This window comes from Haliotis asinina, chromosome 16, assembly GCF_037392515.1.
Source record: "Haliotis asinina isolate JCU_RB_2024 chromosome 16, JCU_Hal_asi_v2, whole genome shotgun sequence".
Classification (NCBI taxonomy): Eukaryota; Metazoa; Mollusca; class Gastropoda; order Lepetellida; family Haliotidae; genus Haliotis; species Haliotis asinina.
In genome coordinates, this window is record NC_090295.1 from 36,883,753 (window position 1) to 37,027,931 (window position 144,179).

Below are 144,179 nucleotides of genomic sequence, written 5' to 3' on the forward strand. Positions count from 1 at the left end.
ATATTTCATGTGATGCATGGTTCCTTACCTTTATCATCAATATAAGTGTCAGAACGTCGGGTGTCGGATATTTCATCCTCAGGTTCTAAATCCTCTTGATCTGAATCATTCGCAGGTCCTTGATTTCCCTGGGCTTTGTTTTTGACACTTGTCTTATTCTTTGTTAAAAATACTGGGACAGGATCTTCTTTAGATTTAGACACATTGTCTCTTGTCACCCCTTGTCTTTGGTGGTTATCGTATTCTTTGACTTTCCCGGATTGATGGGAACGTCCTGTATTGCTAATACCATCTGTTTCACCTTCACTTCTTGATTCTGTCATTTTGAAAACATAAAATGGATCATAAGTAAAATGCATAAACAAGTGATTTTATGCCACACAGGCCAACCAAATGAAAACTGAAATAATCTGATTCATAATGCAGAAGTCAATTCCCAATCTCTTAAGTATACCACCATTATGTTGGCGCCTTTTTGGCAAAACTTTTGGTGAAATATATTGTTATAATATGGACTATATTCGCTGATTATACCTGACAAAATAGAGCATGAATAATCCTGGCCTTCAAATTAAAGTCAAACGTGTATGCGGCAACAGATTTGAAAATACTACTTAGCATATACATATCAACCGTTGTCCCCCAAATGGATGGTTTTAATATTTTGGGGCCTAACCTTGAAATATAATTATACCCAATTTGCCAATCTGTTTCCTATGTCACAATTGGGAAGGCTTTTATAGGAAATGACTTCATTGACAGACACCTTTGGTCATATCACTCTTGTCTGAACACCAGAAATGGACTTCATACATAGTACCCATGTACGGAATCGAACATGGGTCTTTGGCGTGGCAAGTGAATGCTTAACTACTGGACTACCACACTACCACACTGTCCCACTACTAACAAGAAAGGGTAAAGATATTATCTGGGCTACCGAAAAAATAGTGTTGATTGGGAATCTGTATCATCAATAATATCTGCACAAAATTACATCCTTATTCATGGACCACTTCTAAAATATCTTCAGAATGCTTTATAATTGTTTGTAATTTTAGCAAAAACATGTCATCACTCACTGTTGACATACAATTTTTTTCGTTTGTACTTTCTTACTTTTGCGCCAAGTTTCTCCAATATTATAAATAGTTGATCAGCATCTAATTGATCTTTATCAGTCTCTATAATCTGTACTGACAAAATTCTCCAAACTGCCCTCTTCATTCAAACTGAAGTTTTAAGTCACCAAAAGAAGAAGCACTAAATTTTCAAGTACATTGAGGTGATTTCTGAACAAAAATGGTAATCAGCAGAGTATGAAATATGTCTGTCCAACAGCCCGAGACAGGAAGGATTTCTGAGCTAACCAGCTAGATGGTCCAGTACAAATTTCATATGTTCCATATATCTGATTGAATTTTCGGTGTCTGGTCTGGATAAATCTTTCCATTACCAGCTGTGACAAGTGGCTGGGTTTTCAGCTTATTTCAGACTCTTTTATCAGTTCCATTTCTGAGGGGTAGAAGTTTTATTTTACACACAGGCCTCTTACTTTGCTGTGTTGCTGGCACTTCTAAGTTCTGATTGGTCTATATAACTCCCTGGACCCAAAGGCATTCCATTTCTATACACACAGGTTTGCAAGGAAAGGTCAACAATCTCAGGCCCTAATGTAGTTATTCCACTACACCACACTGTTTCATTTCTGTATGATAGGGAAGGTAGGGTAGCCTAGTGGGTTAAGAGTTTGCTTGTCATGCCTAAGACCTGGTTTTGATTCTCTGCATAGGTAGAATGTGACCATTTCTGCTCTCCCCACTGTAATATTGCTGGAATACTGCTAAAAGCAGCGTAAAACTACTTTGCTCAGTCACTAGAGTATGACGTTACACATACTTAGTGTAAGTACCCTTGGCATTGATTTTTGGTGTCATCACAATAAAACCCTGCTCCTAATAAACATGTACCAACTTTAACAGGAATTAGAGTTTTACAGGGCCCTTGACAACTACCACTGGCTTTACACACAACAGAAATAAGAACAATAATATTCCTTCATTGTAAAATAGTCTTGAAAAAAAAATAACTTTGTAATTAAAGTTCTTGCAGTACACTGGCAATACACCACACTATTTCAATACTTTATTGGACACTCATAATGCCACTGATTCATTTGAAATTGTAAACCAAAAGTCACTGTGTTCTGTAGTCTGATTGGTTGAAAAAATATCAAATGGGAATTGATTCCCAGAAATTGCAAGACTATTCGCTGGGTACTGACAGACAGAAATATCACAAACATTTGTTTTGTTGCATCATCCACAGTGGTGACATCATTCAAATCATATTGTGATGTAAAATCAGAATGACGTCACAAATGGGCAGCTCCAGATGGTACCATGGGAACCCGATGAAACGGCCAGCTGATGTCTCGATATTAAGGAGTGCAGACAGTAAAACTCTTTGGATTACTTTTTTGTTTACAATGTCGATAAACATCATGTGTTGACGCTGTCGGTTCCAAATGTATTCCCAGGCTTCAAATACTCAATAACACCTGGAAATTGGCCAACACATGATGTTTATCTCCAAATTAATCTCTTGGGATCTAACTAGGATTATATCAAACATGCTGAACTTGTCTAAGTAGACCATTCTCTGAGTTAATTAAATTGCCAAAACACATGACAGTCTCATAACTGGGGCATAAAAAAATTAACTCTCAGATATGATAAGGAGCATGGATAAAGGATAAGATATGAAATGTCAAAAATAGTTCTGCAATGTGTTTCTTTTTTCAGGAAGGATCATGAACAAAATAAAAGCAGTGGGGAGGATCAGTCAGAAAGATACAAATCATTGGTAGGGGTGATAATTATTTTCTGCATAAATAACATCTGATCTACCCATCCCCCACCTTTCTTCTGTACCACCTGTCCCAAATATTTACAAGCTTCCAACAAGCAACAGCTCTACTTCTATCCATGCCAAAAGGTCCCAGATTACTATCTAATATTATTCAACTAGAGATCACATACTGGACAGAAATAGATAGGGATATTTGTAAGTTTTGAAATAATAAATGACGATTTATTCATTGACATACTGATAAAAATGACCAGTCACAAAAATACCAATACGTGTATCCCTCACTTATTTGTCCAGTATATAATAATATATGGTCTTTGGTGAAATTAAGTGATTGTTCTTACGTGTTATGTTTCAAACTTATAATTATACGTTTAGTCTAATCTACGAGACAGACTTACGTTTTGATCCAGTGCTTTCATTTTCAGAAACTCCTGTGGTTACAAATGATGGAAAGGCAAACAAAAAGATAATGGAGATTATGAATAAAGTGTTATGTCGTGGAAGAGTGGAAATTTTCATCTTGTGGATCCTATCTACTCTGCGATAGGCAGCAGAAGGCCATTTCTGTAATAACGTTCAAATTCACTACATGAGCGCCATTTTGTCTGCGGTCGTTGCTATGACAATGTCGTGACGTCATATATATGATGACGTCACAAGAACCGCCTTTTCAATTCAAAGTTATTATTTCTGTATATTAAGAATTGAAAAGCAATTTTATATATTTGCCGTGTGATGTAAATCGTACCATATTTGCATACTCACTTACATGCTTCAAGAAATGAGCATTAAATCTCTACATGGAACTAATGCATTTCCCGCCATTTCGTTGATACCGCTTTCCGACTGTCGCTAAATGCATACGTGTGTGTCAGGTGTGTCTCAAATTTGTAGGTTAAAGATTTATGAGTGTGTCATAAAGTACAAAATTGTCGTATAAAGTGTTATTATCCATGAACATTCATTCTCGTAAATGTAAACTCAAATCACGACTTCAATGTTTTGAAAGACCTGTTTTTGACACGCGGACGTGCTCGAATGTGCTCGAAGCTGACAGACGATGTGATGTTTGTAATTTGTTTTTTTTTCACAGAATGCCGACAACATTCCGGTTCTGAATTTTATGACAATTCATATATCCTGCATTTTAATACGTGTCCTAAATTTGGTATGTGATCATGACGTGTGAAGACACAAGGTCAGAGGGCCCATGCGGACATGTCAAACTGAACAGCATGGAACTTCCTGTTGTGTGGGCGTGGTGTAAACATGCGTGGTTTTCTGCAGACTAATGTCATAACAGTTACACCTCCGACGTGTCGGGACGTTCAGGAACAGAAAAAATGGGCGGAAATGGCAAAAAAGAGAGAACCTTTTTCACCATTATTACATCGTACTTTCATTCGATATTCTCATACCTTGGTGAGTAAGCTCGGTGAACTGTACCAGAGACTATAATATGTGTATACTGACTATACTGTACGTCTCCCATGCACTCTCTGTGCAAAGATTTCGTAATGCATTGTTTTAATCAAGACACAACTTCCGCAATTTGTACAACTTTTAATTTATGTATTATTTATTCATATCAAACACATCTGAGCGTATTTTGTTGTATATGTATATGTTTCACCATTCATTCATTCATTCATTCATTCATTCATTCATTTATGGACCTGACATCCCTTTTGCACCATATAGTGACATAAGTATGTTGTTTATTTATATAGTGTTTCTGTGTTTCACTTATATAACTAATGTGCTTTGGACTGTGTGTTAAACACATAAATTAGTCCAGTTAATATAATCAAGTTAAGTCAGGTATTATATTCCGTATGTAGGCCATATTCCCATGTACAGCACCCATGCATTTGTTTACAAATAAACATGTAATTGAGATTTTCAGGGCATACATAATAATACACATGTTATTTGTACAAATAGATTCATATAATATTGAATATAAACACATGTAAAGACCTTTGTAAATATCCAGAATGGATAAGTCTTTGGTTTGAAGAGAAATTACTGGAGTTTCATTTCTCAGATTTTTTGAGTATGAAAGGTATGTTTACATAAATTTCTTGAAAGTGTTTAATTATTTGTGGATAATAGGTACTTAAATTTACAGTAGTTTGGATGTTTCTGATATACACATGACAAGTATTTTAGTCTTAGTGAGTTATATTCAGTACATATGAAAACAAAATGAAACTCGTCTTCTACACCTAGATTACACAATGGACACTGCGTTCAGTAACCTCGATATTTAAGCGCCTACCCTCATTTTATTTTAGCCTTTAATCCAAAATTTGATCAAAATATTTCGAGACTTTTTGTCCAAGATACATGATAAATATTTTTTTTGAGCTAACAGGCTTTTAAACTCTTGGTAAATATAGTATTGTGAACTGTTATTCAATACTATTCCATGATTGAAAGAACATATGAATTGTAACGGTCTTGAATCTATTCACAAACAAAGCTGCATCACCAACTGTCTGAAACATCCAGACGTAACCAAATCCATGTGAGAAAAGTGTTTCTCTTTTATACATGATATATAGAGCATATGTCTTGTATCCACAGTTATTGTAATACATTTGAGTTTTGTGCACTTTCAAAGGGGTTCTGCCTTGATGCATATGAATAACCTTTAACCAATATTTCTAAGTTTTACACAATGCGTTTACAAAGAGGGCATATCTTCCACACTCACCATATACAATAGCAGTAGGTGTTTGAGGGCTGACATTCAAGAAACATTTGCAACCTTTTCTATTTCATAATATTTTTGCATTTGTAGCAGGCTGTGGAATCATCTCACAGATGAGATCCTTATTTTCTTAGCTTGCTTCTTGCAGCTTGATCATTAATGGACTTTGAATCGGAAGTTCCGTCATTCGAATCCCAGCACGGGACTTGGAAATTTTGTGGCCACTACACATTCTTCAGATTTCTGCTCCATACAGTTCTATTTCATAATATTTATGTATTCCGCAGGTTTCTGCTCCATACAGTTAATATTCATATATGTCTTAATCATTTGCTTACTCTAGCACATATGTCATTTCTCTGACCAATATCTGGAATAATGTCGATGTCATTGATAGGCAACAGCTGTTTTAGTGTCAGCCATTTTAAGTATTACTTTAAATACAGAAATGACTTTTTCTCTGATTGCGTCTGCCCAGGATTGTTTTTACAATTAAATGATGCTTGTTCATGAACAGTGTCAGGACCGTAATTGTCACAACACTCGAAGTAACGCAAGACATTTTTCAGTCATTACATATTCATGAGTTTCAGTATCCTGTATATGGGTAACTGAATGGATTACATATGGATGCTAATGTTGAAAGAGGCAACTAAACGAATGTGATCGGGTGGTTGAGCTCGCTGACCTTGTTGACATGCATCATTGTATATCTATTGTGTAGAACAATGCTCTTGCCTTTTGATCACTGGATTGTCTGGTCAAGACTTGATCATTAATAGACATACGGCTTAAATATTGTTGTGTGTGGCCTTGAGCAAAATTCTCTCACTCACATATTCAGTATGTGCGTATACCAATATTAACAATTATTAATATAATATCCATACCAATATTTACAATTATTAATATGATATCCATACCGATATTTACAATTATTAATATAATATCCATACCAATATTTACAATTATTAATATAATATCCATACCGATATTTACAATTATTAATATAATATCCATACCGATATTTACAATTATTAATATAATATCCATACCGATATTTACAATTATTAATATAATATCCATACCGATATTTACAATTATTAATATAATATCCATACCGATATTTACAATTATTAATATAATATCCACACCGATATTTACAATTATTAATATAATATCCATACCGATATTTACAATTATTAATATAATATCCATACCGATATTTACAATTATTAATATAAAAGTTAGGAGAAAAGTGTTCCTTACTCTTTGAAGATTGTTTGATTGGAATTTAAAAGATTAAAGATCGAAATGAACAGTTTTGATGACAGGGTTTCATGTAAAACGATGTCAACAAGTGATTTATGCATTTGCACCCTCTAGAGTATATGTGATCTTTAAAGCTGACAAAGTCACCAGGACACAATTTTTGGAAAACAAATTTAATATCATAATGTGCAAGCAATGATTCAGTGTAGATCCTCCAATCTTGTGTAGCAAGCCAGTGTGAAATATCATGTTTGTTTCTCCTCCATTTCAATAGCATCATTCCTTATCCAGCCTGTAGTGGAATTTACAGTACAAGGGATTGACAAGAAGGACAACCCCCTCAAGGGCAAGCCTAGATGCCCAGTGTTGTCTGATCAGAAGAAGAGGGAAGTGGAACATGCAGTGTGCAGTTTTGTAACCTATGATGCTGAGAATGCTGGCAGCGTGGTCAACTTTAACCCAATCAAGCAGAATACTGAGTGCATATTTGCCAAGACTGCGAGAGTGTGGGGTTCTTCAAGCTGGAATGCTGAACTTAGTCTAGGTACATAAGAGTCTTAAGTTATAGTCATTAATCTTATATTTTGGACAGTTTTCCCAAAACGACAGCCATCACATGCTTGCCATTAAAGGCGACTATATCGTAAGAGGTGAGCAACGGGATCGGGTGGTCTGGCTCACTGACTTGGTTGACTTTTCAGTTCCCAGTTGCACAGATCGATGCTCATGTTGTTGATCACTGGATTGTCTGGTCCAGACTCGATTGTTTACAGACCACCACCATATGGCTGGAATATTGCTGAGTGCTAAGAAAAACTGAACACCCTCACTAACTCCAATTTGGTGCTAGGTTTTTCAAAATAACTCAATTTCACAAAATTAATGTTATAATGTGATTTTTTATTTTTCATTTACCCAAAATACAACTGTGGAACAGAGGAGAATGTTTACAGGTATGTTTCTTTTTAGTATTGTTTTAACTAACACAGTATCTGTTCTATAAGCAAGGGCTCAGACAGCCCTTGGGTAGCTGGGTCTGGGTGGTACCAAGGAGGATAGAAATGATGCCTTGGTTTTGATGGACTACCTCAGAGGCTGGTTCCTTGCTTTGCTAAAAGATCGAGTCAGTAGTAATTATTGCTAAAATATACTCCAGAAACATGACATGTAACTCTGTACTTTCACAGAAACAGTTCATCAGTTCAGTTTTAGTATGACCAAACTGGTTTCTCTATTGATTTTTTGGTGCTTTACAAGGGCACTGATTTATATTTGATGCTTTGTGTACTAGCTGTTTCCCTTGAAGAGCATCCTTATCCCACATGTGATGATGAGGGTCAGAATAGGTCTTCCGCAAACCTTGCATGTCATCAGGGGCAATTAACAGGTTTGGGTGGGCAGAATTGCTGTGGTTGACACTTGTAATTGTTTCACAACTGCATACAATGATGCTCATGCTGTTGATCACTGGATTGTCTGGACCAGGCTTGAGCATGTACAGACTGTAGCATTTAACAACACTCCAACCAACCAACACCCATATTCCTATTGATTAAATGTGTGTGTGTGTGTGTCTGTGTGTGTGTGTGTGTATGTCTGTGTGTGTGTGTGTGTGTGATGTCGCTGGGGACAGGTGTATGGATTAACAGATGCAGATGTATGGATGGATGTATATTGGGAACATGGACAATACTGAGCAATAATCATGGTTTTCATAACTGTTACTATATCAGATTTCATTTGAGATTGTATATTCACTAGTGTGGACTATTTACAAGCTTCTGGCAAAAACACAAATGACTTTATTTCAGATCACTTCCCACACTGCTGAAGTTCAGCATGGTTTGTGAAGACCTTGGTTTGGACATGTTCCTGATAGAACTTCCAGGAGAGAAGTATGGTAGAGATGTGAATGTAAGTCTTTTATTGCAATACTTTAGGTCTGCGGGTGAACAATTTATATAAACCTAAACTGTGCTTCTCACTATATATAGTCATCTCTTGTTTTCCCAGAATAACCGCATTTGAGGTTTTTGTTTTGAGGGACAGGTTTTACTTTTTGCTAGAAAGACCGCTTCCCAGATTTTATTTTTTCTAACTTTATACCAACATCACCATTCAATTGATACATGATTGTTTGAAATGTTAGAGAAAACACTGACCTACCCAGGAAATCCCTCGGGGCCCCACCCTTGGGATTTCCCTCCCCCTCCAGTTTTACATTGTCTACCAAAACCTCAGAGGCGTGTTTTCTCCTTTACATATACCAGTTGCACTTGTACATATATTTTTAATTCAGCTAAATGGATGATGCAATGAGATCTAACTGAGTTTTGGTTCGTGTTGTTTACAGTTTCTGTTACATAGTGACTGGGGCTTCATCAGCATTTAGAATGTGCACTGGTGCAGATTGTAAATTGCAAATGCAACTTTCGTTTGATACCAACTGGCGCCCAGTGCATGTTAATAATTTGCTGGCATGTGAAGGTCTGGGGTAGAATAGGTCTTCAGCAACCCATTCTTGCCAAAAAAGGTGACTGTGTTTGTTGTGAGAGGCGACTAGCAGGATCAGGTGGTCGGGCTCACTGATTTGGTTGGTACATGTCATCGGTTCCCAGTTGCATCAATGCTCATGCTGTTGATCACTGAACTATCTGGTCCAGATTTGATTATTTGCAAATTGCTGCCATACAGCTGGAATATTGCTGAGTGAAGCATAAACCTAAACTCACTCAGTAATACTTTACTATTCAAAGAACTCAGACTACAGCTGCGAAACAGAATGGACATGGCTTGGAGAAGATTACAACATAGTCTGTCTCACAATCCTGAACCCTTTCCCGTCTGCCTAGCCCTCCCTGCAATGTTGAAACCCAACTTCTATATTTCCATAGTTTCTGAATTTCCCATCTGACTTCGGCTCCTTTTTAATTGCAATGGGTTTATTTGTTACTATGAAAATTCTATATATGGAGACATTAAACCTTAGGCTAAATAAAACACATATTTGTGTTTTTTATTGCCATTTGAAAAGAGTAATTTTGACTTTGCTCGTCCTGGTCATCCATGCATTTGCCCAGTATAAGAATGAGTGTCTGTAAGAACGAGTGTGACTGAATATACAACTCATAAACATGTGCTAAACTTTCCAAGCTGTATTTCTGTGAGAAGAAAATAACATAGTGAAGATCTGTATTTACCAGTGAATTTGTATTCTTGCTTCTAGCTCCATGGTAGAGGTGGGGTTGTCAGACACCTGACTTGGTTGAGGTGTCATCATGTCACAATTTTGCAGATTCATGATTCATGTTCATGATATCAGTCACCGGATTGTCTGGTCCAAACTCGTTTATTTACAGACAGTCGTTTGCGGAGTGCGGCATAACCACGAAACACAGAAACAAAAATTAATAGTTCTCGAAACCATATTTCAATACTCATTTATTTTACCATTACACGTTACAACGAATGAAGCGGACGTATAATATTGCATATACACTCTGAGGCAAGTGAGACAGAAGCTTGACAAGATGTAGGCTAATTTTTATTCGGTTATAAACATCTTAAAATAGTGTCGACACTTTGCTTCGTTTGGCATCCCGGTTTTGTATTGCTCTCATGAACCAGGGATTCTACCCTTGGGCATGACAGAACGTTTGGTGTAGGTCGAATACCGTTAGCCCGCTTGTTTGTGTATCGCATTGTCAGCAGAATACCAAAATCGCAGGTTTCACAAATTTTGTGCACGTATAAGCACTGCACAACATGGGGCTTCACTGCCATGCAGTATTAAACCGTCACGCCGTGACAACGTAAATACAGTTCCAAATAGCTGATTAACCCATGAGAGAGAGAATTCCTCTGTCCTCGTCCAAGGTGGTGAAAGAGTGGAGACAGCTGGGGCACCTTATATGAATAGAAAATATAAATACTATGGTAACTGGGCTCAGGTATGAATAATGATGCGCATTATGTTAGTCACTGGATTGTCTGGCCTAGACTCGATTATTCAGACCGCCGCCACATAGCTGGCATATTTCTGAAAAACAAACGAAAAACAAAAAAATCACACGGGTGAGTGAGTGAGGGAGGGAGCGAGTGAGTTTTAAGCAGCTTTCAGCAATATTCCAGCTGTAAATGATCGAGTTTGGACCACACAACCCATTGATCAACAGAATGAGCATTGATCTGCGCAATTGTGAACCGATGACACGTCCACCAAGTCAGCGAGCATGACCACCTGATCCCGTTAGTCGCTTTTTATGGCAAGCATGGGTTGCCGAAGGCCAATTCTACTCCTGAACCTTCACGGGTCGATGCACAGGAAAGGCCTGATATAAACATGTAAACATTATTTAACAAATCTTACACCTATTCTTTGTCATATTCCACTCGAAATTGATATGATGGGGAAACATAGATCGCCGTGAGTGGTTCGCGAGACAAAGTTGCTCTGTTTAGTTTGACACACAGTCAATTACTGTAATCAACGCAGTTAATGGTAATCAGCGCCGAGGGGGTGCGTCTGGGTGACCAGCCAACCCAGTGTAATGCCAGTGGATAATTTCTCATTAATTGCAGTCCACGGTGTAGTTTTTCCTGTCAACATTACATAGATCTCATTTATGCTTAATATTGTTTATGACTCTTAATTTATGTTGTTATGCACCAAAGTGCAGAGCTCACGTCTATCTCATTTAGCTGTAAGCAAAACCATTTTTGAGTCGTTGTTAATGCGTTGAAATTATATTTTTTTTTCATTTCGTAGCAATTGGTCATGCGACATTATCGCTATTAGGCGGAGAGCACGAGTGCAACTGTATAGGTTCAACAAATCTTTGGTCTTTGGACCAAACAACGCTGTTAGCCCAAATTGTGTCTCAACCTTAAGTGTATAATTAACACAGTTTATTAATCCTATTATTATAACCGAATTAAAACAGAATCATCGTCATCTGACCTTATTTCTGAGATGCGTAAGTGTCAGTAGTGGGTAATTGCCGTGGTGAATGTCAGCGAATAGAGCTACGTGATCGCATGCCTTTTGTACTTTGGTAAATTTTAAAACAAGACATGAATTAATTGCGAATAAATGTCTCCATGAAGGAGGTGTTGGTGAGTTTAGATTTACGCAGATTTGAGCAATATTCCAGCAATATCACGGTGGGGGACACAAGAAATGGGCTTCAAACATTGTACCCATATGGGTAATTGAACCCGGGTGCATCGGCGTGACGAGCGAACACTTTAACCACTAGACTACCCTACAGACCTCAGTGAAAGGGGATGTGATTTTGTTCTCATTATGAGTAAATGTTGACATGTCTTCGACTGCTGTGATCGACTGATAAGTCCAGACCCTCTCATAAATGGAGCATACATGTATTCTGTTGTTAACATGTTAACAGCCTCACAGCAATGAGTGTACTGAGCAAACTGCTCCGACCTGGCAATGCTGTTGAACATGCTCAGATCTGCAGCTTGTGGAAACTGGCAAATTTGAAGAGCGTGGGTTGTCAAAAACCGTCAGAAAACGAACTCCAGAAGTCATCTGTGAGCATATGAATTAGACACAAGCGAAGTCTGGGCGTGTTTTTGGAAGGCGAGTGTATCACCATGGTAAATTCTTGTCCGAAATGCCAGCTGCTGAACGGAGCGTGTTTTGCTGTACTTTTTTACTTTTGCAGAGGCAATTACTCGATGAAAGTTAGCCCAGCAGAAGTGAGAATCCGAGAAACGATTTACACCTACTCCAGGACAATTCCCCGTTGCACAAGCGTGTTATTCCACCAAAATACGAGCATGTCTTAGAACTGTTTCAGGGCCCTTCATGAAGCCCAATGTCACAACGGGGTCTTCCCAATTACCCAATTCCTATTCTTTCAGTAGAAGGAATGGAACTTTAATTGCTTATTTTGATCCCTAGGAAGTAGTATCCTGGACCGGGATAAAATATGAACTACTGTAGACTCATTGAATAACATTAGAGTTCTTGCACTAGCAGTTAATTCTCTCGTGTTCTTCTCCAAGGCATGTTTCAGTTCAACGTGTTTATGATTTACATGTTTACGATGCCGCTCGTCGACATGATTTGTTGTCCTCGAATGCTCTGAAATTCGTCCACATTTGACCACCATGATCACCCTCCACCCAGTAGGTAGTCACATAGTCCTGTACATCCTTCTAAGATATCACAGGGCGATCTTTAGCACCGACAGTCTTCCTCACAACATTTCCAATGGATATATGCGTTTTGTCTGCTCATCAAGCTGAATTTATGTCCTTGTAGACCTGGTACCGGCCGCTACGTCCATTGGGAATGAAACGATCGTTTACTTGTACGTTTGCCTTAGTGCAGTGTAGACAACGAACTCTCCAAACTTAGTAATGTTTGGAATAGTTTACTCAATTCAAAATCATTTTGTAGATATTGATATGAATAAAGATCCCTCACTGGCAAGTGGTATGGTCATCAGTTTATCCTGTGAAATATGTTCCGGTGGTCGGGAGATTGCTCTGATTGGTGTTCTGGGTAAAGTTATGTCACAGCCAACGCAGAGTTAACCTGTACAATCAGTAACCCGTAACTCTTAATCTCTTTTAATCCCCCCAGTGGGAATGAGGCGTCACATCGACGCAAGTTCAGCAGCTGATGGCCCTCTGTTGCATAGTTGCATGAGGTTGTACTTTAAAAGAATGACACTCTAGACTATTTACTTGTGTCACACTCTGCGATTTCAGTTTACAATACTGCAACTCTGGAAAGGGTACTGACTTCATCAGGTCGGCAATCGGCATCTGTGCACTGGAACGAGTGCAAAACTTGCCTTGACTGTGTATCATCATTTTGTCTTTACCTGTGAAGATCTTCAGTAAGCCATGTTTGTCGTAGCCCAGGGGCACATATAAATAATTTCTTGTTCCTAATTAAAAATACCCTAATTCCTCAAAATACCATAATTTAAAAAAAAATGTTTTGTATATATTTTTAGCGTTGGTAAAGTTTCATGTATAAAGCCGACACACTTAGGAAATCCGTCCCGGCTTTCGGCATTCCACATTTTCGACTTACAGTGTATAAAAATCAGAAAAAATATTAAAATAACAAAAATAAAATCCACCTAAAATATCACCTACCCATTTATATATAAAGACATAAACTTGATGAGAAACAAGTATTATATTTTTTCTGGGGATAAAAACGTTCACACGCCACACCGAAGACCAGGGTTCGATACCCTGCATGAGTTCAACGCGTGAAGCCGCCGTGTCTCGGCCGTGATATGGCAGGAATATTGCTGAAAGCGGCGTTAAACGATACTCACTGTGTGATGCATATCAGTCGCCCAGCGAAGCGCAAACAATGCAACACATACAGTGTGCAGTTGAAAAAGCTAAATATTGATTTTATTAAAGTTCAAGAACTGAAACGAGGTCATTTTATTTCGAATGCTGTTTCAGTGTTTCGAAATCGAATATCAGATTAGTTAATTGTATCTATTTTGAGTTAATACAGAAGTTTTCTGAAACCCATTTAAAATTAATGAGCTGGGCAACAAAAATAATCCTCTTTTTCAAAATATCGTTCTGTTTCATGTTCTACCGTTTCAGTTGTGCTAATGTTATTAATAAATCTTTCGTTGATGTAATTTATGTTATAATAGATATTATATTTTATACGCCTTTTATTTTAATCTTTTTACTTTTTTTCTTCCGGCCTTTATGGGTTCATTTTTAATTTCATCATCGGCGCATTCCTCCTCCAGGGACTTTGGCAGAGCAGGTTTATCCATGTCAGAAGATGTTAAAGGTATATTACGCCTAGCAACAGATATAGTTGACAATTGACAACAGTTGCACGAAAGTAAAACAGCTGGCTGTATGGGATGGGTCAGATGTAACTGTGTAGCTGATCACTCATAGATGGATGGAGTAACCAGAGGGGCTTAAGGTCACAGGAGTGGATTGTTTGACGCACATACGCGTTGTGTCAAATAATGAGATCTTGTTACTCAGGAGGCGTGGAACCAGGTATTTAGCTCTCCTTACAGAGTACAAAATGCCCGTCGTTGATCACGCCGAAGTACCAGAAATGAGCTTCACACATATTACCTGCGTGGAGAATGGAACCCGGGTCTTCGGCGTGACGACCGGACGCTTTAGCCACTAGGCTACTACGCCGCCCACTCACTCACGCTCTCGTTGGGTATTCGCACTGCACGTCGTATCCAAAACACCACCGAGTCTGACTCCTCCTAAAGAAGAATTTTCCTGAGAAAGTGTAATCCCAAATATAACACACGTTACGTATCTAAAATACATCCGTTTGTCGAATCTTCTTTTCTTGGAGCAGACATACTACTTTGGACATTGCGCTTTTGTTACAATGCTGTAAAACCACAGACATCTATTTGAGTACCCGTGTTATCATTCTCGATAGTCTCCGGGATATACGCATTATACGTTCCAATAAATCTCAGCTACCTTTGTATAGACACCGACCCGTGAAGGTCCCGGGGTAGAATAGGCCTTCAGCAACCCATGCTTGCCATAAAAGGTGACTATGCTTGTCGTAAGAGGCGACTAACGGGATCGGGTGGTCAGACTAGCTGACTTGGTTGACACATGTCATCGGTTCCCCATTGCGCAGATCGATGCTCATGTTGTTGATCACTGGATTGTCTGGTCCAGACTCGATTATTTACAGACCGTCGCCATATAGCTGGAATATTGCTAAGTGCGACGTAAAACTAAACTCACTCACTCACTGTATAGAAACCAGGGATAACCTACTACTAATCTAGACTGTTAGAGTCTCTCTGATCGGAACCTATACCCTGGGTGTTGATTTCTGTAGCTATCTCAGCGTCAAGATAGTCGTAAGTGCCACGGCATATATTAGCATTGGCTTACGACTGTCTTAGCGCTCAGAGAGCTTCGAAAATCCAGGGCCTGGAGATTATCGCAGACACATTGTTTTGTGATTCTACATTTGCCTTTTTATTTCAGGTATTTGGAGACGCAGTAAGGCGTGTGCTCAAACAGATATCCGACCACGACCCAACTGGGTGGAGGTGTATGGACAAGTCCTACATCGGCCGAAAGGGATGGGTGTTTGAATTCAATAAAATAACGTTCTTCATCACCACATTCGCACCTTGCTATCCGGCGAGTAATTCCCGATACGGATTCGAGTGTGATAACTGTTATATCGCCCTCCAGCCAGAGATTTCATTTGCTCAACACGACTTGCCACCCGACACCCCTTCAACTGAATGGGAATGTCCCGTAACCGTGCGAGACAAGATACGGGTTGGATTCAGGAATTCTGGAAGAGAATACCATATAAGGGACACCATATATTATCCAATGGCTGAAGACGTGGTAAAACCCTTGGGGAGAGACGACCCGATTGTGGAGTGGTGGAAGAGAAAAGACAAGCTGGATGAGAAAAGAGTAAAATAGACACATGTGCCTTGTTTTAAGAATAACACATGGCGACAAAATATTGAACAACTTGACCGTAAAACATTCCATTGCCTCCGCATGGACCAAGAAACAAATATCACAATTTTTCTCAAACGGATAGCTGATGAAACCAAACGGATAGGCGGAAGTGTTTGTGTTGGATGGGACGTCGGACTCGAAATTATGTTGCCAATTTTGTCATCGCTGCGAGTTTTGGAACTCTTCTTTTGCTTTGTACGTCTCAGTCGAGATAAGATGTTCAGTAACCCTTGCTACCAAGAGGCGACTAACGAGGTCGGGTGGCCAGGCTCACTGACTTGACACATATCATCGTCTTCCAATTGCTGTTGATCGCTATATTGTCTGGTCCAGCCACGGTTGTTTACAGATCGCCGTCATATAGCTGGAATATTGCTGAGTGAACCTAAACTCGTTCACTCTATCGAGATCCTTCTCGATTGTGTGTAGGTGTTTTATGACTGGCTCCCCTCGACCAGAGGATCGTTTTGTCCAGTTCCTCTTGCGTGCGTGCGTGCGTGCGTGCGCGTGTTAGACTGCTGTTAATAGGTCGTTCGTTTTGTCTTCTTCAACCAGACTATAAAACTGAGGGGTCACCAGTATACGGGGTTATGACGTCCAGCAGAAAGCCACCGAGAGAACGTTTTGTCACCTACACTCTATCATGGAGGGAGCGTGTGGAGTAGGAGTTATGACGTCAGCAGGCCGCGCTTGTTTTTGTTTTTTTTTTGTTTTTTTTTGTTTTGTTTTTTGTTTTTGCAGTTTGCTTTAGAAGCTCCCATGTGTTGGTTTCTGATGTTTTCCCAGCTGCATTCGTGAGGAAGTTCGTTTTTGTCATGCCTGTAAGCTGTGATATATTTATATGCTGTTATAACACTGAGAGTTTTAATAAACAAATATTTTGTTAACTACGCAATGTTATATATTTGATGTTGAGTCGCGATAGGTGTTATGTGATTTTATTGCAAAACACAAGTAGTAGTGACTTATGTTTTCCTCAGTTACCGGAAAAGTGCGTTTCTCTCAGTCACCGGAAAGGGGCGTTTTTCTTAGTCACCGGAAAGGGCGGTGGGCTTGTGGTTAGCGTTTACACTGGTAATGTGGGAAATCCCAGTTCCAATCTTGTCTTGACACGCGACTAATGGGATCGGGATGTCAGCCTCGCTGGTTTGGTTGACATTTAGAGATGTGACGATACAGAAAATTCACGTTACGATACGTATCGCGATATCTTGAAAGGATACGATTCGATTCGATGGCCATCACGGTATACTATCTTTAGATATTTTCTTGACAATTGTGTATTTTTTATTTCAAGTAACAGTGTAAATTTTGACATAACCGTTTCTAGTGACAGCAATTTTGAGGTGAACGATGCGTATCACGATACGAAAAAAAGTATTGCAGATATGTTTTATCGTCCGATAAAGTATTACGATTATCGATACTACGAAATACTAGTATCCTCACAGCTCTAGTTGACACATGTCATCGTATCACAATGGCGTACGTAGATTGATGCTCATCGTGTTCGTCTCCAGATTGTCTATCGCTTGTATATTGCTGACTGCGGCGTTAAACAGCCAACCAACCTACAGTTTGCTTCTATATTGTCTATCCTTGTTCATGTTTCACCAACTGGATTTAGTGGCGTAGAGTTGATTACTGTAGCACATTCATTCTCTGTCATGTTACCTCAAACATAAATGTCGTTTTCTGTTTGGCTGAGACGATCAATGTACCCCGCTTACAAGCGAGTAACATTTTCTATGTTACCTGCTGGATATGCCGAAGTGTGGGAATTCGCTTGGTACTTCCTGTTTGTTGTGTTTGGGCTGTTGTTTAACTCCAGTGGCCCTTATTATGATGCAGTACCCGTGTTTCGAACGGTTCAAGATCATCATTGAGGTGTTCGGTAAGATATATACGTTGTTCACTGGTCCCTCGGGGCCCATGGGTTGATGTACCCTCTATGTTTGTTTATAATCAACAAAGAGGGACATAAACGAACATGGAACACAAACAAACCAGGATTGCATGCAGGGTTTTGTCATCAGGTTAAGTTGAATTTTAATGGCGAAGCCAAGTTGGATGGACGATTGGACGATTGACCCCTGTGAGGTCCTTGGGTCCCCGTCTGGGCCAAGACAGAAACACATGTGGTGTTTCCACTGTCAAATGAATTTCTTCGAAAGCCTCTGTTTACCCAGCATCTAATGGGTACCCGGTGGGATGAGATCTTAATTAAGCTAGGCGACTGTTAACCTTGCAGCGAGTCGACTATCGGGAACGGGTAGTCAGACTCGCTGACTTGGCTGACCAATGTCATCGTTTCCCAATTGCAGAGATGTTCATGCTGCTGATCACTGGATTGTATGGTCCAAACTCGATTATTTACAGACCCCCACCATATAGCTGGCATGGAATATTGCTGAGTGCAGCTTATAACTCCAACACTAAACCCATAAGGCACCATGAATTGTATACATTCTTTAACGAGTTAGGAACATTGAGTGCAGAATGATCCAAACCTGTTGCTTGAGTTAACAATGATGCGCTTTCACCATGCGTCGGTGCATATATTTGTGTATGATATAATTTATATATATGCCCATTTAAAAGTTTTATTGCAATACAAATGTTACTTCTATAACCTAAATGGGGCGATGCGTTAGCTTAGTGGTCAAATCTTTCGCTCGTCACGCAGAAAACCTTGGTTCGATTCCCCACATGGGTACAATCTGTGAAGCCTATTTCTGATGTCCCTCGCTGTGATAATGCTGGAATATTGCTAAGAGCGGCGTACAACTCGCACACTCACTTCTTCCTTGAACCTCTTGAAGCTCTCTTCTCCTTAATGCACACCATTGAGGGGATAACTTGATGATAATATTTTCCAACTGATATTTTTAAAAACTAAAACGATCACGATTTCTAAAAAGTTTAATTTTTTTCTAATTTGAAAAGAGAAGTATAAAGTAAAGTTCCGAGGGAATTTATGGCACTGAACTTTATCGACTTTATGATGAGATGTTGTGTTATTGCAGGAATATTGCTAAAAGTGGGATAAAACATCACGGACTTGCTGAAGACACTCCCTCAAGAAACGACATGTGAAGGTCCGGAGTAGAATAGGCCTTCAGTAACCCATGCTTGCCATAAAAGGCGACTATGCTTGTCGTAAAAGGTGGATAACGGGATCGGGTGGTCAGGCTCGCTGACTTGGTTGACACATGTCATAGGTTACCAGTTGCGCAGATCGATGCACATGTCGTTGATTACTGGATTGTCTGGTCCAGAGTCGATTATTTACAGACCGTCGCCATATGGTAAGAATATTGTCAAGCGTGGCGTAAAACTAAACATACCCACTCACTCAAGAAACATAACACAATGTCACAGTGTTTGTTTAACAGAACAGATTCACAACCACTAGATTTGAAAAGACCTTTTATTGCCGACGCAGTATGTGACCTAGTATACAGGAGTACCATAGCCAGCTACAAGTTCAATCTACTAGCTGCATGATAACTAATAACACATATGGGAAAATGCACATGATCAACCGCGATCTACAAAATTGAGAGATTAAATGGCTTTCATATTCAGAAACATCACCTGAAGATAGTCCAGCTTGTAAGTTGTTCAGACATTATGTACAGAAGACGACAGGATGATACCTTGCTCCTGGAAAACAATCTCGTTAATCCTGCACACATTATAATGACGGTTCGTGTGTCCAAGCTCTTGGATCTGTCGATAGAACGTTCTTATGGTTACAAGCCATCGTAACTGTAGAGTTTATCATAGGATTACGAATGACTTACTGATCTGTGGAACAGACTCCGGGACAGCCAAAGGCATAAAGCCTTTGTTCATGGCTGATTGCATTTTGTTCCGTGTCCCGTCATTGGTAACATGTGGTGGAAATGCTGACATTTTCTTTCTCGATCCATGTAATATTTCCTTTCCGGACACTGTATATTAAGCTAGACCTTACTCCTAAAATATATAGCCAGTTCGAAGATATAATTTTAAGATTGAAAAATGGTACTGTGATGTATAAGGTACCTAACCAAGGTTCAACGCAGGTATTGGACATTACTGGCATACGTATATATGCTATTTGTTTTGAATAACTATTTTAGAATAATGGACCCTTAAAGATCCGGGTTAGAATTGTCCTTCACCAGCCCGTGTTGTAAGAGGCGACAAACTGGATCGCTGGTCAGGCTGTCTCACTTGATTGGCACATGGTTCAATGGATTGTCTGGTCCTGACGCGATGATTTCCAAACAGTCGCTATATTAGCTTGAATATTGCTGACTACGGCTTTAAACAACAACCAAACCAAACTTAAAAGAGTGAGCAAATCCGACTCTATACAAACGTGTACTGATCAGCAGTCTTGGCTTACCAGTGTATGTAATAGGATGAGGAATCATGGGTTAGAAGTAATGTTCACTTATATATATGTACACGATCCCATCGGAAACAGACCAAACATGTTCCAGAGTAACACACACACGGTGATTAATGGTTAAACTTTGAACAATAAAGCTTGACAGTTGCATAGTCCATAACTGATAAAATCGATACAATCGCGATATAATCGATACATTTTTAGCAGTAAAGTTGTAAACAAGACCAGAGGATATATGAATAAACACGCTTCAAACTGAGTTCGTGTATGACGAAGATATTGACAAGACCACGGCAAGGTGTTCCAGTAATGTATCTGATTTAGAGAAGTACTGACCTTTGTAACTCTGTGAACATCAAATTAATTCGTTTAAATTTATCATTTTAATTAAACGAAACGTTAAAATATTTAATTTTGGTGTTATACTAAAATAACTATTAAATCGTATATTTGTATTTGATATCGATTTCTATCTTCAAACGTTCACTGGAGGTGAAATGTCAGGCAAAAGCAAGCAGTCATCAAAGCCCCGAGGGGGGTATCGTATGTTAAGGCACTGCGTACTGAAATGTGTGGTATAACGGCACAATTTGCCGATTTCCCCTGTGGATTTCCAGGGATGTAGGTACTCAGAGTATGGCAGTAACGGCACCAAAATGTTACAGTGGAACCAAGAAGATGACCTGCAAGCATATGCTTTTTCAGTTATTTAATAACATTGTTGTTTTTGTTGTTTTAAACATAGACTCCATATCGAAAGCGCATGTTGTTTAATGGTAACAAACCGTATTTTCATAAGATATAGACTCCATATCAAGAGATCCAGCTTTTTTGAGACCCGTCCTTTCACTATAAATGCCACTACATTTTACGAAATAGAATTTTGAAGATCACATGCTATGTTACAAAAGCAGACAAATACGCTGTATTTTTGTTATTGCATTGAATCTTGAATGAAACTTTAAATAGTATTATAAATAGGAATGACAAGTTTTTATGTAGGATCAACTTTTTGTGCAATAGCGACGTTTCGGTATAGATATTAAAACCGTTTCACTTCATGCGTGAAACGGTGTAAAAATCCATAGCGAATTGTCTCTATCGTTCAAAGGGGAGCTGATCATCCATAAAGACTTGTCATTCCTGTTACTTAGCATAGAAGACAGTTTTGCAAAAAATATGTAAATATATTAAACTATTCATATAAGTGCCAAAATGTTTTGTCCAGCCTTTTTTAGTGAATGAAAAGATGATGTATATTTCAATGGATGACCCTCTGCTATCTTGTATGCAATGTAAAATATTGACGAGGGGTATACATATCAAGTCTTTATTGAATAAAGAATCGAATCTATCGAATAAAGAATCGAATCTATTGAATAAAGAATCGAATCTATTGAATAAAGAATCGGATCTATTGAATAAAGAATCGAATCGACTTACAACTTTTGGATTCCACCTCAAACACTTCAGCGGAATATATAATGTAGTGGGTCCTTTCATATTGTTCAGTTTTGATCATTGCTATGCTTTCATTGCTATTAGTTTCAGGTTATTCGTAAATTTTCCTTCACTTATATTGGAATTCGACTCGGTAAGTGACAGGTAGGTAATCGAATGTTCGCATATCAATGCAGGCGCGGCGTGTTCCTTACCATACAGCCATTCTCTCCCGTGTACGCGTCATTTCATAACATCAAACAAATCATCTCTGTCAATCTTGTATTATGGCAGGCCATATAAAAGGCAATATAGAAATATTCTTGTTCCTCACCACCCCCGATCCAAATATTCTACCCGACCTGACCCGACCGAAAGATTTGTAAATTACTTTTTACACTAGAGAAAATGCAACTATAACCCTCAACATGTGCATGAATGTTTCATAGTTCTAAGTTGTGATTTTCTATCGGGGAAAAAGGTTAAATTTTCAAGGAAACCAAAGGGTTTGGGACATAATAAAAAGTGAAAATGAAATCCGCCCACTCGACCTGCTTTTTAGGTTTTGTTTTTTTTTGTTTTTCTTTTAAGATAAGAAACAAGAATATTTTTATGTGGATTTATAGATATTTTTAAAAACATACAAACTAAAATGACTAAATTTGGTGCCGTTCGAGCCCGAACCCTTTCTTGCTTTTTTTCTGGGATTAAACATTTAAGTATGAAACACATCAGGCATATCAGAATACTATCAGAACCAAAAATCATAATTGTTTCACACAATTTGAAAAATATATTTAGTTCAGCAAAAGTAGGGAATAGTCCATTTTGCGAGCACACCACTAACCAGTGCCACTGCATATCAGGAAAAGTAATATATATATTATCCATACAGATGCAACATTGAATGGAAATAAATTGTCCCAGTTTCACGTTGCCTCTTCAATATCTGTTTCCTCCTTGGTGTAATCATTTGCATAATTTGCATAAATCTTTTAAATCTCCTTCTTTTTTGGAATGGTAATAATAATTAATAATTAATATTTGACTTGAATTTTCGTCTGTCTAAGCAGTTCATTGTAGATTTCGTTATATGTCCAGCTACTCCAAACTTTATGGTTAGGTACTCTGAAACGTTTTTATGACAGCTTAAAATCACCTGGCATTGTGGCGTATCTTAAGGGGTTAGATATACATAAAATATGTATGACAATCATATTTTAAGACAACACAACACATATAGAATGTACAGTATTTGTGCATAAAGGTAAAGTTATTTTGATCATATAATCAACCAATAAACGTTATAACGTTTAAGAAAATGTGTTGAGAACATGTACTTGATATCCGTTTAAAGTCATATAGAAAAGCCTTTGGTGCAATGTTAACTGAATAACCCATTCATCATTTGTGTAGGTACACATTGGCTTACAATAAGAAATCCGTGAGAGAGCTACAAAAGTACCCGATATGTGAACACTTTGAACAGAAATAGTTACATACATTTTCATGTTACAATGCAAACGTAACGGGAATTCTGCCTTAACTTGTGTTGAAAATGTCCATAAAATGTGTACATGTTTCATAAATTGGTATCTCTCTTAGGTGTCCTTTGTTTGGCCAAGGACAGAGTAATTGGTTTGATGGTCTCTTGCGGACAAAAAACACCCTAAAGATGTAATGCAACTGAATGTCGACAAAACGTTCAAGAAGTCTTAACGACGAAAGGTTTCCCCTTAATCTTAGTAATTTACGTTTAAGACCTATGAACTACGTCAAAACTAAAATTTAGTCTACCCATGCGGAGAACCAAACTGTGCAAGTATTGTCTCAAAGAGCACTACTGTAATGAACTGTCAAATAAGACATTATCGGAAGAAAATTACATCCAGTCCCAAAACACTCTAGAATCAGATTTCTCGAAATAAATTCGTAACATCAGTCTACGGCTGTGTTATGTCCTGTAAAGTACAGCAACAGCATCTATTCATCGTGTCCAGTTCTGCGGGGTCTCTGTTGAGCTGCTGCTCGTCTAGCAGCTTCATCCGCAGCGTGTAGCGCTTCTAGATCCGCCACCCGATCAGCCACCCGTCTTCTGCTGTCGTCGAGTCGTCGCAGCACTTCCCGTAGTTGTTCTTCCCAGATTCGTATAACTTCAATTCTTTCTGCTTCCATCCGGGACAGAAGCTCCAGTTTGGCTTGATCCAGCATATGAACAAACCTGTCAACTTCCAGTTCCCGCTTTCGGCCTTCGTCCTTGATGAGGGTTGTGTGTTCCACCTGGAGCTTGACGATGTCGCTCTCGCCTTCCTGGACGTTGTTCACGTTGCTCTCAACGTTTGTGACGCGAGAATAGAGCTCCTCTATCTTCTTCTCGATCTTGGAAGTCACCCTTTCAATCAGTTTCCGCAACATATCCTCAGACGCATCTGAAAGAAACATGGCATTGCAGGTAAAGTCTCTTATCGAAGACTAATCACACTAACGTAAGTGCCATTAGTTAGTGTATTATACACACATATTTGATACACATGCATTATGGAAAGATTTTGTTAATAACAGAGAAATTCTGTCTTGAGCAAAGGTGTGTCTTATCTTATTAAGAAAATTATAATCTTATTGTCTTCTGAATTGGTACATTGATCAAATACTAATGCCAATTAATCCACTACACTATTTATCATTAAAATAATCATCATAATTCAGGTTTTAATTTCAATAATTTAGTCCGGTCTACCCAGTAAATGTTGTTTGAGTTGCTCCACTGTTCTTACACTTATGACGTCGACAGATACATGAAGGTAAAGTCATACTGATACAGGGCGGTACCAAGTTCAATATGATCACATGTCATCGGTTCGGTCATTGACAAAGCACAGTTTCAGCTGGTGACAATCACACAACTTCTACCAACGCATTCCTATGCTTCCTTATATCTGAGGGGATTAGGGTAGCATCGCCGTGAAGGCATTCGTACCGAAAGCTTCGTTTGCCCACATGGTTAAAGGTCTGAAACACATTTCCTGTGTTCCTGCCAGCACCGAAAAATACCCGGAATGCTGCTGAAATTGGCCGAAAATCATACTCACTCACTCGCTCAAAATGTCTCAAAAATGCAAGTTCATTGCCAATTTATTCTGTAATCAATACCAAGATTTACCTTCAGCCCTAAATATAACTATATAATAATAAATATAACTTAGTCTATAATAATAATAGTAACTATATTAGCTACAATCATGATACCATGCTTCAAGTTTAATTGAAATCAGTTACTTTAGCGCTATCAGCCGTATGACCCGAGCACACAGGACACGGTCCTATGCAGGTGCATATATATTCTTAAAAAAGTAGGGGAACTTAAACTTTGAAGTCTGGTAGAAAGGAAACCCACCGAGGATCGTTACTATGACATTCATCTTGTGTAGCAGCATCATTTCACGTTATCACCACACGCAAACACAATGCATGGGAAGCACGTGCACAATATGGGAGCCTCCTACACGTGCATGGGGTGTCATTATGAATCTTGACGTTTTTCAGGCCGGTAGATAAATCGCTGTCGACCATTTTTTCCGATAATTGTCTTGCATATGCGCATGGTCAGGGTTTTGTTAGGGTCAAATCACACACTACTGACTGAAAATTGTAAACCTGAAATTTTCATACTCCAGTCACCTAGCAAGGGGAATAACTGAACGAACAGCTTTGCTTTGAATGAAATCAATGTAGTGACGCATACTCAAAACATTCATTATTATTGCATCAACACTGATTCAATCCTTTATATCAACATTGATTCAATTTCATATATCTGCCAGTTTCGACAATCGTACCTTGAAAGCAAAGTTCCCCAACTTTATTTTAAGAGTATAATTGACCCAGACATTTGCTTGTGACTACCTGTGCTCTTAATACATTAAAAACTATGACATCTATTCAAATGGCTACAAGAAAAACATATCTGGGTTGAAGGCACGGCCATCCAGCATGGTAGTGATGGTATATTTGTATGCAAACAACCTTCCTTAATGAATGAAATGTGACCGTGACTGTGTATGACGTGGGTGTGCGCCTACAGTGAATTTAAGTGCATTGTTAAAACAGGCATGCATCCCGTCGGTTCTTCTCACAGGAAACCAGTGCATATATGTTTCAGATTTTTGCCCATGCCAATGATCTCAATCTCAAATGCGTTCCGTAACACAGTGTGTTGGTCTGGTGTTGACATGCTTCAGTTGTTCTCAGAATCATCCACACAACGCCCAATGCCATGTATATGAGGCGTGTTATTTTCTAAAGGTGCAGGTCTGTGAAACGTACTTTACAGATTTCCTTTACTGACTCATCATTTAACCTTTGGATGTCCTTGGTAGTCAGGGACATAACCGGTCCATGAATAAAACATGCTGTCCTGTATTGTGAGTGACAAAACGGCCAATATATATAACATAGGAACATTGTGAGACTCTTTTGGATGTCTTCGATAGTGAGGGAAAACAGGTGGTCCAAAAACATAACATCTAAAGGGAGGTAACTTTGTGTCACCATTACGAGAGACGAAAGCCCTAGGTGCAGGTGAATTTGTATGGCGATATGTGTGAACGGTGCTTAAAAGCCCCAAAATCTGGAATCGAACACGATCATGTGTTTCTGGCCTGCTCGGAGAATTCTAATTTGCATCCTTAATAAAACCTAAGGTGATTTGGAAACCGCGTGTAAGCTGTTTGCATTGTGTGTTCTGTAATGAATGGAGGTACATTTGTATTATGTTCATAATACACAAACACCTAAGTTGTTCAATCAACTGATTGTGTTGATGTGAATATAATTTGTTGAATAAGCTGTTACCTCGACAATGTTTGCTCGTTTTTATCTGATATCATGTGTACTATCAAGCATTGTATACGGCGGTGTCATTAACAGAATCTATATGTTCTTTGGAATCCTTGTAAATAGAAAACATACGGATTTATGATGTTAAATAAAACATGATTCACATATGACATATATGTATACACCGTATATACTTGACAACCAGTCACTCTCTAGAAATCTATGCTACTAACCCGATCATTATTGACAACATTAAATCAGGTGAGTGATCTCCCCTTCATCAACGGCTTTACCAAATTTAAACCATTTTGCATCCGTTATGACCGCCTAAACTGGCTGCGAAATTCAAACATTATGTATCAAAGGATACAAAAGAAAGCCCAAACGTTCCGAAACACGTCATTAAATGATTCACTGATCGAATGAAATCCAATGTAAAGGGAGGTTACTCTTCTGGCATATCGTGCATGGAAAGGCTTCAAGCGAAACTTGAACGATTGCGCGTTTGCTAGGCACTGTTTTGGCAAGCAATTAACCATTCGTCTCATTCCGAATATCTCGTGGAGTCTTCCGGGAGGGCACGAGTGGTTGTGAATGGGCAAGAAGCTGTGCATGTATATACCAAATACATACCAAATACCAAATGGATGTGCATATATTGTCCTCCGCATCTATGCACAGGCCTGGAATAAATGTGCATTAACATGCCCCTCAGGTAACGGTTCCACAAAGAGAGAAAGATGTGACCGCGTGGTATTGTCACCAATATTCATTAAGCGTTTCATGTAATCAGTGCTATTTTGTTCTTCCAGGTCACATTTGGACTTCAAAATATTTGAAAAAATCAAGACACACTTTCCATGAGTAATTTTGAGCACCCATGGCATTGATAAAAGTTAGCTGAACCTGTTTCAGTGTTTCTTGATCATTGTAGGGATGTCCATATATTTATACTATCACCTGTTTACAAAATACTCCACGTTGACACCAGTTACTAAGTAATTACGAGTAATTGTCTTGTGACAGTGTGATATCTAAATCAGATTCTTTATATTAATGCTTGTTGACTGTGTACAGTTAGTCATTGTTAGCTTAAACTACATTAACTGATAAATGGTTCCAGAAGAAGATACCTTAGGGGTGTCTTACACAAATTGATCCGGCCCTATAGACTGTTCTATGTCCTTGAAGCTACGATCATCTCAAGATCTGCCTGTACGCAAGTATACTTTTGGGTAGTCCAATCGGTATCATGGCCCCTTTTGATGCTTAAAAGAAATAACTCATACATGCGCACTAGTTTACTGAAATCGAATGGTCTTTTCGCTTTTTATTTGGTCAATGTCCTACATCTGTTGTCCTTCAATGCCATCAACAGTGCTAAAACACATCTTTCCCATCTTTGTGAAACCGTGTCTGGATGCTATTCCCCTAACTACTGTCTACCTCACTGGTTCTTCGACATACTAACCGTGTGGTGCTGGAAGTCAAATAATTGAAACGTCGATAATCAGGCAGAATAAAAAAATATATGTAAAATATGGCATCTTGTAAACGTAAACCAAGAAATCTTTACAGATGTAATCGAGAAAACCACAACCAGCATCAGACACAAGATAAGATTAATGAGCTAATGTACTGTTTTCTAAAATGTCTAAAATACCACAGTACTGCTTGACAAGTATCAGATGAGCCAGCACAGTGAACGCTTTTGTGACAAGCAGGCGGGGCAAGTAATCTGGACGAATACACAGATATACTGGCGATTAAGCATGTGCAAGACATGCTGACCGTGGCGTGAAATCAATACCGCTACAGTTTAACACATTTCTCGTAGAGCGATTTATTTCAACAAGACACCATCACGACACGATTCGAACGAGGAAAATGAACTTTTCAATACTTAGACGACAACCTATTTCCCTCTTGTTTCAAAGGAACGTTCTGGAGTGCGTTCCCATATATGCAAATTGGGGTCACTTGTCGGGTCGTGGCTCATCTAATACTTGTCAAGCAGTAGATTGTTCTGATGCAACAACCTATTTTCCAAACATGTTCAGATGCAAAATATGATGCCAACTTCTATGGTAAAATACGACATGTCAAACTGACCTTTGAAAGGTTTTGCCTGTCTTTACGGGCTTGTTATACAATTTCATTTCAAATGTGAATTTCATAATCAGAACACAACACAGGACATGTTTACAATTGATAATATTCAGAACATTCATATGACAAAACTAAACAATTCTAAAGAATAGCGTTGATACGGTTACGATGGAAAAATGAGAGAATGTAATATATCTATCTAAGAAAACTATGATAATCCCTTTAGTACATAAAAGATGAGTATGGATTCATTGGGACGTATTGGATTCTGATATGATGTTGTTGTGGATGTATTCGTTTCTGACTCACCGTCGTCCCCTTCACTTCTCTGTCTCTCAACCTCTCTGGTGTAGCGCCTGATTAGGATACAGTACAGGTCCTGTGGAATAAGGAACCTATGAAATAACGTGGACCAAATACTGACACACTTCTCTCAAAATGTCATGCTTAAATTCCATTTATCATTCAGCTAATAGAAAACTGAAAGGGGTATATTTCTTTATCAATGCATATACACGTGTAAGGATAATGTGAGCCAGGAAGAGTGACTAAACGAACACCATATCGTCTTTTTTTCATTGTTATCACATTGTGGTTTAACTTCCAATCAGCGTCTGATTGTTTACTTCTCTACAGCTAGTTAAACTTATATCCAGAACAGTTTACAACTTTTGAAGCTAACAACTTTCAAGTTTTTTTTCTATCAAGACAGGTGCAGGTGGAACCTATGGATTACTGGAGTTTAATGATCACGAAGTACTTTAGATAAACTGAGACGTCCCCACCATTATTCCAGTGGACATATGTGCAAATAGGGGTCATGTGTCAGGTCGTTGCTCATCTAATACTTGTCAGGCAGTAGATTGTTCTGATGCAACAACCCATTTACCAAACAATTTCAGATGCAAAATATGATGCCAACGTCTATGGTAAAATACGATATGCCAATCTGACCTTTGAAAGGTTTTAATATCCACATTATTCTGGATCGGTTTTCTTTAATACTGACACGTTTCTCAAAGTTACACATTTTATTGAATTGCAAACGTGCAAATCAAGGCCACGTGTGTGTAACAAGTAATCACGCCATCAAGCATTTTCCTTATGGTTAACAGGTAGTGTAAACGTGTTAACATCATGCAGAAAACAGAAATCAAGTATTTTCTTAAATTTGAAAATAAAATCAGAATTACATGGTGCACTTTTTCAAAGCTATCTCTGTGTTTTCCTCCTCAAATTATTATGAGAATATTTCAAAATATCATTTTCAATATCTGTTAAAGATAAAACCAGTTGGAAAAAGACGGGAATTTTCAGTTTCACACTTTCAAATGTAAACAAACTTCCAAAGATAAGATTCAATGGAAAATCCCAGTGGCGGTGTATAGTTTGGTGTTTTACGTCAATGAAACGAGTTAAGGGAGTGAGGTATTTTACCCTGCTTTTAGCATATTCCAGCCGTATCAGGGTCGGGGCACCAGAAATGGTCCTAACACACTGTGCCAATTTGGCATTCCAAACTGGGTCTTCTGCTTGACAAGCGAACGCTTTAATTATTATTATTAATTATTTTTCAACGAAATTCCCCTCCGACGTTAATATATTGCAATGAAATGCCAACGGCACTTTGATAGATTTTATATATTACCTCTTCATTTTTCAAATGCTGAGGGAACAGAAATATATGTTCAGTTGTGCACCTGTATCACAACATGTCAATGCATTTTCATAACAAACGACGATTGTCCATATGTTTCCAAACCATTCCTGACAAACGTGGTAAAAACTAGTGAAGCAAATAATTATGTCGTTAACCTAACACATGTTTTGCTTTTCATCATCGAAATAATATGATTAATCAGTCATGACATGTTTATAGAAAACACATTTACTAATATAATGTACTTTAATGTAACATTGATGTCCATTTTATTCCATCACTCATGTATTGGATTGTATTTCACAACTACGTACTGCGTGACGTCAAATGGCTCATATTGTGGCAACGCCTCTTTCCATTCTTACCTGTCTATTATGTTTCTCCATGGAGCTGACCGAACATTCGCTTTTTGTATCACTTTTGTCGATATTGGATAACTCAAGGTCACTTGTCTGAAAGGTTATAAGACATGCAACAGGGGCAAAAGTGAAGGAACCATTCACCATATGCAATAATAGTATATATCATTCACCATCTGCAATAATATTATATATCATTCGCTATCTGCAGTGGTATTATATACCATTCACCACCTGCTATAATTTTATATATCATTCACCATCTGCAATAACATCTTTCACCATATGCAAAATAAAAATAGCATCATTCAACCACATGCAATAATGGTACAATCAGTCACCTCGTGCAATAATACAGTTATAACTCACCATATGCAATGATAGAATATCAAACACCAAAAACAACAATATTACAGTCATTCACATAAGCAAAATAGACTGTCGGTCAAAACAAATATACATCGATGAAAGATGGTGAAACAGACAAGAGTATTCGATAGTGATGTATTTCATACGGGTAACACAGTTGTATTTTCGATCTTAGGCTTGTCCTGTTTTCGCGAAATACGTTTTGTTAACATTGATAATTTTTTCACTCGTGTTACTTTGAAGTGTATATTTTATTTGCCCGACAGCATTATCATACATTCTCGTGGTGCAATGAAAATAGTTTATCATTCATGGCATGCAAGACATAACTGTAGCTACAAACACAGAACATTGTGTCTCATATCTCTCACAGTAGGATTTATTTTATACCGAAACATCGTACAAAACATATCTTACGTATCCAATGAATGTTTTGCCCCTGCAATAAACACCTGTGATCTTTGACTTGAACCTAGGCTACAATAAACCGCCGTGATCATTGACTTGATGCTAGGCGACAATAAACATGCGTATTCTGTGACTTGAAGCTTGACTACAATAAACATGCGTATTCTGTGACTTGAAGCTAGACTACAATAAACATGCGTATTCTGTGACTTGAAGCTAGACTACAATAAACATGCGTATTCTGTGACTTGAAGCTTGACTACAATAAAGACCCATAATCTTTGACTAGAAGTTAGGCTGCGATAAACACACGAATTCTTCGACTTGAAGCTAGACTACAATAAAGACCCGTAATCTTTGACTAGAAGTTAGGCTGCGATAAACACACGAATTCTTCGACTTGAAGCTAGACTACAATAAACATGCGAAATCTTTGACTTGAAGCTATGCTACAAGAAACAATGGTAATATTTTCTTGAAGCGTCTCAAGAAAAACACGCGTATTCTTTGGCATGAATCAGTGCTTCAATAAACACAGTAATTTTTGACCTGAAGTTAAGCTGTAAAAAATCTCCAAAACTACCGCATCCTTGAAGTTATCCTACATCAACACATATAATCTTTAAAGCTACACTGGAAATTAGATAAAAGAATTGACGTACTCTTTGATTTGGAACTAGGATATAAAAAAAATCAAAACTACAAGCGTACACATTGAATTGGAGCAAAGCTACAGTCAAAACAAGCAGTCGCTGGCCTAAGTCTAGGGTAAAACACATCAGTACTCTATGACTTCAAGCTAGACTAGAGCAGTATATCTTCTATTCTAACTGATTCAGTCTGCCACATGTTAATGAATTAACGGTGCATAATATTCCTGTCACAACAAAGAGTCATTCACACATTGATTCAGAAATATGTCACAACCATAATCCCAGTCACGCAACATCAGGGAGTACAATCAGTGGGTTTACAAATGAATAAACAAAATACATAGAGGCACTGCATTCATCAACTCACTGTTGTCCCTATATAACAGCCGGCGGAAGACCAATCGGAATCTGAGCAGCACCATGGTGGAGAGCTTTTGACTAATTGATCTGTTTAACGTGCGGCGCCGTTGTGGCGGTATGGAATCCCAATGAAATACAGACAACGAACCAAGTTGACAGACTGTGGTAGTAATGTATGGGTAACACTGTTCACTGTTACATGCTAAAAGTGTTACAAATAGCGGCATGATATTGTTTTTTATCATATTACTTTCCCATGGGGCGTTTTCACTGTGATAATTGTCACAGCAAATGTCTTCAAATGACACGCGTCTTTCACACACGAGTTTCGCATCACGAGCAGACGGGTTTATGTGTATGGTTTATTTGAACACCATGTGCATCACTCTTCTTAAAATACTAGCTGTTTATTGCCATTGCCCACCCGAAATACCACAATATATCTATGGCGTCCACCCACAATACCAGACGTGCACCTTCATCGCCCACTTCTCGTACTGCGTCTATATCGTTTCGACCACCAGACGCACAACAAACCGATGTTTTCGTGTATGCCCGACAGACTGTAAAGCTCTATATTAGCTTATTGATGGCTTGCCCAACGTTTTCGGCTGGAATCATGTGTAAGCCCAGGCTATTTTTCATAATGGTAGCTACGCCCCTGACAGCATTACCGGCATTCTATCAATATCCACCCCCCACCTCCTCCCACAATACAAACACTGCATCTATATACATATAGTCCCCCCCACAATACCAGCACTGCATCTAGATAGTGCCTGCCACAATACCAGCATTGTATCTACATAGCCCCTTGGACAATACCAGTATTGCATCCATATAGTCCCTGACAGAATACCAGCACTGCATGCATATAGTGCCTCCAACAATACCAGTGCTGCATCTATATAGCCCTTCCCACAATACCAGCACTTATCTATAATATACCTGCCACAATACCATCACTGCATCTATAATGTCCCTCCCACAATACCAGCACTGCATCTATATGGTCCCTCCCACAATACCAACGATGTATCAACATCGCCCCTCCTACAATACCAGCGTTAAATCTATAGCCCCTTGGACAATACCAACACTGCGTCTACACAGTCCCTCCCACAATACCAGCACTGAATCTATACAGTCCCTCCCACAATACCAGCACTGCATCTATATGGTCCCTCCCACAATACCAACGATGTATCAACATCGCCCCTCCTACAATACCAGCATTAAATCTATATTCCCGTCTCGCAATATCAGCACAACTCCTGTCCCACAAAAGCGGGATAACATCTACAGCACCAATCTCTTAATTAGAGCACTCTGCCAGTATATCCCTGCCCACGCCTCTATGTAAACACACACGACAACACCTCGCCACACTACAACATCTCACGCAAACGTTATTGCAGGCGACAGGTGTCGCCAAGTACCACAGTCGCCTACTATCAATCAAAAGGAATCAATCAGTTTCGTCAAACTGACAAAGTCTTCTTCACAACTAAATCGATTTACTCTCATCTCACTTGAACAGCAAACACAAAACCACTTTTATCCCCATATATCTAAATTATTGATTCGGCCTATCAAAGCATAGCTATTGTTCAAAATTCGATCAGATTGCGATACTTTTAGCAGAACCCCGAGCCCGGATATGTATCACATACATTTCAATATCCAGTTGTTGACGCAACTCAAGTCCAGAAATTGAAAATAAATATGATGGACTGCTCAATAGTTTCGGAAGTTGTGCATAGTTTCACTAGACGAACGCTGCCATGTCATCTAATTAGTTTCACAACAACTTCTAGCATCAGGCACATCACATTATTGTTTGATCCAAATCAGTTACAGCCATAATGAATTCATTTCAATCATTTTGGAAGTATAATGTATCAAATTCCATAATTAGTTGTAAAGTCATAAGACTTTACATAAAAGAGGAAATTTCTTTATCATTTCGTCAAATTCTAGTCATTCTACATTAAAAGTTGTTGTTCCAAAGTTCCACCAAAATATACACACGAAGAAACGTCATCAGCGTGGATCCAGCAAATGTCTCAAACATCAAGCATGATCCGTAATACAATGAGTGGATGACAAGGTACATGAATCAAGAGTATCGCGACTATGCAATTTCTCCCAAACTCCCCCCCAAAAATCCTAACTCATCTTATAGTCCGTTTGGCACAAAAGCGGACCGATGAATTGCAGTCAAGCTCGAAAATTAATAAACATAACATACTCAATGAAACGCTGATCATAATCAGAACATCATACCAACTCTGTGAAGATTTTACAGAATATTTTCCTTAACATAAAAAATTGTTTAACAAACTATCATTAAAATACTGACACAGTTCACTATTTGTTACGAGGGAGGAGTGCAGAGAAAGGGACAGCCAGGTGTGCGAGAAAGCATGGAGACAGTACAGCACAGGTTAATGAATAAATAAATTTCTCGGCACTTGTGGACGTACTTCTCGAACACCTGGCTGTGCCTTTCCCTGCACTCCTCCCTCGTAAGAAACAGTGAACGTGAGCAATATTTGAATGATAGTTTATTAACCAGCTTTTTCATTATTAGGCCACAAATTCTGCAAAAACCTCATAGTGTCGACGGTACGATGTTTTCGTTATGATCAACGTTTCATTGAGTATGTTAATGCTCATTATTCGATTTCGAGTTCAGTTACAATTCATTTGACAAACGGACAAAAGTTTCATACGTTTATTCAACACAACAAATTGGTGAGATGAAATTCACGTTTTCATGCTATTATTATTATAGGATATTTATGGGTCCACAGCTGGGTGGACGGGACAGATTGAGTTACAAGACATTTTGGCCACATTGAACGGAAGCGTCATCTCAAGATGACGTGAACAAGCACCTGTAAGCTGCTGGTCTTTAAGTGCAAGTTCAGGGAGACAGCAATTGGAAAACAAGTTATCAGTTGTCACATATTGTGCTCCCTCCTTGCAAATATGTCTCTTTATGCAATCGGAATATCTGCTCAGAATACTGGATTGGCAAAAGAAAGCAAGGAGTTTCGCCAAGAAGTAAAGGAATGATCTAATATCATTAATCAATAGTGCAAACATTGTTCTTTCTCTGATCGACCACCGGGCTAGAAATATAACAAGGGAACAAGTTCGTATGTTGAACGTTTTGTTATGTGCCCAAACTTTCAGATTGATAGCATTTCCCCACCGCAGTGATGTGGTGAGGGATGACTTCAGTCTTCCGATAATCAACATAATGTCAACAATAACAAACGGAAAGCACAGTTGACTTTGAAAAGTTGGATTTATGCCTCTCTTCAACATCATTGTGGTAGTACCGTTTTCTAAATTGTCCCATACCATATGCATTGTATCCAAGTCCTAATGTATGTATGGACAAAAATGGGGAAACAGTGGGCACTAGTATTTACCAGAAAATTGACGTTTCTACCAAATTACCATTACATATCGTAGCACTCACTATCTAAGTGGTTCTGATACAAATTTCACAAAAATGTATATGCTATTGATAAAGATGAAATATTATTTAGCTTGATCCATCGGTTACCGTCAGATGATATTCACTTTCATTTAGACGCGTTGTTTGAGTTTGAAGAGAGCGGTTTCGTTGAAGGATAATGGATCGACGCCTGTTGCGGCAAAAGGGATATGGAAAGTTGAAAAACGTTTTGATCACATTTGAACTGACTTAAGCATGTTCATTGAATTTCGGTGTATTAAAACAAAGTCCTTCCAAGACTTTGTTAAGTAATCGCTTATTTAGTGGTGCAGCTGTTGGAACCATCATTATCTTACCTCACACATAAATGTTGTTTTCTGATTAGCTGAGCGCTCTACTGTTATTTTCAATATACCCTCCTCATAAGCGAGGTACATTACAATATATCCTGCTGCCAAAGCAACTGATTCGGTACTTCGTGGTCGTTACTTTTTCATCTCGAATAAGATTAAATGACGCATAATGCACGTAATTACCGACGTTTTGCGAATGGAAATCGAAGGAAGGGAGATAACTCTAAGTCTGGTTATCTTGTGTCGTCCGCAAAATCTAGCGATAGCTACAAAAACATTTAGCTCACTTTTTTCAATGAATACATTTTGACAAAACGTTCAAAGGTAGTCCCTAAGAATATTAAGAAGGGGAGTTATATCCAGGCGACTTTACTGAGACAATACCTACGGGGAAGGACTCAGTGAACATTAACAAACATCGAGGGTACCTCAATTTCAGCCTCCTTTTCATGAGTCCGGGCATTCTACAAATGGCTCTGTGTACCGCATCTTGAGGAGATATTGGGCGCGAACATTTGTCATTATGTTGAAACTTCTAACCATCACCACAGCGATTTGGGATTCGAACCCATCTCCAGTTGACCGCGACAGTGCTCAGCACCTCCGTGACGACTAACTCACTGAGAGATGGCGCTAACTCCCATCACAGTTGGCAGGAATTGAACATAATTAGTGGTCATATTGTGCATTGTTATACCATATAGCATAATTTCCACCAATTAATGTCTATTAGTGCATGTCATGATAAGCCTGTACGGCTGTGACATACCAGCTAATGGCCATATCCCTTTCGAGAAATATTGTATCAAATTCCTAAAGTATGTATGGACAAAACTGGGACCAAAGTGGGTATTTACCAGAAAATTGACATTTCTACGAAATTACCATTAATTATCTTTGCACTCATACTTTTACTGGTTCTATTAATGGACGTGTACACTACGCTGTTATTTCTTTATTTTAGCATCTCCATACGTTTTCAGTGGGTCATTATGTTTGTTTTTTTTCTATTTTTTCCCCTTGCCGAATTTTGGGTTTTTTTTCAAGTCATTTCGAAAGATCAACCTCAACGTTTCCACGAATTTCATAGTCCAAAAGTGTGTTCCACTGAAGATATTACTCCTAGGAAATACTGTTTTGACAGTAGAGTTTGTGCAATGCCTTGACAATGCGATGCCAATACGTACTATGACGCCAGGAACCTGATGACGTCACAATGTTATGACATCGTTGCACTGCAAGTGTAATGGCTGTAGAGTTTTCAGAGATGTACATTTTTCACTGTAAACTAATGAAGAGTGATATTTTATGACAAAAAGAATCTTTCCTCCTGTCTTTTCACATCAAATATATAACAGACATTGATAACAGTAAAAATATCATCGGCAAGCCTCGATATTTGTACCTTTACCAACTCGTGTCGATGTATTTAATATCAAAAGATCCGAAGGTAAGATTCTCTATATATCATTTACATATCCTTTTTGAAATCTACTACACGGTACAATATGTATTCAATACAGACAAAAGACGCAAAATGGCGGTTCTTTGTGACAATACAATAAAACCATGCATGTTCCTGGTAATACTAAAGAACAAACTGATGTAATTATTGGCGGGGAAAAATAATCATAAATCCAACAACCATAAATGGATTTACGGCCAACATGTGTAAATTGTCATGAATGGATGTATTAAAGCAACATGCTATGGAAAGACGCATGGGTTAATGGTATATTCGTAGCAAAGACTTATGGGTAAACCTACTCCCAAAAAATTGAGGAGTAGAAGAGTTTGGGATGGGTCAAGTGAGATAAATCCCCATAACCGAAAAAGTAATGTACTGTACCTCGTCAAAAGAATGGTAATCCTGGAATGATAAGCCATATATAATGCCCACTGTCAACTAACGCCAGTATCAGAAGCACTTAACACTCATCAAGACTAATTACAGTCTGCAGGTTACTGTGTCTCCTAATTACGTGTATTAACGCATGAACTGTGGGAAAAAATGAACCAGTTTATTTCACAGCTGAGTATGTACAGCACGAACGCATAACATGCATTGTCTTGCTTATATATATTTAGCCTCGACTCGGTACTGAGAAACCGTGAGATAAGGGGAAGGAGAAGTGAGAGAAATTTAGAATGGAAACATAGGGAACGAGAGATTGAAGGAGAATGTCAGAGGGAGGTTTCTCTCATTCGTTTCCACTGTGCTTTCTCCATCTTTCTATCAGTCATTTCTCCATGTTTCCTCTTTGATTCTTTTTGACCCCGTCTCTCTCTCTCTCTGCTTCTCTCTCCACCGTTCTCTCCTTCTCCCTGTCCTCATCAGTCAGTCACGCAATGCCTCACTTCGTCCACACATACGTTCTGTTACTCCTTCCTCTCTCTTACAGTTGGGATTCAGTATTGTTGTAAGATGCGATTGAGGGGATCAGGCTCGCTGACTTGGTTGGCACTTGTACTCGTATCCAAACTGCGTACATCGATGATCATGCTGATCAACTGATCAACAAGATTGTCTGGCTCATATATAACTGGAATATTGCTGAGTGCGGTATTACTAAACAGAAAAATGAATTCTCTAGCCCTGGTGCTCTCTTTCCACCTTTGCCCCCCCCCCCCTCTCTCTCTCTCTCTCTCTCTCTCTCTTTCACTTTCACTCTCTTCCACTCAGATTCTGTTTACTCCACCTCTCTCTAACGCCCCATCTCCCTCAGTTCCAGTGCCTTTCCTCGAAAGACAATTGTACACAGATGTTTACAACTCTAAACATTACGTCGTGACATATATCTGCGTAACCAACATTTGCATTTAGTCTTGATGAGCAAATAATAATGAGCAAGTGTGATTACTTGCTAAACATCTAGTGCACTACAACACACACACATAATCCAATAGCATCCAGCAAAATGCAGGTTGTGCAAGGGGAGTGAGCTTGTGGATGTGCACGTGCCACACGAAGCTCTGTGGATGCGTGCATGCGTGCATGAAGCTGGATCAGAAGTGACACATGAGGACATTCTCCTGCTTTCCTTTGTCTTTGTATCCTTACCAACACAGGCGTGAATTTGAGGACTGATCAGTGTTCATGATTGCTAGTGTCTATTTCTATAGCAAACAAAGACATGTTTCACAAAGAAATAAAGGCAAATGAAAAGGTGGTGAAATATGCAAACATGACTTATCATCTGACTTTGGATTTACTATACAAGTTGAAGTATATAAGAGAGTAGAATTTACCAACACGGCTAGAGCTTTCGATTTCGCGGCAAGGAACTTCATGTTCTTCTATAAGTTGCATGGGTGAATCCGATAAGGACAAACTCCATAAAGTTTGTCCCTATCTGATATCATTTCCAGTAAAAGTTGACGGAGAGAACGGGTTTGGTTTTACCAGTGAGGCATAATTTACCAATGTTGGTTTGTGCAAGTAGACGTTTATGACCGGGTAGGTTGTACAAAATCAGTCAAGAGTTCAGAATGTGTGAGTTTGATTTCATGTTCTATTGTCTGTAATAAACAAAGTACTGAAGGAAAAGACAATAAATTGACTAAACAGTCAGAAACAGGACATCAAAATAGACACCAGCTAGTCACGAACAACAGTTCAGTTCACCCTATCACTGTTCCGCAGAGGAGCTCAGTAGTCCTCTGGGAACACATTTGACATCAAGGAAGTGACACGTCATGACTACTTCCGGCCGGGGCCCACTCACTGGAACAGTGTACTCACCTGAACAGCAGCATATTTAAATGTCTTAGGTTCCGGTTCCGGTTTCTTTGCGCATGAACTGGAGGAGAAGCAGTACCGGAAGCAGTTGACAATGCTCTTAGGGCTAGGGATGACGTTAAATGGCGGAGGAACGGGACTTCCGGGTTCAATAAAGGTCAACCACAACTCAGTACGGGCAAACTTCCACTCTACATCACTCACGCCCTGCAAGAGTAGTGAAAACCATGACCATTTATTATGTCATACGTTTGATCTATACACAGCTATGTGGATTGTAATTCATTCACGAACAGCCCCCGCCATTACGATGTAGGTAATTCTCTTTCTGGCGTTAGATCGCGTTTGGTCTAATAAGGTTTGATTGGAGGGTGTCCGGTGCATGTGTTTTCACATACCGATCAATGTAATGATATGTAATTAGTTTAATGTGAAAGCACTTCAAGACACAAACAATGGAACCAGTTCATGGTTCATGAAAAGTGATGTGTTTGATAGTAAATCGTGAAACACACATGTGATAAAGTAGGAATCGTGCAATGGGATGCTTTTAGTGGTGTTAAAATGATTTACTTGTGCCTTTATCTGTAGTGGTGTTATACAAATGTATGCATCCGTTTACTCTGTAAATATGTAAGATGATTTGGAGTGAGGGTATTTAGTTTCACGCCGCTTTGAGCAATATTCCAACAATATCACGGCGGGAGACACCGCAAATGGGCTTCATATGTGCCCATGTGGGGAAGTCAACCCGGTCTTCGGCGTGATGAGCGAACGGTTAAATCGCTCGACCAAAATGATAAGGATGATGATGATGGTGGTGGTGATGACGGTGACGATGGGGGTAGTGCTGATGATGAACATTTTACATCATCAAATCCCCTAGACAAATGAAAATATTGGAAATCTAATAGCACCCGAGGGATACGGAAACGATAAAGATGATGACGGTCTAAGAATAATAGAAGACACGTGGAACATACACTAGTAACTTTGTTTTATTTTTTAAATCCCAGTACAAGAAACACTAGACGGCAATTACCTGAACTTCTTCAAACGTGTTGGACATGACAGCAATCAAGAGGTTGAGCAGTACTATCATGGCAGCAAACACATAGATGGCGTACAGGTAGTAGCCGATTGTCGTCACGCCGGCATCCCTGTGAGGGTTGTTGGTGAGGGATGCCAGCGGCCCCATTCCATCTGTAGCAGGGGCCGAGGAGTCTCCCATACCGAACATGCTCCATGTCAGGGTGGATATAGTGGCCTCAAACCTGGATGTAAACAGTTAAGGTTCAGAGTCAGACTACGTCAGACTACTACTTATTTGAGTAATTGAACAAATTTCACGGGAATTTCTTGTGAAAGAACCCGTTTCAGAAGTTTCGTCTCCTTTTTGCTTTTGACGTTTTTGTTCTTGTTTTGTTGGGTGTGTGTGTGTGTGTGGGGAGGGGGGGGGGGAGGGGGGCTGTCTAGTCGAGTCGAGTCGAGTTTGTATCAGAGAATCCAGTGATCGACGACATGAGCTGAGCATCGATCTGCGCAATTTTGTGAACCGATGACATGTGTCAAGCAATTGCAAGTCAGCGAGTCTGACCACCCGATCCAGTGAGTCGCCTCTTACGACAAGGATACTGGCACTCAAGCATAGACTCACGGGTCGACTAATTAGTCCTTTCATGTAATTGTCACGGCTCCTTTACATTTTGCACCAAATGGAATTTTTTTGTCGGATAATCGAGTGAGTTGTTGAGTTGGCGAGTTTTCAGCAATATTCCAGCAATATCACGGCGGGGACACGCGAAACTGGCTTTAAACATTGTACCCATATATTAAATCTAACCCGGGTCTCAAGCGTGACGAGCGATCCTTTTGTCCCTTAGGTTACCCCAGCATCCCAATGATTATCGAGCCTGATTACCTTCTTCCGTTGAGGTCATATATTCATGGGACTAAATAGCGAAACGTCTGGTGCATGTATAATGTTATAAAACATGACTGTTTCCTATTTCAAAATTTCTGCAAGATAAAATTACCCCAAGAATTGGTTCAAATTCGGCAACTAGAACTATTATCATTTAAATTTCTTGACTAAAATTGTCAAAACATTCTGTCTTCATGAAATGACACTTACGTGCCAAAATTTCTATTCCTACACTTGCTTGGGGCGTACAACGCTGATAAACCCGAGGCAAATGCTATTAAAACCAGGATGAACATTCCACACAGTTTCAGCAAGTCGTTGATTGTCCGATGGAAGGACACCAACATGGTTCCAAGGGCTTCATTGGCTGGCATGATGAAGGAGAACCGACCAATGCTGAGGATGGTACCAAATGTGAAAAGGATGTCTGACAGTAGCTCAGGGTCTGGTATCCATTCCGGTTCCCATATGACTGAAAAAACAAACAAACAGGGGAACGGTATATTTGTTCTTTCTTTCTTTCTTTCTTTCTTTCTTTCTTTCTTTATTTATTTATTTATTTATTTATTTATTTATTTATTTATTTATTTATTTATTTATTTATTTATTTATTTATTTATTTATTTATTTATTTATTTTGCATTAGGCTGTTTTGTTGCTTCTTTGGTTGTTTGAGCCTGACGTTCATGAAGAATGAATGCAAGGTTGTGTAAATGATGACTCTACTTCCAACTATTTATTTGTTCCTTCCAAACTTAGCAATACGAGCGAGTGAGTCACGGCGAGGGCCAAACGAAGTCCGCTTTGCGCACTCTACCCAATATTCCAACTAAAGGGTGTGTCTGGATCTGCCAGCCCAGTGACTGATATATTGATATCATTAAAACCAGCTGGCATAAAATGTCATGCGCAAACAAATCAGCCAGTCTCAACACCTGATCCCATCTGTCATCTCTATCTGGCAAACGACGACCTTATATTCAAGTGTTATTGCAACGCCTGTGGACAGTATGAAAACAGAGTACACAGGTCTTTGACATTTAACTGTGTCTGGTGCAGACAGACCCAAAATACAAACAGGGCGATTGTGGGATTCGAACGCACGACTATAGGTTTGTACACAAAGCTTCATAATGCATTATTGACTTGGTGGACACATCGTATACCAATTGCGTTCAATAGACCGATGTTCATGTTGTTGATCACTGGATGTCTGGTCCAGATTCGATTGTTTACAGACTGCCGAAAAGCTGGAATATCGCTGAGTACAGCGTTAACAACAACCAAAACCAAACCAGATCGTTATACATTATAGCCACTTCGACGACACGGTTCCTCGTCACTGAAACTGGTTGAATTTTTCAAAGAAATGATGCTTTATCAGCGCTTTAAGATGATCAGATTTAAGTTCGTTACTGTCGAATAATCGTCATATCCTGCCACAGACCATTGATACACCATGCAAAATCGTACGCTACACCAACAAATGTCTTTGTAACCAACTTTAAGCTTGTTGTAACGACAAGATATATTCAGCACTCGGTACTCTACCTGATACATTATCCTTCCTGCCAATTGTGCAGAATTCGACCAATGACATGTCGCCGTCGGCGATGAGGGTGCACAGAGGCGTGGCTGTGGAGCTGCCGTTCTCACTGGAACCATGGATGACCTGGTGCAGTCTGATCGGTGTGACGATCTCCAGAACAAAGGATGCTAACAGCATGCTCAACATCAGAGAATCGACTACGTTCCAGAGAGACCGGAAGTAGTCCTTTGCTCCAGCGGACCAGATCTGTTTGCATTCCTCCCATATCAAACCTGTTTGAGCAAAGCATGCCGCTATTTATATCGGCAAAACATTGATTTGAAAGGTTTACATTTTGTAATGTAAACATATTTGCTTGAGTATATGTCTGAAATGTTTAGTTTCGCGTTTGAACAGAAGTCGTGTCATCTGAATCGTCATTACATTGTCATAAAATCATTTCTATAATCTGCCGAGATTCAAGAAGGTAAACCTTGTCCCATTACCAACAGCAAATATTAACAGCCCAATAAAAATACGAGCGAAATGACAAGTGAGATCCCATATTTTCTCGAACAACTGCAAACATACTTGAGATTATTTTCAAAGAAAAATATTTCATTACAGAACAATGAAATCCAAAAACTTTATATGACATTCAAAACTTTAAACCAATTGCAAAATACGACAAATGAAGTGAGTGAGTGAGTGAGTGAGTTAAGTTTTACGCCGCTTTTAGCAATATTCCAAAAATATCACGGCGGGGACACCAGAAAATGGGCTTCACACATTGTACCCATGAGGGAAATCGAACCCGGGTCTGACGAGTGAACGCCTTAACCACTACGCTACCAGACCGCCCCGACAAATGGAAGGAAACCTAACCTATTAATTGTAATTGTATCTAGGACAGATGACATGCCTAGTGGTGGTATATTAAATTGAGTTGCACAGTGAGCGCGTTTTAGTAGTACGTCGCTTTTAACGATATTCCTGCAGGATCACAGTCAGGGACTTCACATACTGTACAAATGTGGGGAATCGAACCCGGATCTTCGATGTGAAGAGCGATCGCTTTGACCACTAGGCTATCCCACCACGCCTAGTGGTTAAAGCGTTCGCTCGTCACGCCGAAGACCCGGGTTCGATTCCCCACATGGGTACAATGTGTGAATCCCATTTTCTGGTGTCCCCCGTCGTGATATTGCTGGAATATTGCTAAAAAGCGGCGTAAAACTAAACCCACTCACTCACTCACTCTCCGGGCAGAAGCAAGTTTCCTATGATGATGCACAGCTTGAGTGCAGTCATAAAGTACAAGTACCCCAATACAAACAATTCACAAATGGTTGTTTAGCTGTAGAAAGTACGTCCCTTTGATCAATAAAGAGCATAAACGAAACGATTAATCTAACCAGCTTTATTCAGGGTGTCATTTAAAGCTGTCTGGAGACTTGCCGTGTGATGAAGAGTCATTGAATCACATCACTATAACTGATGACACTTAACAATTTAAAACCCAGGGGATCCATCTCTTGCAACTCAGTCATTTCCCTGACTGAAAATCAGTCCTAGTTAATATTTGACGCGCTTACATATAATGCAAACAACAGAACATGTTACAATTGGGGAATATGTTTGTGTAGTGCTTGTTTTACGAAGACAAGGGCAACGGAGGGAAATACGGACGCACTCAGTATATTGGTTTGCTTGTCGATACGCTCGGACTCATAAATTCAACACTGATTCTTTTGCATCAGTTAAAAAAGTAAGTGTTGCCGTAAGCGATTCGGACGCAGTGAGTGAGGGCGTGAGGTCCATTAAAAAAAACCAGATCGATGAACGAATGTATTGTAGATGTGTAAAGTGTGATATCTCGGATTACATTTTCTCAGGAAAGTACAGAATTGATTGAGTGAGTGCGTTAGTTCGTGAGTGAGTGAGTGCGTTAGCTCGTGAGTGAGTGAGTGACTGAGTGGGTTTGCGGGCGGGCCGGTGAACGAGCGAGTGTAGTTTTACGCCGCTTCCCGCAGTATTCCAGCAATATCACGGCGGGCGACACCAGAAATGGTATGCGCATACTTTATTCATGTGGGGAATCGAACCCGGGCTTTCGGGGTTGGTATTAGCTACCCCTTCGAACTACGATATATGAGAACATAGGTATACAATATTCATATTTTACAGTTTCATTAATTACTATGGTAAATGAAATGTGATATGAAAGGAAAACAGTTTGTTTATATTTAATCAAGATGACTATATGAATCTAGGGTATTGTCAATATTATGGTATAGATAAAAACACATCAGTTAGGTTAAGTAAAGTTGAAAGGTTTATTTAAGCAAATTAACAAATGGAACTGTTCTGTTATGATTGCCATATTTACACACAAATTTCTCTATTTAATGCTGAACAGTTCACCATTTATTTTCTGTTATTATTTGTTTAAGTTATTAGAAGTTTATCATTACTACAGGTTTATACTTGTGTATCAGTCATGTCATTTGAATCTACTGTGAACCCGAGTTTACATAAATTGTTTGGTAGTATATTCTCAATAATTCGATTTTAATCCCAACATTACACAATAAACTGTCCACGGGTCACGAGGGGAACATTGGTTTATGTACCCTCTATGTTTGTTTAAATTCTCACAGTTCGGCATTTTCAGCTGGTGACATAGAAAATGTTACTCGCTTGTGAGCGGGCTGCATTTACGGGCTCGGCCAATCAGAAAACATCATTTATGAGTGAGGTAAAGTAAGTTCACATGTGAACTCCGGCTCATTCCGCCTCAGGTATGTAGGGGACTTAACACAAAGCCCAACAGGCTCTGACTCAACATTGCAGTCATAAACAACTGGTGACCTTCCTCTGAGGTGTCAAGCCGCTTGCTCATGTAATATTTATACATATACTGGCGTTACGTATAATCAATAAGAAAATAATTGTTTTGTTACTATGAGTGATCGGTATCAATGTCACATCGATTGTCACTACACCCCTGACTGACTTTGCAACGTGTGTCACGATCGATCACAGAGCGTTACTTGCTAAAAGATTTTATGGAGAGGTGCAGTTAAATGTGTACACCCTTTAGCTGATCAGAACAGTAGAGATTGTTTAATAATATTGTGTATATTGTGTATATGTGTATATTCATTGCGTATATGTATTTTATATATAAGTAAGTAATAATCGACGTGTAGTTTCACCAAAGATGTTTGTAGCAGTCTGTCGGATGTTTGGTTTAAAATGTAAAGAGTTCGGAGCATCACAAACTTTGTAGTTTCATTTGTCTACACCAACAATCTTTTCCGACTAGTTTCTTTGTGCTTGAGCATAGTGGGGTAGCCCAATGGTGAAAGCGTTTGCTCAGGTTTGATTTCAAGCAGGTCTAATAGTTCTTTCCTTTGGAAATCGGTAGAAGAGTATAGCTATAGTACCTCTACACTGAATCACTGAATGAATATACAGTGAAGCATCACCCATAGAAATACGGCAATACATGTTGCCAATGTATACTGAGAAATGCCTCAAGTTCCAGTACAAAAAGAAAATCCAAAAAAGATGCTCCATGCATGATTCCTTCGATTATCACAGATGCGAGACGAAAGAATTATACTACTCAAAACACGTTCAGGAAAATTGTTGCTATCATGAAATCGGTGTCTTTACAACTTCTTTTGAGTAGTATAGTAAACTATGACAAAGACAAGCATAAGACATAGCGGGACGTTTAACAACAATACTGGCACCTGTATCAAAACGTCGCACTCACTAAACAGTGTGTTATACATAAGTGTGTCTATTGTGTTTTGCTTAAAGAGGTTATCCCCAGTAAATCATGGTTGTAACGAACCACAAATTTATAACTCGTCATAAGCGTAGTTCGTTATACCCGTTTCAGTTAGCATATGCAGCAAGCGGCCTGAGGAAACAACCACTAGTTCAATATATCCGTAACTTCGTCAGAAACGAATTCAACGTAATCGTAGTTCGTTAAAGCCGTGTTAACTAACACATGCAACCACCAGTTTGATATATCCGTCACTTCGTTATAAACGAGTTCGCTATAACCAGAGCTCGTTGCACCCATTTCAACTAGCACATGCACAGGTGGCCCGGGGAAACAGCAACTAGTTTCATATATCCGTCACTTCGTTATAAACGAGTTCACTATAACCATAGTCCGTTGTACTCATTTCAAATAACTGCAGTTGCCCTGGGGGAACAACCACTAGTTTCATATATCCGTCACCTCGTTATAAACGAATTCGTTGTAACCGTAATATACTGTATCATCCGAAGTAATTAAATTTGTTAATTAAATCTGTTAATTATATTTGCATCGAGATTAATATATTTACCAAAGATCCACATGAGAAGGATGGTGATGACAGCAAACACATAGGGATGCTGTTCGTCACAAGCAAAGCTGTCAAAGGCCTCTGTCAATTTCAGTTTGGTTACCATGACAAACACCAGAAAGGACAGGTATGAGCAGGTGTAACTGAGAAATCTCATCAAAGGAGTGTCCAAGATGACTGTCACCTGAATAATCAAGATAATATCTGGAAATGTAAAACTGACAAAAACATTTCAACAGTCACAAACAATGTCCTCTAACATGGGTCCTTTGTAGATTGTCACATGAGGTGAGTCACTATCAAATCGTGTCGAGAACACCTGCTCGCTTTAAGGAAAGCGTATGCTGTTCCATCGGTGGTTTATCACAAACACATGCAATACAAGTCAATTCGCCTGAAACACACTACACATATTGTACAAATGCATCAGACGTCATGTCAAACTACTTATGATATCACGTCTGGATGTATATAAAAAAGGTTTAATAACTATTGAAGTATATTATTCTGATAACGTTTTTTGCCCCGGAATACTCTCGTTTGCGGTTCAGATAGTCACGAGGTAAATCGAAATTATGAAAACAGCTATGATTTATACTGAATAAAAGACTGGCGCGTTCGAGTAATCAGACACACTGGTTAACACATGCCATCGTATCGCAGTAGATCGATGAATTCGAAGTGAAAAAGGTTAGGAATCAAAAATATTTTAAAGAATATTTTTATGAAATTATGACCTCTTTACTACAAAAAAAATATTTCCTAACCTTTCATGAATTCTGACCGTTCTATATTTTACATGACTACAATGCTAAACATGGAATCAAGCCGATTTACCTTGCTCCACGGTGCTATGAGGTAGATGATGGACAGGATTGGAACCAGCACAATGCCAACGGGGATGGCCAGCATCAGGTACGTGAACCTGTTCAGGTACCGTAGAAATGGTACACCGCTGTACCATAGCTCGGCTATTTGGGCCTGGCACTGAGGATGGGCGACAAACTGAAACAGTTGAATGAGTTGAATGAGTTTGGTTTTATGCCCCACTGAACAGAATTCCAGTTCACAGCAGCACAATAAATCAGACAAACAAAGCAGACGTGAAACAGGCCTTAGGCGTTTAGGATTTGTGTGAAAAATACGATAATATAATAATATAAATAAATTTATGCTGCAAAACACATACTGAACTAAATTATACCTGTGTCACAAAACTTAGATATGCAGAGATAGTAATGCTAATATGTATTATAGAATTAGCATACATTTACATAGTGGGAGAGAGTGTGAGTGAATGAGTTCAGTATTACGCCGCACCCAGCTATATTCCAGCTATATGGACCAGAAAATCCAGTGATCAACAGCATGAGCATCGATCTCCGCAATTGGGAACCGATGACATATGTCAATCAAGTCAGCGGGCCTGACCACCCGATCCCGTTAGTTGTCTCTTACAACAGGCATATTATTGCAAGCATGGGTTGCTGAAGGCCTGTACTAGCCCGGGACCTTCACGGGTCGGGGAGAGTGTGAGAGATGCATACATGTGTACACAAGTATGTGTATGCATCTCTCCCTTCCTCCCTCTCTCTCTCTCTCTCTCTCTCTCTCTCTCTCTCTCTGACTCCCTCTTTCTCTGTGTACACGTATATATGTATGTATGTATGTATGTATGTATGTATGTATGTATGTATGTATGTATGTATGTATGTATGTATGTATGTATTCAAAATATGAGGCTTGTTGCGTTATAATTTCAAACATCTTGAAAACCAATGTGCCAGATCGAAAGGTCAGAGTCTGTGAGTTGTTTTAAAGTATATTTACTGTGCAACCTGTCTACATTAAATCCATGTTACCTTGTGCAATTATTCAGAACTTTTTAAACATGCACATACTGATCAATACCGTGAAAGGTGTTGCCATATCCAGTCAATACAACCTGGTATTTGTCATCAAGTATACTTGAAAGTCGAAATACACGCGGATCACTTAATGTTTTAAGTAATCATAAAAAAGGCACGGCGCGTGCACGTCATTCAGGCGGATCATTGTAACCACGCATGCTCGATCTCCACGTCTGATCGTTATGGTCATAGCAACTGGTAGAGTTTTAAGTAATGAGTCAGCGAGTGAATTTAGTTTTACACCGCTTTTTGCAATATTCTATGGGCTTCACACAATGTACTCATGCGGGGAATCGAACCCTGGTCTTCGGCGTGGCGAGCAAACGCTTTAACCACTAGACTACCCTATAGAAGTAATCTGGTTAAACACCAGTTGAAACAGTATTAAAATTACATCACAGTTGATGAAGGGAAAATTCTGAAGTGACGCATGTTGAGATTTGCTCTGGCCAACGAGCAAAGTATCGCATTGTGAAGAGGCATAGGGTCAAGTCTAGGTTCTACACCTACGATTAAGGTGTTTGGCACGCGTATGGGATAAACAAATCACAATTTACTGCGGTGCCTGAGAATGCTGGCTCACTGAGTTATTTTAATTTATTAAATATCAGGGAATCAAGAGCATGGTTTATTCTTTATACTGACATGGGAATCGTAAGGTAGTAAGAGTTGACGCTTTAAACAATGTTTTCACTCTGTCTCATTCTACCGGGTACCCATTCACAGATTCAAAGTAAGCCGATGCCTAACAAGACAGCGCTTGTGCTAGATTTAGGGTCAGGAATCGGGTGGTCAGGCTCGCCGCATTTGTTCACACATGTCATTATCTCCCAAATGTGTAGATCGATGCTCATGATGCTTATCACAGGAATGTCTGTTCCTATCTCGATTATTTACAGAAAGCTGCCATATAGCTGAAAAATTGCGGCGTAAAACAATAAACCAACTAAATCATTGAGGGTCATTACTCAAGCATTAGAACGCTCCACAAATCAAAATGACGACCATGGTTGCTCACTAAGCCACATTTTGCTCCACACGATTCGTGTACTGGACTACGAGCTACCAATAACCGGATTCATTTTAATGGTATTACGGTAAGGAATTCACCTGTACTTGTTTGAAACATGCGATGGCATGTTTTCTCCGTGCACAAAATGTGGTTACTTTCGTTAAATAGAATTGTGACAATATAAAGTAACTACAATATTAATATTCTTACAAAACACATTTCAATACACCATTGATCCTCTTGTAGCATCCGCAGTGAAGACAACTCTCAAATGTGCATGTTCCTCAAAACATTCATAATTAATTCCGATCCTGCTCTCTGCTCACGGGACTCGGAGCCATGCCAAATCTAATACACGCAAAGGGGCGTCAAACAGCTATACAGTAATACACTATGCGTTATTTTATTCATCACGAAAAAAATGAATAATCAAAATTTTCTGTTTAGCAACACAGTATTCCTCTAATAAATATATGAACTGGAGTGTCAAATCCTGCGACATGGTCCGAAGATTCTGGCATCAGTGTTCAACTACTACAGAAAGTATACCACGGAAGATTTGTTTGAAATTGCGATCTCCGAGTATGTTGAGACGTAGTGTGGGCGTAAAGAATCATATGCCGCGCATAGATCGCCTTAACGTTTAGAGTTAACCGGGAGCAGTACTGCAGTAAATAGAGTTTTACGAAATTGTGGACTGTTTATCCCAGTTCTGGTGGTATCCCAGTTCTGGTCGCTACAGGCGTCATCAATTGTACCCATTGAGTAGCATCACCTCGTATTAGAATGCATCAACATTGAATATCCACGTCTTGTTTGTTTCATATGGAACAGTGTTGTACATATGTTTCGCACTGCTGATAGTCTGGTACCCTTGGATACTCCGACGCTGATAAATAAGAGACGGATACAGCTTTTGAGATTGGGTGGGGTGCGAAGAAGTCTTAAGAATGGACGGGAGCACACACTTCATTTTCACCCACTTTTATGACAGCTCTGAAGCCCCACGTTCCACTCCACTCATGGGCACTGGCAAACCTAGATGCATGACTAGGCGAGTCAGGATTCAAACCCATGACCACATTTGATGAGGTATGAAGTTTCGACTGGGATTCTACTGTACGAAATATACACAGTTCCGCAAAGGCTTATGGTGAAGTAAAGGCCGTCGAAGTTTATTTTGGTGAATGCATGTGTGAACTTTAAAACGTAAAAACAAAGGAAAGGGGTGAGATTTAATCTTGATTATGTTAATTGTTTATAAATAAGGGAGAGGTACACAGCCACCGAAACGACCAACACATCTGCCTTTTGAGCAAAGCCGTCGTGGCTGCAAAAGAGTTTTATGAAAATGCGTTCACTCTAATCCATTTTGATCATTTTAATGTATATGACATGAACACTGTTTTGCATCTGCTTGCATTCCATAAGGCTCCTATACATGATATTGAAACATGCGATTCTTCGTGTATTATCAAGCCCACCAATTACTGGGTGTAGAAACCTTGGAGTCATCTTTGTGTGCAGAGTCTTTCAGTGTTGCCATAGCCCCCAGTGTACAGGGTATAACACTGTGCACTTAAAAGAACCCATGAATCCGTTGGTATGACCACATGAATACTCGCAAACATTAAACTGCGGGCACAGCAACGTGCAATAAACATGGACAAAGGACTGTGGCTTTATGTCCCACTCCATCCAGCTGCGAATGGGTACCTCGTAAGGATATGAAAGCCACATTAACTCCGTGCGCCTAGATACTACAAGAGTTGTATGATTCTCAGGGAGTTGAGAAAACAAGTTGTGAAGCGCCTCAGGGTGATCTGGAAGAAGCCCAAATAGGGCGCTATAGAAATATCACATAAATATTATGATGTCAATCACTGGATTGTCTGATCAGATTATTGAAAGACCATATTAACATCGCTCTAATTTGTCTGAGATCGGCGGTACGACACAGAGAACAAAACATGCCATGAACATACCTATGGAACCCGTTCTATGGTTGTGCGGAGGTAAACGTGCAATAGGAAGGTATACCAATTAACAGTAAGTTAATGGTCGTATATTTCTTTAGACTTGTTATGGGCCAGCCGATAACGAAAGTCTCCCGCAATCCTCACACAAAAACAATATACACTGGGCGCTATGGATTTCCAAACCGGGCGAATAAAGGTTACATCTCTTGGGATTTGACACGCATAAGGTCAGATCAATAGTCTACACAAAATCAGTGGCAGGTGTTGCTACAACCGAGCACTCTTAAAATCAGGTTCCGCTTTAAAGTTGGCCGTGGATATTCGATATGTCGTTTTGCCTACCTGTCTTCTCTGTCCTCTTGTGGTATAAACAAGATTCTTGAGAACTGGTTCCACTTAAAAGCTGGCCTTGGGTCTTAAGTGAGTGAGTGAGTGAGTGAGTTTAGCTCTTCGCCGCTTTTACAAATATTCTTGCAATATTGCATACCCTCTCCGATCTCTTGCCAGGTAAAAATATCGTACGTGATAGCCTCTCAGTTCTCTTGTAAAATAAACATGCATTATTGGGTAGCCTCGTTTTCTCCCGTGTTATAGGGACACGGCGTATCAGTCACTCTCCCTGTTATTTTGTCACTGAAATCAACCTAAATCAGTAATTTTGCTTACCTTTCTTCACAAAAACAAAGCTAATTGAATAGCTATCAATACTCACATCGTAGAGCCATATATCTTTTTCAGTCCTTTCCCTACTTTGGTGTCGCAGAAACAAACTGTATTGGGTAACGTTCTTGTTTTCTCTTTTTCATATTTTAGTAGATATTTTGTAGCTTGAAAGTTTCTCATCATGGAAACCTAATTTTTAGGTCTAACTTTCATAGTCTCTCGTCACAGAAACATACCTCTCTGGATAACGTCCATCCTCTCTCATCAGAGGAACAAACCTCACTGGACAACTTTCATACTCTTTCATCACAGACACATACCACACGGGATACCGTCCATGCCCTCTCATCACAGAAACATACATCACTGGATAACTTCCATACTCTCTCACCAGAGGAACATACCTCACTGGACAACTTCCATACTCTCTCGTCAAAGAAACATACCTCATTGGATAAATTCCATACTCTCTCGTCAAAGAAACAAACCTCATTGGATAAGTTCCATACTCTCTCATCAAAGAAACATATCTCACTGGATAACTTCCTTAGACTCTCATCAAAGAAACATACCTAACTGGACAGTCTCTCATCATAGAAACATACCACATTGGATAACTTCTATACTCTCTCATCAGCGGAAGATACATCAGTGGATAACTTCCAAACACTCTCGTCAGAGGAACAAACACCACTGGATACCTTCCATACTCTCACATCACAGAAGCATACCTCACTGGATAACTTCCATACTCTCTCACCAGAGGAACATTCCTTTGAACATACCTCCATACACTGGTGTCGCAGAGACTCATGATTTTAGGAAACTCTCTTGTCATGGAAACATTCCTGATGGGTTGTTTCATTAATCTCTTATCACCTACCCACCTGTACGCGTGATTTTGCTGGAATCTTGCTAAAAGTAGACATTATTCGACCTTAATTTCCGTCGTGTCTCTTCTTTTGTTACAGAAAGAAACCTAGCTGGTTGTCTTTACTGTTCGGTTTCCAACCTAAACTTTAATGATATTAATATTGTTCACAGACCTTCACCCTCTTCTTCTCATGCAATAGAAACATATTCACAGGGTGCAAGCCCTGTCTACAATCAACCGGAAGTTGGACGTCATGAGCTACCATTTACGGTTAGACAGCCGGATGCCGGTAGTCATTTGTCACTACTCGTTTCATTCCGACAAGCTAGATGGTCACGGAAAGAAACGAGTAGTTACGATTGGCCAGTTGTGAGAGAGCCGAAATTTGTAAGATTTTGATATCTTCAAGTATTAAATGCCTATGAAACCGAGTTGTCTTGAAAGTTGAATAATTGTCATTTATTATAACCCCTATATCATTTGGTCATGACTTGTTATAACTAATTTACATCTGAAGCATTTCTTGACACGTCTTTGGGCGTGAATAAAAAAAAGCTTAGAAATTGATCAAACTCGACGTCTTTACTACATAATAAATATTGTGATCATATTCACAAAAGCAGTAACTGTAACATTGACAGTAGCTGTTTTACCACTGTACGGATTGTTGGTTTGTTCGCACACACAATTGCTTTGGTACTTGTAGCTATTGAATTCGGATTCGCTCCCTTTTCATCTGACTGACCGGCTGTGTTAAAGGTACTTACCCGTTTCTGCTCCATTCGTATTGCAGTACTGAGCATAGGCAGGATGTCGTTGTCCTCATCATCATCAGCATCCTCTTCTGGTAGATCTGGTTTGCCACTCAGAACGGCCTTGACCTCATCTGAACTATGGCATTGATCTAACAATGCCAAGGTGAATGTTTCGACTTGAGCTGCGAGTTCGTTGTAGATCACCTGAAATGTTTGTTTCTTTGTTAGAGACATTGTAGAAAATTATATCATATGGAGTACATTCCTCAAGTCAGGAGAATGAGTGCTTGGGTCAGTTTATGCCGCTTTAAGCAATATTCAAGCAGCATCACAGCGGGGAATACCAGAAATGGACTTCTCGCACTGAACCAAACCGGGGATTCGTACCCGGATCTTCGGCGTGGCGAGCGAGCATATCGACCACTTGACTAACCCACTGCCGCCCAGCCCAGAGGTAAAGGGGATTTAATATCTTTATCCATACAAAAATAAAATTATTATTATAGACTTTAAAAATGCACCGTAAAATAATCGGAGTATGACAAATCACGGAGGGAATTTTGAATTTTGTAATTGATGAAAAACAGAAAAATGTGCATTCAAAAACGTGTTACTATTTTCTCAAAATCCTGTCTTTTCTACAATCTACTGTTCTTCCTTCTTCTTATAAAAAGGGTAGGTAAGCTTGGTTGTCCAAATGGAATAAACTACACCTGCAGCTGCCCAATAATGGGTACCTGTTTCGACAATGCCAAGTAACTGTATTTAGACTTTTTGCTCCTCTAACATTGTCTCTACTGTTTGAAGACTGAACAACATAAAAGCTGACTAATTTCCAATAAATATTTCTCTTTTAATTGTTTTAACTGGACCGCGAAATATAAATTCATAGGTAACTTCTACTTGATATTAACCACTGACATCACACACGGAGGAAATAGTGAAAACGGTTATTCACTGGCACTTGAATTATTGTAACCAAATTACATCTTAAAGAAAATACTTACACGTATTCTCCTTCAGCGTGACAAGGAAATCATACGTGACTTACTTATGTGTATTCTTAACAAGGAACGTGATGATTGCATGTGACCAACAGCGATAATATGATAATATGATAATATGATAATATGATGCCATCATCGTGGAGTTTACAGGGAAATAGCTCCCTGCCACAAACACGTAGCCCTTTTATTGTTTTCGAAATACATCTGTCGCGATCCACATATTACAGACCCTTGAAGGTTCTTCCTAGAATTGACCTCCAGTAAATTGTAATTTACGTAAGACGCGACTAACGGGATCTGGATTCAGGCTTGCAGACAGGGTTGACACATGTCATCTTATCCCATTTGCGCAGATCGATGTTCAAGGTGCAAATTTACAGTAGTGAGGCTGCATAAGGCTGCAATTAAATGTTTCTCGGGCACCTTTTTCAAAACTGACGAGGTTTGTAGGATTTTGTTTTTAATTCTTAATAGAAAAAAAAGTGATGAGGGAGGAACACATTTGTATTTTTGTCTCACAGCTTGGGAAGATTTGCGCGTGTAAATTTAGTTGTAGATTCAGTCACAGTCGTTCTTACAGACACTCATTCTCACAGTGGACAACTGTATGATCGGGACGCGGCCAAGTCAGAATTATCTTGTTCAAATGGCAATAAGAAATCGTTACGCACAAATAAAAGTGACAGGCCAATGCCTGAGAAATATTTCACTATTTTTATTCAGCCTAAGTAGAGAAATAGCAGTGATGTGTAGCTGAGAGTGTAATGTACGACAGCTTTTAGTACCAGGTGTAAAGGTACTGAAGCTTTTTGTACAACGGTAGTTTATGGTAAAAAGGGTAAAATTACGGTCAGTGGTGGAAGGCAAGCTGATGGTGCAATATGCAAGGTAAAAACCTTTTAACAATTGACATAAAAGGGCTTTGAAACAAGTCGAGAAAATGGGGTTAGTTGTCAGGAGTCGACATAACGGGACTGTTAAGAGTCGACATAACGGGATCATCAAGAGTCGACAAAACAGGACCACCAGAGGTCGACAGGGTGGGACTTGCATATACAGTCGACATAACAGACTAAAATATTAGGACTGGACATAAAAGGGCTAAATTATCAGGTGTGACAAACAGAACAAAAAGAAAAAAATGGGGCTCTAACGTTCTTTGTGTTAACTGTATACTGTCCTATATTACGGCCCAAGGAAACGGTTACTCCTTAACGTATGTATATAGATGCAACATGCGGTGTAAAACATGCTGATTATGTGTAATCAACAGCGGTAATATGATGCAATCAGTGTGGAATTTTTTACCATTCTTCGCAGGGGGTGAAATTAACGAACACCTGAGGTCAATGAAACTAATTTGGCAGTGTAAAGTTATTCATAGTCCCATAGGAAAAAAAGCAGCTCTGCAATGTCATAATCGTGAAGATGCCTGAAAGAAATACAATGGTGCCTCTGTTGCTTTAGACCAAGGGGGCAGTTGGTGGTTAAACCGTTTGCTTGTCACGCCGAGGGTTAGGTACGGTTCCCCATACAATGTGCGGAGACCATTAGGTCAATGTACGGTTACGGACAAAATACATTTGGAATGTTGCTAAAAGCGGGGTCAGACCAAATCCATTCACTCAGTCAATCCTAAGATATTGGGTTCTTAACGGTCTTAACGTCATATACATACCCGGACGATGACATCTTCTTTGGACAACGTCTTGATTACCAACACATACTCAGAACATGACGTAATTACCAACACGTACTAAGTCCATGATATGTTGTTTGGGCAACATCTTGAATACCAACGCATACTGAGTCCATGATGTGTTTTTAGGGGCAACATCTTGATTACCAACACATACTACATCCGTGATGTGTTGTTTGGGCAACATCTTGATTACCAACACATCCTAAGTCCGTGATGTTTTGTTTGGGCAACATCTTGATTACCAACACATACTCAGATCATGACGTGTTTTATGAGCATCATCTTGGTTGCCAACACATACTCAGATCATGACGAGTTCTATGGGCATCACCTTGATTGCCAACACATACTCAGATCATGACGTGTTCTGTGGGCTTCATCTTGATTGCCAACACATACTCAGATCATGACGTGTTCTGTGGGCTTCATCTTGATTGCCAACACATACTCAGATCATGACGTGTTCTATGGACATCATCTTGATTGCCAACTCATACTCAGATGATGACGAGTTCTATGGGCATCACCTTGATTGCCAACACATACTCAGATCATGACGTGTTCTATGGGTTTCATCTTGATTGCCAACACATACTCAGATCATGACGAGTTCTATGGGCATCATCTTGATTGCCAACACATACTCAGATCATGACGTGTTCTATGGACATCATCTTGATTGTCAACACATACTCAGATCATGACACCGTAGCTCTTGTGGATACTGCTTGCTGCATATTTTCTACGGGTCATATTGACCTACTATATATATATAGGATATGACATGCATTCCGTATTCCAATAAAATGCTAAAGTTGCAGCTGATATTGACAAGGCTGTCATACAATATGGCTTCATTTTATTTTAAAATCTAACAATTTAACATTTAAATATTTAACATTTAAAGATCTTTTCTGTCAAAATAAAAGGTGTTAGCATGTGTGACATGCTTGTTTATTGACGAATGTGTATGTTGTATATGCATCTGTCCGTTAATGTGGTATTTGTATGTGCGCATCGTGATATTAGATACTGTTGAACCTGATTATTGATTTACACCCATTTTACTTTTGATAAGTACTTTTTCAATAAATGCATTTTCAATAGTATTATAATTGCTGGTGCTTTTCTCTTGACAGGTCTCAAGGTATTATCATCCGCAATTTACAAAGCAAATGATGTAAATAAATCATTAAGAAAACTCTTTTAACTATATCTGTGTTGAAATATTTGTTTATAGTTTTGAAGAGATTCACCTTTTCTCTGGAGGACACTGATATGACATATTTACACGACAGGATTTAGTAAGAATGTACACAGAATCTCACCCAAATGTCTTTCGATATCTAACATATCAGCACTAGTTGATAATGTTACAAGTATCAAGTTTCCCCACCTTTTCTCTAGAGTTAGTTAACAAAACCCTGTCATCACTGATGAGGACTTATTTACACGACAGGATATACTAAGAATGTATAGAGAATCTCACCCAAATGTCTTTCGATATGTAACATATCACCACTAGTTGATAAAGTTACAAGTATCAAGTTTCCGAAGGTATTTTTACTATTACCATCTAGTGTTGATGATAATCAGAAGACACGAGAATGAGATTCTATCATCTCATTCTTCAGTAGGTTTTAATGAAAACTGTCTGGACACGATATTGCCATTAGACTTTCAGTGCATCAATGGTATAGGATTATGACGTCAGCAGGATTTTGACATTTGTCATTGAAGTGTGAGTCTGCTAACGTCATGGCTTTGTACAAATCTACAGTCAAAGCAACATCTCGCGTGGAACTCAGTTTAGGATGATAAATTGCGTATAATTACTTTTCGTAGAGAGTTTGATTCTATTACAATAGATCCACTGCGGCGATATGTTGAGCTAAGCAACCCAAGCTGTTTAAATATAAAAAATAAGCATTTCTGTATGATGTGATTGTTTTGAATTCTGTTCCTTTTTGTCTCTTAGTAACCCAACATGCAGATGGTGGGAGAGGTGTTTTTTTTCTGTTTGACCATTTTACATATAAATGTATTACATGACAATGACTTGTGTCTGTGTGCAGTGTTTATGATTTACAAAAAGAATAAATACATTGTGCATATTTTGTGCAAAGTAGGACTTGAAAGCTGATTTAATAAAATTTGACATCCTTGTGTTTGGTAACTGTGTCAGACCAAAGTGTACTGACTACTGAAATATGAAAAATGATATATACCTTGGTACTGTCTCAGAATACTGATATTTAAAATCAGAGAAAATACGTTTTCACAATCCTACTAAAATCACGTTTTCCGACAAAATAGTTGCAATAAAAATGTATATGCAAAACTTCCCGTTGTATTGCACTGTGTTTGATCAATATTCTAAATGAATATTGTAAACCAAAACCGATAATAAATAAAAATTGACATACTAATTGCGAGAAACTGCACCCCTGTCCAACCAATACAAATAATACTTATTTCGATACCACCAATGCCTCAAAGGAATGTTCTAACCAGGTAACCGTGCTCGTCACAAATAATTGAACTTAAAGACCAAAAAATGTGTCCAGGCAGATGTGCCATTACGTTTACATCAATTACGATACCCTGAAAAAATCCGAAGCTATCCATCATCACCAACCAGGATCCAGTCCACTATTTGCAGATAATATCTCAACACAGATTCATTGAACAGACCAGCTCATGCATAATGATGCACACTTGACATACATCTTTACGCTATCAGGAAGTAGAGAATCAGAGCCTATTTCATCCCTATTACACGGACATGAAGGGCAATTAACTACAATCAGGTTATAGCTTCACATGGAATTAATGTCACTAGAGTGTCGACACTAAATCTGAGTATGGACTGTAATGATTCCTGAGCTGGTAACTAAACATACATTTGTCAGTGGTGGTTCAACTGGTGCAGATATTCGACAACATTTGAAAAAAAGAAGAAAAAAAGCATTTCAGAATTATGCTCGTTGTATGGTGGTCCCGACTCTGTTGGGAACCTGGGCTACTTACCATAGTAATGAAACCAGGTGTTCCCGAACATGTCACAAACACATGCAAAGGAAAGTCAATTGTTCAGAACAAAAGCACACAAGAAATAGCTTTAACGCCGTGCATATATTTTCAATACATTAAATTCTATGGCATTTAAACGACACATGCCCTTCGATGGCATAAATATACTTTATATGCGGATACGTATCCCATCTCGTGCTCTATAAACGGGTATCGATATCGTCTAAAAGTGAGACCTGCGGGTGCCCATATGACAGTGTGACCATTGCTTCCGTATCGGCATCCGTTGCATGTCAGTATCGACAAACCGTTTACGTCAGTATTGATATTCTATGTCAGTAATGATACAGTGTACATGCCACTATTGATATCAGCTGTTTGTATGTTTGTTTGTTTGTAAGTACATATCGTATTTATATCAATCAGTGTGCTGACAACAGCGAGCATAACGTGAATTAGTGTAGATAGTAATGGTAGATTAGTCTTGTAACCGACATCCTTTAAATGTCACTATTGATAACCAGTGTACGTATATATGTATTGATATCTGTTGTATATAGGTACTGATACTCTGTATGTTAATATTGACAACCTATACACGTAAGTATTAGTGGCCATCATATGGAAATGTTGATAACCTTACATTTCAGCATTCAAAACTTGTACATGCATGTGTTAATTAGCTATATATTTATATCCTTTACCTTTCAGTATAGATATCCATGTATATTAATATCAATTCGCCTATTTACCAGTACTGATACTCTTTGCATATCAGTGCCAATTGTCTCTGTGTATTGCTGTCGATAACCTTTATATGCCAGCATTGAGAACCCAGTACCCCCATATGCCTGGGCGTGTTTTGATTAGGCAAACATTGATATCCTGTCAGTATCGATTCCCTGTATTTTTCAGTACCGAAATCATTTGCAGTATCAATATCAATGTTCTGTATGAATCATTATTGGTGGCCTTTATGTGTAAGTACTGATATCCTTTATCTATTTGTTTAAGTCAGAACTGATATCCACCGTGTGCCTATTTGATATTTGTAGTAAGTCAATGTGACATCCGAAAAAAGCTGTATGCCATTATTGATGTCCTGTCTGTATACGATGTTTATAAATATCCTTTCAGAAAACCACAACGAATAATCATTAAATGTAATTCTGACAAGTTACATACATCGTACTTGGTGTATATGCATTCAGGTTCATGTACTTCATTAAGTGAATTTTACCTCCATTATTATTTACAGCACAGTGTTCAAATTATACGCAAATTGTGAAAATCGATGGCCAGTGTGTCCCGTGTTTGTCAATGGTCAACACGGCTTGAGAGTTATTCCTATTGCTTGTCATGAACGAGGCCCCATGAGATCTGTACCACGGGTCTCTATTCATATCTAAGAACAACTGAGGCATGAGGTTCGTCTTCCCACGAGAAACGAGAACGGTCTGACCCTCGATGTATCAAAATATATGCACTGAGAATAAACTCCCATTTGTCAACACGTTATGTTTATCTTTCCTACATTTACAACTATTTGTCATATGAAGTGAAACCTCGTCACAACGGACTCTATGTCTGTGCGGACAACCTCTCAAAACAGCAGTCGCAAACAATGAAAACGTCCCCACACGAGACCCAGTCAGTCTGTAAATCCTCTAGTATGGGAGTATTTTAGTTACACCTCTTCACATGGGACCCTGTCAATCTGTACACCCTGTATTATTGAAGATTGCTACTGGGACGTTCCGTTTAATGAAACCTCTTCACACGGGACCCTGTCAATCTGTACTCCAAGTTTATGGGAGATTGGTACTGGGAAGTTCCATCTAGTGAAACCTCTTCACACGGGGCCCAGTCTGCACACCAGGTATTATGGGAGTCTACTACTGGAAAGTTCCATTTAAAGAAACCTCTTCACACGGGACCCCGTCAATCTAAACACATTTTATTATAGAAGGCTACTATAGTTATATCCCGTGACATCTCGCCAGGACGGACTTTGTGAATCGGTACACTCTGTATTCACTGCGATTGCTGTTAAAGGTAACTTGGATAGATCGTACCTTGACAGTCTGAACACCCTGAATCCAGGGCGAACGGCATTATGCATTTTGCATCGTACGAGAAAAGGAACGAGGCGATAGTTCTTAATACCTAAGTAACATGCATTATTCTGTCCAGTGATCATGAAACTACTGGCTATTCAAGACCGGAAATACCGCCATGGGTCATCGCCAGTCTCAACTGATCTGACATCGATAAAGAGATGACCGTCATAACATTAAATCTAACCAAGGACCATTATGTACTCTATAACACAAGCCCCATGGCCGTTTTGGTCCAATGGCAGAATAAAGGAACTGCACACGTGTCTCCTGTTCTGGTGAATGTTTTCAGTATCGTTCAGTGCACGCTACCAGTAACGCTTTGTTACACAGTATTAAATGAAAGGGAAAGGCTGAATCGCTTTAACTCTCCATTGATGTTGCAGGATAATACTGACAAAACTGTTTCACTACAATTCCCTAATATTATTTATTATTCGCTATTAACCTTTTTTTAATTGAACTTTATTAAACTATTATGCTTTTCAGTTTATCTTTGCAAGACTGAGTGTTTTAGTGAATGGGTGTTTGAGTGAGTGAGTGTTTAGGTGTATAACTGTTTGAGTGAGTGAATACTTGGGTGAGTGAGTGAGTTGATTGGATTGAACGCCTCTGTGAGAAGCATTTCACGAATACAATGGGATGTCATCTCGATATAGGTAAAACGTGAAGCATTATGAATGTCTGCTTAAAACAACGACCGAGAATGTGATCCTGAATATACTTTTCCTTCAGTTGATGATGAGTACATGATAACGCTGTGCAACCACCTCTGGTGTCCCGCATCTCACCGTGTAATGATGAAGCAATTAGTAACAGTTTTACGAGGTTGATGTATCTTCTCGATCTGCTGGTAGATCATAAGACCAATTATCTTCATAATTAGGGACACGTAATTGCATGTTGTGACCAGTAACATTGCGAGCATGCATGAAAACATTGCCGCAATAGGTACCAAGCTACCGAACCATTGTATGAATTCACATGACTTCATCGATATTTATCATGAGTCACACGTGAGAAATAAATAAATAATAATACAAAAAATAGATAAGAAAAACAAAGAAACTACTCGTAACCACATTGTTTTCTCGTAAAACAACATCGTGCCAAACTATTTAGATTATTTAGACTGACCCGAGAAGACCCAGGATAGAATATCTCTTCAGCAACCCATACAAAAGGCGATTATGATTTGTCGTAAGAGGCGACTAACGGGATCGGGTGGTCAGGCCCGATGACTTGGTTGACATATGTCATGGGTTCCCAATTGCTCAGATCGATGCTCATGCTGTTGATCACTGGATTACCTGGTCCTGACTCGATTATTTACAGACCGCCGCCGTATAGCTGGACCATTGGTGGGTGCGGCGTAAAACTAAACTCACTCACTGATTATTGAGGCACATGATTATGTTACTAAACGAACCGCTTTCCTTATGATCACACGCCAACACCGTATTTGGGTCGGTGCAAGAAGGTTGTTTCAGAACGGATTGAGTGGGTAAACGCGTCTCAACGCGACTTTCAACAAGATTTGCTAATTATCTATGCGTTTCAGATTTTATGGGAGAACAGGCTACATGACACATGCTCCAGTTTACGTAATCGAAAAAAGTCACAGTATAGACAGTGCTAACAACTGGACGCATGTGGTTCCGATCAACAACCATAGCATTGTGGGTGAAGGATCAAGAAAGAAGGGCTAGCACGATTGACCTCCCGTTCCGCTACAAATGACACTGAGACCGTGTTTTTTTACTGTCGTTAGAGAAGCAATGCGACAAGTAGGTGTTTTGGTGGTATAACGGTGTGTCCGCCTGCAAGTGTGAAGCTAAGCATCAGCGCCAGCGGAGAGTACTTGGATGGGTGAATGCTGATGGTTGATGGCTGGGATAGCTGACAAAGAATTTTGGTCTTGCTCTACACTAAGAGTTGATTGTTTACAGGCACACTATCACACATCTTCGACAATACTTTTGACATTAATGGTACATATTGGGACATATGCACTGACTTTACATTCCTATCGATGCAATATAAGACTTGTTATCCCTTACGACTTGCCTGAAATCGATAAATGAAACTGCATTAATTCATTCGAAATATTTAATTCATCTTCGACAATACGTTTGACATAAATGATAAATATTGGGGCATATGCACTCACTATAGATTCTTATCGATGCACTAAAAAACTCATTATCCATTACGAGCGATTGAATTTGATGATTGAAACTGCATTAATTCATTCAAGCTATTTCATTTTATATGCCAATCTAAATACGTAATTATTTTTTTGAATAAATTATACGGCAGCTTCCCTAAGGACAGATGGCTAGTAATATTGATGTATTGTTTATATTTACAGAAGCGTGGTGTGACCTAGCGTCGCACTGGGCAATATTACAAAATAAAATTACAGTATTACAGAAATCTACACTCCGAACTATGCATTCGTCACTGTTAAACAATAAATGAAGCTGTTCTCCTCGTTGCCTCAACCCGGACGCCGGATTATAACTTAAATACCCATCAAAACATGCCTGTATTAATGTGAACACAAAACTCGAATCATCCACCATCACTACTGCTATTGCCATGTGTCACATGTGCTTTAAATCACACATGAACAGAGATAATTACTAGCAATGAAAATTATGGAAAAAAAACCTTAATGAAGAAAACAAATTCAAACTGAGCAATCCAAATTGACGGTATATCACAAAACTTCGATGAATAAATGTCAACACAGACACAATTGCTGCACATTATTGTAATCACTCACTTAGGGCTGCGGTTGCGACTGATCTGTCCTGCAGATCCACCGACAGCAAATTATCACTTTGAATGAATGAAAAGAATGTTTTGCAACGAGGTCAAATGTTAGACGTGTTATCCAAGTACGAGGGTACGTAATGACGTTAAGTCTCGCACAACGCGAGAGTATAATGTTGTCATGTCAAAGCAGGTTTCCAATCATGTTGGTATAACATCGCCCTGACCGACGAACTCAGTGCCTTTCAAGATGTGTATTGGCATGTTACAAACAGATTGTTACGTGAATGATTTAGTTTTTTTATTCTTTGCATTTGATGTAAACATTTAAATTCATAGAGACGGAAATGTATTTGCAGTAAAAGCGATGGTTAAAATACATTTAAACGTGGTAAATCGGTTCTACTAAAATATACACTTTCCTTGACAAGAAGAGATCTATACCTCATTTGCATTAAAGTAAGTAAGTGTATTTTCACGTGTTTTTAAATAAAACCGTTTTTAGCAATGTTACATCAATATTACGGCGGGAACAGCAGGAATGGCTTTCACACATTGTGCCCATGTGGGGAATCGAACTCGGGTCTTCGGCTACCCCATTGTCCCATATTTATCTCATGGTTATCAGTTATTGCCCAATTAATTACCCAATTGGCAGTTTAGGTATTAATCAGTTCAAGTGGTAATTGAATACATTGCTTGATATTGACATAGTGTCATTACATGGAGTAAACCGGTTACTAAACACATGACTTAATACAGACACACTCTTCATATACGACACCACGTTACATGAAGAAAATCTGTTACTGAATTAATTACTTCTTTGATAGACACTATCCTCATACAGAACACTACTTGACTGACACCATCCTCATATAGAACATCATGTTACATGAAGCAAATATGTTATTGATAACATAACTTAATATTAATACAATCTTCATATAGAACACCACTTTACATGAAGTAAATCCGTTATTGAGCACATAACTTAATTTTGACACCATCCTCATATAGAACACTACTTTACATGAAGTAAATCGGTTATTGAATATATCACTTCTTTGATAGAGACTATCCTCATACAGAACACTACTTTACATGAAGCAAATCTGTTATTGATAAAATAACTTAATATTAACACAATTGCAATCCTCATATAGAACACCACTTTATATGAAATAAGCCGGTTACTGAACACATGACTTAATATAGACACAATCCTCATATAGAACACCACTTTATATGAAATAAGCAGGTTACTGAACACATGACTTAATATAGACACAATCCTCATATAGAACACCACTTTATATGAAATAAGCAGGTTACTGAACATGCGACTTAATATAGACACAATCCTCATATAGAACACCACTTTATATGAAATAAGCAGGTTACTGAACACATGACTTAATATAGACACAATCCTCATATAGAACACCACTTTATATGAAATAAGCAGGTTACTGAACATGCGACTTAATATAGACACAATCATCATATACAGTTTCACGTTTCGTGAGGGAAATCCGCCATAGAATACATCACCTCCTATACATGTGGACACAATACTTCAGCTTCAGCATCACACAAAATGAAGTGAAAAGTCATCATATCTTACAAATTATGTTGTTTATATTATTTTATAGAAAATACACTCTTTAAATACTAAATTCGTGTACAGCTGCCACAGAGAGGCAAAAGGGACTTACGACATGTCGCTAATACCTTAACAGCTCTATAACAATGTTCCAGCTTATGAATTATTATACCGATATTCCATTGTGATTCAGGTTTACGTATGTATATGAACAGTGTTGCAACTTTACACTCATAGCATTCTGTTGTATTGTTCGGTTCGTTCTATGTTGAATAACGACAACGCCTGTTGTGACTACAAATTTTATGATCGATACCTGAACAGCGTAAATTCCGGCTTCTATTGTCGTTTAATTATCAGTATACACAATAACTGAAGATGCACAGAATTTCACCCAGGTAAATATTAATTTATGCACAGGTGTGGATGGGATGGAAAATTGAAATGGAAGAGTGTGACACTGGGAAATGCAAAAGTGTTGTTTTACTGACGCTTCTTTTGGAGGGACTTGTAGCGGAAAACTTCGTACTGCTGTCCCTACATCTACTTACAACCTCGTTATAAAAGTAAATGATATTGCCCCTGCAACTACTAATATCATTATACATGGCGGTGCATAGGGGATGCTAGTGTTAATGAGTTCAATAGTATTTATTTAATATTGTCCACACAACTACCAATATCATTATACTTCGCGGCGCAGAGGGGATGTTCTGACCAGTGTTTAGAAAATCAATTTAATAGTATGTGTGATATTATCTACACAACTACTAATATTTAAAAAAACTGGCGGTGCAGAGGTGACGTTCTTTCCATTGTTTACAAAATCAGTTTAATGATGTACATGATATTATCCACACAACTACTCATACCATTAATTCTAGCGGGACAGATGTCATGTTCTTTCCATTGGTTACAGAATCAGTTTAACAGTGTATATGATATTATCCGCACAACTACTAATATCGTTAAATGTTGGAGGCCGAGGTTCTTTGTTTAGAAAATCAGTATAATGGTGTATCATTGATGTTAAAAAAATTGTCCGACTCACAGGCAACTATTACACTCCGTAGTACGTTTGCTTTTACAATTAACTTTACCTATTTTTTGTACGTGTGAACCCGGAAAACACATCGAATAACCTGAGTACCTGAAAGGCATAATTTCCCCTTCTGCCTTCATGTCTGCAACCCTAAAGCCGCTAGGACACGTCTTACTCCTTTTCAGTAAAAGGAACTATTTGTTTCTATCAAAAGCACATACATTCAGAGACTAAGCTTTAGTCTAGAGAAGTGTTTCTAAGAATCCGAGTTCGGCACTGACTTCACCGTACTTTACCTAAATCATATAAAACAAAATACAAAATTTCTGTTTTGACATGAATGTGACCGAACCTTGTGGCTATCGACTATCTAAACAATTATATTTTTGCTAGCAGCGATTCCCACCAGTAGCAGTTAACTTATTAAAGTCTATGTTTGTCTTTAAATAAGCGAGATAAAATAACAAAAGTCTCAGGTTAAAACGGTTTCAAAAAGTCTTTGATTCGAAAAACGAATCTGTTACGTCGAAGATAGATTGAGGAAGTTTTGGTTAACACAAATAAGAAATATTCCGATTTTTCATCCGATTCAGATGGACGCATCGGAAATGTGGGTCATTAAATGGACAATGTATACGTGATTTTCTAACTTCGCACTGGACAACATTCAAAGCAAACTGCCCTGATAAAAAAAACATCCATTAATTCATCTGTTACAATTTGAAGCTATATATTGTTCGTTCAAGAACACTTCTCATTCGGAACAGTTATTTGTTTAAATAAATCAATTCTGTCAGTTCTAAACGGAATCATTCTTTATGAAAGTTCTTCCTACTTGAGTTAATGTTGGGAGCAGGGTTATCGTAACTGACAATTCTGAAGAACTCTTACTGGACAGTTTGTCTTTACATCCGACTTCTTCACAGCAGGAGTCTATTACTCACCGAACACTATTTATCCCCTAGCTTTGCTTTAAATATAATCCCACGAGACCCAGTGGTTCAAGCGTTCGCTCACCAATCAGACTCGAGTTCCCACATTGGTATAATCAGAAAACCGTTATAGGTGCGTTATGACTGAACCAACAGAGGTGTAGCAATTACGTAACTTTTTTAAAATAAGTTTGCTGGAAATTAAATCTGACAAAATCAAAATATTACCTTGAACTCTGACTCAATCTCCGCCATACGCTTAAAGGCCTGGCTGAGCTTAAAGGCCGACATTATAGGGTCCTCTTCCGTCAGAGAAATATAAGCTGGGCTAGCCATGGCGCTATATGTGTCCAGTCGCTTGTTGGTGTACACCTTAAAGTCCTCACTTCTTTGAGTGGTACACTCACTGCAGTTACAGAAGTAGTCATGTGGAGGGTCCAAGTAAGCCCCCATCAACATCAGCTGTTTCACAATCTGGAAATTGTTTCTCTTGGCTGCCCTGAGCAGAGCTTCTCTGAGAAGGTTATCAACCTGAGGATGCCCCGACGTCGACTTACTTCCGATCTTCCAGATCTGTTCATGAGTTGCTGAAAGGTTTCTCTCCTGATACAGAGGATGCTGGAGGATGATCTCACTGATCTTGTCCCTGTCATTGTCACAGGCACATAGCAGAGCCTTGTGAACAGTCTTGTCTTTCACCTTTCCAAGAAGATAATGAACAATGTCTTCATCGTTAGCAGCTACAGCTGCTTCTAGAGCAGTTCGTCCTTGTGGATCCACACAGTTTACAGACACAGTCTCTGTCTCTATGAGAGTCTTGATAGCATCGATGTCCCCGAGCTCTGCGGCCTGTAAGAAATCTCTCTCGTCCTCAGTCAAACCCGCTTGCATACGATCCTGCAGAAGTTTCAACTTCCGCTGGTTCTTGGTCGCCATCTTGGAAACGAACTTTGTACAGTTGATAGAGAGGAGGAATGCTAATTGTGGTTATTAAAGGATCAGGCAGGATTGACAAGCAGAGACCAATTATTCCCAGGCGTCTCTCATCGAAGCAGTATCCCTGCCACTGTTCAAATGTATATGAAAGTTGACAATTTCATAAACTCAGATCAACCTTATCATAGAAGCAGTTCGAATGTCAAATACGGGCACTTAATCTCCATCATCAAACATCAGTTACCGTTGATCGGAACTAGTCAGTGCCATTCTCTCAGATCGAACAGCTCAATCCTCTCGAATATAATTATCTAAGAATATAACACGGTGCCAAGTTCTATTTCAAAGAACTGGTTCCTAACCAAAACTATATCCTTTATGTTTGACAGATCGCCTTCTAGAACAAAAAACAACAATGCGTTCCACACTCTCACCGGTACCTTGAATCGGTTGGTATCACACGAACTTCCTTTCTTACATCGCCCAACTTTTCAAATTATTCTGTTCAGAGTTGAATTATTAAACTCCAGAAGTTTCAAACTGAACGCCACGTAGACAAAGTGGCTCCAGACATCCGAGGTATTGGCATTAAGTTGAAGTGACACATACACAAATTCACCGTTACTGTTGCCCCCCGGGCGTGGCGCAGTATCCCTCGGAGCGCCGGGCTTTATGCTGGCTGGCACTCTCTACGCCGTGCAGTGCACAAGTAACATGTTGCATGTAATGTCGATATATAATGGCCTGCCCGTGTCTCAAGTACGGATCAATGCGCACTGTACAATATTGTGGCGTGACGGATAGCGAGGCAATGTTGTAGCTCCGTGTGCTGTATGCTAGTGCATGGAATCAGACTGAGTTATTTGTGTCAGGGCGTTATGGACGCATCGGTTGTTGGGTTGATTCTTTCCCGAAAAAGGGTTGTATGCGTCAGCCTCACTGACATTTAATTCAAGTTGGACTTATTTTGAAGCCACCAACAGTTTATATTCTTGCAGGGTTCTAGGAATTTATCGAAAAAACATAATTGTTCCCGAAGATACGTAAAATTATTCTCTATGGTACTTTTGAAAACAGTCCACAGACCAAACACATTGCTGTGAGGATATGTTTTTCAGCAAAAAACATTCAGGCTGATTATTTTATAGAAAAGAGCTTGGTTTTCCTTGTCGTTCCAGTAGCAAAATCATTTGGCCTCCATACAGATCTCAACCCGTCTTAACCACTAAATAGTGGGTGTATCAACACTGTTGAGAATATTGTAGGGTGTGAGTGGGTTTAGTTTTAAGCCGCTTTAAGCCAGAATTTTAGTCATAAGCATAATCTGTTTGAAGCATGGGCCCACTGTATGAATCCGACCACACCACGTGAATGTTTTTAAATCACTGTCATGTATTCATACAACCAACCGTTGCTCACATCCAAAACACATGCAAACGCAAGTCAGTTGGTTACCTCGGTGCTGAACCAGTCAGCAGTGACTAACACGTTTAACGACAATGACTCCCGTAAGAATTCATTGTTTGCTGGTTCGAATCCTTGATGTATTGGATCATACATACATGCGTGCGTGCTTGGGGAAGTACTGTGTACGGGAATAACAACACAGAATTGCGCAGAACAGTTGCAGTTGAGCCAGTTTTGTGTGTTGGCTCCAACTGATCTTCAGTGCAGAAAATGAACACTCTTTGCTAATTTGTGAAGACCAGATGATGTAATGATGCATAAGAGATTATCTATGCCAAATGAATTTCATCTTGCAGAGGAATTCGCCTGTGTTCACAGTATGTACAGATGGCGTGAAGCCCACATCCCTTGCTCCCCGCCGTGACATAGTTCCAATAATGTTAAAATTGATGCAGTACACCAGTCTTCCATGTCACTGGCCTTGCCAACAGGACCATGGATCTATGTGTCAGTCTTGCAGATGGCCCACTACCATTTCCAATCAAACAATGGGCTTCCCGCAGCTGAAGGTTGTGTATACTTGCGTCTCTTGGGGCACGCCAAGACAGATCGTGGGTTCGAACCTGTAATGACCGTGATCATCATTGTAAGTTTTTCAGCACCATATTCATCGTCAGACTGACCATACGCATGCACATACACCAGCGCGCGCGCACAGACACAAGCACGCACGGATATACTCACGCATGCACACACTCTGCTTCTATCGATGAGAAATATTACGGTGTCTCTTACAGCCAAATCCCCCATCCTCACCCCATCCACTGTCCGCCCCACTCTCCATGACACACCTTGGCTCTGGATACCGTTTCATCTACAAATCGCCCTAAACATAGCAAAATAGAAAAGAAAGATCACAGATACTCATTTTCGAAACGTAATTGATCACTGGAAGAATTGCTTTTTATATGTGCCAGCTGTAATACAAACATTTATAAAATTTCAAAAGATGAGAAAAAAACATAGTGTAACGCACGGCCAACGTTGACGTATGGGACACTATAAAACCCATGACACACTCTTCTACACATTGTATTAGAAACAAAACATGAATCCACATATAGCCATACAAAACATCATTATATGGATCCGCACATACATTTAACCATACTACTCGTCATACATACATAAATACATACATACATGCATGCATGCACAAGTACACGCTTGTACAAGTATGTGTCAATAATTTCATTAAATGAAGTACGTTCTCCAGAACTATAGTATATGTGGAGATGCATTCATTTCATGTTAATATGATAAATGCGCAGTGAGTTATGACTATTTTTTATTAAATAATGAATATTACTTGGACTTTTTGCAATATCCAGTATACCAATGTGAATATTTCGGTTTTGGAAAATCTAATCTTTCGTCAGGCTCCACCGAAAATACTTAATTGTGTTCACCCAGAATACTCATTTCCCTGACGTAAGCACATGCATTATTGTCAAATAAACTGTACATTTCTGTATTGCGCATATTTCGTCGTGGCATCAACCAGAACAAAAAAAACGTGATGTCAAAAAGGAAGTACTGCTTCATAAAAACGTATGGGTATGAGTTACTTCGCGGAAAATATCTCAATATCTCAGTGGACACCAAAATTATCACTAACAACTCACGAGCCAGGAAAGACCTCGTCAAAGGATGCTACCATGTCACGTGTATTTCAAAATGTATTACAATTTAAAGCTTTAGGATATATAAAAATAACTGTTTTTGAGGGGCGTTTCACATTTTGTTCAGCTCCCTCGAGGACGTCCACGTCAACAAGCAGTTACCAGCTTGAAAGATTTTGATTTGGGTGACACATGAACAATCTCGAAAATTTGCAGCTGTTTCCGATCGGACGCGGACGCTCAACCTATTTATCGAGAAATGCTCATTGACTGTCATGTGACTTATCCGATGCCCCTGCAATTCCGATAGATGTCGTCAACAGCAGAGGCGAAGATAGGTATTTGATGAAAGATGACAGCTAGAGCTATTGAAATGTTTCAAAGATGGTAACATGGTGTCTTAACTTTATCGCCAACAGATGGTGGCGTGAACTGGTAGCATCTAAATATGACGCATTTATGGTTTGTTGGTTTGGTATGTGCTTACCAGACCTGAATAGAGGAAGAATTAAAATTCAATTCATTGCGCATTCTAATATACCGGTTTCACCATGAGAATCTTTTTCAAATACCACCCTTTGTGTAGATTGTATATGGAATAGTAAGGGGATTTTATCTGCAATAACGCAAAAGTAAATATTTAATTGCACCGTTATCCTGTGGGAAGCAATGACGAAGCCAGGTATTGTATGGGGCCATATCTGTGTGTCGATAATGGATTGCCAAACAGTTCGTCTTGATTCGGAGTCATAAAAGTGATATATCGATGACACGTCTCCAGCCCACTGCAACATTCATGAACATGTCCACTGACGCAGCTCAGCCAGCGGAGGTAACAACATTCCCTCTGGTGTCGGCACATGACCAACAAATCTTCCATCTTGTCTCATCAACCCTCAGATCTGGCGTCCGTACACGGCCAACAAACCTTCCATTTGGTCTAGGTACACGACCATCAAAACTTACATCTGGTCCCAACAATCCTTAGGTCTGGTCTTGATACAAGTTCAGCCTTCCATCTGATGTTGGTACATGTCCAATAAACCTTCCATCAAATCCCGGTACACGACCAATGAACCTTCTATCTGGCCTCAGTACACGACCAATGAACCTTCTATCTGGCCTCAGTACACGACCAATGAACCTTCTATCTGGCCTCAGTACACGACCAACAAGCCGTCTATCCGGTGCCGGTAAACGACCAGTAAGCCTTCCATCTCGTCTCGGTACACCAGTATGCCTACCATCTGATCTCTGTTCACGACCAACAAACCGTCCATCTGGTCTCAGTACACAGTGGACAATCCCCAATCTGTGTTGGTACACAAAAGTGATATATCTGTGACACGTCTCCAGCCCATTGTAACATTCATGAACATGTCCACTGATGTGCACACCTTCTGGTGGTAACAACCTTCCATCTGATCTCAACAAATCTTCACGCTGGTCTCCATATATAACCAAAGAGCTTCCATTTCATCTCAACAAATCTTCCATCTGGCACCAATACACGGCCACGGACCCTTCCATCTGGCCTCAACAAAGCATAAATTCGGTCTCCAAACAACCTTCCACCTAGTCGCTGTACATGAGCAAGAAACCTTCTATCTGGTTTCAGTACATAGCCAACCTTAATCTTAGCTCTAGTCACGATACAAGACCAATAGATCCTTCCATCTGGTCTACACAATCCTTCCACCCGGTCTCAACAAACCTGCTATCTGGTCTCGACAAAAGAACAAGAGCCCTTCCATCTGGTTTCAACCAACCTGCTATGTGGTCTCAACAAAACTTCCGTCTGATCACAACAAAACTTCCATCCGGTCTCAACCTTACATTCATCCGGTCTCAACAAAACTTGAAATCTGGTCTCAATAAACCTTAGGTCTGGTCTCCATACTGGACCAACAAGCCTTCTATCTCCTATCTTCGAACCGTGTGTGTTTGTGTCTGTGTGGTGTGTAGTGTGGTGTGGTGTGGTGTGGTGTGGTGTGTGTGTGTGTGTGTTGTTTTTTGTTATTTTTCTTCTTTTTTTTCTTCTTTTTTTGGGAGGGGGGGGGGGGGGGGGGGTGAGTGGGTGCCTTTGTTTCAGGACTTACTGTATTCCAGCTTTATGGCGGTGGTTTGTAAATAATCTCAGCAAGACAATCCAATCCAGCAATTGTCATCTCCATATTTAACCAAGGCAATTTTGATACGATCCAGACAAGCAGGGGTTGCTCCAATGCTCACAGGCTTCCTTACAGACTGCACCATAAAAATGTTCCTTCAGTTCAAACATGTTTTTACGAATTGTATCGATGTTTATAAAACGATTCAAAAACCAGTGTGTCAGTATTGACATTCGGTTCATGATACTGAGCTTAATGGCACCTCTTTGAAGGAATAGATTGGTGACTGGTCAATTACTGGATTTCCTGGTCCAATCTCTATATACAGGAATCAGTCGCATGTCTGAATTGTTGCTAGTTTGCATCGTTAAGATCCCAGTAATATGTCGATAATGACCCCCTGTAGATACTTTAAAGAGGAGTGTCCTTTGTGACGTCGGGTGCAAATGTGTATACATGTATTTGATTATTCTTAAACCGTCGTATATTTCATTACACTTAAACCGTCGTATATTTCATTATACTTAAACCGTCGTATATTTCATTACACTTAAACCGTCGTATATTTCATTATACTTAAACCGCCGTATATTTCATTATACTTAAACTGTCGTATATTTCATTACACTTAAACCGTCGTATATTTCATTATACTTAAACTGTCGTATATTTCATTACACTTAAACCGTCGTATATTTCATTATACTTAAACCGCCGTATATTTCATTATACTTAAACTGTCGTATATTTCATTACACTTAAACCGTCGTATATTTCATTATACTTAAACTGTCGTATATTTCATTACACTTAAACCGTCGTATATTTCATTATACTTAAACCGCCGTATATTTCATTACACTTAAACTGTCGTATATTTCATTATACTTAAACCGTCGTATATTTCATTACACTTAAACCGTGGTGTATACTCAAAGAATATTGTCATCTCTTCACATGTTATGTACTAGGGAGGCTTGACAGTAAACCGGGGCTCAGTTTATCAAATTACTCTTTTGGAAACAGCTATTCTGTTGAGTTATCATGCCCAGCTGTCACAGACCTCACCACAATTATTCAGTCGCAGTTCCTAATTTTTATCCTCTTTGGATATTTCATTGTTATGTTTAGGCATGAACGGTTTATTGTTAAAATCTAGAAAAACTTAAATTTAATGTATTGATTGCGTCTCGTTGGGATAATTACACAGTGCCTGCTTGTTCAATGGGACGCTTCAGTGACTCATTGGGTGACCGTGCAAATGATTTCACTGTAAAATATACCTGTTTTTGTTGACAAACAAAATGTCAAGCTGACAGTGCGAAAGTGTACCATTTGTGTCATTTCCGTGTGCAGCGTGTATAGATATAATAAGATGTATATAACTAATACTAATTGCTATTCTACCGCACACGTGTTCAGTTAAGCTGAATGATCAAAATTCTGTTCAGTTTATCTGACACTCGTGTAAAGGTTTTGGCTAAAAGGGGAGGAATTAAAAGAAGGTGGAGAATATATTAATATTACGAAATTGAACTGAATCGAGGGCGCCATATCATCAAACTGATTTACAGGGTCACCCGGTAATACTGCGTCACAAGAGCGAGCTGGTATGTTCTCAATATCATGAATGAGGGAGTTTAGTTTTACGCCGCAATATTCCATCTATCTGGTGGCGGTCTGATATAATCGAGTCTGGACCAGACAGGCCAGTGATCAACAACATGAGCATCGATCTACGCTATTGGGAACCGATGACATGTGTCAACGAAGTCAGCGAGCTTGACCACCCGATCCCGTTAGTCGCCTCTTACGACAAGCATAGTCGCCTTTGAAGGCAAGCATGGGTTGCTGAAGGCTTATTCTACCCCGGACCTTCACGGGTCGTTCACAGAGTAACCTACGAGTAAAACGATTCATTTGCACTAAACAGATGAAAGAGGTACATGTCACCGTCAATATTACACATAACCTTCATGACAGGGTTCCCCCTAGACATTTATTTATTTATTTATTTATTTATTTATTTATTTATTTATTTATTTATTTATTTATTTATTTATTTATTTATTTATTTATTTATTTATTTTCAATAGCAAATGGTCACCCTTCGTGTGAATGTTACAGAAGTTCATAACTTGGTTGTATATACTGGTAAAGTTAGACCCAAAATGCAAGTATCTGTGCCACTCATCTTCAAGTAATTATAGTTCAGTTATTTTCTTGCTGCTTTCCTCTTTGTTTCATTTCAAAATCATAATACCAATATTTAAATACTGGAGAAACACCAACTAAATCTAGTCAGGTACTATGCAAATGACACAGAGCTCTGTGTAAATGAATGACCCGTCTATGTGACGTCAGCTTCGTGTATGCCACGAGTGTACTTTAGAATCAGTGCGAAATCAGAACTCAAATTGGTTACATGTATTAGCTATAGAATTGAATTGTGTGGGTTTGATTAGTGATTTGATTGGGTCAGAAGCGACGCAGTGTTTGTCTTTTATGCGTATTTTCACTTTACACTGCGTCAAATACGCAGGTGTGCCGCATCAAGGGGCACCCTGTATGACCATGTTCGAGGTCGCGACCAAAGGGATCAGGAGGCGCAGGCTCTCCAAGAACATTTTTAAAAATACATGCTTTCAGATGCATTTTCCTGCATTTTGAAGAAACAAATGACTCCATTTAAGTAATATTTCCATTTTGTATTACATATCATCTTTTTTCCTGCCAGTGTTAACCAAATTTATCATGTTCCTCTCTATTTGTTGTTTTATTTGTTGTATGCATATTTTTTATACATATAAATTTTCTTCAATACTGTTGCTTCAGTACCATATGCTCTGGACTTAACTTTATAAATGTGTGTAGACATATGTGCAAAAATTCATTTTAACTGTTTTGTTCAGGTTAAGTGTCAGTGCACAATAGCTGTATAGTTCAGCTGACAGTTCAGAAAATGCAAGCGGAATTTACATCATGTGCTTCAGGTTTGGTCAGTATCGATCAAATGCTCACAAGGTCAGAAAGACTGGTCAGTCTTATTTATGAAAATAACAAATTCACAATTCCTAGGGAATATTTATAAAGATTTTTATTCCATTAAGCACTCTGTACTTGAATTTGTCCAGTCTGCTTCAAAGGTAGATATGACATGGACTTGGTGTCAAAGGTTTGCTTCTCTGTGTGTGCAACATGAATTGAAGTGTGGATTTCAGGGCCGAGGTGTGAGTATATGACACTCAAAAGAGTGTTATATCAGTACTTTGATGTACAAGAAGCAATCTGTAAAGAAAATCTGCTCCGTTTGTATCCGCACCAGTGACAACTCTAATATTACTCGTTTCGTTTGGAGTGTATGGGTGTGTGCATGTGCGTGTGCGTGTGCGTGTGCGTGTGCGTATGCGTGTGCGTGTGGTCAGCCTGACGATGCTCATGGTGCTAAAAAAATTAAAACAATAAAATGGGCTGGTGCAGATTCGGACCCACGATCTGTCTTGGCGTGCCCAGGAGACGCAAATATGCACAACCTTCAACCACGAGAAGCCTAATGTTTCATTGGAAAATGGTAGTGGGTCATCTGTAAGACGTGCGCATGGATCCACCTATGCATGCTATGAACCCATGCGCTTTCTTCTGCAAAATGAAACTCATGTAGAATAAATAATCTTTGTTATCTTAGCTCACACATAAATATCGGTTTCTGATTGGCTAAGTGCTCTTCTGTAATTTTCAATGTAACCCGCTTACAAGCGAGGTACACTTCTATAGAGCCCGCTGCCAATGGCAACTCATTTGGTACTTCATGGTAGCACTTCATTATCTCGAAAAACATTGAATCACTCATAATGCACGGAAATTATCGATTTTTTTAGAATGCAAATCGGTAGAAGGGAGATAACTCTGAATCTGTTATGTGTCGTCTGCAAAATTAGGCGGATTACCTTGTATTCCGATAAATACCTTTTTACAACACTTTCAAATCTAGTCCCAGTTCCCAACTGCGCAAATCGATGTTGACATGCTGTTCACCGGACTGTTTGGTCCAGACTCGATTATTTACAGATCATCGCTTTTTGGCTGGAATGTTGCTGAGCGTGAAACAAAACTCAATCACTTTTGTATCAAATGTCATCCCTGTGGCACTTAGGCAGCTGTTGTGTATAAATGGCTGGACGAAAGAAAGCATTCCCCACTGTTTACTGACGTCTGGCAATAAACAAAACACAACTCGTCATTCGAAAGAGAGGTGTTTTTGTAGCGGCTACATGTGACACAGGCGTATTTCAGCGACTGGCCTGCGTCTATCAACTTTACAAGCCTATGCATTTATCTGGTCTTATCTAATGTCCAAAGCTGTGCTTTCTTTTGCCTGGTAATGTTGTTCGATATGAAAACCTGATTTTCAAAGGTCACATATCGGGTGTAGTCGATACATGTCATTCTTGCTACATTAAAGATAAACGTTTTGTGCATTAGCGAAAACCACGTGCTATACTGCCTGCACTTATCTCGACATGGTAATCCGGAAAGCATGGGTTTTAAGACAAGAGGTTTTCAATATGCGGATATAGTCCATAGGTCGTAAAGGGATTCATGTGGTTGTGTGGTAAAGGTCATGCAAACAATAAAATACGGCTGTCATGGCCTTTAATCGAGCACTCCAACGTGGCTCTTTCGGGTTATGTTCAGGCCTGGGTGTGAAGAGTTGTCTCCCATGATTCTAAGTCTCTTGTCTTCGAAATGGGTCCGTGTGTTGCGACTGTGAGTGAGTGATTGACTGTCGTTTTACGCTATCTTTAGCAATACTTACTCAGTATCAAGACTGGATTTCGTGCATTGTGTCATATGAGAAATCGAACACCTATCTCAGCGTTTCGAGCGAACGCTTTATCCGCGAGACCTCCACCCAGACGTCTCGTTGTGACCGTCACATGGTCTGTGCTCGCGGTACCAAGAGATACATTCTTTTCTTAGCGTTCGGTCATTTCGAACGCTTGTTGTTTCCCAACACAGAAGAGTCGGACAAGACAAACTAGTGGTTGCTAGTGTGTAGCAATGAACAATATAACGCAAACAAACACAGCATTGAATTAGAGATCCCCATCTAATATTGTATTTCTTAGAATTAGCAGTCATGACAATAAGGGTTAGAGCTGGTCTTTAGCAACCCGAGTTTGTCATAAGAAGCTGTAAGAGGCGACTAACGGGATCTGGTTGTCAACCTCGCTGACTTGGTTGACACATGTCATCTTATCCCAATTACTTAGATCGATGTTCATGATGTTGATCACTGGATTGCCTAGTCTAGACTTGATTAATTAACGACCGCCGTCATATAGGTGGAATATTGCTGAGTGTGGCGTAAAACTAGACTCACTCACTCACCCATATTGCCGTCGTTTAAGAACAAACAAATCTTAGAACTAGCACAGATTCATGGAGGCTAACTGGGGGTGACAAAGCTCCACAAACTGTGCCCCAGCTATGTAGTCAAACATAATTACTACACACAGTCTCAATTATTCATGTGAGTTTAAATAAAACCAATTATTTGTGAAATAATAATTTTACACATAGATCACGGGGCGCCCATATAACTGCAAATGTTTAGTTGTATTATGTTTGAATAATAAACTATGAATCTTAACCAATTTTTACACAAATTAAAATGTCACTTCATTGCAATAGTATTTTTATTACATATAAAACCTAAATATAACAAACATGGCATATAAATCTGCTTTTGATCAATGCGTTGTAATAGAAATGCATATTTTAATGACAGTGTTTCGTAATAAAAGTGCGCAACAAATTTAACGCCAGTAATAAAATCTAGTTTTATCAAGACATAGTTGGCTCGCTGACTCATCGTATCCCAGTAGCATAGATCGATGCTCACATGCTTTTGATCACTGGATCGTCTAGTCCAGCCTCAATTATTTACAGACCGCCGCCGTATAGCTCGAATATTGCTTAGTGCGGCATAAAACAAGAACCAAACCATATCTTCGACTGGCTGTTTAATTTATAGAAGCATTACAAAGCTTGGGCTACGATAGTGTTTGTCCAGAATTTCATCTTTTTGGTCACACCCGAGGATGATGACTAAACATATTTCTATTAAAAATGCAATTGAACTCATAACACCATAAACCCTTCCGATGCATGCTCAGTATACAAATAATATCAGTTAAAGGGAGCTCAGGAGTGATGAGATGAAAGTGATCACTAGAACTTACACCGACTCGTTACAGTAAACAAAATATCTTCATCGGTATATCGAATAATCCCTCAATTTTAAATGCCTCTCAAAGAAGTAATATAAACATCTTTAAGGTTAACATCAATGCATTATCTCCTAATCCAATAAAAATGAGACTTACGTCAAGATTAGGGCAATCCTTATTTATTTAACTGACTCTTCTATTTGTGAATTATCTCTCTTATATAACGGTACGCATGACTAACGGCTGTCGATTGCTGTTAAGTCAGAAACACTTGGGGCACAGATGACACAGCCAGTTATGGCAGTACAGCCGATAAACATCTTAGACACTCCAGATACCTGTACTGTGATTCCAGGTTCGGCAGCACCATGTAAAACTTAAGGCCAGTCAGTTTTATAAAAGTGGTTATACGTTCTAAGACTTGCTGGATTTGTATTTTGTGGTCATACAATAATAACGTCTTTTGAAACTTGTATACGTTCGTATGTTTTTGTATTGCCATGTCAAGGGGAAGTAACTCTACTGTAGTGGTGTTCACAAAAGTTCGTTTCAGTAGTCCGTACGTTTCACTATCCGAACGTTTTTGATGAAAATCCGAAGTGTCCGGTTTAACGCGGCCTGACTGTATTTCCAATGAGCAATGAGCAAGTTTCAAGCAGCACTGACATCAACTGTACATGACAATTAAAATGGTCATGCTGAGTGAGTGAGTTTAGTTTTACGCCGCACTCAGCAATACTCCAGCTATGTGACGACAGTCTGTAAATAATCAAGTCTGGACCACACAATCCAGTGGTCAACACCATGAGCATCGATCTATAGTATGTACAGGAAGTATAAGGTATGTATAGTGTTTATTATGAAGCAACAGGGATGTTTTTTACAATTGATTAGCGAGGGAATTAAGTTAAAATGGAGTCTCCATTATGTTTGTACAACATGTTTACAAAGTGTGAATGACCATGGATAAAACCAGTGAAGTATGCAGTGACAGAAATTAGGATGTACAATAGTGTGATGCACAGCATGTACAGATAAACACCATTGTTCCAGGTAATCAGTTAATGCGCCAGGTCCCTAGTCGGCTCAGCTTTTGACCGTCTGATGTGGATAGCTTCAATTTATTTCCATTTACACCAGTTGCTAATGCTCACAGCTAAGATTTCGCGTGTTGCCAGTTGATGGTATGGTCAGGGTGGCAAAAGGTCTGCCCGTCTCACCAATGTAAGTGTTATCACAGATGCACTCCAGTTTGTAAACACACCCTGTTGGGGATAGCTGAATTTAATACGATGTGCTCATTGCATGGCATGAGGTGCTGCTACTTAGGTGACCAGTCCCTTAATTAATTTGGGATGTTGTTATTGTTAAACCTATTTTATTTACGTCTTACCCTATTAAATGTATATAGTAGTATACATGATAAAAGATCGATACATGGGCCACTCCGTGCAGAGTTATGAAAGACGATGTATTTACGGGCATTTACATGAGACAACACTGAATATTCGGACCATCCAATCGCACTTGTCGCCTCATGGGTTGATCAAGATCCGGATGTACAATGACCATAATCACTGAAGCAGAATAAAGACACGAATGTAAAATTTGAGGTGCTTATTTTAAAAACAGGACACATATCTGACCTACTCGTGTTATTCCGGGACAGGCCGGATACAGACTCATGACCATAAGCATTATATTGGCGTGTGAATATCGGAACTCAGTCAAACAAGAACGACAACTCTTTTCTGTTTAATTTTGCACTCATGAACATTACCGAAGCACTTGAAAGTTTGTTCTCTTCAGGCATTTCAATCTTTCTTGAGCAGTTATTTGTGATAGTCGGGATTTTGTTGAAAACATACTCTAATGTGATTATTTCAAACTGAAATTAAAACTGATTCCACCCTTCATTTGTACTGTTTTGGAGACACTAACGCCCCCCTTTCAGACGTGATCGTACAAGGGCGTAAGTTATTCTCAACCCTACCAACAACAGTGCAATCTCACTCACTCACTCACTCACTCACTCACTCACTCACTCACTCACTCACTCACTCACTCACTCACTCACTCACTCACTCACTCATGGCTGACCTGTCAGAGGATCCGCCAAACCTCCTCGGCAGTGATTTAAAGAATCACACCTATAAAGAATACTTTTTTCAGAAGAAACACTGAAAATCAAGAAGCATAGTAAACTGAAGAATTTCGGTTGAAATTACCATAACTAGAGTGGATGTGAAGAAGTACTGGATTCACAAGAAGTTCTCATTCCTGTAACTTTGGTCAAGAAAGTCACAAAAGTTTGTAATGTGTGCGATCACTTGACAAACATTCCGTCCCCATTTGTTAGCAAAGTACTGGTACACTTGCATTATTTTGCTATGTACTTTGTGCTTTACAAAGCAGGAATTGATCACGGTGTACCTAAAATTACCCTGACAACAATAAGCAACAAGAATTGAAGGCAACGCAGTGAACAGTCAAACTATTTGCATGGTGTACGAGCTGAAGCTCTCCTAAAAAGCTCTGCAATACTGACAGCATGGATTGAAGACAGCACAGTTAACAGTCAAACTATTTGTACGGTGTACGAGCTGAAGCACTCCTAGAGTCTCTGCAATACGGACAACAATGCCCAACATTAAGGATTGCAGGCAACACGGTTAATAGTCAAACTATTTGCACGGTGAGCAAGCTGAAGCGCTCATAAAATCTGGACAATACTGACAATAACATGCGGTATCATGGATTCAGCACAACGCAGTAAATAGTCAAACTGTTTAATTGGTGAAGGTGGAATACAAGTGACGCAGGAAAGAGGCAGATCTCTTTCACACGTCCACTGATGTTGTCGGCTCAGGAATCGACGTTCACTCAGCACATCCTGGTGCGGTCGGGACACAAACCATCCACCCTGGTATAGTCACATAGTACCGGATACATTTCCTTCTATACGGAGACAGGAACCTGAAAATATGTGTAATATACACGTGAGTGATTGAGTGTAATTTTACGCAGCTCTAGCAATGTTCCACCAATTATCACGACCGTTGACACCAGAAGTGGGCTTAACACATTGTAACCAAATGTGGAATCGAATCCGGTTCTTCAGCGTTACAAGCGAGCGCGTTAACCACAAGGCTATTCCATCGCCCTTAAATTTAAAGGTTTCAATCACATAAATATATTTTGGAATGACGAAGGAAAGACTTGTCAAACGTGAATGCAAATATTATGTGAAGTTTACTGCAAAAATAGTAAAAGTAATCGCTGGTGACATCTGAGTGAAATTGAGGGAAGACACTGAAGAGAGAAATGGTGCTATCCTTCTCTCTGGTGTGTTTGTTTATGCACGTGAATTCTTAGATGAGTAAACTCTTGACAAGAAAAATTGAGGTGAGCTTCAGGTATGACGATGATATGATATCGTCAGAGGTGGTCAAACAGCATATTGAATGACGACGACGACGACGACGACGACGATGATGATGATGATGAGAAAGTTGAAAGAATCTTAGCATTCAGTCTTTTTTATGTTTTCTGACACAGAACATATTTTAAAAATAGAACGTTAGTGTAAAAAATAACTGCCCATTCGTTTCCCCAGAGAATAATCGATCACTGCAAGACGAAGAATACACTGATCGTGGCAATATCCTTGACCTCCTCTTGAATGTAAGTACATAAATCCAGATAGACCACTGAATTTGTTTTCAATCTGAACTCAACGAGACATCATTGCGCTTCATCTATTTCAATTATAATAATTGGTTGAAATTTGCTTACTGTGATTAGGACCTTTTCACAGTGTGTCGAAATTCGAAAGAAGCATTTCTCTAACGACGTACAGGAGTGGGATTTGATCAAAATTCTACTTGTTTAAAATCAAATATGATATCTTGATCTGTACTATACTGGACAATGGCTGCCTCTGACCACATTAATTATTTTCTCGCTTAATTAAAAACGTTTAAAAAGACCTGTAAGTGATTTTTGCATAATCTTAAAAAGCGTTGTGGTCAGTTAACTCATGTCTAGTGATTATTCAGTCTCCTAACCTGTACTGATAGCTAGCGCTAGAAATGTTCAAACAGCCCGAACTGACCCGTGTAAGTGTGTAAATATAACCAAATCCTTTTGTATGTGTTGGATAATCTTAATATTTGCCACGAAGTGAAAATCTGCACACACAAACACGCACATACGCACATACGCACACACGCACACACGCACACACACACACAGCTTATAAAATTCACCTAGCTTTCGCGTACAAGGATAATGCATAAATAGCACATATGCATTTCTATGTAATGGGCCAGCTAGTGGCCTTCTCATCAATAAAAAATGACGTTCACGTTGACATTGAGTAAAACGCAACTGTAATTGGCGTTCGTGCGGTAAGCTGATGTCGGACTTTAAGTGTTCATGGTTTGATTCGGATATAATATATTAATCCAGGTAATAAACCAATGCATGGGTCATAAGACTTAGTAATCAAAATGGAACGGCTGAGAATCAAAGGGGAAGTAACTCGATCTTACCTGCAAGAAGTCTCTGGCCTTTGGGCGCACCTGCAACCAATTTTCATCCACGGGGGCATATTGCTTTCTCGGCTCTACTGTCAAATATATCTTGGGAGATTCTAATTGCGCTAGAAATACAAATGTAAATGTACCTTTTCATGGTGTGTGTTACTTTGTTTGTTGTTAGGACTATGAGCGACCTGTGACCGTCCAATCAAATAGGAGACAGACGGACGGATTTAACCAATCAGACAACAGCTACTGTTTAAAGGGGCACTAATGCGGAGCAATTTCCGTGGACTGGTGTAAACTTTTGTTATTGTTTTTCTCCCGTGAGTACCCGGATGATATCCCAGAATTCGTGACTGGTTCGTGACCTCTGCTGCGCAGTCCGTAGGCGCAACTGATAGTTTAATTATAGACAGATCAACTGAGGTGAAGTCATTTTTTACTTCATTACAAATGTATTATGAAAACAAATGAAACACTTTGAAGGTTAATCATCTGCCAGTGGTAGAAATGGTAAAAAACTATTAGGACGGAAAAATAACGAAGCCAATGTACGTCTCTATATTTTGCCTCATAACCCTAATTAGTTTATTGTCATATTTGTATGATTCTGAAAATTAACAAAAGAACACACGATCTGCTTATACTCATGGTAAATTTCTAACATAACAGCAACATTTATACATTGTATAGATTGCCAATGTGGATCCTATTTCACACACATACGCGATCTAGTGTCTGTTTTCTGTCATACAGATTCTGCTGAATGCTACAATAAATACATTAAAACAAAATGCAAATACTGAATGTAAAACAGACTAATTTTATAGCAACAATGTCAGGCTACTACCTTGTTCAGGAGTGTATCCATCAATATCCACGTAAAAGAAATCGTATTCCATTCATCTGCAGCTGGTAAATAATCCTGCTCTGTGTCGCGTGTCTTACAACTTTCTCATTTGCGAAAAAGTAACACATCGTTTCAGGTCTTTCGTTGGTGAAAACCAGATAAACCTCTCATTGGTCTCCCAAGATAGCACACCTGGCAACTAACTGTATGATGTCCACTATTCTAAGTAATTTAGTTAACCAATAACGAGCAATCAATCAATCAACGCAAGGGTGGTTAATTCTTTGAAGGGAGGATGTTGTTTTTGCACTCACACTTTACGACAGGGTGTTGTCACCTACACACTCTGCCTTTTGACAAATCCGCTAGAAGATAAAAGTAATTAATCAATCAGTGTGTTATCGGTTAATCCTTTGATCGATGTTTGCTTTTGTAACTCAGCTGATAAAACCTCTTGCATCACTTACATGCACATATTACATAACATACAATACATTTGCCATTACAGACCTTAATTTATAATGTTGAGTATTTACTCCAGACAGGAGAAATGCCAAATGGGAACCTTTGTTGAGTAACCTGAGAGGTGTTACTACTAATTATACCTGTTAAAAAATCAGTAAGGGAATGATGACAAATAACACGTGTATTTACACCATCAAGCGCGAGTTACAGCAAGGAAGATGTAATCTCTGTGTCGCATGCAGCCTGAAAACACTTATGGGCCGAAACTGTTTTGAGGATACCAACGGAATTTCGTTACATAAGGAATACACACAGGCATTTGCTGTGTACTTTGGTAAATAGGTGAAATAAGGGTTTTTTTACGTAAGACAATTTTCAGATTTCTCTACCAAAGGCAAAGTCATCGTTTTTTGTTTACGAATTCAAATAAATCAACTTTGTGTTTTTATTATCATAAATAAGAAACCATTGTAGCTACCATAGCTACCAAAATTTACGTATGATATTTGCTATCACAGCTCAACCAACACTCAAAACTACCTAAATATAAAGCTTTGCAATCTTCCGTACTGAAACAAATGGCTTGCTACGTGCCTGTAGACATCATATTTTGATGTAACATGATTAAATATCGAGGTTAAAACGCAGAAATAGGATCAAATTGGATCAGTAACTATACCATCCAAGCATCCTAAAAGTACTACACTGCTGGGATATTTGGTTACGATCGGACAAGGAATACCATGGATATTTTTAAACAAATGGCATATGATGGGCATCCGGCCTCCTGACTCTTTAGGTGAAAAAATTCCGCTGATATGGACAGGAGCCCAGTTCCTTTGTCCGTCACGGTCGAAGGAGCTGGCGCTGACCAAATTGCAGTTTGGTTTCGTAATTAGACCGTTGGCGATAAACATTATTCGCTCCGCATCAGTGCCCCTTTAAGGTTAAACGGGACTTACGAAAATGTCCCGGTCACTGGCACTAATCACTCAACAAACGGGAACTTAGCATATAACATATATTTGACCTGCAGTATATGAATGAGTGAGTTTGGTTTTACGCCGCACTCAGCAATATTCCAGCTATATGGCGGCGGTCTGTAAATAATCGAGTCTGGACCAGACGGGCCAGTGATCAACAACATGAGCATCGATCTATGCTACTGGGAACCGATGACATGTGTCAACCAAGTCAGCGAGCCTGATCACCCGTTAGTCGCCTCTTACAACAAGCATAGTCGCCTTTGAAGGCAAGCATGGGTTGCTGAATGCCTATTCTACCCCGGGACCTTCACCGGTCGAAGAGAGCCTGGAGATGAGCCCCTTCATTACATATCATGAATATAATTTAAACACTCATTTACATTTCAGAGGCTAGATTAGACTACAAAAATGATACTATGATTTAAAAAAAATCAAAATATAGAGATAAGCTCTATTAAATTTATAAAGATTAAATTTGATTAACATTTATATACATTTTTGTCATTAAGATAGGAAACACATCTGCTTTATGCGACGGTGTGCCCCAACAACGTATGTACGCTTTGTACTTGTCCCGAACGTGTTAGTGCTGCAGCCGAGGTCCTGTTTACGGAACAAGATTCAAGATAATTCTTATGTGAGTCACTCGACGACCTCGGAGTTTCCAGAATTAAGTTTTAAACCTGCTGTGTTGGTGTAGATAGTGCAGAGTAGCCTGCTAGAACGATAACAGGCAACAATTACAGTGCATGAAAAATATCTTGGCGAGTTCTGCTGCAGGCAGATTTTAAAGCCATGACAAGCTTTCTAAAATGAAATACTGGTCGTGTTTGTTTTTGCTTTTCAGTTTTTTTTAGTGGTTGAGGTTGTTTAGTTTTACGCCGCTTTTAGCGGAATTCCGCCAATATCGTTGCAAAGAAGTCAGAAATGAGCTTCACACATTGTACCCATATGGAAAATCGATGCTGGGTCTTCGGTGTGACGAAATAGCGCATTAATCACAAGGCGTTAACAACTAGGCTACTTGTGTTAATCACTAGGCTATATCACCAGGGCCCTTATTCTCGAAACGTTCGTAGCCCTAAGAATTCTTAACTTTGATCGTAGCCAATTGCAATGTGTTAATAATGGGTTTAAGAAGTTCGTAGGGCTACGAACGTTTGGAGAATAGCTAGCCAGACTTACAACTTTTGTTTTTCTCACCGAATTCTAGCTACATGTCGGTGGTCTGTAAATAGTGAGTGAGTTCAGTTTTACGTCGCACTCATCAATATTCCAGTTATATAGTTACTGTAAATAACTGAGTCTGGACAAGGCAACCCAGAGATCAACAGCATGAGCACATGATCACGAGACTTTATGTTATCAAATTATTTTTATCATACCACAAGGGCGGTGGGGTTAATGGTTAAAGCGATCGCTTGTCCAGAGATCCGGATTCGATTTTCTAAATTGGTATTAAGTATGAAGGCAATTTCTGGTGTCCCTCGCAGTACTATTGCTGGAATATTGATAAAAGCGGCGTAAAACCATATTCACTCAGGCAGTACGTCATGTTATATGGTTTTGCTACTTTCATTACACGGCTTGCTTAAATGATTAGAACCATTGTTTTCATCGACACGTGGAAAATAAGGAGTGGTAAGCTATATCTCAGATATTGTTCATATTATTAAATCTGAATCATAACCAATCAATTAATTTATTTTGAATTTAAAAACGTGTTTGCGTATCCACTGAAAATATACTTTTATTCAGATAACAATATATAAATGTTGATAGAATGATAACACGTAAATTGTGTCATGTTGCTTATAAATTATCTTAAGGAGCACTCGAGTGATTCATACGTTATCAGATTCAAACCAGATTTCCGTGGGTGCGAAGGTGCATTGCAATGTTGGGAATGTCGTATTTCGGGTGTCGTGTGCAAAGGCGGAAGTGACGACACGGAAGTGGTGATTTCCATTTATGGTTGGTCGTACATCTATCAGTCAAAGCGAAGAAAATCTTAACAAACACGCAATAAAGGACATTTTCGGAAACAATTCGACCACTTGTCGGTCACAATACCCAAGAGGGGTGAGTATCTTTTTGTAGGCTGAAAACGTTAAATGTTTGAGAGATCGGGAGCCGCTTTTGTGCACCAGTCAACAGCCTCAAAGTTTTACTTTACAATCGGCAGTTTGTTTTGACGCGAATCGAAAACCGTGTCATGTCGACCCGTGAGTCTCTGCTTTCTCGGCACAAAGAAGGCTAGTATCTACGTGTTATCCGCCAGTGTTCATTGGTTTTTTTTCATTATCATGCGAGCTGTGGGTCATGCTATGAGTATGTCGGGTCGAGAGGCGCTGTTTAGTTCAATGTGTTATCCGACACGTGCATGTAATTTCGTGATATGACATTACTCACTATGCTCAGCCCCTACTCGTCCCAAGTATGAATTGTTGTTGTTCTGTTCGTAAAGCAGTGAGTTTTTAATTGTTTTGTCAGAATTCTATTAGGTGTACCACATGATATTTCACATTACAGATAACTGAATACAGCCAGTGATATAGCTAATTCTATCACATTCATATTGGCCCACAAGATGTTCATATTATTGCCAATTACCAGGTGAACTTGGGCAATTTCATTTAGCACAACATACATAAACAATATCATGCTTGCATTGCCAGTTTGAACACTGAAGTGTGTTAGCTACACCAATTAGACCGTACTCTATAGGATATGACTTTGCTTCACAGCTCTTGCTAACAGCACTCTACACGTGGTACAACTACAGTACAAGGGGTGTCGACACTGATAATGTCGCAGATGATGAGCTTATTAAGTAAACTTGCTTGAAATTAACATTGAACATGCTCCATACACTTTCACTGCTGCTCTTCCTTTGCAGGTTAAGATGTCATACCAGCAAGGATTGGAACGTGACTTTGCTCAGATGCATGTACAGGACAGAGGGGGTATCCATCTCCCGCCTGCCCTTGCACCCAAGCCCAAACCCTACAACCCTGCCCCAGCACCATACCGACCTGCCCAGGGACAACAGAAAGGTGAGATGATAATAAGCGGTTATGCTCAGTCAAAGCAACATTTCTAACTACAGTGGACTCTGTCAATACCGGCACCACTCGGGACCAAATAAAAATGTCGGTTTTGACAAAGTGCAGGTATAGGCAGTTTGCCTCATGATCCAGACGCACAATGGAAGTTGTACTGTCTCGTTAGCATTAACAACATGTTTGAATAAGGAACAAGGCAGTGTCAGAATGCAGTCATTTATTACACATTCAGATAATAACTAGGTTGTTCACACTGTAAAAAAGTCACTGATCTTGCTTTCTATTTTCTGTGCCGATGCCTCGAGAGCTGCCATAAACCAATGTCATGGTGTTGATCTTGTCAAATTTGCTGTTTTTCAGCACACACTAGGCTTGATCATTCATGTTAATTTTAAACTTCTTAATGCATTCACCTCTCCTCTTCATGTCAGACTGTCTGTCTGCCGATTCCGTTTGTTGATGCTACTGCTTTCTGTGTGGGTCGAGGCGTTTTATCAAAATCTCTTATCAGCTGCACTTTTTGTTGAAGTCAACTCACATCTTGCATGTTTTGCGGGCCGAGACATTTTGCAAAATTTGACATTCGCAAATACCTATTCAACTTTTACCTTGAAAAAATTTGTAACTGAATGATTCCAAATGCTATTTTGTGAACGATCGACTCTGAATTATTCCCATGGAGTGTGCTACAATAGTGAGTAAACAATCACTGAAAACGGCATTTTTGTCAATATTCAAAGATGTCAGCTAGTGCTGCCCATGTCATCAGAATGCCCTAAGTGTATATAGTGCAGTTGACCCTTGAACGTCTGGGATAAAATATTCTTTCGGCAACCTATGCTGGCCATGAAAGGCGACTGTGGATGTCATAAAAGTCGACTAATGGGATCGAGTGGTCAGGTTCACTGATTTGGTTGATACGTCATCAGTTCATATTTGTGCGTTTTGATGTTCATACTGTTGATCACTGGATTGTCTGGTCCAGACTCAAGTAATTTTCAGACCGTAAAGCTAATTGGGGCATGAAACTAAACTCACTCACTCATATAGTGCAGGTCAGATATCAGTCATGTGCTAAGTTCAGTGTGTTGAGGGATTTGTGTCAATGACCGGGAAATCTTGTAAGTCCCACTGAACCTTAAACAGTAGCTGTTGTCTGCTTGGTTAAATCCGTCCGTCCGTTTAAATCCATTTGTCTGTCTGCCATTTGATTGCATGGTCATACCCATAGGTCACTGAAAGGTGGGGCATCAAGGCATCTCAGTTGTTAAAGCATTTGCTTGCCATGCCAAAGATCTTGGTTTGATTTCCTTGGTGTAATGTGTGAAACCTTTTGGTCCCACCATGATATTGCTAGGATATTGCTAAAAGCAACATTAAACTAAAGTCACTCACTCCCTGTAATGGTTGTACCAAGAATTTAACATGCATCACTCTGTGCTGGTCTTTCAAAGTTTCAGGAAGCCAGGCTGCATTCAGACAAGTTTATCATGATAGTGAAGACTTCCCTCCTCCCCCACCACAGACAGGGTACTCAGAGGATCTTGGCTACCCACCCCCACCACCCCCAGAACAGGTGAGGGGGTACATGTACCAGCAACCACTTGATGACTTCCCTCCGCCACCTCCACCCCAACCATCTCAAAGCTATGATTACAGGGACAGCCACTATGGCGGGGGACCAAAGACTGCCAACTATATGAACCAAGTAGGATATCGGGATTCCCCAGGACCCTACGATTATGGATCATCCCCCGGAGCATATTCCCGGGGCTCTGAGGGACGCAACTCGCCATACATGTCAGGACAAAGCAACTACGCAAACGTTAACATCGTCTCGGGCAAACACGACTATGGACGAGCTTCTCCCAGTACTTACCGTGCTGAGCCTGCTCAGGGACGACAGGACAGGCCAGTCCCTGGGCCACAAGTGCCATCCTCGTCTGAACAGATGGTCAACACCGTGGCACCCTCGGAGAAGGAGGCTGAGGTGGATGCTCTCACAAGTCTTCTCATGCAGAGCATGGAATCCTCCGGGGATCCAGACTATTTTGGTAAATGTCTTTAGACTATGACCTGTGATGATCAGTGTTAGAATATTGATCTTCAGTATCCCATGCTTGTTGTAACAGGAGACTAACAGGATTGGGTGGTCAGACTCACGGTCTTGGTTTACACGTCATCAGTTCCCAGTTGCACAGATCAATATATGCTCATGTCTGGTCCAGACTCCGATTTGCATCATATTGAATATTGCTTAGTGCAGGGTATAAGTAAACTCACTCCCTCACACTTAGATGATTTCACCGATCATGCTCTTTAAGTAACTGAGGGGTGCATTTTGTAGATGACTGACGTGTGGTAGTCCACTCAGAGACAATCATCTTGCTTTTTTGAGCAGCATTTAGGTGATGTGATGATTATGAACATTTTTTATGGATAGACAAATTGTAAAATGTTAAATTGTTAAATGATATGTCTTCCAGGAATGTGCTCCAAATGCAGTAAGAAAGTTGTGGGTGATATCAACGGGTGCAAGGCCATGGACCAGGTGTTTCACATCAACTGCTTTACCTGTGTCGTCTGCAGTAAGTAGACACTGGGGCTGTTTGTTTGGTGAATCGAACCATATCTCTTCATTAATTCTATTGATTATTGACAATCACTAGAATAAAATGTTCATGAATTTTAAAAAGGACTGAGTTTTCTTGAACCTTGGGTGTTATTTATTGTGAGAATATCCGATTCAGGTTGGATAATTGTCAACACCCCTAGCCCAGAGGTTAAACGTGTGGTGTCTGCTTGTCGTTATGTCATGCTTAATTTGCCCACCAGCAGACATTACAGTCTGCAGGCCTTGAATGAAATCTGCAGGCCCAATTTGTTGAAGTCAAACTAAAATAGACTACATAGTTTCACACTTTCTGCAAATCAAGTTTGCAAAGCCTATGGTGCAGGGAGAAGTTTTAATTTGTTGAGGACAGGTCCAGACATTCCCATGCTCAAAGAACTGACATACCAGGAAGTGAAACTGCAAGTTGTCATAGCATGAAGAATAATGCTTCCCTAACATTAATAAGAAAAAAATATGGAAAAGACTAAAGTTAAAATGAAACAAGATAATTTACAGAAGGCCACGAGGGCCTGTAGATATTTGAATGCAAACTGCCAGCCCAATGCAATTACAACTTTATCTGTGGGACGCTTTGCTTTATTTCTGGGACGGCGATTATTTCAAATGCTGGTTGTTACACTTATCCTACATTATCAGTTTATTTTGTTTCAGATGTGAAATTACAAGGCAAATCCTTCTTTGCCCTTGAGAACAAGCCATACTGTGAACTCTGTTATATGGTGGGTGTTTCAGCTTTAGTATTGAACATGCTTAATGCTCATGTCACTTGGAACTTATAAAGATTATTACATGTTAAAAATGTCTGAAAAACTGGTTAAAATTTGTTGGGCAACCCATTCTTGTTTGGAAGATAATGGGATGGATAGACTGATATATGACTCCTCATTACGAGGCATATTTTGATGCTCATGATATTAATCACTGCAATGTCTGCTCAATTGATTGATTATTTACAGAACAGTCATATAGCTGGATAATGTCTGAGTGATGTTAACACTATGAAACAAAGAAATATGTAACAGTTTCCTGACAGGGCAGTAAGGTAGCCTAATAGTTAAAGCAGTCGCTTATCACACCAAAGACCCGGGTTCAATTCAGCACATGGGTAAAATGTGTGAATCCCATTTCTGGTGTCCCCTACTGTGATATTGCTGGAATATTGCTGAAAGCGGAGTAAAGCTAGCTCACTCACTCACTCTCCGTCAGTGACTCACTCACTCAGTTGCCTGACTGTTTTACTTTCTTGTTTCTCATATAGCATATGTAAGGCATCTTTTTCAAAAAAATGTACCATCTTACCATCTTCTAAATATATTATGTAATGATAAATAAATAATGACTATGTAGCCATGCTACCAAAAGTTGATTATAGTGGCAAGGGTAGCTCTGTCACAGCTCCTGTAATCCTCTGTGCAGAGTTGTGTCCCTTGGATGTTTCAGAACCCATGTGTCAAACAGTATATATCTGTGAACTGATTTTGGTGCATTTGTCTTTCAGAATACTCTGGAAAAATGTTCTATTTGTTCGAAGCCAATTACTGACCGGGTGAGTGGTGTACCATAGATAAGTTGGGTTTGAGAAGTATTGCTTGCTGAGCATTAATACATACTCTGGGGTTCAAATTTGCTTTTAAAAGCCACTTGATTGCACGAAATGAAAACTGACTTTTTCCGGGCATTGGGCGATGGGATTTTTGAACCCCTGACACTGTATTGATATCAATGTGTTCTGTATGGTGCACTTGTCAATACCTTTGGACAAATAATTCAATAAAATAAATGTAGAGTTGATTTCAGTATTAGAGGCGGTTACGGTTGTCTTGCGACGTAAGGTAGCATCCAGAGTTTTGTCCCTTTGGAGTTTTTCTTGTATACTGTAATATACTTTTCAAACACTATATGTTGCAATATTTTTGTATAATGTGTGCAAGAATATAACTTGCAAGCTCATTGAATTTGTACATGACATGCAGTGGGCAGGGAGGCAGGGGGGTGTAGCTTACATTGTACATAAAATTTAGGTGGTCATTCTCATTGTACATGCTTCTCAATAAAAAAAGGTTTTCCTTCCGTTCTAGCTACTGCGAGCCACAGGCAAACCATACCATCCTGACTGCTTTGTGTGTGTTGTCTGTGGGAAGAGTCTAGATGGTGTGCCCTTCACTGTTGACGCTACAAACCAGATACATTGCATCGAGGACTTCCACAAGTAAGAGACATATTGACACTTTTCCATAGGGGAAAATATGATTCCAAAGTGGAAAATATGATTACAAATTGGAAGCTATGGAATTTATTTTGTAATGTTTTGGTTTTCTTTCGTAAAACTGGAGCAGTGTTTGTTATACTGAGTAAATGTCTTTAGGTTGGAATTTTGTTTAATGTTTGTGGATTTTTGTCCTCGAAAAACCCAAAGTATGGAGGGAAAAATTTATAATAATATGTAATAATTTTTCCTTATCCTGACTCATGCTTTATTCCTGGCGAAGGTAGTGGAACACCTGAAATCCCTTGAAGTTCCCTTCTAAAAGAAGCGGATGTAAAATTCACACTCGCCCATGAGTTACCTCCCCTCCTGCGCACATGGTCAGCTGATCGCCATGATACTCACTCTCTCCTTATCACCCAACAAGGGTGGCTCAAGGCACCCGGGGTCTAGTATACAGCGATATGTCTTTCATTCTTTTGGTTTTTCCTTGAAGTTCCCTTCTGAAAGAAGTGGACGTAAAATTCACAACCACCCATGAGTTGCCTGCCCTCCCACGCACATGGTCATCTGATTGCCATGATACTCACTGTCTCCCTAATGCCCGAGAGCTCCTGGAGGCACCTTGGGCCCCGTATATTGCAATAAGTCTTTCATTCTTTTTTCTAACTAATTTTGTGTTGTATGCTTAGTCTCAGTTGATCAAAGCGTGTTTACTGTGCAGGCTATGGCTGTCGGCGGTTGACCCGCATTTACTTTGCCTGGCAAGTAAACCTTTGTATTAATTTGTCTGAAGCAGAATTCTTATTATATTTAGGTTCTGTTAACAGACGTGCTTGAGATAAGTAACATTGCTCACATTAGCCATGTCTAAATGTGGTGAAACATTATCGGGTAACCGTTTAATTATTGATGCTGAGATTCATTCCAGCAATATGCCAGCCGTATCTCCGAGGTTGTGTCTAGGGTCGGTTGAGTCCCCTCCAAGAAACCGTCTGTTGAGGCAGGGCTGTCACAGCCCAAGAAATCTTAAGTCATCGAAGTCATGAGTAGTTTACTCGGATGAGTGATGTCATATGCTCGCGTGAGTGCACTCGTGGATGGACCTGTCAACGGAGAAGATCTCCTTCAGTCGCCCCTATTCAAAGAAGACGCTGTATGAAGTCATCCTCCCTTTCAGACTTAGACTCGCACAGTCAGCATTGTCGGCGATCTATGAATACGTCTCACTCTACCAAGAACAAAGTTAGACACCATCGTGATTTGTCACCGGAGGAAGCCCTATTTTCGGATTCGGCAGTCACATCATGGATCATGGTGTGTCTCCAGGGTTATACTCAACACATCTGTTCGACACAGACACCTTCATGCAACATGACCTTGGTAAGGTCATATTGAAGAAGAACGGAGACTATAATTTTACACGACGTCGACTGCTGCTCCAGATGAGCACTCAACTGGATCTGCACTCACTCCAGAGGATGAAGAGGAGGCGTATATACGCACCTGTTCAGTAAGATCATCACCGTCGTCCTTTGCATCCCATGGCAGTTCGGAGAGAGATCCTCCTATGTCGAGTGAGTGCACCCACATGGGCGAGTGCACCCACATGGGTGACAATGCTCACGTGAATGAATGCACTCACAGGTCTACTCGTCAATGGAGAAGATCTTCAGCAGTCTCCCCAGCTTGTCAAAGGCACTGTCAGTACTTTTCATCCCTTTCAGATGTGGACTCAGATAAGAAGGATCGTTGGCATCCATCGAATGCGTCTCACTCTCGGAAGGATGAAGACAGATATTATTAATCGTCTTCTCCGGAGGAAGTTCTCGTCTCTGATGCAGAAGTCACATCGTGAATCACGACTTAGTCTCACCATCCAAGGACTCCAATGAACCCAACACTAATAAGAGGAAGAAGGAACACATGCGTTGATGTTTCTGCCGATAGCTCCAATATCTATGATTTCTGAGAAGTTATTTACGGCATTCAAGTCAGCAGCCAAGTTTCAACAACAACTTTTGCCACCTTTCAATGCTCGTCGCTTCCCTCTTCACCATATGGAGCCCTCCATCAGAGAGAAACATGCGAATGAGGAAGAGTGAATGATCCTATCAAATTTCATCACTCAGAAGAAGGTTCAGTAGTTACATCCGAACACCTCATTTCACCTACTGCGAGACTGAATCTACATCCCCGACAAGATTGAAAAGGTAGTAAGGATTATCGGCCAAGACTTCAGAGAAGTCATGATGATCAAGTCCATTGTCTTCTTGACAAAGGTGCTCAAGCAGAGAAGTCAGCGTTACACTAAAGAGTCCAGAGAGCAACAAAGGAGAAGTTTAATACCGGAGCGTCCAGGAGGTAAACATTGAAGGTCAGGGTCGGAACGACTGGAGTTTTCCACCCTCAGCCGTTCCCATACAACCATCTCCAGTGGGTGGATGTTTACTGGAAGAATTGGGGAATTCTCAACGATGAATACGTCATGAAGATTTTTCGACATGACTACAACACACCACTGCTTCCTACACCTCCGATCACAAGAGATGACAGTATTATCTTCGAGGAAAAATTCTGACATATCAGACTTGAAAACAATTTGCCTACATCAGCTTCAAGCTTCGGAAGTTTTTTCGTGCGCTTTACTCATCTAGACATGTGTTCACCAAACAGCATGGTTGCGGACAAACCTAAATGCTAGCAAGGATATCACTGTTTGAACAAGATTTCACGATGATCAGTTGTCAGCTACACCGATGACGTCGCATCTACAATATGATTGGTCCCCGAGAGACAAAGCCCTGCAAAGAAAGCCAGTGACCTCACATCTACAATCTGATTGGTCCCCGAGAGAAAATGCCCTGCACAGAATGTGGTGTTAATGTTCCAGTATCAGGAAGTTGTTGGTGACTTTCAACTCTGGAAAGATGCCGAATACACACTAGATTAACAGTATATAGCATCATTTGATTCTTCAGGCATCAGTCATCAGGAGGATTGCAGCAAAGAATGACAGCTCCTGATCGGACAGGCAGCCAGGTATAAATACACTTCCTGCAAATGTCAAAACACTCTTAATGAATAGTATGGATGATCTGGAAACGAAGAATGACATATCTTCATGGCATACAAGTTCTTCATGAGAGAAGTCAACTCAGTCTACATTTGGACTTCACTATCAGGCTAATAACTCAGCTCGGATGGAATGTGAATCTAAGTTCCTCAGGATTTGATTCATCACTACATGGAAATGCACCACTGTCCCAGAGAATTGGTGGGTCAAAGTTCAAGTTGATGTTAGAACAAGTTCTAATCTCTTCGCTACCATTATGACAGTGTCAATGTCTCTCGGCCTGCTCACGTCTTCTTAGGATATGACCAGAAGAAGATGTCTACAACTATGTCTATGAGAGCGATTCCTGGGTCACAATTTTCATGTTTACACAAACCACACCCACTATGGGGAACTCGCCAGTCAAATGTCTGCGCTAGAACTTATATGTTACAGTCAGCATTCAACAACCGTCTCTACGTAGATACGACTCTCCAAGGATGGGGAGCATCCGCGTTTCCCCCTCCAGTGCTGCTACCAAAAGTCATTGAGAAAAAAAAACAGACCAAGAGGCTACAACTGACTTTGGTTGCGCCTTACAGCCTAGTGAGACATTGGTTTCCAACACTCAAAGAGGAGTTAGGACAACCAACACTACAAATATCAGATTGGGAAAATCTCGTCCATCCCCACACGAAACAGGCACTCGGCAGTCCATCTGCGTTCCGACTTCACATGTGGAACGTATCAGAATCTGTTCAAAACACAGAGGATACTGAACGAAAGTAGCAAAAGCAGTTACCCTAGCCTTACAGAAATCCATTCGCATCCTTTATGATGACAAGTGGAAGTGGTTTGACATTTACACCAAGAAGAAAGGCTTCACGGCGATGAAGGCAACAAATCCGCAGATTGCAGAATATTTATGTCACCTATGACATTCCAGAAGTCTGAAAGGCTCTACATTATCTTCATACTAGGCAGCTCTCTGGTCAGTTGTCACCATGGAAACGGGAACCAAGCTGACTAAAGTACCTGAGTTACTTGCCTTGCTCTGCTCCTTCAAGTTGGAAGATCAACAATGTAGAATTAGAGCTCCAGCATGGGATCTAAACATCGGACTCCCAACATCTCGCAAGTGATGCATACGAGCCGCTTGATCAGACCTCATTTGAACTGGTAACTCAGAAGACGCTGTTTTTACTTGCCTTGGCTCAGCAACCCATGTTTGCCATAAAAGGCGACTATGCTTGTCGTAAGAGACAAGTCATCGGTTACCAGTTGTGCAGATCGATGCTCATGTTGTTGATCATTGGATTGTCTGGTCCAGACTTGATTATTTTACAGACCGCCGCTATATAGCTGGAATATTGCTGAGTGCGGCGTAAAACTAAACTCACTCACTTGCCTTGGCCACAGCTGTACGAATGTCAGAGATTCATGCTCTAGACTTCAACCACATTAGCTTTGATGCAAGTCATCAGCAGACAGCTCATCTGGGTCTACGATGGGATTTTATTGCGAAAAATCAAGTGATAGATAATTCCACATACTGGCACTATCTTCAATCTCTAGAGCCCATGATACTCAAGATTTATCATTATGTCTACTCAGAGCATTGAAGATATACATCGCAAGTACCAAGTCTAGAAGGCAAAGTTTCAAGCGCCTGTTTATCCCTATATCTACTGAGACACTTACGGAAGTGTCCCGCTACACTATCTCAGTGTGGATCAGAGCTGTTATATTGAGAGCCTTTTAAAGCAGCAGGATTGGAACCTCCGTGAGCCTACAACCCACTTGAAGTCAGAGCCTTGACCTCTTCACTAGCGCTACATGGAATTGCTTGCTATCAACTATAATGGAGGGCTGCATTTGGAAGTCAACCACGGTGTTTGCCAACCACTACCTACGAGACACAGCCACGAAGGACCTCTCTGGCATTCATCAGTTTGGGCCTCTTGTCGTTGCTCAGCAACTAACAGTTCCCCGAAGGCGCTGAGTTCACTCACCGGTTTTATCACGTGACTTGTGGAAGTCAGATGCTCTGCGGAGTATAATGGTGGAAAGTCCATGCACACGTCTTAAACAGACTAGCAGGAGTGATTATGACCCTGTACTCGTAATGAAGATTCATGTACACGAAGGGGAATCGCAACTAGTCTTGATTGCTGTACCTTGACATTTAGCTGCATCAGAAACTAAGTTACCTTTGATATCATCGTGTGCCAGTCAACGAAGTCGTCTACAGAAGACAAGTTTGACTGGATGTGATCCCCCCCAGAATTTACAATGAATATTAGAAAGGACAGGGTCGAATTATCGTCGTTTACAAGTTCCCGTTAAGTGTGGAAATTATTCGACGTAATTTTGTACAACCAGCAGAATCCAGCATGGTCTGACCCACTGCCATTTCCGTCTGATTTTCTGAGCAATTGAGCATCAGTGAGGATAGGGGAAAATATGTAATTTTCTGTATAAAATTGATATTTTATACTTATTGTGAGTCATGACAAAAGCCCTCCCAGCCGCCCCTCACAGACACGCTGAAATCTCATATTCTCGTGTCGGGCGATTATAGGAGAGAGTGAGTATCATGGGGATCAGCTGACCATGTGCGTGGGAGGGGAGGTAACTCAAGGGTGAGTATGTGAAGCATACATGGTGCAAAGTACAATCTGAAAAGAAAGTTCTTGTTAGTTTACATTTTTGGCCAATAAGAACATTAGATGCCATGTTTTGAGCAGAGAAAATTGATTGTTTTTTCCTTCTTAATTTTTAAAAAAAATGACTAAGGGATCCATAAGACAAGAAATAAGTTTTGTCTGGCCTTAACGTTTTTAGCCAATAATTCTTAGTATTGTCTTGCAGGAAATTTGCCCCGCGTTGCTGTAGTTGCCAGTTACCAATAATGCCAGAGACGGGACAAGATGAAACTGTGAGGATTGTTGCCATGGACAAAAGTTTCCATGTTGACTGCTACAGATGTGAGGTAGGAACTGTAGGAGGGACTTCTCTTACTGCCTCATTGTCTTGTCACCATCCCATGAGAGTCTAGGTTAGAGCTGGTCTTCAGCAATCCGTGATTTTTGTAAGAGGCGACAACTTGGAGGAAATGGTCAGGCTCACTGACTTCTCTGACTCATTTCATGGTATCCCATATGGGTAGATTGATTCTTGTTCTGTTGATCAATGGATTGTCTGGTCCATACTTGATTATTTAGAGACTGTCGTCATATAGCTGGAGTATTGCTGAGTGCAGCTGTAAACATCAACAAATGTTGTGGTGTCTCCCAGTCTAATATTGCTGAAAGGGCATGAATCACCTCACCTCACCTCACCTCACCTCACCTCACCTCACCTCACCTCACCTCACCTCACCTCACCTCACCTCACCTCACCTCACCTCACCTCACCTCACTCACCTCACCTCACCTCACCTCACCTCACCTCACCTCACCTCACTGTGACTGAAGTACTGTTCAAAAACTAATCCTGACTTATTCACTTTTGTACTTTTCCCCAGGACTGTGGACTGCAGCTGTCATCAGAAGCTGAGGGGCGGGGCTGCTACCCTCTGGACGATCACATCCTGTGTAAAAACTGTAATGCCAAACGCATACAACAGATGACCACAAAGATGGCCACCGAACTTTAAGCATCAGAACTGCTGAAACAGGCTTGAGATCGTTGAACATTGGATGGAATCTCAGAGATGTTTTCGTCCGTTGGCTATTCAGTCGTGGCTGTCCAAACGTTTTCACAGGGACAGTGAAAAGAATTGATTGAAAATCAATACATGAGGCACCTGATTTGTTGTTTCAAGTGGCATCCTGGAATTCTCAAAGGGTTTTCTGTGGTACTGTGTGCTGTTCCTCAATGATGCCCAATGTGACTGAAGCGCTCTGATAATCCAACACTTTAGCATACATTTGTAGTGCACTGATCATTTTGTGGCACAGGCCCCAGTCAGTTTATGTCTCACTAAATGTGCCAGTATTAACAGGGTAAACAAATTAAGACAATTTGTTTTTCAACTAAATTTCAAGAACAGATATTTAGTGTTCATATGAATAAGGTTCAGTTAAGTGATATTGATACATCGGCAGATATGGAAGTATTTTCAGATATCGTCATGTACATGTTTGTAATTTATAAATGAATAGAATATATTTCCTAATTTATTGATTTTTTTAAGGAAAAACTTTAATATTTGGTTATATGAGAAAGAAATGTTCACTTGACATTACCTGAGAATTCTGCAGTTGTCCAATGTGACAAGAAATTTGACACCATAATGGCCTCTATCGCATTACTCAAACAATTTCAAGTCTGCAGAGTAATTCAGCCAAATCTGAATATGCTTTTTGAAAATCAGTGGACTTTCAGGTTAAACCTAAAGGGTTGCAGTTAGTCCAGTCAGAGAATTGTTCATTGTGTACATTTTCGCTCAATTTTATTCAGTTCCTGTTTGTATAAAAAAACTGACCCAATAAGAACTGCTAGTTTCGTGCTAGCTGACTAGCATGAATTTTAAAGGCTGCTTTGATAAGAGCCCATCACAGTGTTTCAAATCAGATATTCTCAAGGTCGTATACAGATTATCAGCCTGTGTGACAAGATTCCAAATCATAAATGCCTTCGAAAATTGAGAAATTCATTGAAATTGTCTTGCAATTTGACTCAAGCAAAGTATAAGTGCCACTTTTATTCACATCAGGTGTGATGTGTGTGGAATATGGTGTCCCTTCTCTTCTTTCATTGTATCCATATTACCCGACATTTGATGCAATATGACGTATTGTGATAGCTCAAGCTGTTGTGCTCGAAACTTACATATATTTATTCTTAGTGATGCTGTATACAAAATGAAAGCTTTGCCATAGTCCGTCGATTCATTGTTTGTTCACATTTGTTTCGTGCATACATTGAAACAAACACTAACGTTGACAATATTTAAGTCTTTTGGTATCAAGTATGTGTTTAATTTGAATTCTACCATGACTTCAGTAAATACTTGATTGTGATTGGTTAATTTAAGTCATACAGAGGTATATATGATCACGTCATATACCTCTGATTTTCCCACACATCACATACTTGTTTAAAATCTGAATAATGCGGTTATGGTAGAATGGAAATAAACGTAATGTGTTGGAAAATCAGAGGTGTATACCGAAATTATGATAGCTCTCATTCAGTTTTAAATCAAATTTAGAGCAGTTATATTTTCGTTATATACCTCTGATTTTCCAACGCAGAATGTTTGTCTCCTAAATATGGAACTTGAAAGAGTTACCTCCTTTTTCTTGTAAAAAAAATAGTTTTTTCATTTATTAGAATTTAATCATTTTAACAGAATTAACAGACATTGAAAACAATAGATTTATGGGGTGAGTGCATCAGTTATCTAGTCTTCATAGAATAATGTTCTGTTTTAGATTCATTTGAGAGTTTAGGTTTCTCATCCTGGTGTTGCTGCTTCGAATCCAGGAACTAGTTGTGAAATAGACTCATTTACTGTGTGCAATTAGGAGATATGTAGATTGCTTCATTTTGTCCTTAACTGGAACTGGAGCTTGCGAACAAATAAAGTGATGTTTTAATGTTTTTATACAAACATAATGGGACTACTGACTTGAATCTCCCACAAAAAAAACAAAACAAATATTTTAAGATATGATGTCATGTTGGTGTAATATACTGACTTTGACTACTTGTTTAGTGATATTGAAGATGATGTTTTGTCCATACGAACTTCCATGCCCCTGGATTGGATTAGTAGATCTGCAGTGTTAGATTTATTTTATGATAAATGTGTAGATCTGCAGTGTTAGATTTATTTCTTGATAAATGTGCAAATGGCAGTGCTTCAGCCAGGAAGTTCCACTTTCAGACAGGAAGTACCATATTCATGCAGTGGCGCTTTTTTCCAATGCTAAAGTGTACCCACTGGCGTAACATTTACTATGGTTATCATGAAAAGCAAAAGTCTCAACTTGCTTGGCACACATTTTTGTAGTTCAGGTGCCAAATGGCAACACTCACAAAAATCCTGACTGAAGCATTGAAATTGTGCATGTTGGCCCTAAACATATGATGATAGTGTTTTATGTGATGCAGATATCCATAGAATATTTACTTGCTAAAAAGATATATAAACATTTTATTGTATATATCTTTTATTAAAAGTTTGGCCAGAGTCCGTTCTTGCGAATGACCATATCCTATAATGAGGGTGCTTGATATGCAGATTTCTTTGCCTCAAATATTGTTTCTGTCTTTGATATTATATAAGGCTGGAACGTTATAGAAAGTGGATATTTTTGTGGATGGAGACACATATCGAATGTACTTACAGGTAATATATTTTAGCAGTTGATATTTTGTGCACCCAGAAATGTGCTTATTCACTTGTAAATGACAAAGCTTTGGTTAGTCATTTAATGGATGTTTTGATGGGAAAAGACAGATATACACAAGAGATATTGTGAGAATTAGTTTTTGAGAAGCATGGATAGATAAAACATATCCTTATCAAATGTAACATGCAATGTTTTGTTAATTTTTCATTCAGTTTTTGTAAGAAGTAGTCTGAAGGTATGCATGTGTTTAACATGGAAGAAAACTGGCAATATCCCACCCATTGCAATATGTGGTATTTTCTTTACCAGGGCCCCGTTTCACAAAGCTCTCATAAGCCTTAAGATCTAGTAACTTTTCTTACAGCAATCATACTTCCAATATTACAGTATAGGAGGTAAGGCTGCAAGAAAAAACTTATGAGATTTTAGGCTTACATGAGTTTTGTGAAACAGGGCCCAGGATTGTAGAACATTTGAACTGTACATTTAGAAACATTTGTTCATCGTTTTCCAAGGGAGATAAGTCTTATTGTCACAAGCGTGGGTGGCTGAGGCACGGTTGCCATAATTTGCGATGCTGTGTTTATATTCCCATACTCATATATGTGCTAAGGAGTTCTTTCCTTCCACACAAGCTGTGCGAACTTAGTTTTACACAACTTTTAGTAATATTCCAGCAATATTATGTCTGGGGAGGCCAGGAAATTGAACCGGGGCCTTCTGCGTGATGAACGAATGCATAAACCTCTAGGCTGCCTCACATTAATCTGAAATGGCAAGACCTGTGAAGGTCCCAGGGTAAATAGGCCTTCAGCAACTCATGCTTACCATTAGTTACCATTAGTGGCGACTATGCTTGTTGTAAGAGGCGACTAACAGGATCGGGTTGTCAGACTCACTGACTTGGTTGACACATGTCATCGGTTTCCAAATGCGCAGATTGATGCTCTTGCTGGTGATCACGGGATTGTCTGGTCCAGACTCGATTATTTACAAACCGCCGCCATATAGCTGGAATATTGCTGAGTGCTGCGTAAGGCTAAGTGGAATCCTGTAAAAGTGACAATGGAACCTAATCACAAGTTGCAACCAAAATATTTGATGAAACTGCACCTCAAGTGGTGACATATGGTCTTTGTGCAGTACTTTAGGGGACGATGGAGTAGCCTAGTGGTTAAGCCGTTCGCTTGTCATGCCTGTCTTTGCTTCCCCATATGGGTACAACATGTTAAGGCCTTTTTTGGTGTCCTCTGCTGTGATATTGCTGAAATAGTGTTTAAAGTGTTGTAAAACTCAATGACAGATGTGAGCTGACTGGACCTTAGTATGTAAGAAAGAGTATGCGATTTTCAAACTGGGCATTAGAAGATTTCCTTGTGTTAGTTACTCCGTCCTGAGTTCTCTAATTACACAGTGAGAAGGAAATACTACTCCTGACAATTTTCTTTAGTTGTGTAATAAAATACAAAATCGTATTGAATGATTCGAGGGAAAATCATGCATGAAAAATGTTGGCTCTATGGCTGTACATCAAAAATATTTTTATCTCTTCAGTTAGTTCTTTGCTCACTTTCATAAATCTTTTTAAATGCATGTACAACTTTTTAAATATATATTTATGAAATTGTGTGCTCAGTCCTCTCATGAAAAGTATCTTCCCCCAAATATTCATGATAGCCAGCTATTTTATTTGGGATGTACCAACTAACTTTAGATGAATAGGTGCCATATTTACTTAGTTAGCCTCAATTTTGTTCACTGCATTCGTGGTCCCAATTTTTCAAAGGCTTGATACCACCCGAAAAGACAGTCGAATGAATATTGTTGAAGTCATATTTTGATGTGGGGTCTTTTTTGATGATGTCAGATATAGAACCCGTGATAATACCAATTTGATAAAAATCTAGAAACTATGACTTAAAGTAATAGTCACCTGAGGCTGCTGCAAGTAGTTCATTGTGAACATTATCCACATTATTTGATTTTTATCCCCCCTCTCAGTAGAAAACGGCTCCATTCAGTGATGTTCTAGAAGTTGGTGGTATAGACTTGACAAGACTTTATGGATGGTCAACTTCTTTATTTACGAATGCTTGAAAATGATATGAGAATCTATACTAAAACACTGCTATTGTCAAAATAAGGAAGTTGATTTTCCTTGTAGTCTTGTCATCCTGAAATAAGAATGTGTGTAGTGCAATATTTATTTACCTTGGAGCCAAAGTTTTTGAACAGGCAAGCAGAAACTCTGTGAGCCATATAATGAAGAAAGTTTCATTGCTTGCAGGCTTTAGAGATAAAGTCAGTCAATATTGACTGGAGGTGACGTTGATCATAAACAATAAACACAACAAAACTATCAAAATGTCAAGGTCACAGACTTGTAAATTATTTTGTAGGGCGTAGGAGATTTGGTCTTTGGTGTCCCCATATTCTCCATTTTCCCCGTCCCCAAACACATGTAACTTGTTTTTTGACATAAAACTGTTTTCCTACGTATTGCCATAAGAAGTTGTTACTTATTCCTTGTATTGATTATTTATTCATGATCACGCATATGTAACCATGGTTGTTGTGCTGTAGTAGTAAGTTGTGCAATGTGAGTTGCATTTGGGAATGTTTGGGGCACAGAAGTTTGGTGATGCACATGTGATGACCGTTGATTTTGGCATTGAGTGTTCACAATACATGCAATTGGTAGTAAGGATGATATTGTATTGTCATATGTTTGCTAGAAGTCCTTTTAAACATTCATGAGCTGATTTTTTACACAGACTTTGACAAAAAGAGAGTCTTGGTGACTCACAGTATTACTTTGGGGAGTCATTTTCAATATTTTATAGTCATGAGTTGTGTACATCAGAAAGCAAGAGGTTTGCAAAGATTTTGTTTTGTGTTGTTCTGCCATTTATATGTCAATTAATAGATAGTATATTTTTCAGTGTTCACTTCAGCCATAACAAACTCCAATATACTGACCAAATAATCATGCTTGTGTCATTTATTCATTGTAGCATACAGGTATTAACAGGAATTGAAAGAAATATCAAAATTTAATGTTTGCTTATCAGAACATTTTTTTTATCTCAATTCTGAGGGTCACTCATGAAACTTGCATCAAGCTTGTCTGTTATGATAACATTTTGAGAGTCATTTACAACATTGTTGCATCAAATACGCAGGAATCACACCTTATGTAAAACCCTCCATGTCGGTCTGAGGCTGTATGTCTCCAGCAGTTAGCATCAGATTTATGACTTTATATGTTCTACATTCATGATGTTCACTTTGTGCACATTGCGTTTATCATCCTTATGTAAGCTATTAGTAATGTTTTGTCTGCGCCCTGTCAATTTGTGTCTAGGTCTGTCAGCACCCTCTTGATGTCTTTCTAGCTCAGTGGACCCCGTTCTGTGGATGGTTTTACGTTTGTCAGCTTGTTCCATTATGTTTCTTGGTCTTTTGGTATGCTTCTTGGTTTGTGAACACCCTCCTGATTTGTCTCTAGACCTTTCAACAACTTGTTGAATTTTCTCTATGTCTTTCAACACACTTATGACTTGTCTCTAGGCCTTTCAACACCCTTCTGACTTATTTCCAGGTCTTTCAACACCCTCCTGATTTATTTCTAGGTCTTTCATCACCATCTGACTTATTTCTAGGTCTTTCATCACCATCTAACTTACTTCTAGGTCTTTCATCACCATCTGACTTATTTCTAGGTCTTTCATCACCATCCTTACTTACTTCTAAGTCTTTCCTCATCATCCTGACTTATTTCTAGGTCTTTCATCACCATCTGACTCATTTCTAGGTCTTTCATCACCATCTGACTTATTTCTAGGTCTTTCATCACCATCTGACTTATTTCTAGGTCTTTCATCACCATCCTTACCTACTTCTAGGTCTTTCCTCATCATCCTGACTTACTTCTAGGTCTTTCATCACCATCTGACTTATTTCTAGGTCTTTCATCACCATCCTTACTTACTTCTAAGTCTTTCCTCATCATCCTGACTTATTTCTAGGTCTTTCCTCATCATCCTGACTTATGTCTAAGTCTTTACTCATCATCCTGACTTACTTCTAGGTCTTTCATCACCATCTGACTTATTTCTAGGTCTTTCATCATCATCTGACTTATTTCTAGGTCTTTCATCACCATCCTTACTTACTTCTAAGTCTTTCCTCATCATCCTGACTTATGTCTAGGTCTTTCCTCATCATCCTGACTTATTTCTAGGTCTTTCCTCATCATCCTGACATTTCTAGGTCTTTCCTCATCATCCTGACTTATTTCTAGGTCTTTCATCATCATCTGACTTATTTCTAAGCTTGTTAGCACCCTCCTGATTTGTTTCTAGGTTTGACACAGTGATTGCCTTTACTGGCTGGCCTATACAAATTGTCCTCAGTATGGCGTGAACCCAAGTGTAACCAGTGGTTCTTACAGAGTGCATGTATCGATGTCATCACATTCATGTATGTCTAGATAGGGATGATAGTGAAACAGCGTGTAGAGTGTTGGTTAGGTATATTCATGTCTTTTTCATTAGATGATATGCCACGAGAAGTGACTCAAACGCCCACAACTTTAATATCTTCAGACCTAGGTGCTACGTGTTATTTTTTCGTAAAGGACTTTTGTAATGGACAGACGTTATTTTAGCTTTTCTGGTAGAAGTGAGTAGTGCTAAATTGCCATCATCTCAGTGTATGCAGATATCATTATCCATCCATTGTATATATCTCATAAACCACATCTTAAATTGGGGGCGGTGGGGTAGCCTAGTGGTTAAAGCGTTCGCTCGTCATGCCGAAGACCCGGGTTCGATTCCCTCCCATGGGCACAATGAGTGAAGCCCATTTTCTGGTGTCCCCCGCCGTGAGATTGCTGGAATATTGCTAAAAGTGGCGTAAAACTAAACTCACTCACTCACTCATCTTAAACTGCTACCTAATTTTCATCTTTTAACTACCATTTAACTTTGAGATTATGGGCATGAGACTTTGAGGGACATGTTGGGAAATAACCTATGGTATTTGTTATGACGTACAGAGGGTTTTGAGTGTTGCAGCCATGATTGTTCCAGCTTCTTGATGTCAATCAGTGTATAGGGATGCGGGTTGCATGGAACACTCTTTGTTCCACCTTGTCACTTGCAGTAATTGGGTGATGCGGTAGTCTGCTGGGTAAAGTGTTCACTCCCCATGTCAAAGACCCAGGTTCGATTTCCCCCCACGTGTGCCAAGTATGAAGCCCATTTCAAGTGCCTCCCACCCTGAATTTTGCATAAAACTCAACGTACTCACTCTCGGGCGGTAAGTGTGCGAGAAGGATGATTTGTCTTCTGAAGTGAGAAATGTTCGTTGTTTTTTAAAACCATGCGCGATGCTGTCTGTTATGATGAAAACAATCAACAAATAGTCAAAGCTGGGCCAGACAATCCAGTGACTGATATCATGAGCATAGATCAACCCAACTGGAACACCATGACATGTCATCTATTCAGACCTGTCACTCTCATTTCTCTTGGGTTGTGGGATGCTAGTAATGGCTTGGATGTTCAAGAAACGAATTGGTTCCAATACAGGTTGGGTGAAAAATGCATCCTGCATTAATGCAGTTTTACTGGGATCGCAGAGGCATGGATTTTCTATATCAGAAAAATGCTTCTTTGCTCTCACCCTCATAAAAGACATGCTGATGACAAACAATCAAACTGAGAAACAAGATGTCGCCAGCAGAACGGAATGAGTCACCACCTTCATGCATTTCAACACTGCTCACAGGAAATCTTAAACTTTACTTGAATCTATTTCTTTTTCAGGTTACTTGTTAATAATAGTGACAGTGTGTTAACCTCAAAGAACTAAGCCCTTGGCAGGAGTATTTTGAAAAAATAAAATGCCAAGTTTTTTATCTATCATCATTATTGTTTTATTTCTGGACTTGTCATGGCTAAATTCCTTTGTCATGTTTCATGCGATTGTCAATTAAACTGTTAAATGTCATTTTCATTTCTGTACAGCTTATTGTGTGAGTCCCCTCTCCTTTGTTGGTTGTGGTCCTGTCTGCGTGGTAAAGGTTGGTGGGGTAGCCTAGTGGTTAAACCGTTGACTTGTGAGCTGAAGGCCAGGGTTCGATTCCAAACTTGGGTACAGTGTGTGAAGCATATTCCTGGTGTCCCCGGCAGTGATATTGCTAGAATATTAATAAAAGCAGTGTAAATCCATTCTCTCTCACTGTGTGTTAAATCTGTTCTCTCTATGCCCCTACGTGTTCACATTTCTATGTGTCTCATAGTGTTAATACATCGACATCTCATCATGGTGCTTTAGCGCATATTTTACACAGCAAATAAATATACACAACTGTTTTCATAGTTTGTGTTACGTTTTTTTAATGTTTGCGTTGATACTCTTGTCGGATGTTATAGTACGCTTAGTTCAATGATGGACTGATGAATTGCAATATAACTCAAAACTACCAAACATAAAAAAATCAATGAAAACCTAATTATGATCAAACACCATCCAACTCTTTGAGGTTTTTGCAGAACTTTTGTATTAAAACATTTTATAACTTAACAATCAATCATGAAAGGATTTTTGTCACAGTTCACTATAAGTTACGAGGAGGAGTGCAGAGAAAGGGACAGCCAGGTGTGCGAGAAAGGATGGAGATGGCACAGCACAGGTTAATGAATAAATAACCTTGTTGGCACTCGTGCTTCTCGCTCTGGCTGTCCCTTTCTTCCCACCTCTCCATCGTAACAAACAGGGATATGTGTCAATATTTTAATGACAGCTTGTGTTACACACACGCACGCACACACACACACACACACACACACACACACACACACGGCCAAAATTCTGCATAAACCTACAGAGTTTGTATGATTGAATTTCACTGAATATTTCGTATTTCGTAGTTGTCAAATTCGACAGCAATTCATGATGAATTGTTGACCAGCTATTAAAACGAAATGTGACCCACCATAATTAATATTCAAAACTCGAAATGTTGTGACCCAATAATAATTATTACTGAATTAATAACAAAATATACAGAAAATACACACTCATAACACTTTCTTTCTTTTAGACAAGCATGTCATAATTACTCTCTTAATGGTCAAACTCAAACCGCCATTATTAAATGATTCACTAATCAATCTGTGCACTCAAACCTTTAGTTCTTTCAAAAAATATAATGGAAAAGCTGTATGGGGAAAGCCTTCTAGCCAAGGGCTTTTATTATTCTTCATTCCTTTTACTGCGTTTGAGACCACACTCAATGTAATTTCTTTTCCCAGAGTGTCTCTTTGTTGTTTATGTAAAGAAACTTTTGAAAAGAATTTCTGATATTCCTTCTCTGAAGCTCTGTCATTTTGGGAATATGATTTTGTGTACATTATTTTTTCTTCTACTAAGAATATTTTACCATCTAATATTATTTCTCCCTTATCATCTATTAATTAATTAATCAACTTGCTTGTGTAATTTGAGTTTTCCAGATGACAGAAGTATTTTGTATGCTTTTCACCTTCCTTGTACCACTTTATTCTATTCCTTAGTTGAATCACTCAAGTTACTTCTCCCATTAATTTTTCAGTTTCCTATTGAAGTTTAATAAGTTTATGTAATTTTGTCTTCCTGAATGTTTTGAAACGTTCGCCTAATTTCGTTTTCAACTTCATATATGCTTTCTTCCGACTGTTCAGTCCTTTTACACCGGGTTCTCTTCAGAATAGGTGGATAGACATGGATAAACATTCACCTCTCATTTTCCAAAACAGATTATCACTAATAGCTAATTCAAAGTTCTTGTCAATAATAGCTTGTATTTCTTTATGAATGTTGATATTGAAATATTTTGGGGTCATTTCTTTCAAAATTGTGTTTACTTAACCTTGACCTTCCAGGCAAATACGTTTCTGTGCTAAAAGGTGCTTGAAACACCTTGAGTGTGTTCTATCTTCATGATATCAGTTAAAAACTCGTGTGTTTCAAAATGAAGACTGCAATGACGTACATGTACATAGCTTATATATATTAATCTGGCAGGAAAGACGGAGGTGATGCGGGTCCAGAGCCTCATTACATGGACATAATATGCCTATGTAATTGAGTGAGTTTAGTTTAAGGCCGCACTTTGCAATATTCTCGCTATATTGAAGTGGTCTGTAAATAATCGTATCCTGACCAGACAACCCAGTGATCAACGGCATGAGCATCGATCTGCGCAACTGAGATACAATATGTGTCAATCTACTCAGCGAGGCTGTCCTCACGATCCCGTTAGTTGCCTCTTACGGCAAGCATGGATTACTGAAGATCAGTTCTAACCCGGATATTCACAGGCCATATGCGCATGTACGTAATTTTCATATGGAGTACACATACTCACGTAAGCAAAACCAACATGTTTACACTGTGTTCACATGATGTTCTTGTCAGGAACAGGTTAAGGTCATTTTACTATAAAAATCAAGGATTGCCTAGTGATTTGAGACGCTCTGAGCAAACCCGCCATACAAAGTAACAGAAGGACTCTGCAAGTATGGAGCTATCAGATTACGTCAGGAAATTGGCATGTGAAAGATGGAACGAAATATTTGTTAAAATTGTTAAGATTGTGTACATTTTTCAAAGGATGAGTTGAATTATGTTGTTGATGGCAATAAGAAATAAGGTGATTCTCGTCTATGTAATCTTTGCTTTCATCTGGCACACCTTCATTTGGGAAATATATTTACTATCCTCGGTACAAGCCTTATGCCAGCTCACAGGAGATGTTGCATGTCTTTGTCCTAATACTCCACTCAACAAGTTACAAAACCTTCGTACCTCTAAAACCTACCTTCATGTGCTTCTTTCTTGTAAACGTGTTGTGTGAAATGTTAGTAATCGAGAATTAATCATACAATTTCTCTCCTTTGTGCGAAAATTATCAACCCAGAATTTGTCATCCTATTTCATTCTGATAATATCGTTCTACCAGTGTTGAAACCCGTTCTTCCTCAACGTATTCCTTTGTGTGTAGCAGCTAACTGTCCTACCTGTCTAGAAAGCTTCTCTTTCAACTCAGTATGACCTGTCCTTCAGTGACATTGTCTCCAACGATTACACATCTTTCGTCTTCATTACATTTAAGAGTTTGCAAATAACAACCCCCCCTTCCTAGCCGTCAGCGCATTCTAAGACCTTTTCTGGTCTCCTCTTTAAAGCCTATTTATACTGTGAACTTTAATATTTTTCTTCTTTCTGGTTTCCATTATAGACTTTAGAGTTGTTCAAATTTAATTCTGTCTTTTCTGAATCCGTTTTGTCCATCAGCGATTAATTCATTGTCCTCAGTCAACAGTTTGCCATTCAGGATGTTGTAATGGAGATTGCATATAACATAGTTTGGTGATGCCTTTTAGCGGCATTTAGAAGTTGTATTTATGGCCAAGATCGTGTATGGGTAAATCTTCTTTTTCTTTCTTTGAAACACACGTTACGGGGTCATTTCAGGTAAGCATGGGTTGCTGAAGACCCGTTCTATCCCGGATCCTCATTGGTCAAATAATTTGGGATATCTACAGAGACACCTTACATTTAGCAGCCATTGGTGTTATACAAAGTCACAAAGCTGATGACTCGTGTTCAAGGTCATGACTGCTGGAGCAAGTGTTCTTTGGGCTCCTTAACAGAGTTGAGATCACTCCAAACTGTTTAGGGATGTGTGGTTTGGGGATGTGCAGGGATGGTGGCAGGGTAGGGGTTGGAATTTCTTAATTAGAACCTGTTTAACATGTGCCCACCCATGCTGATAACCTTACTGTCTGAACACACTTCTGATGCTTTCAACCTACATGATATTTGGACAGACACTTCACACTGCTATATTATTGACACTGTTATATTTGTTTACCGCATCAAGATGACATTTGTATGATAAAATAGTCACGTCAAAGGGTCATAAGTTGATCGAAAATAATATTTAAAAACTAACTATGTGATGACATTTTCTTTCCTGAAAGTGTTATAAACATTTTATTTAAACATTTTGTTTAAAGACCCCAAAAACCCAAACACAACCCCCCATCCCCCCAAAAATCAATATTATCATACTTATATTGAAACTCAAGTACAGCTGCCTTTCTATAGTAGGCATGTGTTTGCCACGTCAAAACATTAAAAACAAAAGCATCCATGATAAGTAGTCCATTTATTGATTCATTTGAGTGTTGACAAACTGTTAATCCTGTCAAGTGTTTCCGGGTTGGATAGAGAATTCTATCATCTCAGGTTGCAGTAATGTTTGCTCACAACCAGTACAGAACTAACATATAGTGTTTCATTGTAATCTTTTCCATTGTCTGAATTTAAATTAATACTTTTCTTTTATTGATATTTCACTTTATATATGTGAGGAATCGAGGTACATAATTATACTGGCGTTTCCTATTGTCGCGGTACTTACGGATATCGGCTGAAAAAATTAATAATACAAACAGTTCTTTTGGTATGAATGCTTGATGTGTATAAATTAAGATACTCTCCCTCTAACATCTGCATCTATCAACTGCTTCATCCATCAGGTGTATTACCACTCTTGAGCTGGATGAAAAACAAGGTCGTCCGCCGCTGACTTGTCGAAGCGTCTCCCATTCTCACGGCTTAACGAGGAAGTAACGTTATTAAGAGTAAGGAGGGGAAGTCCTGTCGGAAAGGGCGGGGGAAAGGTACGAGTTTTCGAAGTTGGTTAAAACTCACGAATATTCGTTGCATTGCAAAATTTTGATAATTCACAGGCTTGGGCCCCTTCCTAGTTATCGGTCAGTGATGTAAACAACCGCTAAGTATCACGCTTTGGCGATCTCGGCAGAAAATGTGTTTTGACCTCGAGAATAGGAATAGGAAATCCCCGCGAGAATAAGAACAGGGACGGCCCTATAAATGAGAAAAAATGCTTAACAAATGAGACACAAAGTCTATGAACAATATCCGATTTACTGGTTAATACGTGATCTCTATTTTCAAGACTGCGAATGCTAGATTCAAACTCATCAGAACTGATTTTGGACACATGATTTCACCAAGATGTGCGCTTACGTTACAATTATTAATTAGGCATCATAGGATGCCAACGGGAATAAGTATGTAAGTAAGTAAGTAAGTAAGTAAGTAAGTAAGTACATTTAGCAGTATGTCACAAATCGTCATTCTTATGAGTGAGTGAGTGAGTGTAGTTTTACGCCACACTCAGCAATATTCCAGCTATATGGAAGCGGTGTGTAAATAATGTAGTCTGTACTAGACAATCCAGTGATCAACAACATAAGCACCGATCTGCGCAACTGGGAACCGATTACATGTGTCAACCAAGTCAGCGAGCCTGACCACCCGATCCCGTTAGTCGACAAGCATAGTCGCCTGTCATTCCTATGAATCAACCCTGCCTATAACAGCATTTTAATACTCTGTATGATGAAGTGTATTATACCAAGTCTTCCTTTATTCCCCCAACTAGGAATAAGATTAGAGCCATTTCGTTTTGATGCTAACACTGATCTAAATATACATATGGAAATTAATTAAGCAACACCAAATTCAAAGACACATAAAAACTTAACAAAGTTTAACGAAGTAATTTTGATGATTGATTATTCAATTTTGATGTATTGACATACAGCATGAGCTTTTCATGGGTTGATATGACGCGCGTGAAGCTTGCACAGCGCACGTGCATTGCTTTAACCTCAACTTTCGAAAAATGCACTTTTTCCCTGGGGTGTTTACAAGCGCAGGTTGTCGATTGCATTCGGTTTTTCATTCATTTCAATGTCATGGCACGTAGGAAATTATCAGAGGCCACTCGTTGGCAAATAATCGGCATGAGGAATGCTGGTATGTCTCTAAGACAAATCGGGACTCAAATCGGACGACATCATTCCATAATTTCAAAACTTTTGAAAAAATACCGGGCCACTAATGAAGTTAAAGACCTGCCTAGACCAGGAAGACCCAGGAAGACCACAGTCCGGGAGGACAGAGCTTTACTGAGACTTGTACGGCGCAGGTCCTTCGACTCGAGCTCTCGGTTGAGACAGGAGTGGCTTCCAGGGAGACCCATCTCGAACAGGACTGTTCGGAATCGTCTGAAAGCTGCAGGATACCGGGCAAGGAGGCCAATCAAGCGACCCAGACTGTCTCCAGCCCATAAGGCAGCCCGACTGGCCTGGTGTAATGACCGTTTGCACTGGAACATTGCCTCTTGGAGGAAGGTCCATTTCTCAGATGAGAGCCGGTTCTTGCTGCACATGGTGGACGGTCGTACTCGGGTCTGGAGGCAGAGGAACACAGCAATGGCTCCACGGAACATCCAGGAGACTGTGGCCTTTGGGGGAGGTTCCGTTATGGTATGGGGGTGCATTTCCATGAACTGCAAGTTGGATATCATTACCATCCGTGGCAACCTTAACGGTGTTCGTTACCAACAGGAGGTTCTTGACAGGGCTGTGGTACCTCATTTTGAGAACCATCCTCTGGCAACGAGACCCATATTTATGGACGACAATGCTAGACCTCACAGGGCGCATGCTGTAAATGATTTTTTGCGGCAAAATGCAATTGACAGAATTCCATGGCCTGCCATGAGCCCTGACCTCAACCCCATTGAACATTTGTGGGACTTTATTGGCCGTCGTGTGAGGCAGAGAGACCCACCAGTCCATAATCTCAACGAATTGACGGCTGCCCTGCATGAGGAGTGGAACAGGATCCCCCAGAATCAGATCCGGAGACTCATCCAAGGAATGAGGAGGCGTCTGGAATCGGTGGTGCGTGCGCAGGGAGGACACACTAGATATTGATGAAAGTCGGTGTGCAGACTCTCAGATGACTGTTCTTTCTTTCCATGTGACATTTGTGTTAATACACCTGACAACAACGTCTGTGGATGAATAGTAAATTGTGTCCATTTTTTCATGAATTTAAGACAGTTTTAAGAATTTGGATTTCGTTGCAATAAAGCAAAGTCTTGATACTTTTTCCCTTTAAGTTGTTTGTCAGAGATCGTCTGTTGAATAAAAAAGTGTCAAACTATATCAACCCGGCATATTTTGATTGTCAGAACACTTCAAAGTTGCTCCAATAGAAAAAATTGGGGTGTTGCTTGATTAATTTCCAGGTGTATATCATAGATCCATAGACACTAACAACATTTAAAAATCAGAAACGAACGAATTACAGCATAAGCAAGATTTTAATCAGTTAAAAAGTGAATATGATGCATACCGTTCTTTATTTACACATGGGTCACTACGTCCAGAACCATATTAATAAGCTAAAAGTGAATATGATGCATACCATTCTTTATTTACAAATGGGTCACTACGTCCAGAACTATATATTCTCGAATACTGGAGAACAACACAATTTTCCCATCCTTTACACGATCTATATCAACAGCTGTTAAATATACAAATATACAATATCAGTAAACATATTCCAAACAAAACCATATATAATATTTTCAGACTCTGTTCTGTGCCTTGAGACAATTAAAACCATGTCTTCTAAACATCTTAAAACTAAACCTACTCATTTTTCTTTGTCCATCTGAACTGATTTTGACCTTAAACTTGGCCAGTTTTAGGAGTTTCTGAAACATCCTCTTGACGCTGTTGTTGTCCTTGGCACAAACCTCCATGTACTTGGTTTTCCATTCTTGTCTTGCAAAACGTTCAGCACCAGTTTTCCCCGTGATCCTTTTATCAGCTTCAATGTCATTTTTGTTTCCAACCAAAAGAATTGGACATTTCTTGTTCCTCTTGGTACGAAGGATGTCATCCCTGATCATGGCCACTGTCTCGAAGGAGCATTCATTGTCCAAAGAGAACACAAGAATAAATGCATCACCTGACTCAATTGCCATCCTCCTTCTTGCCCCAAAGCAGTATCCTCCCGGAATGTCCACGATCTCAAGAGACATTTGTCGTCCTTCCTCACCTATCAGTGTTGTCTGGGATTCGAGCTCAATGGTGAACCAGTGTAAACTAAGGAACTGAGAGATGATGGCACTCTTCCCAACCCCAGCAGCACCCAAAACAACGACCTTGAATGTTTCGTTGGTACTTTCAGTTGCCATGATTGAGATCCAGTTTGCAAAGTCAGCTAGTGTTTGCACGTCTGTGTACAACTACTGTTGGGAATTTTGTCTGAAGACACTTTAGCACATATGAGACTTTTACGCGATAAGATGTTTATCACAAGTAGTGATTGTCAAGGTTGCTAGGAACAGCATAACTAGGTTGAGAAAGGCAGGTGGACAATATCCATCTCCATATGTGCTAAACGTATATGAAAGACGCATGAAAACCTGAGTTTCTTACTATGTCATTGGTATGTAATTGATTTAACTTTACAACAAGTCTACAATGTGTTGGGTTTTTTTCGTTTTTGTTTTGGTGGGGGTGGTAAATATCTGAGTCTGAACCAGACAATCTAGTGATTGTCATCATGACAGAGCGTATGGATATACATGTCCGTAAAATATAAGGTGTTTCCAAAAAGACTTTTGTTTCCGAAATAAACATTTGCAAAGTCATGTCAGTTATTCACCTGAAATAATTCGGGAGTGTATTATACAGGTGTTACGGTTAATAAATTGCCGTGTACAAGAGATCCCTTTTGAAACAAGCAAAATATAACGCAGACTAGCCTAAATTATTCAGTAATATATTGTGCAAATAATGAGCAAGTTACAATGAATCTCAATACAGATTTCTATTACACTGCAACTGAGGCACAAGTCTAAGGTAATGGGTCACACAAATAAAATATCAACTCACCAGAATCTTGGCATTCTACAGTGAGATCAAGTAGTTTACATCGTCAGTGGTCCAGCACAAAGCGTTAATCTTGAATGTAGATTGTAGGGCGGACACAGCGCCGGGAACATTCGAGCACAGCGTGGTGTATCGCCATTCACTTCGAACTGGCGAGGTATCGAGACCTGCCGCAAAAAATACTATTGCCATTGAACATACATATCATACATGTCTTTGATATGAAAGGTGACCCACAGTCCACGCACAAAACTCTAAACTTTGTGAACCAGTGATAACTAGCACTTAATCAATGAAAACACACTCTAGTAACACAAGGCAGATTTGGATAACTGGGATTGTTGTTTTTTACCCATTTTTTCACCCAACGGATCATCAAAAAATCAAACGTTTTAAGATAGACATTAGGGAAGAACATTTCCTGGGTTTGAACAAATAGAAGGTACTTCAATTATGGATGATTTACCACATATGGACAGGTTTAATGCTGATTTGTTAAAGTTCATTGGGACCCGTGAAGGTCCCGGGGTTGAATAGGCATTCAGCAACCCATGCTTGCCATAAAAGGGGACTATGCTTGTCATAAAAGGCGACTGACGGGGTCGGGTGGTCAGGCTCGCTGACTTGGTTGACATATGTAATCGGTTCCCAATTGCGCGGATCGATGCTTATGTTGTTGATCACTGGATTGTCTGGTCCAGACTACATTATTTACAGACCGCTTCCATATAGCTGCAATGTTTTTGAGTGTGGCGTTAAACTAAACTCACTCACTCACTATTGTTGATGTATTTCTCAAAGACTGACTTGCACCTTGTGCAAGTTAGACTCATAAGTAGGTTAGACAGGGGTATCGTCACCCAGCAAAACGTAGTTGAAAAAACACAAATTATCTTCAGGTGTTGTAACACCGTTGACGTTGCTGAAAAGGTGGAAAAGTGGAACATACGTGCTGAAATGTCATCTTGACGATAAATGGTTGTGGTGAGATGTGCTCCTATAATATCAGGTTCAAATGTTCAAATCCCATCAGATGTTTCTAGATCTATCAGCGTCTTGCATCAAGGTCGGAGACTGTCTTTTAGTTAAACACTATGTGGTTCCTGTCGGCGATATGTGCGGCTTTATAACGATATCTTGAACACTCTGTTGAGCCTGACAACCAAACCCTATATAGTCCGCCACCTACCACTTGTTTACGGGAGCCTGTTAGGGCCACGCTTCGCTATTTTTCGGCATCTTGTATCTTGAAAATTCAACTTAGCATGTTGAAAATTCAACTACATGTATGCCGAATAATAGCGAAGCGTGGCCCTAATAGGCTTCCATAATTTTCAAGATAGCAAGTTGAATTTTCAACATACTAAGTTGTATTTTCGAGATACAAGATGTCAAATAATAGCAAAGCGTGGCCCTAATAGGCCTCCGTACTTGTTCTCATTCGGTTATATTATTAGATAGTATATCATTTCATTCCGAAATAGAAAGAAGAAACACGGCTACCTCTGACATTTTTATTATTATTATTAAATACCGGCGTACACGAGACTCTTATCTTTTTTTACGACAGCATCACAAATTCTTCTGACTCGTTACAGTCTCTTATCTCATTTGTAAATATAAAACTGTTATCTGTTATGTAATCTTCTGTGTGCTCACGTGGATGTCAGGTTATTGGCTGAAAGTGACTGTGCAGTTGAAGATGACTGTCTACTTTCCCAAATATATCCGATGATATCCAGAAGGGCTTCCATACCCATAATAGGTTCCATGACGCTCACTACGACGGGTTCCACGACGACGGGTTCCACGATGGTTTCCAGGATGGTTTCCAGGATGGTTTCCATGAGGGTTTCCAGATCCATGAAGTATTTCAAGTGGAGGTTGGATTCTCATTCTTCTGTTACGATTCCCCCTATTACTATGGTGAGGCTGATGACTATGTATCTGATGTCCAGATCGCCCGTGCTCCGTTGCGCTATGTCTTTTCGTTCCTCTAAGTAATTTTTCTAAAAAATCTGTCACACTTTCATGCAACTTTTTATGACTTTGACCTCCCTCATGTCCTGTATGATGAGGTCGTCCATCAAATCCCCCATTACGTGGACCGTCTATCCTCAGATACATTTCCTTTGGAAACCTGCTCCTTGACCTTCTAAATTGTCCAGGGGCCGTTTTTCTTTCTTCGTCTTCTTCTTCTTCTTCTTCTTCTTCTTCTTCTTCTTCGTCATCTGAAGTTTCTGGTGTGCATGATCTTGTTTTCGTTTTCGTTTGTGGACAGGTGTCGTCTCCGTCAACTAAGAACTGGGCCATCGTCTGTTGTTTAGTTCTTGGGTAACATGCAGACCATTCGCCCGCATTTTCATATTGACAGGGCGAATCTGAAACACCGAAACTTATAATGTGCCAAAGAAACTGCAACCATGAGGGTCGAGTAATTTTTTAAATGAGCTCAGGACAGTCAGGGCTTGAGTTGAGCAATCTATGAGATAATCTTCGAACTGCTGCATTGTTTGTCCCTGTATGCCCTGAACATTTACTGAGACAAGCTATGTACTACCTCATCATCACTGTGTCTTGAACAATTACCGAGACAATCTGGGGCCTAGTGCATTGTGTGTGCTGAACATTTACTGATACAACCTGCGATCCGCTGCATTGCTTATTACTGTCTGTCCTGAAAGATTACTAGGGTAGAGAAGGTCCTGCTGCAGTATTTATCAGGACATGTTCTGAGTGTTCTTTGGGACAAACAACGATTCGAGAAACAAACAGCGATTCGAGAGTATTCGTGGGGTTGACGTTCTAGACTTTCCAGAGTCTTTACGACCATCCTCACCTTTGGATTCGTCCTCTGATTCTTCTTCCGTATCTTCCTCAGTATCTTCCTCAGTATCTTCCTCAGTATCTTCCTCAGTTTGTGGTGTACATGGTCTTGTTTTGGTCTTTGTCTGTGCACAGGAGTCTTCTCCATCAACCAAGAACTGGGCCATCGTCTGCTGTTTTGTTCTCGGATAACACGCAGACCATTCACCGGCGTCTTCATAGTAGCAAGACGAGTCTGAAAGAAGGAGAACATAACATGCCAGAGAAATGGCAGCAACGAGGGTCAAGTATAGAAGCAGATTGCAAAAGGCAAAAGCAATGAATCAGTGCCAATTTGGGAAGACACCAGGTGTTTAAGTAAAGAGTAATGATGTCCTGCACGACCAATAGTTCACAGTCCGCTTCCATTTTTGACACACAATGTTTGCAAAGATATTAAGGATGTCATCAAATGGTGCAGGTTTTCGTGACTAATAATTTGTGCAAATTGATAATTCACGACTATACATTGAGAGAAAGTCAAATCAATTCCGTGTCTGATAGGGAAAAACTTTATGGATGAATAACTTCTTTATTCAGGTGAAGTTGAACAACTACTGAGAAAAACTTAAGACACGCTACACTGTTCATCAAGACGCGTGCTGATCAATCACTTCCACAATCTCCTGCTAGTACACCTTTTATCCGGACGTGCCATAACTGAAGGAAATTTTGTCCCAAGGCATACGACAGTGTTGTTCATGGTTAAACACTGTTGCTACTCTCTAGTGCGCAAGGGTACTTACAATCTAGAATCTAAAAATATTTTTACAGTCTAGATTTTGGGTTTTGAAAATTATTGACCAAACAGAGATTCGAACCCCTGTGGAACTTACCCTGTGTTCCAGTCACTTCGTGCACGGGAAGGCAAACGCCTACAACGATTAGCGCCAGATAACGAAGCTCCATGGTCTCTGAAAAATAAGAGTGTCTTGATCTCAATTATTCAGATATCAGAGTTCCGATTAATGTCGCTTGTTTTTCAGTATTAAAGGTATCATATCACACTGCACACAGGGAAGCTACCATGTAAAATATCCCAGACAATAACGCTTTTAGATTACAATATATCAAATTTAAAAGTTCAAATGAATTAATGCAACGCTGCATAAAATCGACCCCAAATTAATTTTGGCAAGCGTTCTCTGTTTGGATGCTTTCGCCTCGAAGTTTCAGTTATCGTTCAATAAGTATTTGATTGCATCACGTTGAAGTGAGCAGACGATTTGACCACCCTTCCCTGTCAATATAATAAGGTCAAGCTGTAATTATTCACGTGGCCATGATTTCAGCCTGAACCTTGATTTGCATGGTTGTCGTGGAAACGTTGTTTTGGGTCGAAATGTGTCAATATAAAATATAATGTAGGAAAACTGTTTTAGGAAACGATTGCTGTCACATTAAAACCCGTTTCTGCGTGAATGTCATTGGAGTGTAATTTTGCCATGGCAGCTCTTTGTCCCATGCCGCACGATTTCAAAATGGAATACTAATGTAGAAAAATACATGTTTTAGTGGGGCAGTATTATTTGTTTTCGGAAAAGACTGTTGTCAAGTTGAAATTATTTTCCCTACAAAACTCAACCTTTTTCGCTCTTAGCATGGTGATCTCCCGCCCATTTATTTTTTGTATTGTCCATAAAAGTTTGTCGAACTTGACAGTTTCATGCAAGGTTTAATTCTCTATCTGTGATAATCTAGTTATTTTGCTACTCTCCGTTGGCAAGTTGCTGAGCAAAACCTCAAGACACGCTACACTATTTATCAAGACGTGTGCTGATCAATCACAACCACCATCTCCTGTCAATACACTTTTTTCCGGACGCGCCAGAACTGAAGGAAATGTTGGTCCAAGATATACTGTAGTGTCTTACATGGTTGAACAATGTTGTTACTCCCTAGTATGTTGAACTATCTTCAGTTGTCGATCTAGAGCCCCTGTGTCGTCCTGTAAAGTTAAAGTATTTTAGATTTCCATGCTAGTTTTATATACCCATCTACTTGGTTTTACTGTCCTTGTCGACTGCTATTTTAGATTAATTACCTTGTTTTCATCACTGAATGTTTGTAATATTGCCGATGTGCTGTAAAATTTTAACTCACTCACCCAATGTTGTCTCTACCATATCTCCTTTATAATTCTATAGCTATACGTCTCGATATGGCTGAAACATTGCCAATGTTACTATAAATTTTAATCTGCTCACTCTCTCAACTTCTGCCCTCTAAAGATTCTTATGCTAACCAGCAAACAAACACTGTACTCACCGCAGCGGCTCTGTACACAACGTTGAAAACTACAGAGGTCTGCCGGTGTTTATAACCATTAAAACAATTCCAGTGTCGTGGCATAATACATTACATGGCTGCGTGAATCGGGTGGTTTTAATGAAAACCTTGGAAGTATTTGATGTGTTGTGCCACAACATCGTTACGTCGCATTCTACAAGTTGTTTAACTGGTTTGGCGAAATCTGTAAACTTACACCATACGTTTACTAAACATTGAATGGTGCGTGTGTTCCCACATATTACGTCCCCTTTGAAAGAAATATATAAAAGACGTTTTTGAATCGGATAATGCACGCGTGTTGGGTATCTTAAAAAAATAATCTTTGAAACTGAAGGCACAAAACAACATACTTTCCTTTCATGTGTTTACTGGAAAGAAGTAGCTGCTTATGCATACACCTTCTTGATTTTGAGGACGGAAACTGAGCACCTGAAGAAGTATACTGTGCATGTGTTTTAAATGTGTCAACACTTAGAGATGCACCTGGGATCAGTTTCTTAGCTGGGTACCGCTGGGGCATCGCCAGGGTATCCGATAAATCTCCACTATACACCGGAAACATTTCCTGCTCGGACCAATGAATTTATTATCTCCCTTTGCTGACTCCGCATTCTCAGGACAGCTATGTAGGGATTAAAATCATCTTCATTTTTTTAAAAAGAAAATAAATAAATAAAAACAACAGTAAAAAGGAAAACAAAAAAAAATAGCAACAACAATAAAACAATAGAAATAAAGACTCAAAACTAAATTGCTCAAAAAAGAAACGCATAGGTAGTATTTATCTATGTAACTTTTTGAATGTGAAACATTGGTGTCTATGTCATTAGTATATCTATGGTGAACGCTGTCTGCAAACATTTCCGACTTTGAATCCATTGTCATTGAGGCCAACTCGCCAAAACGCACCAAAATCTGCTTTCCCCAATAAATGCAATACATTTTGAACGGGAAGAACTTCATACGTGTCCGTTTGCAGGCACATTCCATGCATTCTTTCCAATAAAAGTCGGGGAGTTTCAATGCTCTTGCGACAGCTGACATCCTTAAATGTGGTGTTAAAGTCATGCCTAGACTTACTGAGGCTCAGCGCAACAATGCGATTGGTCATTTGAAGGCTGGGGAGTCTCAGTCTGCGATTGCATAAATAAATGTGTCAGGGAGTGCCATAGCAAGACTTTGGCATCGCTACCAGCAGCAAGGTTCAACGCGTGATCGCCCCAGGTCAGGTCGACCCCGTGTGACCAAGCTCGCTCAGGGTAGGTTTATTCGGTTTCGAAATTTGCGGAAAAGGTTCACCACAGCATCCTCCACAACATCGGTAGTGCCAGGACTCTGATCAGACCGCTTACATGAGGCTGGTATTCGTTCCAAAAGACCTTTGCGAGGACCTGTCCTTACACGTCAACATCGGTAACAACGCAGACAATGGTGTCGCCAACATCTCCCATGGCCATTGCAAAGGTCGAGAACTGTTATCTTCAGTGATGAGTCACGTTACGTGCTGCGACGGAAGAGCACGTGTATATCGACGTCGTAACGAACGCTGCGCTGTAAATTGTAAACAGGAAGTGGACAGATTTGGCGTTGACAGAGTCATGGTTTGGGCTCGCATCTCATACAGTGGTAGGACAGATCTCATTCAGGCCTAGGGCAATTTGACCGCTCGAAGTTACCGTGATGAAATCATCAGCCCTGTCCTTCCTTTTATGAACCTCCAGAACGTCATTTTTCAGCATGATAACGCTCGGCCGCATACCGCAAGAATAACCAGGGATTCCCGTTCTCCAGAACAACATTCAGGTTCTTGACTGGCCCTCACGATCACCGGATCTTAACCCTATTGAACATTAGTGGGACGAATTGGATCGTCGTGTGCCACAGATTGGCCCTCAGTCACAGACGTTAGCTGCTCTGTTTGTGGCCTTGAGGGAGGAGGACCAACTCATTCCCAAGCACTTCATCCGTAATCTAGTCCAGTAATGGTGATCACTCTCCTACCCGGAGTACCATGCGGCGAGCCAGCATTGTAGCTCTACCAGAAGCCAGAAAGATGTGACGATTCCTCACGATCTTACACAGTTCATTCAATATAATGTGCACATTTCATAACTGTTTTATTTTTAGGATATCTAATTAAATATCGTTGTTAAAATGGCTCAGTTTCACTGAGAAATTATCCTAAAACGTGTAACACTATTTCGATTTGCGCAGCGATCCTTTGTTAACATGGGTTGTACGGCTCCACGTGCTGTCATCGAATCATTATGGCTTGCGACCTTGACCTTGGAACACCTGTCAATTGTGACGTACAGTTTCTTGCAGCATCGGACCGTTAATGTTCATTCAGGTTTTCTTCATGACTGCGCTGTATTACTGAACCTTAAGTGTATAAACTGATAACTTTTTTTCAGCTGTGCGTTTCTTTCTTTAGTATTCTATTTTCCTACTCCAAGTCAAGCAAATTTTGTTTTTCCCTACAATGCAAGGTGTGCATACAATATTTCAATAAATGTGAATTGTTTGACTGATATCCTTGTCAGTATGTTGCTAAGTATTGAAAATCACAGTAAAGAGTCCCTGTTAATCTACACATGAATCTCAATCTGTACATATTCGGTGGGAAACACTTCATGGCAGTATCCCCTAATTTAGCCTCGGTGGTGGTGAAAACTAGAAAGTATTAGAGGAACGAATGAATTTTTGTGTGTTCAATCATTTGTTTTTCTCAGGCTATACGGAGTACAAGGGTAGTACTTGCCGCCATTTTTCTTCTCACGTTTTGGCCGACCTTGGCTGCTCGGGGTAGAATCGATATCTGCGTGATTTTTTGACTTGCTAACCATGCAAATGTGAGTGTTATTGAAGAATTAAAGAGGGGATATTCAAGCCACATACCGATTTAATGCCTAAGGTTTTGTTAAGTCGATGTAATTCAGCACACAAGGTTAAGTTGCTTGTTGGTTGTTTGTTCAGCCTGTTCTTACAATGTTCTATCCTTTCTATATACAACAACGAACATATATAAGTATACTAGCCACAAAAAGTAACTGCGAGTTACATAAAGTAGTGTCAATGTAACGTTTTTGGTATTTAACCATGCAATATTCGGCCAGTCGTTTTATAAAATCATTGGTCTGTCAAATTCATAAACAATTTCCATAATTATGCAAAACGACGCAACCACGATTTGGGTTGCTACAGGCGAGGCACCAGCTGGAGCCACCAAATGACTAAAAACAGTATTGGCTATATCCCTCCAAGTATCAAACGAAGATTGTTTCAGCTCACTTAATATTACCGCCATATTTCGGGCCTGTCGTGTCACCTCTTCCATCTCATCCTGGATATGATCTTTCTTTAGACAAACAGTATGTTGTATATACTCCAAATGTCTTGCCACAGCTAACACAACAGAAGGGCCTTCACCTCCATGATGCAGTATAACTGAGTTGAAATGATTTGAAATCACTCGTTAACACCCTCCATGATGTTACGCCATGCCAAGGGCACATCTGATGACGTTGAGTAACGTTAACGTCGAATGAAACGGTCTCCTGGACAGCTGCAGGCCATTGTACGACCATCTGATCGATCCGGTTTGTTGGTTGCCTTGATGTTTAACACCGTATTCAGCAATATTCCTGCTATTTGGCCTGGAATTAATCGAGTCTGGTCCACGTATGGTATGGATGTGCGCTGAAAATGTGAATAAGTGATAAATGGTAGACTGTACAAGCTGTACCTAGTCTCTAAATAATCGAATCTGGACCAGGCATACCAGTGATCAACAGCATGAGCATCGATTTAGGCAGTTGGGATGCAGTGGCATGTTTCAACCAAGCCTGACCACCCGAACACATTAGTCGCCTTTTGCGAAAAACAATAGCTGCTGAAGGCCAATTCTAAGACGGATTTTCGCGGAGATTCGCCCGGACGAAACTGCGACTTAACTGAAAACACCCTGTCTTTACCGTACCCCTGTCTGTACCGTAACCTTGTCTGTACCGTAACCCTGCCTATACCGTAACCCTGTCTGCACCGTAACCTCGTCTGTACCGTAACGGTTTTTGTACCATAACCCTGCCTGTACCGTAAGCCTATCTGTACCGTAACCCTATCTGTACCGTAACCCTGTCTGCACCGTAACCTTGTCTGTACCGTAACCCTGTGTGTACCGTAACCCTATCTGCACCGTAACCCTGTCTGTACCGTAACCCTATCTGCACTGTAACCTTGTCTATACCGTAACGCTGTGTGTACCGTAACCCTATCTGTACCGTAACCCTGTCTGTACCGTAACCTTGTCTGCACCGTAACCTTGTCTGTACCGTAACCCTGTCTGTACCGTAACATTGCCTGTACCGTAACCCTGTCTGCACCGTAACCTTGTCTGTACCGTAACGATGTTTGTACCGTAACACTGTCTGTACCGTAACCTTGTCAGTACCGTAACCCTGACGTACCGTAACCCTGTCTGCACCGTAACCTTGTCTGTACCGTAACGATGTTTGTACCATGACCCTGTCTGTACCGTAACCCTGCCTGTACCGTAACCATGTCTGTACCGTAACCCTTTCTGAAACTCAGATTCTGTCTATATCAAGTCTAACAGTGACGTAAAATTGAAGGTATCGACACACACCCGGGTCAGACATAGTTGCTGGTACATTTCAACACAGGAATATCTGCACTGTGACGGGCAGCTTTGGCATCGTGTAAGCATTTTTTAAGGATAACCAAATTTCATATACGAACCATGCATGTGCTAAATTTTGCTGTTTACGTTCTTATTAAAGTAAAATTCTGGTACTAGTGTAAGGTCAAGTCCCTCACTCACCGTGAACTAAAGTAATGTCGGGAAGAGAATGTTTTAGGCTGTTGCTCTGTATCCCTAATATTTACGCAACTGCAAATTGCATATGTCGAGATAATCCACTTCGACCAAAAATGGCATTCAGTCGGATGGATACCCAGAGAGGCACGTTTAGTCGTACAATCAGACAAAACTCGATTACGATAGCTGTTGAAAACTTAAGATCAGACTGTGGATGGCAATTAGATCGCTCAGCTAGGTATGACAGACCGTCCACTCGCCTGGCTTGAAATGCATGTGCTGCCTACGGGCGCAAGGGGCCATCTCAAAGATGTTTCCCGACCCCTAACCATCTTCTGCGACACCCGTTCCTGGGTTTGCTTTTGAGACGACAATCTGAGTGTTGTTTTAGTGAAACTCTATGGTAGGTACATCCTCCATAGTTTGGAGATGAAAGTTGTTATATTTTAGGTCAGCTACCGTTTATAATGAAGATAAGTGTAATTTCAAATGGGCATATAAACAATGTCCTTTGAAATACAATATCATCGCACATAAATCTGCATTAACCCATGGTCTGTTCCAAATAAGTCGCTTTGGAATTTGAAAAAAATCTCTCCTTAGTTAAGTCCCTTTTTTACGTTTCCTATATCACTACCGCTGTGAGTGAAGTTTGGCCTACTTTCACACTTGTACTGCAAACATTGTATAGATAAATGTAAAAACAACAGTTTTTTTCTATTTCCGACAGAACTTTAGTGATCTTACTTTGTGTGCCCTGTAATATGTGTAAATTGGCAAGGATTTCATGGCCAAATGCTGTGAACAGCTGGCAGCTAAACAGCCAATGTGTGTCACTCTAGTAAGTGTAAATTGACAAGACATACGCGGTCTAAAGCTGTGAATACTTGGTTGCTAAACAACCAGTGTTTTCTGTACGTGCGAATACTTCTTGTGAATTATGACCTTTATATCACTTCAGCTGCGTGTGTACCGTGGTTAGAATATATCAAATTTTTAATTTTAGGTGTTTTTTGTTTGCTTCTTGTTTAACGCTTCATGCAACAATATTCCAGTAATGTCTCCTGGGAATTTACTGAACGAGTGTCTGTCAAGTAGTATCTTACAACTATTATTCAAAACGTATTTAACGAGCGAAAGCGAGTTGAATAGTTTCAAAGGTCATATTTTCTCATCGTAGCTGCGCAATAACACACAACACAAAGTAATGAATCAGTGACAGAAACGCAAACTGTAGCGCAAATGGGTTGCGCAGCATAGAGAAAATATCAGTCTTCTTACATGCTAGCGAAGCGAGCAAAGGTTGGCAAGGTACTTTCCTCGCTTCGGTTCGAAAAATATTTTTCATGTCAAAATACAATATCGCCACCATCAAAGGCATACACCCATTTTTTCACTGGGTGGTACTCTCACACTCCCAACCCCATTTTGAACATTTACTCACGTGAAATATGTTTTGTTCAACATTTTACGAGCAACTCATGGCATATCAGACAGTTCTTCGCCTCCATTCCCCCTTCCAGCTTCAGGTTCAACGGAGTGAAGGAACGGGTGGGTATTACTCCATATGGAATACTTACAGTTACCTCAACTCGAAGGAAAACAAATACCAGATCGAAGGAAAACAAATACCAGAGCCTTGAGCCAGCAATAGTTGCATGGATATGTGCGCTATATAAATATCCTATAAGATCCGATATCTCTACACATTGGGGATCTGTCTACTGTACCAGTTTACGTTCGTATTTATCCCATCTACCAGAGCCAAAACTATTGAGTGTGTGTTATTAGGTGTAACCCGTGTGCTTGAATGTGACATTACTGGGGTTACTTTCACTATCATTAAGGGACTACTTTTCTTCGCTGGGATGCATTCTTCTCGTTTTCATAAGCCAGAAACTGCCGCTCCGAATGTTACGGACTTTACGGAGTTGTCAGGACGAAATGTAAGTTGATTACATCCTGGATGCTATGAAAACATGGAGTTTGCATTTTTATGTGTCGTAGAAATATCTTAAAAGCAATACTTATGTGTAGATTAACCCTTCCTGTACAGTTCCGATTAAGTAAGAGGACGTGTATCGCCATTTGCACTCATGAACCTTGGTTGGGGTTGGAGTGACTTGTTCCTGTTTGACTGAAGCACGAGTAACTGATCAATGAATTTTAATCAGGAAAGTAGTTCATCATAACCATAGTCATCACCATGAAGTAGCTAATCACGGGATTAGAATTCGATCTCGCACGTACGTGTGATACCAGTTTTCACACACACGGGTGTGTAAGAATTCGTTAAGACAGTAGATTTTGTACAGTGCCCTGGCAACACTTTGGCGTCATAATTTGGATGACGTCACAATGTTATGACGTCATTGTCCAGTAAATCTAATAGTACCGTGTACAGAGATGTACATTTTTCATTGAAAACACACGAAGAGTGATTTTTTATGAAACAGAATCTCACCCTGCCTTTTGACATCAAATACACCAACACCCGTTGATAACAGTAAAGACATCCGCGGTAAACCTCGGACATGTGTAACTCGTGTTAAGGTAAGTGATGTCTCTGTATGATTATTTTGTTCTGTATGTTATCAAAGGAATGTTTTAAGCATCGGAAAAGTTCAAAAGTTTGTTAATGAGCCTCGTCGTGAGGGCTGATCACTGTTATGACAGATACGTGAATTCGCCAGCACATCTACGGGCATTACAAAGAATTTTATTGTAAATTTCCAGGGCACCATCAACATACTCTGGGACGTGTGTGTCAAAACCACAAGTTTGTCGAAGACGGTAGAAAATCGCGTTACGCCGTCATATCGCTGCCATCAATATATTAAGATATTGTTAATAAATCTCGTAAAATGCATTATATAATTATATCATGAATACATAATTTATCTATACAGCTTATATATTGATAATGCGTAAAGTTTCAACGGTTGCAGATGGGAAGAGACTGGTCTTTCTGTTTTACGTGTCAGTCCTGCCGACACCATCCATGCGATCTGCTTACTCTCCGTGTAGTTGTCTCCCTTAGACCTTCCCTTGAAAATCTGTGCCGGTCTGACCTAATCTGTTCACTTGGTTGATATCATCCACTGTTGTACCATCCAGTATTCCAGAATCATGAAAGCTGACAACGACATCATGGCCAACATATACTTGACTCGTCTACGAAAATTGTGTTGTCGACTTAGGAACGGATACTTGAATATCATCTATTTCTTGTGTCAGAGAAAATGTATTATCCTCAATTTCATTATTTAATTCTCGATTACAAAAGATTCCGACACTCAACATACACCCGATGATAGCTTACACAAACGAGTTAGTGTGTTGTCTTTCTCCAGAGGAAAGTTTAGCTTTGAAGACAATGGTACGTCAAGTAACAGGCTTCACTAGACTGCAGGCATTTATGGGGCGCTTCATTTTTATGAAAATTTCGTCTCGCAATACCTCGAACGTAACATGTGTGCTTGTGTGGTTTGTTTGTTGTTTAACGCCACAATTAGCAATATTCCAGCTATATGGCGGCGGTCTGTAAATAATTAGTCTGGTCCAGACTCGATTATTCCGAGACCAGGTACAGCCTGTACGTTTACCATTTATCACTTATTCACACTTTCAGCGCACATGCATACCATATTTGTGTGTCTCGTGAACAGGAACCCGATATCGCACTGTAGGTTAAACATATAGACCATGGATCTACACGCATGTCACTCTATTAAAATATAAGCCGTGCGTGTAGAGCTATGGGCTATGTTTAAACCACAGTCCGATATCCGGTTCCTGTGGTCTCGTGGTAGCATTTGAAAAACCTGCAAAGATGGGACTGCCTTAGTCATATTACCTTTATTAACAAGTTGTGTGTGACCTCTCCCAGGAGGGTGACAACGCTAAAAAAGTATTACCATGGTAACCGCCAAACCCTCAGCCAAGGGGTTCCCCTGCAATATATCAGAATCACATGCTCCCCGAGCGAGGACCGTGGCAGCTGTGATTGGGTGGAATAGTGTAAGATGTTTATGTGTTTGAAAAGCACACCCATCTCGTAATTAAAACTGACCACAATTTTAGATATTTACTGCTGTCATTTTTATTATCATGACTCATGCCTATATGTGTACAGATATTTTCAAGTAGGTGACATTTGGTGCGGAATGAAGGGTTGATGTGTCAGGCGCAACAGAAATAGGGAATCAAACCAGGCTGTCACAAAATTCGCCAGACAAGTTGGACAGAATTTGTGTGTTGTGTAAAGACCAGACTTAATTCCTGTGTGCATGGGATGGCTATTGATAGCCTGGATATTTTTTTGAAAGTTTAAATATAGGATTACTGCAGTCTGGTTAAGGTTCCTTGGGTCCGTTGCGCCTGCCTACGCTCCGACACTGACGGAGCGTAGCGCAGGCGCAACAGACCCAGGGAACCAGGCTGGGGTTACTGCAGAAGTCTATGGGAAAACATTTGGTGTGGTGTAACCGAGAAGCTTTATCGCTAACAATGGTGTGACATCATTACACACAACGTGGAAGCGCTGTCCACAAGAAATATGGAGCTGCCCCAAAACAACTCCATTTCCTCGCTGGACAGTGACAGAGTCAGTGAGTGTGTGAGTGAATCAGTTGAAAGGTAGAGTCACATCGGCAATATTTCAGCCATATCGTGACAACAGAGTAAAGTTACATTTTTCCTCACATTTTCATATTTTTGCAAGTATATCAGGGGACGGGTGGAGGAATTTACAGATCTTACTGTAATAGCCTGACACCAAGTATATATTTATTGCAATTGCGTGTTAAGCGAGGGCACCCAACTGACAGTCGAAACAAGATCGCGGAAAATGGTCGTTTCAACACGAAATAAAACACCCCCATAAGCCGACACGCCTTTTTTTAAGCTGTCAGTTCTTAGATTCACTTATTTTAGGTCTTCATACACAGTGTAGGCTTTACTGCGTCGGTATTTTTTCAATTATCATCGAAAAACTGTAAAGTATATGATGTGTTGTGTTCAAACTGTTCATCGCGTGGAACGTTTACGTTGAAATAACTGTCCTTGCACTTGCATGGATTTCAGAGCTTTTTAACTGTCGAAATCTCACACCTGTTGATATCCTTTTCAAAAGACTTGGCAGTGGAAACGGAGGTGGATCCCCTTTACATGCATCTTGAGGCCAAACGAAAACTTGCTGCATGTGTTTACGTCACATCAGTGACACATCAGTCACTGGTCCTTTTTTCAAACTGAGCTGACAAAAAACATAAGGCCTACATATAATCCACAGGCAGTTGTAATGGTCAAGAGTGAAGCATATAAGACACGGTTATCTGATGGCGAATTTATTTAATAAAGCATCGTCCTTGTAAATTCATTTGGATCAAGTTAATGTTACCACAAATTTGCCGCTTTTAGCAGGGAGTGGCCTGCTAAGTATTCACTCCAAAATGATGATTGTTTCTTAAGCCAAGAACGTCACACAGTTGAAACCTTGTATAAACTTGTAACGAAGTATAAAAATTCATTGTCACATGTCCTTCGGCGGAGAGTCGAACAGCTGAACCGATCGGCACGTCCAATGCTTCTTAAGTTTCTGATGTAATAACGGTTAGTGCTGTGGAGATAGTCCCTCTACTATGCATTGTCACACCTGAGAGTTTGGACTACACTTACACAGCCAGGATGACACGCTGAAACAGATAGAGCTTGTCATAGACTGGACTAGCATGAACCTGGAAGGACGGCCCTCCTCGTGCTGCGCAAATTTACACTTACAATGGCTTCCAAGCAAGAGAATGGGATTCGGGACGTGACACAGGAAAGTATGATAATAATGATTTTGATTATTAATAATCACTGAAGGTATAACGATTTAAGGAAGAGGACTGAAATCGAAAGGATTTGTAAGACTTGTAAATTATAATTATCAGATTAGTTTAACGTTTCGGCAAATGTGTTTTAAAGGCACTGCAAGTGGAATGTTGTTTAGATGGCGTTTAAATTAAACAAGAAACAAATATGTTTCGCATAGAAGACAATGTATAATGACAGTGGGATGAATGATACTAGAAATGTGACCCTAGGAAGTTCATCATAATTATTTCTAACAGCCTGCCATTTGTGTTCTAACAGCCTGCTATTTCTAACAGCCTGCCATTTGGTTACTCATATACCCACTCCCACTGGCCAAGAATGTTGGTGAAACGGTATATTGAAAAGACCACGGGTAATGAAAGTGACCTGACCTTCATTGAAGTCACCAGGAGCAACGAAAGCGGCCATGAATCACATTTCTACAAAATGAATTTTAGAAGGACTCTCCCCTTTTCACAATCAAGTGTGTGAATCGCCACCAGCTCGAGATGATAACAGGGAGTTTTCGGAAGGGTTAGTGCATTATGTCACAAACGCAAAAAACAGTGAACAAACAAGGATACTAGAATGAGAGTGAGAGAGAGAGAGAGAGAGAGGGAGGGAGAGAGAGAGAGAGAGAGAGAAACAGACGTACAGAGGTTTATCTTAGTCTCATCTTGTACACATAGATATTTAAATCGGCGCATTCACATGAGATGGATAAAATGAGTGAAATAATTTACATATGATTATACAGTTGAAAAATGTAAGACACGCACGCGCGCGCACTCACACACATACACACATGCGCACACAACATCAGTGGTCATCACAGATGCGCTCACACAAAGGTAAACATGCACAGGTGTTATCTGCAGTCGCTTCCACATTCACAAGTCTTGCTTACACATAACAATACTTACAATTTCACACACATCCTCATCCGCGATCATAAACGGACATTTAGAGTCACTGTGGCAATCATTTACTTTGCTGATTGGCCAATACTGGACATTTCTATCATGTGGCTTTTGGCTACTATCAAATTTAAACCATTGATGGTGGGGTACACTAATAGGTAAAGCGTATGTTCGTTATGCTGAAGGCCGGGGTCTTTTCTGATGGCTCCCGTCGTGATATTGCTGAAATATTTCTAAAAGCGGCGTAAAACATACTTACTCATTCACAAACAATCAAACCACACCCAATTCGAATCAAAATGTGCTCTCATCTGTCATTTCAGTCTTGAGCTATGCTCGTGGTGTAATAAGCCCAACGAATATAATGAGCCAAAATAACGATATAACGGTAGGTGAAAAATCGCGCTTAGAGCAGAGAACTCAATGACTAGCTAGGTGATATGCGTGACATGCCCAAGTGTCAGCGAGCCTGACCACCCGATCCCGTTAGTCTCCTCCTACAACAAATATGGTTTGCTGAAGATCAGTTCTTACCCTGATCTTCTTGGATGGAGTTTTTCTTTTTGTCTAAGCCGGAATTTTGGTTTGACATTTAACAATTTCTTCAGTGCTGCCATAATTACATTGTAATCAGAAAGTCAATAAAAATTTGTGCTTACTTGTGACAATGCGTATCCCCTTCGAGATTACATGCTGTTACCACTGTTTTCAGTGAACACTCAGAGCGTAGTAGTAAAAGTATCATCACTATGTTGTTTTTCACTCTTAGTTTCTTTCTTTGGAGTCGTAAGAAGCGTCTAAAGCGACTTGACACATGTCGTCTTGTCCCAACTGCCCATGCTGTTGATCACTGGATTGTCCCATGTAGACGCGATTATTTACAGACCGCCGCCATAAAGCAGGAATATTGCTTAGTGCGGAGTAAAACTAAACTCATTCACTCACTTTCTTTGGAAAACTGACCGTGTTTATTCTCTAGCACTGACAAATATTACACAGTAAGCACAAAAAAAGATTAAAGGATTATTAGAGTTTATGATCACACACGTACATGTGGCCGTACGCTGGGTTCATTCTAGTTCACACGTGTCATGACATTAACATCATCTTCAGACTCTGTTCTGTATTTCTACAGACGTTTTTCACTGTCCCTGTTAATTAAACACGTGACCCTGCATTAGTATACAGTAAGTATACAGTTTCGTGTACAACATGAGTACGTGTCTGGTGGATCTTTCACCAGGACTGTGTCCTTTAACATTCACTGGCGTGTGTGATTTAATAGGTTCAAACGTACATTTCTATGAAACATGAATGTACTGGTGTGCGTATAAGTAGGCCGAGTAGTTACTTACTGTATGAATGCTTGTTTAATGTTTAACTCCGAATTAAGCAATATTTTAGTTACATTCAAGTGGCCTCTCATTAATCGCGTTTTGACTTGACGCCACCATATAGCTGGAATGTTCCTGACTACGGCATTGAAAGACCAAGATGCAAAACCAGCTGATCACCATTACTCCTGGTGACCTCGGTGATGGTTAGATCCTTTTCATTACTCATGGTCAGCGCAATATACCCTTCCAACATTCTTGACCAGTGGCAATGGGTGTGTGAGTGAGGCTGTTAGACATAATTACGATAACCTTTCCAGGGTCAAGTCTGTAGTACCATTCATCCCACTTTCATTATACAATAATTTGTTTTCTATGAGAAATATTTGTTTCGTGTTTGTTTGTCGTTTAACCTGGAAAGTTACTGAGTGTGTCCTCGGTAAACGACAAACAAAAACAGTTGGTCACCAGTGGCGATCACAGCTTGAGATTTTCAAATTAAATCAACTTCGTAAATTGTTACAAAGTTAGTGTACATCATGCATTTCAGACGGCACACAAGGCCATGCCAAAACCTCCAAACGGACTCCTCTGTCCTTCCGCAAGAAAGTGTCGTCCTGGCGATGGATGACAGCCATGATTGTCTGGTTCGGGTTTATTACCAGCACCCTTATGCGTAACTCATTCAACATGGCGCTGGTGTGTATGACAGGAAGTACACCCCGACCCCGAGAGGGAGAGAACGTAACCCATCGGTCAATGTTCACCACGAACATTACATCAAACACATCAACTGAACCGGTGAATGGTTTTCGTTATTTCCCTGTAGTGAAAAACAATTCAAAACCTGTTCATGACAAATCGTAATAATCCAAAATTCAAAAGGGAAACAATGAAGATGGTAAATGGTGTTTCTGTTGATTTGTGTATCCAAATTGATAACACCATTGCCAAACCACTTGGCTACTTCAAAGAAGGTGACATGTCCATGTCAAAAGCTGACTTGTCCTTAAAATTTTGATTTACGTTGAAGAAAGTAAACATCGAGGTTTTGTTTTGAGTTCTATGCCCCATGCTGATCAATCTGACCTCTAAACATCATAAAGTATCCTTTGTTTTCAAAGTATTCCCATTCTCTATAAGGTGGACGTTTGCTGACTACCATGGGACACTGATGTCTGAGGCCGTGTCGGCATTTATCTAATCATTCCTTCCACATCTTAGAATGGACATTCACCCCTAAGTTAACCTTGGGCGTCAGGGTAGCCTAGTGGTTAAAGCGTCCGCTCTAACGCCGAAGTCCCGGGTTCAATTCCTCACATGGTCACAATGTGTGAAGCCTATTTCTTACGTCCCCCGCCGTGATATTGATTGAACATTGCTAAAGGCGGCGTAAAACTAAACTCACTCGCTCAGCTAACAAAGCTAAGAGTATTCCTCCCTGTCGCTGAAGGTGTACCTACTGTGGTTGCTGTTGTTGCTTTGTCCTTTGCAAATACCGAATCACTGCATCTGGACACGGTATTCCGTTTTCCACAGGAAACGGACACTGCAGCTTATCATCCACAGAAACAATTTTCACCAGTGGTGCATGTTCTGTGGATGAATTATAGCATCTATTAATGTCCGTAACCAAAACTTTCATTAGCACTCAAATACTTTTATATGAGACTCCTAATCTTGTATTCAACCGCACTGAACTACATTTCTTTGTATATCAATGATACATTTGTAATGCTTCGTGAATCCAGTGGTTTGTCTACTTGACGACTGGGAACTATGGTGTAGTCAAGTGGTTCGATTCGCTATAGGGTTACATTGTTTGAAGTCAACTCCTTATGTTGCTGGAGTATTGCAACAAATGGCGCAAAACTACTCAGTCACACTACAGTGAGCTACGTCATTGACTGATATGATTCATTATTCATTGCCACAGATCCCACCCCTAGGTGAGTTCGACTGGGATGAAGCCACCCAGGGTATCATTCTCTCATCCGTCCTGTACTTCGGTTTCTTGGCTCCCGGCGCCAGTGGCTTCATTTCCAAGAAATTCGGCGCCAAGAAAGTTGTGGGAATCAGCATGACTATCAGTTCGGTGTTGAACCTTCTCACCCCCTTCGGTGCCCGTGGTCACATGTACCTGCTCATTGGCATGAGAGTGATCATTGGCTGTTTTTCGGTATGCTGCTTCATGATTGGTTCTTACTTTTGATCTCTTTTCCTGGTTGCAGTAAATGGATTGTCGTGGCTATGAAACTACGCTCGAAAACTACGACTTGGTCGAATCCGTAGAAATTAACCGTTCACTTTTTCCAACTTAAATACGATCATGCCTTCCATGATAAAAGAGAAAAAATATTCATCCTAGCAATTAACGTTTTGTGCATGGAGCGAATTCCTGGACCATACGTTCTGTTAGATATATTTGCCATATTCATAGATAAATCTAACTATAACCAATAACGTTCTGGTTTAGATTATCAGACAATTATTCAAATAATGTGAATATTTATAACGCGTCTTTTCCAGGCTAGATATCGTGCTCGAAGTGCACAATCTGATCATTATTACCCCTGATAACCCAAGCTGCCTGTTAGGCGCTAGATTGTTAATAGTCTCACGACTTATTTCACCCATTTTCTCTTTAGTGAACAGAGGCAAACTGGAACATCTTGCCTAAGATGACACCACATGTACCATATGTGCGTCGTTGTAGGGTAGGATGAAGTCCAAGTAACTCTCAGGCATCTAGCTGTCACATATGGTCACCCATCCATAGACTCTCCGCGCCCGACTTTGCTTAACTTCAAGTGATTGTGGTCTCAGTGCTATGCACAGGAACAGACACCGCGACAACATGAATTCAAAATAGGCTGAATAATACAAAAGGGTGTCTTGTCCAAGATATTGTATATTTCTAAATGGAAAGCATTCAAGTTTGAGTCCTCATGTCAGAGGCATTACGTTACACGATAGGCCTGTGAAAATATGAACACCATGTGATTAAAACTACAGAAATACTAGTGTAGGTGGGAACAGTTTGGTTAAAGAACTGGAGACGTTCTGTGTTTTGCAGGGAACGATTCAACCGTCTTCCCAGGAGCTTTGGGGGCACTGGGCCCCAGACCAGGAGAAGGTGCAGATCGTGTCCTGGGCGTTGTCCGGTAAGGAAAAATAACACTTCAGTGCAATAAGCCTTAATTCCAGAAGCACTAGCTCCACATGTTGCATTCACTGATCATTATTTAAAGGGTTTCGTGGTCATATCAAATCCTGTCCCAACATACATGGGTACCAGTATGACACCATTAAAATCAGAGTTGTCTGGTTCAAACTTTCAGGAGAATGGGTTATGGCACAAGATTATATTGTTTGTCTCCTGTACTACCCTGACAACTGGTGGCAAACATTTATTAACAGCCAGTTACACTACTGCTCTTACAACTAGCTACATTACTACTCTGGCAACTGCTAATATTGTGACAACTGTTATCGGTTACATTAATACCCAGAAAGCTAAAACACTGCTATACTGACAACTATTAACAATAATACCAACATTACCCTTCGGTTCTGACAACTAGTGTCAGTCCTACACTGACAGCAAGCTACACTGATACCCTGATAACAGGTGTACTGTTGTTAGTTATACCATTACCCTGACAACGAGTTACACTAATGCCCGTCACTTGGTGTCACTCATTCCTCGACAACCTTTGACACTGATATCCTGATAACTAGGTATACTGTTGTTAGTTATACCATTACCCTGACAACGAGTTACACTGATACCCGACACTTTGTGTCACTCATGCCTCGACAACCTTTGACACTGATATCCTGATAACTAGGTATACTGTTGTTATACCATTACCCTGACAACGAGTTACACTGATACCCGTCACTTAGCGTTACTCATGCCTCGACAACTTTTGGCACTGATATCCTGACAACTATTTATCTGTTTCAGGCGTCAACATAGGGAGTCTAGTGTCCTCCCTTATTTCCGGGTTCCTCTGCACTATCCCTATTGACAATGGCTGGCCTTTCGTCTTCTATGTGTTCGGTAAAATTCGCACTAAGTACACATCAACTAAAGCCCTATATAAGGTCACCCTTTCTCTTCCTACAGAGGTTATATAACAGGAGTATCATCTGTGGGAAGAGAATGAAATGTACACTGATAAAAGAACAATAATGTATTATGTATAGATTATAGATTCGTGCTGAATAAAATCAACGATCGATATTTGTAATGCATTCATAATTGATTCAACATGCAACGGTAGTAACAGCTAAATACACTGGGATAATCAATACAACAGTTTGAGGGTGAGTTCCGCTTATGCTTGAATATTGCTTAAAGCGGCGTAAAACCATATTCACTCACTCACTGTATTTCTCGTCCAGATATCTAATCCCACTATCTCTCTTCACCATGTGTTCCAGGAGGTATCAGCTTGGTGTGGTGCTTGGTGTGGTGGCTGGTGGTCTACGACACTCCTGACGAGCACAAGTGGATTTCGGACTCAGAAAAAAAGTATATCAAAGAGAATATCAGAACTGTGCCCGATAAGGTAAAGGGCTCGAAATGCAATAATTGAACCTTTGACTATTTGTTGTAATGATTCTTATCTTCAACATATGTCATATGTCATATCTGGGATTTCACTTTCATGGTAAAGTACAAATTCTAGAACTTTTTGGTGGGTCCCTTCCGGAATTCGACCCCGCACCCTCAGAGTCAGGCACCTAATCGCCTCTTATCTTTCCACACTTGAAATTGCCTACAGTGTTTCATTATAAGTATAGATGGTACAGGAATGTCAGCTACACTATACAGCACTTTGTAATACCCGTTAGTTTACTATTTAAGCGTTCATGTGACCCGTGAGGATTCTGGTTAGACATCGGTATTCAGC

General features: G+C 39.7%; 5 protein-coding genes across 9 annotated transcripts in view; 3 read left to right on the forward strand and 2 right to left on the reverse strand.

The window, feature by feature from the left end:
- Positions 1 to 3,870: 3,870 nt before the first annotated feature.
- On the forward strand, positions 3,871 to 17,257 carry LOC137268584 (uncharacterized). The gene is made up of 5 exons (XM_067803159.1): positions 3,871 to 4,296; positions 7,137 to 7,406; positions 7,800 to 7,815; positions 8,674 to 8,776; positions 15,872 to 17,257. Exons 1-5 carry the CDS (start codon positions 4,218 to 4,220, stop codon positions 16,325 to 16,327), a joined length of 924 nt encoding a protein of 307 aa, XP_067659260.1. The 5' UTR covers positions 3,871 to 4,217; the 3' UTR covers positions 16,328 to 17,257.
- Positions 17,258 to 23,177: 5,920 nt separating this feature from the next.
- Positions 23,178 to 71,411, reverse strand: LOC137268320 (short transient receptor potential channel 6-like). 4 transcript variants are annotated; one of them, XM_067802871.1, is made up of 11 exons: positions 69,993 to 71,411; positions 55,560 to 55,751; positions 49,192 to 49,359; positions 48,355 to 48,538; positions 44,005 to 44,274; positions 42,664 to 42,925; positions 41,572 to 41,803; positions 40,533 to 40,736; positions 38,640 to 38,660; positions 29,466 to 29,535; positions 23,178 to 24,640 (listed from the first exon to the last, which is right to left on the reverse strand). In XM_067802871.1, exons 1-11 carry the CDS (start codon positions 70,698 to 70,700, stop codon positions 24,195 to 24,197), a joined length of 2,757 nt encoding a protein of 918 aa, XP_067658972.1. In that variant the 5' UTR covers positions 70,701 to 71,411; the 3' UTR covers positions 23,178 to 24,194. The 4 variants fall into 4 exon arrangements, with proteins under 4 accessions (XP_067658972.1, XP_067658971.1, XP_067658973.1 ...); XM_067802870.1 differs by lacking the exon at positions 38,640 to 38,660 and adding an exon at positions 31,182 to 31,268 and having other exon boundaries at positions 69,993 to 70,776; XM_067802873.1 differs by lacking the exons at positions 23,178 to 24,640; positions 38,640 to 38,660 and adding exons at positions 28,463 to 28,527; positions 31,182 to 31,268 and having other exon boundaries at positions 69,993 to 70,776.
- A 19,520-nt stretch (positions 71,412 to 90,931) lies between these two features.
- LOC137268034 (lipoma-preferred partner homolog) lies at positions 90,932 to 112,684 on the forward strand. 2 transcript variants are annotated; one of them, XR_010955019.1, is made up of 10 exons: positions 90,932 to 91,060; positions 91,878 to 92,034; positions 93,504 to 94,097; positions 94,530 to 94,631; positions 95,330 to 95,397; positions 96,177 to 96,224; positions 96,757 to 96,887; positions 102,811 to 102,931; positions 103,466 to 109,905; positions 109,997 to 112,684. XR_010955019.1 is itself a non-coding variant. In XM_067802534.1 (9 exons), the coding sequence occupies exons 1-9, from the start codon at positions 90,950 to 90,952 to the stop codon at positions 103,595 to 103,597; spliced, it is 1,464 nt and encodes a 487-aa protein (XP_067658635.1). In that variant the 5' UTR covers positions 90,932 to 90,949; the 3' UTR covers positions 103,598 to 112,684. The 2 variants fall into 2 exon arrangements, 1 of the variants encoding a protein (XP_067658635.1); XM_067802534.1 differs by having other exon boundaries at positions 103,466 to 112,684.
- A 7,151-nt stretch (positions 112,685 to 119,835) lies between these two features.
- LOC137267755 (ras-related protein Rap-2a-like) lies at positions 119,836 to 120,450 on the reverse strand. Its single transcript, XM_067802203.1, has one exon. It carries the CDS (start codon positions 120,448 to 120,450, stop codon positions 119,836 to 119,838), a length of 615 nt encoding a protein of 204 aa, XP_067658304.1.
- A 16,476-nt stretch (positions 120,451 to 136,926) lies between these two features.
- Positions 136,927 to 144,179, forward strand: part of LOC137267935 (uncharacterized transporter slc-17.2-like) — an 11,142-nt gene continuing 3,889 nt past the window's right edge. Inside the window, exons 1-6 of the mRNA XM_067802387.1 lie at positions 136,927 to 136,972; positions 139,808 to 140,058; positions 141,194 to 141,436; positions 142,334 to 142,421; positions 143,228 to 143,323; positions 143,707 to 143,834. Of these exons, the coding sequence (XP_067658488.1) occupies positions 136,927 to 136,972; positions 139,808 to 140,058; positions 141,194 to 141,436; positions 142,334 to 142,421; positions 143,228 to 143,323; positions 143,707 to 143,834 (852 nt within the window). The remainder of the gene's footprint in view (positions 136,973 to 139,807; positions 140,059 to 141,193; positions 141,437 to 142,333; positions 142,422 to 143,227; positions 143,324 to 143,706; positions 143,835 to 144,179) is intronic.

What these genes read in the sequence shown, in the direction of transcription:
- LOC137268584 (XM_067803159.1), top strand. Translation starts at nt 4,218, where the DNA reads ATGGGCGGAAATGGCAAAAAAGAGAGAACCTTTTTCACCATTATTACA. An exon ending in TTCGATATTCTCATACCTTG is followed by an intron (nt 4,297 to 7,136) that starts GTGAGTAAGCTC and finishes CCATTTCAATAG; the next exon opens with CATCATTCCTTATCCAGCCT. An exon ending in AGTATGGTAGAGATGTGAAT is followed by an intron (nt 8,777 to 15,871) that starts GTAAGTCTTTTA and finishes TTTTTATTTCAG; the next exon opens with GTATTTGGAGACGCAGTAAG.
- LOC137268320 (XM_067802870.1), bottom strand. Translation starts at nt 70,700, where the DNA reads ATGGCGACCAAGAACCAGCGGAAGTTGAAACTTCTGCAGGATCGTATG. An exon ending in AGGAATAGAAATTTTGGCAC is followed by an intron (nt 41,804 to 42,663) that starts GTAAGTGTCATT and finishes GTTTACATCCAG; the next exon opens with GTTTGAGGCCACTATATCCA. An exon ending in ACACGTTTGAAGAAGTTCAG is followed by an intron (nt 40,737 to 41,571) that starts GTAATTGCCGTC and finishes CTACTCTTGCAG; the next exon opens with GGCGTGAGTGATGTAGAGTG.
- LOC137268034 (XM_067802534.1), top strand. Translation starts at nt 90,950, where the DNA reads ATGGTTGGTCGTACATCTATCAGTCAAAGCGAAGAAAATCTTAACAAA. An exon ending in GGTCACAATACCCAAGAGGG is followed by an intron (nt 91,061 to 91,877) that starts GTGAGTATCTTT and finishes CTTCCTTTGCAG; the next exon opens with GTTAAGATGTCATACCAGCA. An exon ending in CGAAGCCAATTACTGACCGG is followed by an intron (nt 96,225 to 96,756) that starts GTGAGTGGTGTA and finishes CTTCCGTTCTAG; the next exon opens with CTACTGCGAGCCACAGGCAA.
- LOC137267755 (XM_067802203.1), bottom strand. Translation starts at nt 120,450, where the DNA reads ATGGCAACTGAAAGTACCAACGAAACATTCAAGGTCGTTGTTTTGGGT.